Source organism: Mesocricetus auratus, unplaced genomic scaffold (assembly GCF_017639785.1).
Source record: "Mesocricetus auratus isolate SY011 unplaced genomic scaffold, BCM_Maur_2.0 Super-Scaffold_100676, whole genome shotgun sequence".
In the NCBI taxonomy this organism is placed as follows: Eukaryota; Metazoa; Chordata; class Mammalia; order Rodentia; family Cricetidae; genus Mesocricetus; species Mesocricetus auratus.
In genome coordinates this window covers 46,427,864-46,571,641 of record NW_024429266.1, presented here as the reverse complement: position 1 = coordinate 46,571,641, position 143,778 = coordinate 46,427,864, and the positions used below count along the sequence as shown (strand labels likewise).

The following is a 143,778-nucleotide window of genomic DNA, read 5'->3' as shown; positions in this document are numbered from 1 at the left end:
AAATAAATAGGATTTGATTACACACAGACAGACATGAGGGTGGATGTTATTTTGCACTTTAGAATGGTCAGAGATGTCTTCAATGACAGAACGATACCTGCAAGAATATGAGCATGGATGGAAGATGGGAGCCCAATAACAATAAGACAATTGAAGACAAAAAGAAAAGCGATCACAGAGCCTCTAAGATTAACTAAACCAACTGAAAGATCACTGACTGCTTTGATAAAAAAAAAAAAAGAATGATGGAGGATGAAGTCAGAGATTTAGGCAGAAACATGATCATTGAGTTTAAATGGTAAGAAGCATGAGCTTTATCCCACGTGTGATAGAACCCACAGATGGCCCTACGTAGACAAATGGCTCATTAAATTTACACAGTTTTTCAAAGACAAATCTTGTTAAATACAGAATAAACTATCAAATAAAGAGTAGGAGCATATGAGGAGATTTTAGAAAAAAGAAGTGGGATACGGCTGGAGTAGAGTGGGAAAACTGTCATGGTTTTCACACCTGAGAAAAGGACTTATGTCCAAAAAATACTTTCACTGGAGTTTATGTCCTAAGTCACTTCATGAAGTCACATAAGGAACCATCACTCCTCTCTAAGATGAGAACAGACTCACTGTTTTGTTTTGTGTGGGTGGAAATGGAAAGGAGAAAATTGGGCACTCTATTTTGGACATGCTAGATTTCAGAAGCCTGTTAAGCATTTAAAGAAAGATGACAACAGTAAATTTATAAATATGAAGCAGAGTCAGTTGGAGATACATGCAATTGACTTGAACATGGGGTTTGGAGCACTGATTCTCTCATCAAGATGAAGGCTCATGTATAAATTTGACTTCTCAAAAAACTGCTCAAAAAACTAATACATTGCTGTTTACCAGAAGCTACTTAACAATAAGATAGTCAGTAACCCATAATTTAGTTGTACACATGATACATTATGGAAGCATTATCTAAGAACTGAAAGAAATCGCTTCTTACAACATACAATATTCTCAATAGGTAATCTCATTACAAGATTATATTACATGACATTTTAAGCAGATACTTGTGCTTACCGAGCTCAATGAAACTGTCAGAGATGATTATTAAACTGTAACATACTACCCTTGACTTTATAGTTATAACTTAATACTGCATCTTATTTGTTTACATTTCTCTCAATAGTAAATAATATCAATATGGTATAGAAATATCATGTGACAAAGATATTCTGAAAAGTAAACAATGAAAAGAAAGAATACCCAAAGTCTAGGGTTGCAAACACCAAGTGAAGAACTTCAAAACCGCACTCTCAAACAGTAGCAAATGTTCCTAAGTGAAGACAGTAAAAAGAAACAAAGGATATGGCAACTCCAAATCTCTCTAACTGTAATGGGATAGTAAGGATGAAAGCTAAGCAGGAGGAACTTCCAGCAGGTAAAGAAGTAGCGATATTATGTCAAGTCTTTCTTTTTATAGTAATAAAAACAGTGATGACAGAAATATGCAATCAGCCAGGCAGTGCTTTAATCCTAGCACTCTGGAAGCAGACAGGCGGATCTCTGTGAGTTCAAGGCCAGCTTGGACTAAATAGTGAGCTCCAAGACAGCGACGGCTACATAGAAAGGCCCTGTCTCAAAAAAAAAAAAAAAAAAAAAAAAAGCAGAGAGAAATATGAAATCAAAAATAATTTGTAAAGAATACACATTTCTACATGCATTCTAAAAGGTGATCATTCAGAAGAAGGGGAAAACAGAAATAGTAATTACAGAGACATGTTTATGACTAGAATCCTTGTGCAAGGGTGGAGTGACAGCCTAAAACTAGACAACGCTGTGCATCTCCAGGGAGAAGCACACAGACACAGCTTCAGGTAAGTAGCAATATAGTCTTCTCACTACATCTTATTTCATAAGGAAGACTGAAAACAATGTTTAAAAGTGGGTGCAATTTTAAAACTACTCACATGCTTCCCCATTGAGATATCCAAGTAGATCTTTTCGGTCAGGTCTTCTAACCACAGGAATATTTTCGGTCTGAAGCCAAAATTACAAATTAGATATTGAGTGGAAGCAACTATGAAACTTGATAAATATCATGTAGCCTCTGAATTTATTGAACATACCTTAGTAACATCTATTTAAACTCACATTTGTTTTTTTAAAAACAGCTAAAAATTATCTAAAATTCTTGAAAATTGCCGGGTGGTGGTGGCGCACGCCTTTAATCCCTGCACTCGGGAGGCAGAGGCAGGCGGATCTCTGTGAGTTCGAGGCTGGGCTGGACCGACAGCCTCCAAAACAATACAGAGAAACCCTGTCTCGGAAAACCAAAAAAAAAAAAAAAAAAAAAAAAAAAAAAGCACTTTTTAAAAGATGATTAAAACAAATAAAATGTATACTTCAGGAATCAAGTCTTCTTTGGACCAATGAATTTTGCCTTTACAATTTTCCTTATCATTTTGCATTTTGAGTTCCAGGACAGGCTCCAAAGCAATACAGAGAAACCCTGTCTCTAAAAACAAAACAAAAACAAAAAACAAAAACAGGGGCTGGAGAGATGGCTCAGAGGTTGAGAGTACTGACTGTTCTTCCAGAGGTCCTGAGTTCAATTCCCGGCAACCACATGGTGGCTCACAACCATCTACAATTCAATCTGGTGCCCTCTGCGGGTATGTGGGCAGAGAACAGTATATGTAATAAATAAATAAATTTTTAAAAAAAATGAAGCAGTAATACTTAGTATCACTAGTCAATTACCTCACAATGACCACTATATATCACAACAACACCCAGTATTTGCACATAATTTTTTGTCCTAACTGAACAAATAAAGCACTTAATTTTTTTTCAAAGATCAGGCTAAATTTTAGTTTTTCCTTATGAGTATATATACAAGTTTCTGTCTTTGTCATTTTTTAATCAGCCTACATGGAACATTACACATATCTGATGAGGTATTTCTGAATCACTTAAAGTATAGCCCACATTGGAGCCATCTGAGAAGCTACAGGTCTGCTGACACTAAAAGGCACCAGGGGTCAGGAGCACCTACTCCAGGAAGAGTCAGTGCAACAGAGCTAATAACATGGCAATTAAAAAAGCAACCTTTAAGCCGGGCGTTGGTAGCGCACGCCTTTAATCCCAGCACTCAGGAGGCAGAGGCAGGCCGATCTCTGAGTTCGAGACCAGCCTGGACTACCAAGCGAGTTCCAGGACAGCCTCCAAAGCCACAGAGAAACCCTGTCTCGAAAAAACCAAAAAAAAAAAAGCAACCTTTAATCTGTACAACTATTATAGAACCTCAGATTTCTACTCCTTTTAAGTGGGAAAATTCTTAAGAAAATAAGTGTTACATCTTATATGACTTTAAAATCCTAGGGTCCACAGTAACAACTGTAACTATTAGTTATGAATTGTAACCACTATAAAGAATATAATCTTTAAATCTCTAAGTACTTAAATTATTTAACAATTAATTCTAATTATTGCTTGATTCAGTTTTGTTTTTTTTGGTTTTTTTTTTTTTTTTCCGTTTGTTGTTTTGAAACAGGGTTTCTCTCTAACAGTCCTGGTTGTCCTAGAACTCAAGAGATCCACCTGCCTTTGCCTCCCAAATATTGAGATTAAAGGCTTGCTCCACCACTGTCCAATGCCTGATTCATTTTTATTTAAAGCTCTAATAAAGAACAATGTAATGGTCAATTGCTAATATTTTCCCTGCTACTTACCAATTTTAAGTATTTAAAAATGTATTTAACATTGAATGTGTTTCTTTCTTTTTCTGAAAAGCAGTCCTACTGAATATGAATACTGAAGCCATTCAAAGTGAGTTCTTTCTCAGTTGGTCCAAATAACAAACTGCTATGCACAAACTGCAGCTATCACTGCTTTGAAGGAAATTTATAAACGTAAATTTCCTACAACATAATACAATCCAGCAGTAGTGTGAAATAGTCAAAGAGTAGCTCTTGTGATGGAAAGCACAATGATGGTGCTTATGAAGTCTGTTTTAAGAATTTAAATTTACTACTTTAAATTAAAACAATGCACTAACATGTACTCATAAGCTAAAACATTTAGAGTGAACATTTGATTATATCAATATCTCCAAAATAATTCTATGTGTTACTCCACCAAGATCTGATAAGGACCTCATTTTTAAAAGCTAAAGGGCTGTGGGTACCTCTAGGACTTACATAGTATTCATGAAGCCCTGGTTCGGTGTCCAACACCATATGAACAAGGCATGATTGCACACACATTTAATCCCAGAACTTGAGGTAGAGAATCAGAAGTTCAAGATCATCCTCAATCCCAGAACTTGAGGTAGAGAATCAGAAGTTCAAGATCATCCTCACCTACAAAGATTCTGGAGGCCAGCCTGGGCTCCACGAAACCTGTGTTCCTCCTCCAATACCCAATTGAGTAAATCACACAGCAACTTAATTTTGACTGTCCAAAACCATTTCAGGGAAAGTTTTCCACACCAAACAATGATTGTTTAATCAATGAAATGTTAAAATGAATTCTACTTACAGCTGCACGTCGGACATAAACAGGATGAGAAAGATGCACATTATTAAGTAGAAATAAGATAGAATCCAATGTGTAGTATTCTCTGGGTTGGCCTTCCTTTCCAGTCCTAAAATGATTAAAGCATGAGTTTTATTAAAGTGTTCAAATCAAATATTTGACCTTAGTTACATGTATTCATTCATCTATAGCTAACTGATTATCTAACAATGTATTTAACACAGCAAAAATATATGTGCAATATAAATGCTCACAAGTGAGTTGTTGTTGAGACAAAAAGACAAAATAAAAACGAAAGAAACAGAGCATATAAATTCCTATTCTAAAATACTATATGTACTTTTTTCTTTTCCATTTCTAAGCAAGGTCTCATGTATCCCAGCTGCCCTCGAACCCGCTACATAGCTGAGGGTGGCATGTTGTATGTGATGCCAGAGATCAAATGCAGGAACCCATCCGTGCTAGGCAAGTACTCAGCCTCACTTTACACAGAAATTGAGTTCTGGGCTCTGTCAACAGAGAAAGCCAGCCAACTGCACAATGGAAAGGGTCATTCAGAGAAAACAAACTGCTTAGGGGAAGGTATCACTAGGGCTTCACTTACAAAATGAACATCTTATGGTTCTTTCCAGACAAGATACTGCCATACAACACCCTCAACAATATACTGAAAAGTAAACAGGGTCAACTTCACAGGCGATCCTTAAAATGTCTCTCAAACTAAACACAAAACCAAAATACACTTCTATCTGTGATTAGACAATGTAGCAATGTAGTCTTGGGGGGGGTACAAGCTCTCTAATGCAAACACACACACAGTTTTCCAAGTCTCCCTTCTTCCTCCATTTATAGTTATTATGGTTAAACTATATGACTCCATCTGTCAATGTCCTAAACCTACCTTAATAACTTCTATTATCATTTTTCCTCTATGAAATCAGTCATTACTTGTTAATCACTACAAACTAATCAATACAAAGTAATTATAAAAACTAGCAGAAAGTACTGACTGCATGAAGGGTACTGATTAGTCTTTTACACATGTACATATTTATGTGCATACATGTAGAAAATAACTGCTGAAGATCTGATGTTGAAAGTTTCAATGTTTTTCTAAGCTTTACTTTTCACTTGTTTATAAGCGCTTGTCAAAACATGTCCTTTCAGGTTTCATATCTTAAATATACAGTCCCCTCATAATGGAAGACTATTCCCCCATTTCACTCAGAATTCTTACCCATTCGCTAAAGCTTATCCATCTGTTTATGCATTTATTCAAGGAAGGGGATTTGTAGAATGGAGGCATGTCAAGAATTTCCATGAACCGCCCCCTAGACATAAACAACTTTGGGTAGGGGTGTCGAGACAAGGTTTCTCTGTGTAGCTTTGACTGTAGCAGAACTCGAGCTTTGTATGAGGCTGGCCTGGAACTCAGAGATCTGCCTGCCATAGCCTCCAGAGTGCTGGGATTAAAGACGTGCACTGCTCAGTTTAGAAGTAAACTAAACAGCTGTTCTCATCCGATCAGCTAGAAACATTTCACATCAACTTAATCTGCTTCATCTTTTCTACCCAAAATAGGCTAACCTTGTGTAAGGCTGGAAGGAACCAGAGTTTTCAGCTTTTTCCTAGTTCTCAAATTAAACTTTATACCTTGAGTCGCTTTGTTTCCTTTTGTTTCCTTGGGGGGGGTGGGAGGGTTGGTTTCTCTGTTAAACAATCCTGGCTGTCCTGAAACTTGCTCTGTAGACCAGTCAGTCTGGCCTTGAACTCAGAGAGCCACCTGCCTCTGCCTCCCTAGTGCTGGGATTAAAGGCTTTCACCACCACACACAGCTATACCTTGAGTTTTTAATGAAAAATATTCATTAAAATCCAATTTCTGAGGCCGGGCGTTGGTGGCGAACACGCCTTTAATCCCAGCACTCGGGAGGCAGAGGCAGGCGGATCTCTGTGAGTTAGAGGCCGGGCTGGACCGACAGCCTCCAAAACAATACAGAGAAACCCTGTCTCGTAAAAACAAAAACAAAAAAACCAAGTTCTGCATAATTTATTTGAAAGAGTAAGACACGGTAAACTCGGAATGTCACTTAATCAGCATTTCAAAATGGGAATCAGTAAGTCAAAAGAAATCTTAAAGTTTTCTAGTTTTTCATTGACCATTCATAAAATCATTCAGTCAAACAAAAAATGGGTACCAAAATTCTGACTCCGTGATTCTATCAAAGCGACGCATCAATGACAATAACGTCATTAAAGAGGCCCCCAAAGGATTATTAAACTTGATCCTCGGTGATTTCCTGAATGGCTTAAATTAATCCATGGCATGCATGGATCAATATTCCCAAACATTTTTCGTTAGGGCGCTTTCCGAAAAGCACATAGGATCAATTTCTCAGACCCGTATGTAAAAAAAAGACCTCAACGGCATTTCACCAGTAACTTGCTGCCCAACCAAGTCCTGCTTTCATCTGGAACACTCATCTTGCAGACTTCCAAACTCTCCCAATCTCTCTTTCCTGAACTTCAAGTAGTAGTCTATCCCCTTCTCTTTTTTATCTTGAGGGATAGCATCACCCTCCCCAACGGAAGGGGGGGCGGGAAAGAAACAAAATTACCCTAGCGCTCCAAAACCCAAAGGAGACAGTTGCAACACATGGCAGCCCCTGGACGAAAAAAAAACACTAAGAACAAAAAGCGACTTGGTGGCCGCCAGCTGCTGCGCTCTGTGCTTCTGTACCTACTAGGTCCAGGTAGCCGTTCAGCAAGCAGCCGTGCCCGGCGCGGACACCCAACCTAGACATCTGGGTGACCACCAACTGGGCAAAGTCGGAAACTCCCAAGGTCCCTTCCCCTGCGGCTTGTCCAGCACAGAGAAGACCTGATGGCTCCAGAACCCGCTCCGCCTCTCCCCTGCTCACCCGAAAAGTGCAACTTCTGCTGCAGGGAATAACTTTTCCCCAAAGCACCCTTTTTTTCCTCCCATCCCCGAGGGACCGGGCAGGGGGGAAGAAGGAGGAGGGCTTAGGGACGAGGTCGCCCAGGGGCGCCAGGCGCTGCCCCGCCACCACCACTAGGCCACGGGCGACGACGCACTCACCCCCAAACCACATAGTTGGTCTTCACGTTCTTGGGCCAGGAGAACTCCCCGAAGATGACTTCGTCTCCCTTGACCACGATCTCCTTCTTCTGGATGTTGTACTGTCGCAGGACGCTGAGCACGTCCGCCATCTTCGCCCCCCTTCGCTGCCGCCGCCGCCGCCGCCGCGGGCCCCGGCCACCGCCGTCGCCGCCGCGCCTGCCTCCTCCTTCCCCCGGCGCCTCGCCCTCGCCGTCCGCCGCCGCCGCCGCCGCCGCCGCCGCCGCGAACCAACAGCCGCCGCCACCAACAGCCGTCCGCGTCTACGACAGCAGCACGGGCAGTAGCCACCCAGGCCGCCGAGGACCCCGCGCTATATAAGGCAAGGCCCCGCCGCGGGCTGCCCGCGGAGAACGCCTGACCGACCCACGCTCCGACAGCTCCGCGGGCCGCCGCCAGGGGGCGGTGCGACCGGACCAGCGGACCAGCCTCCCAGACTCCCGCGGGGCACGCCGCCGACTCCGGGGAGACCGGGAGAGCGGCCCCGCCGCTCCCAGGTGCCGAGCATTAGCGGGACGGGGCCCGGCTCCGGTTCCGGCTCCGGTTCCACGGCGCGCACCGGGCGAGCGCATAGCATGAGCTGGGCGAGCGAGCGAGCGAGCGACAGGTGCGCGCGCACCTGCCGGGCGCTCCTGCGCGGGGCATCCTAGAGCGCGCGCCGAGTTCATTAACTTTCCCCGCGCGTGGCTTACTTAGCTTTCCTCCCAGTGCAGTTTGCCGACCTTTTAGGTCCCTGTGGTCAGGATGAGCTACCACCGAAAACTGGGGGTGGTTCGGAATGTAGACGTTTTGTAGTTTGAGTTGTGATTAGGGGTGCATGTGCAAAGTGGAGAAGACGAGTTGGAAAACAGTTCGGGCATCATTTGTGAGGGGCTGGTCTCCCAATGCTTGGTTGATGGACAGAATGAAATGAATACGAGAGTTAAGCTGAAAGCATCCTAAGGCGCTGATGAAATACAATTAATTGTTGACTCTCCCCCCACACACACACACACACTTCCTTTTTTTTTGGAAATAACTTTTTCCATCCCCGCAACTTCTCCCGGGTAATCAATCACCAAAAGCCTCAAATGGTTTCAGGTTGGGAGCAGGGAAGCTATCGCTCAGAAATCTCAAACTATTAATTACTACGCTTTCAGACTTCCGAGTTGTTTGGTTTGGTTTGGTTTGGTTTGGTTTGGTTTGGTTAGGTTTGGTTTGGTTTTCGAGACAGGGTTTTTCCAGGCTGGCCTTGAACTCACAGAGATCCATCTGCCTGTGTCTCCTGAGTCCTGGATTAAAGGTGTGCTCCACCACTGCGGGGCCTCTATGGCTGTGGCTACATTTACAGTCTCATCTTCAGGCAAGCTTTATTAGATTATAAACCAACTATCACCACAGTAGTTAGCGCCCTCGGTAATAAATGTTTTCCCAATAGGATCAGCAGCTGGTGACTAAGCCTTTCACACAGTATTTCTTGAAAGGAGGGAACACTTCATAGCCAAATAATAACATATTTATACATGTATATGGACACACATCCATGTAAGTCCACATAATACATACATTGTTGCTATTATTATTTTCATCAAAGTGTGATATTATAATTAGTCATGATAACACAAAAAATAAAGTTATCATTATAATTTCATGTGTTCCTTTCTTGCTTTCTTTATGAAATTTTGAATTTCTTAACTGCATTATTTATTTCCCTGTAAGGGAAATTTATTTGTTATTTATTCCCTGTGAGGATAATCTATCTGTGTGCAACAAATTCTTTCCGTTTGTCTAAGAAGGTGTTTATACCTCCTTCAGTTTTACAGGATAATTTTAAAAAATGTGAAGCTGTAGTTTAGCAAAGTTTCAGGCTTTTATTTTGTTTGGGGGGGCGCGGATTGCTTGTTTGTTTGAAGAAGTGTGTCTTGCTATGTGGCTGAGATTGACATCAGACTCACCTAGTAGCCGGGGCTAGCTCAAACTGTCTATGCTCTTGCCTTTACCTCCTGAGTGTTAGGTATAGATGTCGGCACCATATGCAGCTTGTCTCAGCACTCTGAAGACCTCACTGTGCTCTCTTCTGTTTGCATGTTGTCTCCAAGGTAAATGAAACTCTTTGCCTTGTTCCTTTATTGCTCAGGTATTTTCCCACTTCTGGAATTATTCAGAATTTAGTGACTTTCTTTTTAACCTAATATGTGCATATACTTATATGTGACAATATGATAACTTGATACCTACATGTAATGATCCAACCAGAGTAACTGGCATTTCTGTCTTGTCAAACAATTGTAACTGTGGATTATGAACATTGAGTACCATCTCTTCTAATTCTTTTTTGCATGTAATAGATTGTGTGGACAATAGTTACTGTTCTGTAGAACCTAAGAATGAACATTTCCTAGCTTTTGTATTTTGTATAAATGATAGGATTCTCTCTTTATCTCATATTTTCTGTAGTTTGGAATTAACACTTTGCAAGTGAAGGGTTTGTTGTGCTGTTGTTGTTTATTTTATTAGGGGGAAGGAGGGTGTTATTCTCTGTGGTGTTCTCTGAACTTCCTTGATCTGTGGCTTGCTATCTGACAGAAACTTATTGTTCTCTTATTTGCTGTTCCTTCCTGTATCTTCTTCTAATAGTCCTTGGATATTTAGTTCTATATCTTCCAATCTGTGTTGTCTTTGCTTTTCAGTTTGAGGGATTTCATTTGAAATTATTTCCAACTCATAAATTCTTTCCTCACTCATGTCTATTCTTTAAATAATCCCTTTAAAATCATTCCTTGTTTCTGTCACAGTAGTTTTGTTTTACTGTCCTACTTCATTTTTACAAGCAGGTTTTGCTGTTTAGCACTGGGTGGCCTGAAACTTGAGATATTCTTGCCTCTGTCTTCTGAGTCCTGTGATTGCAGGACGGTCCTGCCACGCCAGGCCCTGTTACTGTGTTTTGATCACTAGTGTTTCTTTGATGAGCTTTCCTTTCCCCTGCTGGCACTGCCCATCCGTCCTTGCCTGATGCCTTCCTTGTCCAGTAGCGCTCCCAACACATACATTATTGTTTTCATTCCGCCTCTTCTGATAATTCCAACAGTCCTGCCGTGTCTTTTTGATACTTTGATACATTCAAATCGTGTCTTTATTCTGTTTGAAAAACCTTAGTTTTTTTTTTCTTGATAACTGGGCATAATGTAGCATTAAAGGGAATTGCTATAAGACCTTGAAATGTGGCATTAAGTTACAAGGAAGGGAGCACACTCTGTAGACAGACAGCTAGCATTCAGTCTTTAAAGAGGGGGCGTGGAACTGAGCTGAGGACTCACCAGTTCTTCCTCAGTCTCAGAGACGCTGAACCATGAGAGTTCTCTGGTCATGTACGCATCTCTCTTCACCCGCACGGAAGGGCACAGATGACTGCAATTTGATAGTCTATCTCCTAGGTCAGGTTAGAATCTCAGGAAATTCCAGCAGACTACACTCAAGTTAACTGGTTGATCTTTAGAAGAAACCTTGTTATGAACAGAGTTCTCTGTTGTATTTCAAATTTCTCTTTTCTCTGCTCCTTGCTGGATAAAACAGGTGACTTGATTCTCTCTGATATTTACTGATAGAACACAGGTCCAAATCCTCAAAATTATTATAATAGCGAAATTACCAAGTCTCCCTAGGACTAGGTACCACTCGAAACTGCTTGCTCTGAGCCTCTAGCTACTCATCAGTGTGGTTGTTTAGATGAGAATGGCCCCATAGGTTCATATATTTGATACTTGGTCCTCAGAGTATGGAACTGTTTGGGAAGGATTAGGAGGTGTGGCCTTGTTGGAGGAGGTGTGCCACTGGGGTCAGACTTTGATGTTTCAAAAGTCCATGCTATTCCCACCTACCTCTCTTTGCCTGTTGGTTGTTGTCTCAAGATGTGAGCACTCAGCTACTGCACCAGTGCCTCGACCACCTGACTGCTGCCAGGCTCCCAGACATGACTGTCATGGATTCTAACCTGCTGCAACTGTGAGCCCAAATTAAATGCTTGCATGCTCATTGGGTTTTGTTACAGAAATGGAAATCAACTAAGACCATCAGCTATGCTGACACTTTCCAGCCCCGGCTCAGGTCCTTGTGTCTGTTTGTACGCAGAGACCTGTCCTCGGGGGATCTGTGTCTGTCCAGGTTTGGGGACAGTGGTTAGCCCCAAATCCTCTTCTCTCTTACAGATCTGAGAAAAGCAATTAATTGTTTATATGTTTATCTTATTTTAATTAAAATCAATTGTCTTCTGAGTTCCCTGCATATATAACCAACATATCTGGGTTCTATCTAAATAATAGGCATCAATACTTGTTTACTGATTAACCACTTCACTAATGTCTTATAGTCAAGGATCTGAGATTTACAATTTTAATTATTTTTGGTGCATTAAAATTTAATAAAATTAAAACTTTTAAAATGATATCCATTAATACACTTTCATTTACTAATTAGTTTTATATTTTAATTATGTATATTAAAATATCATGGACATATATATTCATATCTGGGAATTTTGGTGGGGGTAGTTGTTTTTGTTGTTGTTTTTCAAGAAAGGGTTTCTCTTGTGTAGTCCTGGCTGTACTGGTATTCACTCTGTAGACTAGACTGGCATCGAACTTAAGAGATCCACCTGTATCTGCCTCCTGGATGATGGAATTAAAGGAATGTGCCACTATGCCCAGCCTGGAACTTAAAAATAATATAGAAATAAATAATAAAAAAATAATGAAATAAATTTAACCTTGATCCTGTTTAAACACAACTTTGTGTTGACATCATTTTTCATGATATAAACTTTAAAGACAGAGCTGGGAGGTCATAACTCATTTAATTCCATCATTCATGAGGCAGACACAGGTGAATCTCTGAGTCTGAGGCTAGCCTGGTCTACAGATCGAGTTCCAGAACAGCCAGGGCTTTTACACAGAGAAATCTTCTCTCAAAAAACCAAAATAAAAAAACTTGAAGACTGAATCATGCCAGAATTTTCTTTCTTACCTTTAAATTAAGCCCTTGTTTTCTTATTTTGTAACTGTGGTTTAAAAAAGGCTGTTCAATAAGTACACTTTTCAAGGTTTGAAAAATAAACACAAAAAACTTACCAACACTTATATCACTTAGATATTCTGTCTTATTCTAATTGAATATTCCTAACATGAGGACACAACAACTGGATGTTTCTTTGCTCATTAGTGAATCTTTATAACTTTACAAAACAGATAAAAACAGAGAAAGAAACAGAACAAAAGGAAAGTGCTTCAAGCAAATACAGAATGACTACTGTAAAAGGTTAATTATGTTTTCTCTGCAAAGGGAAAGTCTGATGGAAAAATACCCATTATAGACTACACACATAGCTCAAATCATCATCAGAGAGGCTTCTGCCCACAGCTGATAGGAAAAGATGCAGATACCCACCTCCAAACATAAGGCAGAGACAGATAGAGCCCAGACTGGAGATCTCCATCAGGTCATTTCTCTTGGGGCTTAGAGAACCACACAGAAGAGGGGGAGTAAGAATTGTAGGAGGCAGGGCGGTCAAGGACACCAGGAGAACACAGTCCACAGAATCAGTTAAGCAGGGCTCATGCTCATAGAGACTGAAGTGGAAATCACAGAGCCTTCATGAGGGGATATGCATAGAGTATCTGCACATATGGTTATTAGTGTTTTGTGTGATTCCAGACAGTGGGAGAGGGGTGTCTCTGACTCTTTTACCTGTACATGGAACCCTTTTCCTCCTATTGGGTTGTCTGGCTGAGCCCTGACATGAAGATTTGTATCTAGTCTTATTGTATCTTGTTCTTGGTTCTTGGGTTGATGTCCTTAGGGGCCTGTTCTTTTCTGAAAGGAAATGGAGACACGGATCTGGGGGAGAGCAAATGTGTGGGTGCTAGGAGGAGTGGAATAAAAAAGAATAGAAAAAAATAAAATGCACACACGAAAGTATGATTTTATTTGTTTCTGTTATTGTTCTTTCAGTTTTTTAGATGAGTTCTCACTGAGAAGCTCTGGCTGTTCTGGCACTTGCTGTAGTCCAAGCCGGCCTTGAAATTCTGCCTCTTGAGTATTTAGGCTACAAGTGTACTCTATCACCAGCTCAAGAGTTTTATTATAGCTAATTTAGAGAATAATTTGGGGTCTACCAATTTTGTCTAGCTATACCATGGAGGAAATACCATCATTGTATTAATCTTCAAAATAAGTATATATAGAGGGTATCTTTGCTGTTGTTGCTCTGAGACAGGGTTCTAATGTAACCCAGGCTGCCCATAACCTAGCTATGTGGCTGAGAATGGCCTCGCACAACCAACCTTTCTGCCTTGCTGAGTGCTGTGTGGGATTACAGGCATGTGACATTGTACCATGTTGGATTACTGTTGGGGGCTGAACCCAAAACTGCATGCATGCTAGGCCAGCACCTTGCCAGCTGAGCTACATCTCTAATTCTAATGGTCTCTATTTATTTCTTTTAAACTTGCAACAAGCACAATTTCCTTACAAAAGATATTTCCCTTGTTCTTCTAAAGCCTTTTTGGAAGGGAAAATCTTGTTGAAAGTAGAGAAATGGTTGCTGGGCAGTGGTGGCGCACACCTTTAATCCCAGCACTCGGGAGGCAGAGGCAGGCGGATCTCTGTGAGTTCGAGGCTGGGCTAGACCGATGGCCTCCAAAACAATACAGAGAAACCCTGTCTCATAAAACCGAAAAAAAGAAAAAAAAAGAAAGTAGAGAAACGGGTACTCGGATTTAGCCTTGGTAAGGTTGGTGGTCAGACAGATAAATTATTAACATTAAAACTTGAAAAAACTGGAGGAAAGTGAGTGTTTGACAAGCAATAGTTAGTTTTCAATTGAAATGAACTTGAGAACACATTTTCTAAAGATGGTCCTTGGGTAGCCCAGATCTCCAAAATAAGATAAAACATAGTCACCAAATATAAGTTGAATAAACCTAATTCCAAGGAGAGGAATTAAACACAACACAGGCAGAAGGCAAAACTAGTGAAGAAGTCCTTGTCTAGTTCTTAATAGTAACCCGAGGCATAGTTGATCCAAAGACATTGGTCTGAGAAGGCCGTCTGACCCTCTTAGTTCCAACTCAATGATAAACACCTGTGCCTGGCCTCTTCCTGCAAAGCTTTCCTCCAATAGCTAACCAGGCAAGCAAACAGACCACTGGAAAGACTTAGAAAGTTAAACAGTTTTGTCAAGGAACAGTGGAATTCTGATTAGCAAATGGCAAGTCCTAATAGAAACTTATTCCTACCTAGGGAGGAAAAAAAAATGAACCATGCTATGATAGCCCTGACGGAATACTGGAGTTTAATTTGCAGCTTAATTCACCGTAAACTTACCTCTCGGTGTGGGACCAGGTGGCCAGAGTCAGGAGACTGCACAAGATTTCAGATGGCTAAATTAGACAATTGACTGCTCATCAGCTGCAGCAAGGGTGTCTACTGAACCTCTTTAAAAACGTCATTCGTGTCAATGGCTTTAACAGACCACCAGGAGCATATAATAGGCCATGAACAGAGCCACTGCCACAAACAGGGCCTGGCTGTAATGCTACTCAACTCCTGATGTGAATAGTTGTTTTTAACCAGTCACAAGGTTTAAATCCTTGTGGCATCGAGGAAGCCTTGAGTGAGTGTGTGCTGTTGACATGGGCACAGCCATGTCAAGGACTCCAGTACCCCAGACTCATGGAAAAATAACACCTCACACACACAAACACAACACAACCACCACCATTCCCTGGTGAGGCTCAGAGGGATGGCAAAGCCTTCCTTTGGTCCAGGAGCAGATGTTAATAATGTATGCAAAAATTGTCCACTATTGCTCTCTTCCCACCCTTACCCCATGTTTATGGCCTTAAAGCGGCTCCTCGCTGGAGTCTGCCTCCTTGTTCAGCTGTATGTAATTACCCTGCCTCCTTGTTTATCTGTGTGTAATAACACCGCCTTCTTGTTAAGCTGTAAGCAATAACCAGGCTCTCTGTTCGACTGTATACAATAAACAGGCCGCGCTTCTTGGGTGCTTTCTTTCTCTGTCAGAGGGCCTATCCTAGCTGTTCTCTGTGTCTTCGTGTTTGTTTTTTCTTCATTACCTTGCCACCCCAGACAGATCTATCCCTGGAACCATGCTGGACGTGACAAACATACTTTGTCCCCTCTGAAACCATGCTGAAGGTTGGCCCATGGCATAACACTGGTAAGGAGTGGTAAGACAAGGAGGTTGGTTCATTAAAAGGAATTAGTGCTGACATTCTGGAAAGAGATTTCAGTAGTAAGGCACTTTATCTCTTATATGGGAATCCTGTTTTTGTTATCACCCAGGAAACTGCCCAACTAACTTGTCAGCTTGAAAACACCATAAAAATCTCAGACCTTTTATAGTTCTTAAATAAGAGGTGCCATTATTTTTCTGTAAAAGGCTAACTAATAAGTGTCAAAAGATTTATGATCTACAGATGGTTTCTTTTTCTCTTTCTGTCTTGACTTTCTGTATTTCTTTTTTCCCCCTTTTTTCCTCTTGAAAAAAAAGATCTTAAAAATGTGAAGAAGAAAAAAATCATTCTTAGCTTTCAGGCCACACAAAAACATGTCACAAATGGTATTTAGCCAGTATAGTTTTTGACTCCAGGCCACACAAAAACATGCCACAAATAGTATTGGCCAAAAATACAGTTATTTGACTCTTTTTGGATATACATTTATTAAACAAAGTAGGCTGGGTCCACTGACTGTGTGTTAAAGGACACCACACATTATATATAACTATGCACATTCCTGTAAAAGAATGTTAAGTTGCACTTGCTCAGTTCGGGTTTACAGGCTAAGCGTGTAACTCAGCTTACACTCTCCTGGTGTACACAGATGTCTGGGTGGCATCCTCAGCACAACAAAGGCAGGCCCTGGTAGCACACACTTGTAATTCCAGCACTCAGCAAACAGAGCTAGAAAGACACAGATACCAGCGAAAGAGGTGGTTCAGTGGTTCAATTCCCAGCACCCACAATTCCAGGTCCATAGGATCTGGCACCCTTGCACAGCCATACATGCTGGCAAAACACCCAAAGCATGTAAAAATAAGTAAATCTAGCCAGGCGGTGGTAGCACATACCTTTAATCCCAGCACTTGGGAGTCAGAGGCAGATAGATCTCTGTGAGTTCAAGGCCAGCCTGGCCTTCAGAGTGAGTTCCAGAACAGTCAGGGCTGTTTCACAGAGAAATCCTGTCTGAAAAAAATCAAAAAATAAATAAATCAAAATAAGTAAATAAATAAATCTAAAAAAAAAATCACAGGTGCAAAGACATCCCTGTGGCCAGCTTGGGACCCTGTCTTTATTGGTTCATCATCCACCTATCAGTCAGTCAATACAATTTGGGGTTTGTGTTATATGATTTGGGGGGACATTTTATTTCAAATATGGTCTGAGTGTGTTTGCTAAACATTCCCTTGTTAGTGGTATGGCTCTAGTGGAGTGATGTTAAGAGGTAGTGAGACATGTAATAAGATTTGGGGACTGCATAGTCTCATTCACATCTTCTTGTCTGATTTTTTTAAATTGTGTTTTGTTGTTGTTGCTTTGGTTTTTTGAGACCAGGTTTCTCTGTGTAGCCCTAGCTGTCCTAAAACTCACTCTGTAGACCAGGCTGGCCTGGAACTCACAGAGATCCACCTGCCTCTGCCTCCTGAGTGCTGACATTAAAGGCTGTGCCATCACAGCCTGGATTAAATTGTTTCAAAGTGTTAAAGACATTGTTTCCTAAATATTGTACAAAAAAAGATAAGCTGGCTGGTCTACTTAAGTGCTAGAGCATATACATAATAATGATTCAGTTACCAACACTAAAAAGAAAAAGAAAAAAGCAACAAAGCAAAAGAAAAATTATGGGTAGATTTAGTTCATGGGGTTATGATTTTCTATATCTAAAAGGTATGAATAAAGAAACAAATGAAGCTAAAGTTGTAATCAGAAAAGAAGTAGGAGTTACTCATACTGGCCATATTTAATTGTATTCAGATGTACTTATTGAACAGTCTTGTTTTATCTTGTTCCATAAAGTCAACTTGTGTTTTGATCCAACTGTTGATAGTATGAAATTATTTCACAGAAGAGTATCACAGTCCAGTTGTTTTTGCCAGTTCAGATGCTGATAGAAAGTGTCTTTCTCCTGCCTGTGAAGAGACAGAGGACCAAAGTGATCTACCTCCAATGCCTTATTCAATTTACCCTTTACATATAAAATGAGGATAAGAACATAGCTGCTTTGTAGGGATGCTAAGGAAATTGAGTGAAAAAAGTAGTTGAATGTGTTGGAAGTTAATTCCCAATATATACCCATATCCTCATCCCCCCATGCATCATTTCTTCTTCTTTTTTTCTTTTTGTTTGTTTTTTGAGACAGGGTTTCTCTGAGGTTTTGGAGGTTGTCCTGGAACTTTCTCTATAGACTAGGCTGGTCTCAAACTCACAGAGATCCACCTGCCTCTGCCTCTCGAGTGCTGGGATTAAAGGCATGTGCCACCACTGCCCAGCTATGAATAATCTCTTTAGGTCCCAGTGAGTGCCTTTCTCTTCAGAAAATGTTCTTCTTTCCATAGTTTATCCTATATTCTTCTATGAGGATTCCCAAGATAGGGTAAAAGACAAAATTTAAATAAGAGATTTTTAAGTTCTTATTTATTATTACATGTGCCTGATGTGTACGTGTGTAGGGGCATGTGTATGCATGCCATGGCACTCATGGAGGTCAGAGGCTAATGTTCAGGAGTTGATCCTCTCCTTCCATGACAGAGTCTAGGGACTGAACTCTGGTTTGTCGGGGTTACATAGCAAGTGCCTTTACCTGCTGAATCATCTCACTTGCCCAAGAAACGTTTTACTTTAAAAATTCCACTTAAGTCAGTGTCGAAACTCAGTGGGGGTAAGGGGTGAAAAGGGAGGAGAGAAGGAAAGAGGTGGCAAAGAGATTGTGCTCCAAAAAAAAGAAGGTCTAAACGTGTATTCTCTCACTGTATAATGTATGATATTTATGGGGTGTGTGTGTGTGCGTGTGTGCATGTGTGTGTGTGTGCGCGCGCGCGCGCCAGAGGTAAATGTTGGGTGTCTTCCTCTTTACCCTTCACCTTAGTTTTCTTACCGTTCACTTAGTTGTCTTTTTCTCAACTTGGATCTCACTGATTCAGCCATACCAGCAGGCAATATGATCCAGGTAGCTTCGTGTCTCTGCTTCCCTGGCGCTAGGATCCCACACCTAGCTTTTTACACCAGTGCTGGGAACCCTAATGCAGTTCTTACTGCATTGCAAGAACTTTACCAAATGAACTCTCCCTCCAACCCAGTGCATAGTCTTTTGTGAACCAACATCTCTGGGTTCCATTCACCAGTCTCATTTATTAGGATAACAGTATTTAGTCCCTTGCAGACTAGATTGTGACTCTGTTTGTTGACTTCCGTAATTACTGGTTGGTAATGTTAGGAAAAATTTGTAGTGAAAAGTAACTATGGACTTAGTATGAAAATACTAAGCAATGTGAAAAGTGCTGTAGCTTCTCAAAAAAGTGCTTCTGTTTCTCAAGGGCTTTGATCTTGAAGTATAGCAGAATAAACCCGTTCCACCTCTATGTTCCTTTTGGTCGGAATGTTTTGTCACTGCAGGAGAATCAAATTAGAACAATATAAAAGAACAACAGTGACTTACATATGTTCCTCAAGGGCTTTGGAGGGGATGTGAGGAGGCGGGCAACCTTTGGTCCAGAACCTTGTCCTTCCTCTTATCTGTCTTGCTTGGTTATTTCATGCCCAACTATAAGTCCTTATTTATCTTTCTCCCTGTTCCAGACTTTGCTTTGTTAACTCTTTTTTGTTTGAGACAGTGTTTCTCTAGTAACTCTTGCTGTCCTGGAACTCACTCTGTAGATTAACCAGGCTGGCCTTAAACTCAGACATCCCAAATGCTGAGATTAAAGGTGTGGGCCACCGCGCCCCACTTCTCTTAATCTCCTTTATAGCTCCATCTTCACTGCAACATGTGAGCGGATTTTCGGGTGACACCAAGGACCCATTCCCCTTACTGGTTACAAAGACACAGTTCTTCCATCAGTGGAAAATTATTTTCTGAGCACAGGCTCTTTCTCTTATGATTATAGTATGTTTTTAGAAACTTTGTATATTGCACTTTAAATACAAATGTATTTTATTTATTCTTTGACAAGCTCATACATGTGAACAATGTATCTTGATCATATCTTCCCTATAGTCCCTCCTCACATTCTCCCCAGGCATTCCCAACACATCCCTTACATCTATGCCCTCTCCTTATTTTCATAACCCCCTAGTCCAATTAGTACTGCCTGTTGGAATGCTGACTGATCCTGTTGGCTTGAGAGTGTGCAAAGTAACCACAGCTGCAGTACAGGTGACTGTGGCTGCAGTGTAGGTGACCACAGCTGCAGTGAGTTTATAAGTGCTGTGCTCATTCTATGTCTAGAAGACAGCACAGTACTCCTCCCCATCCTCTCTATTTTTTCATCCCCTCTTCTGAGCTACAGGGTGGGGTTGATAGAGATGCCCACTTAGGGCTGAACACTCACGCAAGAGTCTCAGCACTTTGACTATGAGTCTCTGCATTAACTGATTGGAGGGACGTTTTTCTGGCCAAGGCCGAAGGCATACTAATCTATGTCTATAAATATAGTTATCTAGAGGGCAGTTTGATGACATGTCCATTTAGCAAAGCAATAATATTAGCTTCTTCCCTAAGGCACATGACCTCCCAAGCCAAGGGATTTTCATCAGATTAACAGTACCAGGTATGAAATCCTCCCAGTCGGGCAAGTCTCAAATCCAATTCACAGGCAGTTGCTATTCCGTAACCATCATTGTACCAGTGGCACAGTTTGCTTGCCAGACGTGTTGCAGACTGTAGGGTTCACAGCTAGCTGATACTATTTGGCTTTGGTTTTATGTGAAGTAAGTTGGTGTACACTAAAATTGTTTTTGTCTCTTTATTAATTTTACAGAGATGGAAATTGGGCCCAGGCCTGGTGCATGCCAGACAAATGCTTTGCCATGAAGCTTTAACTCCAGGCAAAAGTATTATTTAGGACACTGTTTCCTTTGTAAAATATGAAAATATTTAGGAAACATGAAATATATGCATATAAATAAATGAGGGATTCCACTGGATGTTGGTGGTGCACACCTTTAATCTCAGCACTTGGGAAGCAGAAGCAGGCGGATCTCTGTGAGTTTGAGGCCAGCCTGGTCTACAGAGTGCCAGGATAGGCTCCAAAGCTGCACAGAGAAACCCTGCCTCAAAAAAAAAACAAAAACAAAAGCAAAAAACAAAAAAACAACAAAAACAAAAACAAACAAAAAATGAAGAATTCCTATGGAATGAATTCATGTTATATCAAAGTACATAAGTAAGAGCTAACATGTACATAATGATAAGAATTACAAAATGGCTGGGGCTGAAGGAGTTGGGTCAGTGCTTAAGAACACTTGTTGCTCTTGGAGAAGTTGCAGGTTTGATTCCCAGCACCCACATGGCAGTTCGCAACCATCTGTAACTCCAATCCCAGGGGGTCTGATCCCTCTTCTGACTTCCAAAGGCACCAGTCGCACACATGGTGCAGAAACATATGCAGGCAAAACACTCATACACATAAACTAATAAGTGGATAAATCCCAAAAGAATGTTTTAAAAATTATTATAAAATGGAAAAAGTTATTGAACATTTTGTCACTCTCACTAAAGGAAAAATACCTATTTTGAAGTTCTAGTCACAGTAGTAATGATTTAGTTTGGGAAATACAGATCTCTCTCTCTCTCTCTTCTCCCTCTCTCTTCCTCTCTCTCTCTCTCTCTCTTCTCCCTCTCCCTCTCCCTCTCTCTCTCTCTCTCTCTCTCTCTTCTCCCTCTCCCTCTCCCTCTCTCCCTCCCTCCTGCTCTCTCCTTCTCCCCCTTCCCTTTTTGTGTGATTGTGTGTGTAGGACACGTACTTGGATGAACCCTCCGGTGTGTACATGCACATACAGAGGCCAGAACTTAATGTTGAATGTCTTCCTCCATGGCTCCCAGCTTATTTTGGAGACAGAGACTCTTATTGTATATGGAGCTTACCCTTTTGGCCAGACCAGCTGACAGGTAAGCAGTGGAGACCTACCTGTCTGCCCATCCAGCGCTGGAATTACAGAGCATGGCACCATGCTCAGCTTTTATATGGGTGCTGGGAATCTGAATTCAAGTCACCACATTGTCATAGAAAGCACTTTCACTCACTGAGCCACCCTCCCAGCTGATTGCACAACTTTCTAATTTCATTACTCATTTCACATACACTGGACGTTATTCTACTTGGTTTTTCAGTTCATAAAAATCCACAACCTCTTATGTTCCATAAACACCACATATATAGCCCAACATTAAATGAAGATGATGAAGTGTTGTGCTATTACTGTCTTCCAATTGAAACATCTCCTCCTGTAGAAAGGAGGGAGAGTCAGAAGCCTCAGGAAGTAAATAAAATGTAAGGACCAGACTTGGTGGAACACACATTTAATCCCAGAAGCATTCAGAGAGACAGAGATAGGTGGATCTCCAAGAGTTCAAGGCTAGCTTAGTCTACATAGTTCTAGAACAGACATAGTGAAACCTTGTGTCAAAAACAAAACAAAAACAAACAAGAAACCCCAAACAAGTTGGGCATATGTGGTGCAAACCTTTAATCCCAACACTTGGGAGGCAGAAGCAGTCTGATCTCTGTGAGTTCGAAGCCAGCCTGGTCTACTCATCGAATTCCAGGACAGGCTCCAAAGCTACACAAAAAAACCCAGTCTTGAAAAACAATAACAAAAACAAAACAAAGCCGGGTGGTGGTGGTGCACGCCCTTAATCCCTGCACTCGGGAGGCAGAGGCAGGTGGATCTCTGTGAGTTCGAGGCTGGGCTGGACCGACAGCCTCCAAAACAATACAGAGAAACCCTGTCTCGTAAAAACAAAAAACAAACAAACAAAAAACCAAAACAACAACAGCATGCTCAGGAAGCCCCAGGAATGTACAAGAGTCTTAAGCCGTTGTAAGCCCTTCCTACTCCCTCCCCCAAGGTTAGAAAAGCAGTGAACCATTGCTACTGAGATGAAGCTACCCTGAAGGCCAAGACATCTGAATTGTGCCAGGAGCTGTAAGAAGGCAGCTTTCTGAGCTGTCCCCCATGACCTCTCATCACTCTTACTTCTGTGAATGACCCTTCATCTATGCTTTTGTAAGTAACTCCAATAAACTGGCAAGTTAAGACACACTTGGGTGAAATAATTTCTTTTGTCTGTCATCAGTACCCCATGTTGGGTAGAAGAGATTTGTATCTCCTCAAAAAGTGAAATGATAATTTGTATCTGATAGAGATTAGAACCAGTGGTGAGCTGGAGAGGACTGAATGCATGGCCTGTTTGGGTGATCAGACAAACAACTAAAATGATTGATGTGAAGGTAATATGTCTACAGAAGCAATCCCAATATAGCTACCTTTTCCTATGTGGTATGGGATTGGGTACCTCTCATGGCTGCTGCATGCTTCCTGAAATGGACGATAAGATATGGAGCCAAGTCTGACACATCTGAGAGTTGAGTGCTCTTAGTGGGAATCCCATGGTAGCCACCTTCCTCCATGTGGTGTGGGAAGCATGCCTTGTTGGCAAATGGGGCCTGCCCCTCAAGAAGTATAACAATACCTAAGTAAAGTGATGCATGGCCTAGAGAATATATTGCAGTTTCTAAGAGTAAAATGTTTGGGCCATAAGCAGATAATGAAAGTCAATGATTGATCTTTCCTGTGAATAATAAGGCACGTAATGGAAGCAGAGATGTCTGCACAGGAAGAATCTGCCATGTCAAGAGGGAGATGCAACCGAAAAAGATGTGTAGATCCTGTGCTTTGACCTTTGATTTAACTGTGAAAGTATAAAGAGAGGACGAAATAGAGATGATGTTGGATTATCCTTTTAGTATAGTATTACCCCCCCCCGTGTGTGTATGTGTGTGTGTGTGTGTGTGTGTGTGAGAGAGAGAGAGAGAGAGAGAGAGAGAGAGAGAGAGAGAGAGAGAGAGATTCATGGAGACCAGAAAGAAGGCATCTGTGGTGCTTTGAAAGTAAACTGCCCCCATAGGAGTAGCACTATTAGGAGGTGGCCTTGTTGGAGGAAGTGTGTTGCTGTGGGGGTGGCCTTTGAGGTCTTCTGTGCTCAAGCTGCTTCCAGTGTCACAGTTGCTTCCTCTTGCCTTAGGATCAAGATAGAACTCACAACTCCTTCTCTAGCACCATGTCAGCCTGCACTGTCATGCTTCCCACCATGATGATAGTGAACTGAACCTCTGAATACACAAGCCAGCCCCAATTAGATGTTTTCCTTTATAAGAGTTGCAGTGATCATGGTGTCTCTTCACAGCAATAGAAATCCTAAGAGAGTGTCATATTTCATGGAGCTAGAAATATGGGCAATTTGTGTGATACCCTACATCTGTGCTGGGAACTGAACCCTTATTACGTGAATTCTGACCATCAAAGAATCAAGCAGGCAATTAAACAGGGAGGAGGGTGGGGCAGCGGTGGTGGCGAGGCAGGCATGGACCAAAGCTTATGCTTGTCCAGTAGCCCCTCATAATCTTTCCCACAGGTGTTGTAGGTTAGGTAACAGTGCTACCACCCCACTAGAGGATACTCTCTGAGTCCCCCATGAAGAGAATTTCCATCACAGTTAGACATGTTTACAGGAACAGACACTACAGGAAAAATTTTCTAGGTAGTAAAAAAAAAAACCATTCCTTTCTTAGCAAAAAGTATCTGTAGTGTGACCTTCAACCAGATGTGGTAATCATTTTTCAAGGAAGCTTCTTGCAAGTGCAAGATAAGAATCGGGGGCTTTCAACAAGCACTCAGCACACTAGAGTGAAATTTTAACAGTCTACTTTGTATTTAATCCTGCAGTTTCTAGGCAAGGATTGCTGTTAGGCTTTCACAATCAGAGAGTTAATTTGATTTTGTTAGGTACATCTGTACTGCGGTGTGTGTGTGTGTGTGTGTGTGTGTGTGTGTGTGTTCTTCATTGCGAAGCAAGGGAAAACACTACATGTTAGATTAAGGTGAGACCTTCTTGAGATCCAAAAGCTTCACCAAGGGAGGAATCAGACAGTGAAGAGGAAAAAAGTGAGACAAATGTGACTGAAGATAGCCTCAGATCTGACCTTTAATGTAGAGGACAGGAAAGTACATGACTCAACATGAAGACGGGAACCTTAATAGCTAGTGCTGGAAGCTACAATAAGCAGGAAGTACTGCTTGAACTGGGGGAAAGGTTTTTGATTTTTTGTTTATTAATAGTTATTATTACACCTATTTATTTCAGTGTGTGTAGCAGACATGAGGAGATCAGAGGACAACTTGTGAGAGTCAGCTCCTTCCCCTGTTTGGATCTTGGGGATGGAACTCAGGTCATCAGGCTTGGCCCTAATACCTTTACCCATTGAGTCATCTTGCTGGTCCTGGGGGTGTGTAACTTTGTAACAATAACTAAAAGAGTCTCCCAGGAGGCTGTGGGAGGTCAAATGTGTCAGTTTGAGTGCTGTAAAACAGAAACAAAGTTGTCCCCTTTGGAGACAAAGGCTCAGGTCAGAATTCCCATGATAAGGGTTTTATTGGGTATCTTCCTGTTGCACTCCTCTCTTCCCTCTCATACTTGTATAGCAGAAATCTCTAAAACGTAAGGAACCTATTAAACCTAGTATAATCTGAAGATCACCATATTTCTTTTCTCCCTAAAAGCCATTAGCTATTAATTTTTTGTTTGTTTTTTGGAGTCAGGGTTTCTCTGTGGCTTTGGAGGTTGTCCTGGAACTAGCTCTTGTAGACCAGGCTAGCCTCGAACTCACAGAGATCCGCCTGCCTCTGCCTCCCAAGTGCTGGGATCAAAGGTATGCGCCACCAATGCCCAGCTAGCCATTAATTTTTATATTCTTTTAATTTGAGAGCAAATCATGTTATTATAGCTGCTAATTTTCAAGTGTACAGATTTCTGCTTGCATATACTTCATCTGCAATTACTTTTAAGTTTATATTTAAATTTCAGACTGTATTGTAAAAGGTATTTAAAGTAGCATTTAAAAACTAAACCTTGAGGCATACCTCTGTGAGTTCAAGGCCAGCCTGGTCTACAGAGTAAGTTCCAGTACAACTAGGGCTAAACAGAGAAACCCTGTCTCAACAAAACAAAACAACAACAAAAACCAGGATCTATATTTTCCAATTTGGCCATAATCCACATTGGCCTCAAATTTATGGCCATATCAGTATATTCTTGATTTTGACTATGCATCTCATGTTACATACACACTATTTATGTAGTCAAAGAACCAAGCACATCTACCTGTCTGTCTGTCTATCTATGTATCTATCTATCTATCTATATCTGTGTACTTCTTTTCAGTTTTATTAAGGTAAACATGACAAAAAATTTTTTTCAGACAGGGTTTCTCTGTGTAGCCCTGGCTGTCTTAGAACTTGCTCTGTAGACCAGGATGTTCTGCAATTTACAGAGATCCTCCTTTCTCTGTCTCCTGAGTGCAGGTATTAAAGGCATGCAGCTCCACCCCGAGGCTGACAAAAACTTCTTTATCTAATACATACAACTTGATGGTCTTTAAAACATTTCTTTCTTTCTTTACTTGTTTATTTATTTTGTGTGTGTATGTATACTGAATATACAAAAGGAAAGAAAAGGAACCATAACTGCTCCTTGGTATGGTGAGGGTTATTGCAGATAAAAAGGAGAGCCAGTCAGGGACGGGGATATCTGGGAAATTCCAGAGTGGACTTGTCCAGACTGAGCTGGGTCACATGGGAACAGGGAGTAAGGAAGGGAGTGGGGAAGGAGGGGAACCAGATGCAGCAGACAAGAGGCACAGAGGTAGAAAGAGACAAAGAGAGCCAGTAACCAAAATGGTTGGATTATATAGGGAAGAGCAGCCCAGCTCCCTTGGCTGGAGAGTTCAGGGCTGGGGGTGGGGTGTGTATGCCAGCCAGGAGGGCCCTGTAAGAATTGTAGGGAGAACCTGGTAACCAGGTCTGTTTTGCTATGTTAATAGTCATCTCAGCCATTTGTTCCAGGATTGAAACCCAACCTATCCAGGTGTGCAGGTTAGAGTACATGTTGAAAGGGTTGATGGCTGAGCCTTCTCTCTGGTCCACAAATTGATGTTTTGTTTTGTTTTTTTGAGACAGGGTTTCTCTATGTAATCTTGACTGTCTTGGAACTCTCTCTGTATATCCAGCTAGCCTCCAACTCATAGAGATCTGACTGCCTCTGCCTCTAGAGTTCTGGGTTTAAAGGCGTGAGCCACCATGGCTTGATGTTTTAATGTATACAGTAACATAGCAACCAAGCTAATTAACATATCCATCATCCTCAAGAGCTATGTTTGTTTCTGTTGGTGAGAAAACTTGCGAGTGATATCTTTAGCAAATTTCAAGACTACACTACAGTATTGTTAACTATATTACAGTGCTGTATGTTAGATATCTAGAATTTATTTGTATTGTATAAGTAACATTCTACCTTTTCAGTAAAATCTCCATATTCCCCTTCCTCCAGCTGGTAGTAACTACCAATCTCTTTTCTGTCAAAATCCTCCTTCTCCTTTTCTGTTTGTTTTTTTGAGACAAGGTATCTCTCTGTAGCCCTGGTACACCCTCCGTAGACAGACTGACCTCAAACCCACCAGACATCTGCCTGTCTCCAAAGTGCCAGGATTGAAGGCATATGCCACTATTGCCTGGCTCCAACATCCTTCTTATGCTGCTGAAGTCAGCACTGTTGGTCCAAATTGACCAGCCAAAATGGCAGTGCTGGTGACAGGGTCCTAACAGAAGGACTCTGACCAGATCGGTAAGCAAAAGCCTGAATTCAGCTTTTGTTTACCAGAAAGCTTCTTTAATCTGCCTCCGAGGGTCAACTAACTTTAGGCAAGGTAATCTGGTTCCCTGTCAATCAGAACAGCCTGTGTCAGATCAAAGGCCCCCACCTGGCTGACTGCCATAAAATTTGCCTGCCTTAGCTGTCTGATTCCCTATAAACTTTTCTTTCTAGTTATGGAGTGGTTCAGTTGGTGGTCTCACTATGCCCATCCTTACAATCACAAGTGTGGACAAAAGTATCATTTTTATAGCTATTTCCTGAAACCCAAGAACTTGAAAAGTATCAGTCTAGCTCAACGTATTATGCTTAAATTGGGCATAATGCTGTTTATAACATGTAGTCTTCCTACCAGTCGCTTGGGTCCTGCTGCTGTCTCAGCCCCCAAATAATGCACGAGACACTATATTAATTATGAATTAATTATGGCTGTTTGCTTGGTTTCTTATCAGCTAGCTCTGACTTAAATATTAACCCACAAATGCTAATCTGAGTATATCCATGTGGTCTTCTCTTACCAGAGAAAGGGTCCAGACCTCTTACTCCTCTGATGGCGCCCGGACCTGGGACACAAATTTTCACTTAACAAAAGCTTTAAAAGGGGTTTTTAAAAACAGAAGAACAGAGAGAAGCATGGCTTCTTGGTAGCAGCATTTTTCTCTGGTGGGCTCTGTTTTTCTAGAGACAAGCAGAGATTTGCATGGCCAGCTCTGGTGGTAAACTTACATCCACCACCACCTTGGAAAGACAGCAGTTAAAACAGCTGCAGTTTTTAGCAGATAAAAGACACGTAACCAGAAAAACATAGACTTACAAGTAAAGTCACAATCAACTGAAGTAAAAATTCTAAAAGGTTTACAGTGTGTTTAAAAATACATGTAGGCTTGGGAGAGAAAAAAATAAACAAAATAAAGTGATTTAAAAAAACAGAGTGGCTAGGCAGTGGTGGAACACACGCCTTTAATCCCGGCTCTCCAGAGGCAGAGGCAGGAACATTTCCACAGAGAAACCCTGTCTCAGAGAAAAAAATAAATAAATAAAAGTAAAAGATATACAGTAATATAAGCCATGTAAAGATGGAAAATACACAGTCTGGCTACTGTATGCTAGTGTGTTGTCTTTGAATAGTTTGACTGCTAAGGAAATAGCAACAACTGCTAAAACAAATGCTACTAAATTAATCCAATTTATATATTTTGAAAATGATTTGACTTCTAAATTTAAATATTAGGGACAGGTTACTTGGGGAAAAAAGTTTTTGTTTGCGTTACCACAGAAAATGAAAGACTGTGGATTCCTTCCAGCCTTCTATGGTTTGATGAACCAAGACCCCCGGAAAAAGTGGCCCAGATGCACAGGTGATCCAACATCTAAAACAGCTGAGATGATGCAGCCTTATGGACTACAAAAAACAAGAACTTGGCTAGGTTTCTGTGTTTTGTCATGATCCCCATGGTACGGACAGCGCCCCTAACCAGCAGGAAGCAGTTTGGAATGAACAATACCCAAATTCCCAAATATTGTTCATGAATTTTTGTTTTCATTTAAATGGGGTTGGTTATAAATGGGTAATAATCACAACTAATCTCTTTTTAAAGGTAAAAGGGGATTATGGTATAAAAATAAATACTTTGTATTGGTATGCATTTTCATTTATTGATACAAATTTAAGGTCAATTTTGTGATATGCATATTTCTCCTTTTGTTTAAGTATTGTGTTTATACTGATCTTTTAAAATGTAATTCATAATTAAATACAGATTATAGATAGATACCTATATTAGCCAAAACTTATAGTTAGGTAAGTTAGGTTTTCTAGATATACAAGGATATATTTGAGATAGATAGTCTTCAAACCTTTCAAAGACCTTCAGAAACAATGAGAAATGTCTGCTCCTGGCACACCAATTAAGTCTGAGAGGAAGATGGGCATCGAAGAAACTTGCTATGGAGTTTGCTTTTGACATGGCAAAATTAGCCATTTGGGCAAGAAACTGCTCTTGCCTGGACTGTTTTACTGTTGCTGTATAATCTGGATATGCAGGACCCACAGGAAAGTGACTGCTGAACTTCAAAACAAGATAGACAGTCTTACAGGGTTCCTGTTTCATGGAAGAATCTGCTGGACTTTCTGCAGGATACAGAAAAATGACTGACAAACTGCCAGTGCAGATGACAGTTTAAGATTTCCTGATTTTCTGAGAACTCTGCCAGACACACTGTGGCTATGGGCTGAAGATGGATGTCCCAACGTTACAGAGAAACCTTTAGGTGGCTGTCCAGGTAGCAAGGTGTCTCTGTCAATTCTAGTGTTTATATATTATCCTTCTGTGGTCTTTGATGGAGTTGAAGACAGATAGTTATAGCTTTCCTTATTTATGATAAAAGATAAGTTACATATAAGACTTTATACTCACACAGGATAGATGATAAAATACTTTCTTTAAATCTTACTAAATGTTAATCTTATATTGTAACTATAGTTCTTACTTGATAATGTTCTGTTATATATAATTTGGCTATGATAAAGTTAAAACCTTTCTTTTTTAGATAGAAAAGAGGAGATGATGGGGGAAGTCCTTCTGTGTATAAGTTGATGATTAAAGCACTGTTGGCCAATAGGGAAGCAAGATAGGTGGGACTAGGAGTTTAGGAGGATTCTGGGAAATGTAGTGAAGAGAGTTATCGATGCTGTCCTCAGAAATATAAGTTCTTATAGAAATATATATTGGTAATTATGGGTTAATAATTAAGTCAGTGCTAGCCGATAAGAAACCATAGCAAATGGCCAACAGCTTCATAATTAATATAGTGTCTTGTGTATTATTTGAGGGCAAAAGTTTCAATGGGACCCAGGCAGCTGGCAGAAAGGCTACACGTTAAAACTGTTGGTACTCGAAATCTGAAATGTGGTTTTGGAGGTGGTTCTCTGTGAAGCCCTGTCTGTCCTGAAACACTGTAGACCAGGCTGCCTTGGCTCACAGAGATCTGCCTGCCTCTGCCTTCTGCGTGCTGGGATTAAAAGTGTGAGCCATCACCCTGGCTCATTGTGAGTTTTTTTTTTAAAGATCCCATCTACAGTATGTTAAACTGTGCAAGAGGCATGGTGGTGCATGTTATCCCAGAATTTTAGAGATGGAGACAGCAGGAGGATGACAAATTTGAGGGCAGCCTGGGGATAAACAGTGTATCTGTGGAGAGAAAGGGAGCAGGTAATATTGTAATACATTGTTTCGATTAACTGAGATAAGAGGTAAAATTGTACTTCAAAAGTTCTACTTTAAAACAAAAAAACACAGCAACTTTCCTAAGTAGCTATTTCTTGGTAAAATAAAAACTAAAATTATAGATAGCAAACTTTAATTTTAAAGGTAAATTTGGACTTAAGGAAAAAAAAACATGCTATGCCCTTGGGAGGTTTGTTTTTGCAACTAACTTTCATTCTTTTATGATTAATGAACTACAGACCAAGAGAAGTAAAAAAGGAATCAAACAGAAGTTCTGATTTTGTACCTTGGCAACATGAATCTTAACTTTGGGTTCAGCATGAAGGCTCAATAAACGCATGGAGAGTTTCAACAATTGTTACAATTTGAGACCTACCATTTGACCTTTGGCTTTAAGCGCTTCGGTGTCCTTAGTAAATAAACTAAAGGCTGACACCCCCTGAATTTGTGAAGAGACGCACAAAGGGCTATTATTACCATCACTGAGTGGCTTGGGCAGTTTTGACATCAGGAGCTGTGGTCATCAAGGCTGTCAAAGCCACGATGAAGCATCTCTGGGCTAGTCCGTTTCCTAATTTCAGTTTACCTTAAGGTCACCATTTTGTTTTCTTCGGAAAGAAAGTTCAGCATTGGCTTGCCTTTGACTTTTACTTTCCGAGTATAAAATCCCATCTCCCTATGGACTCCTTATCAACAACTTAATTTTAAGATGCCATTCCGGCCCTTCTTTCACATCACAAACCTGTCCGACAGGAGGCGGTGACCGAGCTACTACCCTCAGGTAAACACCGGGACGCCACCCAGCCCGGAGTAATTTTTCTTCTGGTTCTCCACGGAGCTTTACTTAACCCTGAATGCCTGAGTGCGGGGCTCGGGAGAACTCGGCAGAGATCGGAAGAACTCGGCGGGCAGGTGAGCGCCTTGCTCTTCGGCGGAGGATGTGAGCCCGCTGGCTCCGGGGGCGCGCGGGCTCGGGGGCGCGCGGGGAGCCGGGGAGCCGGGACGCACGGCGGCGGTGCCCTGGAGCCCGGCGTTGGCGCGGGCAGCCCGGCGGGGCGGGGCGAGGCCGGCGGAGGGGCGGGCTCTCGACATCGTGGTCGCGCTCGCCCGCTGCTCTCCCGCGGCTGCCGGGACGCTTGGCCATGTCCTGGCGCTGCGCGCTTTCGGCGGGGAGGCGGCTGGTGGCTTGCGGGAGCAGCGCTGCCTGGCGACGCAGCGCGGCTGGAGCTGCGGGCTCGGGGTACGCGGCGGGGGCGGGCCTGCGTGGCCTGTGGGACCCTGCGGTAGTGTTAGTGTGGACCTTTCCAGGGAGTCCTAGCCGGGTTTGGGGAACAGACATCAGTGGTTTGTAGCGCAGTGTAGACCTGGGTGACGCTGAAAACACGTATTCCCTGCTGTGGGAACTTATTTAGCCAGTCGCTCCTATATTAATGCTGAGCCTTGGCTGTCCTGTCGCAGGAAGTCAACAGGATTGTTGCTTCTAAATGGCCGTGGCTTTGCAGCTAGTAACTGGCATCCTGTAGATGTATGTGGTTTCTGACTTGATGGGCGTGTTGGGCGTTGACTTCCCCGCCTTGGCGTACCCTGGGGCTGACACACCAGCTGTGGCTGACCAGCTTTGGCCTAGGCGGCGGTCAGGACATCTACTAGTGCATCTATTCCTCCACTGTCTTCCAGAGACTTCCCTTCGGAAAGCGCCAATCACGTGACGTTAACTCGTTGACGGGTCCTTAGAACTGTTTCCCATTGGATATGGCGGGGTATTTCCTGCTTTGCCTATTTACTGCCTCTTAGCAGGTGATCCATAAATGGTGTTTGAGTTGTTAGTGGCACTTTACCAATGTTGATGTTCATTTACTCCATGCCTGCCTCTACTAGAAAAGCTCTCGGGGAAGAGCCTAGGCACTGGCCCAAATGAAAGACAGACTTTGAAGATCCCCCATGAAAGGCCTCACCCTCTCTGGGGAGCAGAAGGGACATGGGATAGGAGGTTGGTGAGGGGCATGGGAGAATGGGAAGGAAAGGGAGCTGGGATTGATATGTAAAATAAGATTGTTTCTAATTTAAATTAAAAAAAGAAAAAAACAGAAAAAAATAGGAAAGCTCCACTAGAAATTGGTGGGGCTGCCTCAAGAAAGATAGGGGTGTCTTTTTTGGAACTTTTTCTTTGGTGTGGAAAGAGAGTCATTGTTTCAGAATGTGCCTTCTTGGCCCTCTCATTTTCTTAGAAAAGTTCATCCGCTGTAAATGCTGCATAGGTTTGAGGAGGAGGTAAATGCCAGATTAGAAAGGAACACAACAAAACAAAACTTGTTTTCAGAGTTGAAAGCCCGCTGGGCGGTGGTGGCACACGCCTTTAATCCCTGCACTCGGGAGGCAGAGGCAGGCGGATCTCTGTGAGTTCGAGGCCAGGCTGGACCGACAGCCTCCAAAAGAATACAGAGAAACCCTGTCTCGTAAAACCAAAAAAAAAAAAAAAAAAAAAAAAACCAAAAAAAAAAAAAACCCAAAAAACAGAGTTGAAAGCCCTTATAGACTGGATTGATGCCATCCAGCGCCCCTCCAGGCCAAGGTCATCTATTTTCCCTACAACTTTGGACTTCACAAACTCAGCCAGCTTGTTTTGTTCTGTGTTGTTTCTCAAAGCTGCCTCCTCCGAAGTAGGGCACAGTCTACCCAGCCTCCCCCTTGCTCCTACCTTCTCTCTGTCTGATACATGCACACAAGTGCCTTTGTTTCCGTGGTTTCCTTGTTAATCTGTTGGGGGACACTTAGTTGCAGTGATTCCTGTCAGTAAGTCATCTTTGTTGCAATGGGACTTGATGCTTGTTGCAGCTTATCTGAAGTTTTCCAGAATGACCATGAAGAGCAGAAATTCATCGGGGCAATACACACTGGAAATAGCCATTTAACAGGAATTCACTCAAAAACAGGACTGGAACTTCATATTATGATTTAAGACATGCTTTGACTGTGGCCTTCAAATTTTAAACTTAAAATAGTTTCCTTTTATTCTTAAACACAATTAAAGTTTCTATAAATATACCCATAAGGAATGAATTACTTTTGTGGAAGGAGATTTTTTCTTTAATCATAAGTATATTTTTAAACTGGGCATGGTGGCAGAGACAGGCGAATGTCTGAGTTCCAAGTCAGCCTGGTCTATATAGAGACACCCTATCTCAAAAAAAAAACCAAACAAAAATCCCACAAAAAAATAGATTTTTAAAAATATTCATAGCCATTGTGGTGGCACACACCTTTAATCACAGCACTTGGGAGGCAGAGGTTGGTGGATCTTTGGGTTCAAGGCCAGCCTGGTCTACAGAGCAAGTTCCAAGACAGCCAGGGCTACACAGAGAAACCCTACCTTAAAAACAAACAAAAATGATATTAAAAAATCATTTGAACTTTAAATTCTTCACCCTAACCTTAATCTTTACATATTTGAGCAGTTCTCCTTTGTAGCACCTGCCTTCCTAATATTTTTGAGATATTAGTAGTTCACATCATGTCTAATTTGCTTCAACAATCTTGTCAGGCCTTGCTAGCTGACCAAGAAAAATGAGTGAAATGAAGGAAAAAGATTCTAGAATGAATGGAAAGACTTGATGATGATTACCTACCTACATTCTCTCTCTCTCTCTCTCTCTCTCTCTCTCTCTCTCTCTCTCTCTCTCTCTCTCTCTCATCTATCTATCTATCTATCTATCTATCTATCTATCTATCTATCTATCTATCTATTTGAGACAGGGTCTCATTCATAGTCCTGGCTGTTCTGGAACTTACTGTGTAAGCCAAGCAGGCCTCAACTCAGAGCTCCAGCAAGTGCTGGAATCAAAGGTGTACACCACCACATCTCACTCAAACACTTCTTTTTCTAAGCTCTAGGTTGTGGATAACAAATGCTGAGGGTCCCCATAATCAGTTAATAATCATATCAAGTATTGACATTTACTGTGTGTAAGATACAGTCTTGCTTTCTGTATGCCAGCTCATTTAATCTTCACAATTCCCTTTAAGTGGGTGTGTTTTTATCCTACTTGGTGAATTGAGAAATTGGAAACTATAGGATTAATGTGGTTGAAAACCTTTATTCCCCAAGTCTTTGTAGGTTCTTTGCTTCACAGTGTCCATGAAGTTTCTGTATATTTAAAAAAAGTTATTACTTAGCCGGGTGGTGGTGGCACACGCCTTTAATCCCTGCACTCGGGAGGCAGAGGCAGGCGGATCTCTGTGAGTTCGAGGCTGGGCTGGACCGATAGCCTCCAAAACAATACAGAGAAACCCTGTCTCGAAAAACAAACAAACAAAAAAGTTATTACTTTATATGTATGTGTGTTTGTGTGAGAATATGCCACATGTGTGCATGCATTAAGAAACCAGAAGAGGGCATTCGATCTAAAGCTAGATTTACAGGTAGTTAGTTATGAGCTGGGTTCATGTGGGTTCTGGGAAAGGAACCTGGGTCTTCTGCAAGAGCAAGTGCTCTTAACTGCTGACTCGTCTCTCCAGGTCTTTGCATACCCCTCCATATTGTATGCTTTCAGAAGAAATACAAAATGCATTTTATTTATTGCCAGTGGTCAGGCCTTCATTAGGGCAGAGTATCTGGTGTTTGGTGATTATGAGTTTACTTATAGTTGAGATTGTAAGGAACTTTAGACATTGGCTAAAATTTATTGAAAGTCTCCTTAGATAAGCACATGGGTCCTGTTGGAGTTAGCAGAAAAGCACTTTATGTCCTGACAAAGCTTTTTGTATTTGGACATATTTGTTTTTAAGGTTGTCTTCCATGGGGAACCCATGTGATACAGGGTTACCTCATTAACTCTTTTCCTCTGTTTTAGGATGGGAAACAGCACATCCTCATCTGTGGGGAAGTCAACAGCTACTGCTGTGAACCAGATCCAAGTGAGTGATGGAGGCCGATGGGGTGATGGAGGAGGAACTGTCTTACACATTTAATGTGTTTGCTCTAGTCCAGAGTTGACATAGTTTGGAAAATAAATTACTAAGTTAATATTTATTTTAAAATTGCTATCAAAATTACCCTTGAGACAAGTCCTATGTCATTTTTGTTGTTGTTAAAATTTCTGGTTTATTATTTATTATTTCTTTTTTGTGTGAGAACGTGGTTTATGTGTGTGTGCTAACACATGCCTGTATACATGTGGAGGCCAGAGGAATGATGTCTCATGTCCTGTCCTGTTGTTACTTACCTTGTCCCTTTGAGACAGTCTCTCTCACTGAACTACGAGTCAGGCTGGTGACCACTGAGCCCCAGGACTTCTGTCTCTGCCTCTCCCCCCTACCTCAGCCTCACCTCCCGGGGCTGGGGTTACAGGTGTGTGTGTGGCCACAGATGGCTTTTTTTTTTTTTTTTTTTTGGGACAGGGTTTCTCTGTAGCTTTGGAGGCTGTCCTGGAACTCACTTTGTAGACCAGGCTGGCCTCAAACTCACAGAGATCCGCCTGCCTCTGCCTCCCGAGTGCTGGGATTCACAGATGGCTTTTTACCTGGGATCTGAGCTCAGGTCCTCATGATTGTGCAGGAAGCACTGTTGCTTACAGAGCCATCTCTCTAGACCTTTCCCCTGACTTTATTTTAACAGTTCTGGAGATTGTATCTAGGTTGTCCTGAATGGCTAGACAAATGTCTACCACCCACGCTGCCTCTCTGCTAATCTTTTCACTTTTTCTTTGGAGGGAGGGTCTTCCTGAGTTGCCTAGGTCAACTGTAAACTGCTCCAACTCAGGCTACTCTTGAACTTGCAGGGTTACCTCAATGTCTGTATAGCTAGCTGGGGTGACAGGTCTGTTCTATCAGGCCTCAAAGCTTACTCTTTTTTTTTTAAGTTTTTATTTTATTTTACACAAAATATATTTAACAACTTTCTACATAAAACCAAACATGAACTTTTATCAATGAATCGAACTCATTTCTAACAGGGCATGCTTGTATTTAGGAAAACTAAGCTAAAAATCTCTACATATTCACAACCCATAGAAGCACAGCTGAAGAGCTATGAAACTCACAGAATTCTAGATTCACAGCTGGAAGTTCCATCAATGTATCCTAATCAAGCATTCAGAGCTAATGATGAACAACTTTTAAGCAGAAAGAAAAAAATGTTTCAAAACCTTTATGACAAATACTTCAGGCAATATAAAATTTACTTAAGTGACTAAGATTTCTCACTGGACCCCCGATGGTCATTTTTGGCAACTTAGCCCAGCCTGGTGGAAGGCTGTGCCTGTGGTCAGGAAGCCTGTGTTGTGTCTCATCAGAGCCTTGCTAACTGGAACTGCTACTGCCTCAAAGTAAGGAAACAGTAGCAGCAACAGTTGCACACGCCTGCCCCACACAGGCCCAGCAAGGCCTTCTGTTTAAATGCACTCCTGAAAGGCGCTGTCATCCTGCTTCAAAGGTGTTCCTTACGTTAGGGAGGAGGGGGAGTAGATGACGACATACACCATATTCAAGTTCATCACAGTAAAGTTTCCAAGTCCTATTTTGTGCTCTGAACTACACCCATCCCATGGTAAGGGTCAAACCATCTTATTCCAGAAGAGACTTCATACCACAGTAAGCAGCTTTTCAAAACTGTGTTCCTGCCTTCTTCCGTTTTCTGAAACTGATTTATTTATTCTTTATTCTTTGAGGTCGGTTTTTATTTTTAAAATTTTCATTATGCCTACTCTAATTCTACTTTTGATATCTAGGAGTCAGTGGTTCACAGCCAGGGTTTATTACGTGGATGTGGCATGGGCAGCTGTTTAACAGCTTTCTACCCTAACACAGAACCTACTGTGTAATAATTACTCCATCAATTATTCTCTTAGGGACACTAAACATGGTTGTATTCTCTTGTTCCCTTCTTTCTTTCACTGCCGATCTTAATTAATTCTGCCTCAGAAAATTTGTGTTAAGCTAGCTGTGGCGTCATTTGCCTGCTATCCTAGCACTTGGGAGAGAAAATTCAAGGCTTCTTTAGACAATATATCTGAGATCCCTCTTTCTAAACAAAAATGAAAACAAAAACAACCCCCCCATATTTCCCTTATATACATTTTTTTTCTCTTCCAGCCCATGAGGCATATCTTTGTCCTCCTATCTTCTGTATATATTTTGTTACTGCTTTGGATTGAGGGTGTAGCTCAGTGGTAGAGCATGAGCCTAGCATATGTGATGTCCTGGGCATTGCTTCCTAACAACACATAGGGAATCTGAGTTTGTTTCAGCTAACCTCACTATCTTTTGAATATAGAAGCAATGTGAGAAACTTCTTGTGGGACTTTCTCTATTTTAAAACACAAAGACAGCACCATGGAACATTTGGTAAGGATGCGCTTGAGAGAAAGTGAAGAGTGTTTGCGAACCCCCTGGCACTATTGTCTTGAAGTTCAGTCACTATGGAATCTCTTCATTAGTGCTTTGGTGCCATAGGAGAACTCACTGTGCTCACCCCTTAAACTAAACAAGACGCTCAGCACGCCTCTAACCTAAATAGCATGGTGGAAGATTACTAGCTTTGGGCGTGATGTGGAATTTGAGGAAAGTATGATGAAACTCTTCAGCCTTAATTTTGTTATCTGTAAAACTGATTCACTAATGTAGCATATTATCTTGTATGGTTGGTCTCCCTGTGACAGAATTTTAAATATTTAGTAAGCAGGAGAAAGGACATAAAATAGATCAGTGTGCCCACATCCAGGGCGACTCAGGACCCTTTGACCCTTTAGGGTGAGTATAGGTTCTGAAGCACTTTTTCTGGGTGTTGCCCTTTGTGTCTGTCTTCATTTTGAAGTCATTGATTATGCTGTGCCTTGGAAGAACCACCCATGCATCTGATCAGGTGCCAGACTTGTCCACTGAAAACCTTTGTGCATGCCAGTGTTGTCTGCTCAACTCATTTAAAGGACTTGGACATCTAAGTATTTAGAAACAGAGAACATAAGAAAACTTCCCAGGCTGTGCAGACATATACCAAGGCCCGGGCATTGTGGTAAAGGCCTAGGGAACACTGCAAGCCAGACTGCTATCACTGAGTCATTTCAAACTTGCTTATGACTTCAGCTTCAAATCACTGAACAAGCTTTTTTGGAAGTAGCTTTTTCAGGATCAGCTGGAAAGTATAGTTTACCTTGATAACTCTTACTGTATGGAAACTGGGGAGTTAGCTATTGTCCATACCCCATGAAAGCTGTGCATTTTAAGGAGAAATGACACATTATTTCCTTGCAACTCAAGGTCATTAGAATTATGGAGTAAATGCCTTCTGAATACCTCTTAAAACATTTGAGAGGTACAATAGAGATAAACTACCTGGACTATAGGGCTGGATTTACCTGGCCTCATATCTACTTGTTAGTCACTGACAGCAGGTAAGTTACTTATCTTCCCTGTGCCTCAGTTTCATCTGTGCAGTTTAAATAATATTGGGTGGACCTATGTTAAGATTACAGTGAAGGCCGGGCGTTGGTGGCGCACGCATTTAATCCCAGCACTTGGGAAGCAGAGGCAGGTGGATCTCTGTGAGTTCGAGGCCAGCCTGGTCTACAAAGTGAGTTCCAGGACAGCCTCCAAAGCCACAGAGAAACCCTGTCTCAAAAAACCAAAAAAAAAAAAGATTACGGTGAAGTTGAAATGACTTCATGATGTCAAGAATATACAGGAGTGTTTGCAGTATAAGAGTTGGCTGTCACAAGTGTTATTTGTTCTTGATACTGTTCTCAGGCATTGCTTTGATACATCTTTGTTTCCAATGGCCAGCTTTTGAAATGAACAATAGATAGAAGGTAGGAACTTGGAGAGAACAGTTGTAGTTGTGCTCTACACTCCAAAATCACAGTCCTTCCCCTAATTTGGATTTCATTCCAAAAGGTGATACTAAGATGGGAATGTTTTATTTATTTTTAATTTCAGGAAACAATTTCTAACAATTGTGTGGTGATTTTCTCAAAAACATCCTGTTCTTACTGTTCAATGGCCAAAAAGATCTTCCGTGACATGAATGTCAACTATAAAGTTGTGGAATTGGATATGCTGGAATATGGTAGCCAGTTTCAAGATGCTCTTCACAAGATGACTGGAGAAAGAACTGTGAGTGTACCTTTAGCCCTGATGCCCCTGGCGATGAGCTGGTGACATGCCAGGCCCTGGATACTAGCTTTTCCTGGTAGAAAAAGGAAACCTGACATTGACAGAGAAATGGTAGATCTAGGGCTGGAGAGATGGCTCAGAGGTTAAAAACACTAACTGGTCTTCCAGAGGTCCTGAGTTCAATTCCCAGCAACCACACGGTGGCTCACAACCATTTGTAATGAGATCTGGTGCCCCCTTCTGGCCTGCAGGGACACATGCAGACAGAACACTGTATACATAATAAATAAATAAATCTTAAGAAAAAAAGAAATGGTAGATCTATAAAGAAACCAGCTCATAGAATAGGGAAACGGCATAGTTCATTTTACTTTTTATGTTTACTTTGTGTGAGTGTGTGTGTGTGACAGAGAGAGAGAAAGAGAGAGAGAGAAAGAGAGAGAGGAGAGGAGAGGAGAGGAGAAAGAGAGGGATGAAATAGCTAATGGTGTCATGAGTGCTTGTCTGTGGAATTTTAAGGTCCTTTCGGAGGTCTTTGCAAGGTAAACTTACCCTTCCCCTCCTGGACAGTACAGACCAGGATCAGTTCGCAGGCCCCTGTGTTATCTGAGTTTAGTGCTCATTGTTCTAGCCTCTGGAAGTTTGTGTGTTTTTTCATGATATGAATCCTCAGAAAAATATTCATTGTTGTCACTTTCCTTCTTGTTTAAAGGTTTGTAGAAGACACTGGTAAACAAGTAGAAACTACATAAACATTAGTAATACCTAGCTTTGTTTCTCCCTCCTTCCCTCCCTCCCTCTCTCCCTTCCCTTCCTCCCTCCCTCTCCCCTTCAGTTCTAGGACAGTTTTATTAGAGTTTAAAAGAAGAACTCCTGGATCAGGCATGCTGCACACCTTAGTAGTTGCCTGAAGGCGAATGCAGGAGGAAAAGACACAAAGCCATGCTGTTTACCTCAGCTCAGAGGTTAGACACTTGAGACAAGCAGCCCCAAGGTGGGGAAAGGAGGCTGGAGAGAGAGTAGGGAAGCCCAAGGTATCAGAGAAACGTGTGCTTACGATCTGGCCTAAGGAGAGATGCAGATAAAGGGAAAGATTAAGCCTTTCTGACGCCAGCCTCTGCAGGGCAGGCAGACCCTGCTGAACCTCATAGGCCTTGTTTTGTCTTCTAAGATGAGTGCAGTATGTAGGACGAAGGGTTTTAGAATCAGATTGTCCTGGATTTGAACTCTACCTCTTTTACCATTGCAATGTTGGCCACGTTACTCTTCCACATTTCTCTTCAAAGCTGGACTAGTTCTGACCCTTTCGATTAGGCCTCATTTAACTTTTGCTCATTCAACAGGTTCCAAGAATATTTGTCAATGGAGCGTTCATCGGAGGTGCAACTGACACTCACAGGCTTCACAAAGAAGGGAAATTGCTGCCACTGGTTCATCAGTGTAATTTAAACAAAAGCAGGAGGAAAGAAGTTGAATGATGTGGATAGACACTGTGACTAGTCAAATGTTAGCTAACGCAACCCCACGTTTAAGTCGTTTGAGGATGTTTCATGCATGTGTATTGCCTTCATAAAGACGACTCAATGAACAATAAATTGTTGTGGGTCCATCTTCCTCCTTGCCACTTTCTGAGCGTGAGATGGTCTGTGAAACTGAAGGGGTGGAGTTACATCAAAAATAAAGAATGTTTATCAGGGATTTATTCATGGGTTTTACAGTAAAGAGGAAGCAAGCACTTGAAATTCGTACTTTGGTATTGGGGAATTAACTTACACTCACTAGCTTTCTGGACTGAGGACTAATGGTGATTTCTCTGAGGTTTAATATGTTGTAAATATGCAGTAGGTTGGGATATCATGTCATGATCACCCTTCTATGTTATGTTCTAGATCATCAGAGACATATTAAATATGTAGGATGGAATAAAGTTTATAGTTGGGAAACCAAACTGCTAATGACTTCCTAATTACAGGGATAAGAAAACAGGTTTATCAGCAGAAGGCAAAAGGTTTCAATATCGTGAGGATGAACTTCTCAAGCAGTTAAAAAATGTATTCAGTCATGCTGTCAGCTGGAATGCTCCTCCTTTCAGAATGTGCAACAGCTAGTAGAACTTTAAAAAAAAATTGGAGACAGGGTTGGTCTGTAGCCCAGGCTGGCCTTGAACTCATATCAAGTCTCCTCCCTGTTTCCCAAGCTTGGATTAAATGCTGAGCCACCATGCTCAGCCTAAAATGTTTAAGGGAACCAGGTGTTCTAATGATTGCGTTTAGACTTACAGGGCTGTGCTATGGGTGGAATGTCCCTCATCACAGACTTCATGTGTTGGAGAGACAAGCTATGGCATGCTATGGTAAGAGGAGGCCTTTAGAAAGTGGTTAATCATGAGGGTGGATGCATTAGTGCTACATTGAAGATCTAGGCAGCTGTCATAGAAGGTTCTTAGTAAGTTTGGCCCCTTCCCTCTCACGTGTCTGTGCTTTTGAGCTTCCTCCCTCTGCAGTGTAGGATGTAGCAAGAAGCTCCTCACTAGATGCTGGTGCCTTAGCCTCAAGCTTCCCAGCCTATGAACTGTAACTAGTACATTTCTTCTTCATAGATTACTTAGTCTCTGGTATTCTGTTTCAGCAGTGCAGATGTAGGAAAGAGCCCCTAAAATCACTTTGTTGTTATCTTAACTATTTTCTGATGAGGAATATGCTGTTCAAACTGAATTCATGTAAGAGAAACTTAGCAAACAAGAATTACCTTTTAAGAAGTATTATTTTAAGAGTTGAAGATATTTTCAGTACTTTACTAACCTGGTCATATTTCCAGCCTTTGTTAAAGAATATTTTTTAAAGATTTATTTATTTATTATTGAAAGACCCCCCACTGGGAATCTTCCTGGCAGGAGACCCTCGCCCAAAAATCGAGACAGAGCCACTGGATGCAACAGCAAGAGGGTTCTTTATTGCTCACACAGGCGCCTGCGGATGCTGCAGCACTTCAGGAGGCTAAGCATACCAGGCTGGATTTAGTACAGCTTATATAGAAGCGGGCTTTATTTGCATATGAAGTCCTGTGGACCTTGCAAGAGCAGCTCTCAATCAGGTCCGGCAGGCTTGATATGCAAAATGAGGTAGAAGATGAGAGCACCGCTGATAGGGTACTCATCTCGGTGATGTCACAGCTTTCGAATTTCGCGTTAGAAAGGGCACGGTTTACATTCAAATTTCGCGCTCTTAGAAAGGGCTCGGTTTACATGAGTGTGGCGGGGGTCTTTCATTCCCCCATTTCTTTTTATCCTTAAGTAAAATCCTTTACTTAACTGTTGTGAGGGTTCTCTGTCTCCTGTTGCTTTAGAACCTGATATTGATGAGTTAGGACTAAGGTCTGGATGACTGACAGCCTTTTCTTGATAAACTGAACCAGCCGGTTAAGGATACAGGGGCCAAATGTCAGAATAATCACCAGTATAACTAAAGGTCCCATAAGAGTTGAAAGTAAGGTAACATACCAGGGTGATCTGTTATACCATCCTTCAAATCAGCCTTGTTGTGAACTAAATTTTCTTTCTCACAGGGCCAGCCTCTCTCTTAGCTTAGCCATTGTCTCTCTCACTATCCCTGTCTGGTCTGCATAAAAGCAACATTCTTCTTTAGGGGCCGCACATAATCCACCCTCCTTTAAAAAGAGTAAGTCTAATCCCGTCTATTTTGTAAAATAACTTCAGATAAAGAGGTCAGGGATTTTTTGAGGGCAGTGATTGACTTTTCAACCGCTTTTAGGTCTGAATGCATGGCGTCATGCAAGGCTTGGAATCTCCCTGTCTGTATCATGGCATGAGTTCCAGTGCCTAACCCTGCCGCAATCCCCCGGACTCCCAGAAGGATCTCGAGGGTCATAGTTACTGGCTCCCTCCTCTGCCTTCTAGGGGTGTCTTCGAAGAACTCATGAACAGTCTCTGAACTATGATAGGTGATCCTGGGCCGCAGCTGGATCAACACACAGAACTCTGAGGTTTGGCTCCACACTTGGGCCGATATACAGGGGGTGAGACCTGTGTTACAGGCCCAGTACGTACCATTTGGGGCGGCCAAATAATAGTTCCCTGCTGACAGAGTTTGGACAGTCCGATTGCAGAGTGGCTGGTGCAACCTAGGAACCTGACCCAAACATGTCCCTTGCCCAGAAACGTCGGGTAAAGTTAGCTTGTGGTGAGGCAGTACCAAACACGATTCCGGGGCTCTGGTATAATTAGAGAAATTTCCTGAAACAGCAATTCCCTCATAGTAGGGGGGGCCTACGCTGAGGCATAGCCAACAGTCTCTAGCTCGATCGGGGTCTGAGGAGTTAAGGGCCTGGTGGGTTCCTTTTACTAAGTTAATAAGTCTATTCCCTGTTCCCAGGAAGTCTTCCTGGGACTGGGCATCCTGGGACTGGTTAGGGGGCGAGGTTGGTGTGGTTATTTCAATTCTAACTGAGTTACCCACTGCAGGGGGGTTGGTATGAAACCGGAGGAGGATGCCGGCCTCTGCTCCGCCAGGACTTGGTTGGGACCGATTGGTTGGGAGGCCTGTTGTACTCTAAGTTGTATTTTAAAGTTAACCCCCGATCTTCTCCTATGTACCAGCGGAGCCCCCAAGTATATCCCCTGATCCATTCTGGAGCCTTTTTACCACTCGGTGTAAAGGTGATGTTAAGGGGAAGGCAGAGTCCTCCAGAACAGCTGGAACAATGTCCCTTTCCCCAGCCCTTTAATATGGTGACCTTGTCCCAGGAAGATGAGGGGTTCCAGTATGCACCGCCGGTGGTCTCACAGCCCAGGCGGCGCAAAAGTAAGAGTCATAGCTTCCACATTTATGAGACGTGTGGAAGTCCCTCCCATCTTTTGGGCACACATAAAAGTCTTGGTGACCCAGTTTACACCGTTTCTCGATGGTGGCACACCCTATTGGGGTCCGGACTCCCCGGACACCATAGCCATGCACGCTTCTATTGCCAGGGTTTGATCTTAGTTTTTCTGGCAATGTGTCTGCCTCATAGTCGGGTATATCCCAATAGTCTGACCCTGCCACCAGTTGGCAGAAGTCCGGGGTGAGCGAGGGCCACCAGGTTCCCATGGCATGGTTCCCTGACTGAGACCACAAGACATTTCCTGCTGGGGAGACTATCTGCCAGGTTAATTGTTTTAGGGTATGGGGGCTGGTCGACAGGGTGGGGGTAGTCAAAAGGGCAAACAAGACAACTAATTGTGAATAAGTCTTATCTTTAGGGGGTTTTGAGAGCGTTGGAGTCTCCATGCCTGGGCAGGAGACGTGGAAGCATCCGGGTGGGCAGCCTTCACGTGAGATGCGTGGATTCAGGCGGCGATACCGTCAACTTTCAGTACTGTAGGCGTTGTCAGGAGTACCGTATATGGTCCCTTCCAGTGAGGCTCGAGGTTTTTGGTTTGGTGTCTCCGGACCCAGACTGAATCTCCGATTTGGAACTGGTGAGGCACTGTTTGCGTATCAGTGGCGTCCCGGTAGGCGGCTGCTAAGGGCTTCCAAACTTCCTTCTGCACGATCTGCAGGGCCTGCAGGTGTGCTTGGAGAGAGGGGGAATTAGCATAGCCCGAAATATCAGAATCAAAGAAAGTGATGGCGGGGGGGGGGATGCCCCATTTAGAATTTCTAAAGGGGTAAGGCCGTGAGGGCCTGGGGTGTTCATGGCTTGATACAGAGCCAGGGGTAGGAGTTGCACCCAATCCTTTGAGCCAGTTGCTAGCGTTAATTTAGATAAGGTCTCCTTAATTGTTCTATTCATATGTTCTACCTGACCTGAGCTTTGGGGTCTATATGCATAGTGTAATTTCCAACCAATCCCCCGTATCTTGGCCACCTGCTGACTCACCTGGGAGACAAAGGCCGGCCTATCGTCTGATCCTATTACCTGAGGCATCCTATATCAGGGAAAGATTTCTTCTAATAGTTTCTTGGTGACCACCTTTGCAGTTTCATGTTTGGTGGGGTAGGCCTCTACCCATCCAGAGAAGGTGTCTATAAAAACTAAGAGATATTTGTAGCCATACATGCCAGGTTTAATTTCAGTAAAGTCTATTTCCCACTGGACTCCAGATCGGTGTCCCCGGAGACTGACCTTGGCTCGTCCTGCGTTGACTTGAGCGCAAGCCGTACAAGTCTCTGTGACATTTTGTAGGGCCTTATCTCTATTGAGGAAAAGTTTTCCCAGCTCCGCTCGGTCCACCAGGACTTGCATTTTTCGGGCACTTAAATGAGTTTGTGGAGATTATTAATTAAGTCCATTGTAGGTTTAGTTGGCACAATGGTTTTTCCTTGGTGCACCCATCTGTCCCGCTCTGGATCATAGTCTGCTCCTAGTTTCTGTATCAAATCTAAGCCCTCAGTACTATATTCCCAGTTCATTAGCTGGGTCCATCCTGGTTCAGTTAAGATCGTGATGGTGAGGAGCTGGGGACCCAGAGCGGCCTGTTTAGCAGTCTCATCTGCAAGACGATTGCCTTTTGCCTCTGCACTGTCTCCTCTTTGGTGCGCTGGGCAGTGCATGATGCTCAATTTCTTGGGGAGGAATAGGGCCTTGAGCAGGGCCAAGATCTCAGTCTTATTTTTAATCTCCTTGCCCTCTGAGGTTAGGAGTCCCCTCCTCCGGTAGATTTCCCCATGTATGTGGGCGGTGGCGAAGGCATACTGGCTATCGGTATATACATTGAGTCTCTTACATTCTGCCAGCTGGAGTACCTGTGTTAGGGCGATGAGCTCCGCCCGCTGTGCTGAGGTGCCTCCCGGAAGGGCGCTGGCCCAGACTACCTGGTTTTCGGTGGTCACTGCTGCTCCTGCTCATCGTTCTCCATTCAGCAAGTAGCTACTGCCATCCGTGTACCATGTGTGTTCCGCGTCTTTTAATGGCTGATCGGACAGGTCAACCCTGGTCCTATGTGCTTCCGAGAGGATATGCAGGCAGTCGTGGGACATAGGGCCCTCTGGCAGCGGCAGCAGAGTTGCAGGACTAAGGGCGACTACTGGGCTGAAGCAAATCCGATCAGCGTCCAGGAGTAGGGACTGGTAATGGGTCATGCAGGCGTTGGATAGCCAAGGATCAGGAGGCTGGCAGACGATAGACTCAACCGCATGTGGTGCCAGTACAGTTAATGGCTGTCCCAGAGTCAGCTTTGTTGCGTCCTTGACGAGGATCGCAATGGCCGCCACCATTCTCAAGCAAGGGGGCCATCCGGAGGCTAATTTCTTGGACAAGTAGGCAATGGGTCGCTTCCATGGCCTGAACCTCTGGGTCAAGACCCCCTTTGCAAAGCCTTGCTTCTCGTCCACGAATAGGTTGAAAGGTTTGGTTATGTCGGGCAAACCCACAGCCGGAGAAGAGAGTAGGGCCCGTTTGATGTTACTAAAGGCCTGTTGTTGTGCCTCTGTCCATTCTAAGGGAGCCCCTTGGTTGGTTAGGGGATACAGAGGAGCCGCCATTTCGGCGAATCTGGGGATCCACAACCTGCAGAACCCGGCGGTGCCCAAGAATTCTCTCAGCTGCTGGTGACCCCGGGAAACTGGGATCTGGGATATAGTTTCCTTGCGCGCGGCCATTAGCCAAAGCTGTCCTTCTTTTAATTTGTACCCCAGATAAGTCACTTCCGTCTGGCAAATTTGGGCCTTCTTGGTGGAGGCTCTGTACCCAAGATGCCCGAGGGTTTGTAGTAGGGCCCCGGTACCTTTAAGACAGTCCTGTTCGGTTGGAGCTGCCAGTAGGAGATCATCCATGTACTGGAGTAGAATCAGGGATGGGTGCTGAACCCGGAAGTTCGCAAGGTCCCAATGTAAGGCTTCATCGAAGAGAGTGGGGCTGTTCTTGAATCCCTGGGGGAGTCGTGTCCAGGTAAATTGTCCTGAAATTCCTAGTTCTGGGTCCCTCCATTCAAAAGCAAACATTGGCTGGCTCTTAGGGCTTAGCCGGAGACAAAAGAAGGCGTCTTTTAGGTCTAGCACCGTATACCATGGATGGGTGGGTGGTAGGGTACTCAAAAGGTTATATGGGTTGGGCACCGTGGGGTGTATATCCTCCACCCTCTTATTAACTTCCCTAAGGTCCTGTACCGGTCGGTAGTCGCCTGTGCCAGGCTTTTTGACGGGTAGAAGTGGAGTGTTCCATGGCGACCGACAGGGAGTTAAGATCCCCTGGTCCAAGAGTCTTTTGATGTGAGGCTTAATTCCTTGATAGGCCTCATTAGGCATGGGATACTGTTTAATCGAGATGGATGTAGCTGTTGCCTTTAACTCAATGACAATGGGAGGTTGTTGCTTAGCTAAACCCATGTCCCCCGTTTTGGCCCAGGCCAAGGGAAAAATCTTCCAGCCAAGCTTCTATCTCGGGTTTCACTGTAGGTTCCCCCTCAAACAATCTGTATTCATCTTCCATTTTGAGAGTTAATACTTGGAGAGGGGCTCCATTTGGGCCTGACACTGTGGCCTCATTCCCCTCGAAATGGATCTGTGCTCTGAGTTTGGTCAGTAGGTCTCGTCCCAGTAGTGGGTATGGACAGTCGGGGACGTGGAGGAAAGCATGAGAAACCTTACCGGTAGCCAGATGCACCTTCCTTTCAGTAGTCCAACGGTAGCGCCTTCCACCGGTGGCCCCTTGCATCCAGGCTGTCCGTCCGCTGAGTTGGCCCGGGGAGGTGGTGAGGACCGAGTGCTGAGCTCCGGTGTCGACTAGGAAGGTGACTGGTTGCCCCCCGACTCTGAGAGTTAGCCTAGGCGCGGGTGGGGCCTCCCGGCCTTGGCTCCCCTAGTCTTCATCTAAAGCCAGAAGGGAGGTTTCCGGCCGAGGACCCTTCGGTTTTCAGGGTCGCTTTGGGCATTCTCTCACACAGTGGCCTCGCTCCTTGCAATAGGCACACTGGTCCTGCTCCACCCTGGGCCTCCTCTGGTCTCCCTGCCTATCTGACCTATTGCTGTTCTGCACTATAGTGGCCAAGAGACGGCTTAGCTCCTTACTTCGTTTACGGTCCCTAGCTGTCTCCCTCTCTTCAGTTTCTCTGCGTATACCGTCCTCTCTCTCTTCTACAGTCTCCCTCTTACTATAGATACGTTCTGCTTACTTTAGTAGATCCTGGATGGTGTAGCCCTGTAGTCAGTCCAGCCTCTGTAACTTATTCCTAATGTCAGGCGCCGACTGCCATATAAATGCCATGGCCACGCCGGTTGCCTGTCCCGGTTCGTCCGGGTCATAGGGAGTGTACATGCGATAGGCTTCCTTGAGTCTCTCTAGAAAGGCGGCAAGAGGCTCCTCGGAACCCTGACTTACTTGCTTTACCTGTGCCAAATTGACGGGGCGTTTACCGGCCCCTCGGAGGCCCGCTATGAGCAACTGGCGATAAAGGCGTAGGCATCCCCTACCTGCATCTGTGGTAAAATCCCAGTTGGGTCTGGCCAAGGGGAAGGTGGCATCAATCTCATTCGGTAGCTGAGTTGGCTGTCCATTCTCCCCTGGCACATTCTTCCTTGCTTCTAGAAAAACCCTCTGTTTCTCCTCTGAGGTCAGGAGAGTTTGCAAGAGCTGCTGGAAGTCATCCCAAGTAGGTTGATGGGTAATTAATATAGATTCTATTAGATTAGTCAAGGCAACAGGATCCTTGGAGAAAGGAGGGTTGTGCTGTTTCCAGTTGTATAGGTCAGAGGCAGAGAACGGCCAGTATTGCAGTTGGCCGTTCCCTCCTTGTCGTAAGGGGACCGCCTGGGAGGTAATCTCTGAGGGCGGTTGGTCTCTCCGCCCCTGGAGACGGCCTGCAAATGGGGAGTTAGGAGGTGAGTAAGTGATGCCCCTCTGGTCTCCCACCGGGGGGCGTCTGTTGAGCTCCTATCGGGGCTGGCTGCAACGGAGGCGGGTGATAGGGAGGGGGGTCATCAGAGAGCAAATCCATTAGGGGGGAGTTAGGATCCGGGGGAAGGAGGGGTTTGGGAGATTGTTCCCGGGTGAGGGTAGGGTACAGGGATGAGAAATAAGAGGGAGCTGGGGGAGCAGAAGGAGGAGGTGCCATAGGAGCGGGGAGAGAAGGAGAGGGTGCTGGAGGAGCGGGGGAGGAGGAGCAGGTTTCGGAAGGGCGGGGGAAGGAGTGTGTTTCGAAGGGGGGGGAGGGAGGAGGAGCGGGTTCCAGTGGGGCGGGGGGGGGCGGGGGGGAGAAGGAGCGGATTTCGGAGAGACAAAGGGAGCAACCCATGGAGGTGGGTCGTAAGCCAAGTTTTCCCAGGTTATGATGCAGGCGACCTGGTCTGGGTGCCCATGGGATCCTTTGTCAAAAATCTTCTCTTTGACCTGCAGAATAGTATCAAGGTTAAAGGTGCCATCCCTCGGCCAACCCACATTAAAAGTGGGCCATTCCGAGGAGCAAAAGGTCTGCCACTTCTTTTTCTTTATGTCGACCGCCTGATTGCCGGCACGTTCTCGAACCTCAGACCAGTGTCCTAGAGTTAGGCTTAAGGGGGTGGTTAGGGACTGTCCCATGATGAAGAGACAAACAGACAGACACAATACAACAAGACAGCCGGCGACCAGACGCTCTGCACGGTACCGAAAACAAAAATTCAGATGGAGACTCAAGAACCAGAGGCCCTTGATTCTCTGATAGAGGGGCATATATGCCACGGGCTCCGAAAAGGCAAGCCCCTACCTCTACATCCCCTGGAACATTTTCCAGGGTGGCGGGGGGAGAAGTCCCGAGCTCCTCAGCCACTTCTCAAGCCGCCCAGATACCGAGTGACCTGGATCCGAGTCGTACGGACAACAAAACAGACACAGTTACCAACAGGGAACACTGATGCTGGCCAGCTTACCTCCCGGTGGGCTTCTGGTCGAGTTGGGCAGGGGTCTTCTATCTCGGTGGAACCTCCAATGAAAGACCCCCCCACTGGGAATCTTCCTGGCAGGAGACCCTCGCCCAAAAATCGAGACAGAGCCACTGGATGCAACAGCAAGAGGGTACTTTATTGCTCACACAGGCGCCTGTGGATGCTGCAGCACTTCAGGAGGCTGAGCATACCGGGCTGGATTTAGTACAGCTTATATAGAAGCAGCTTTATTTGCATATGAAGTCCTGTGGACCTTGCAAGAGCAGCTCTCAATCAGGTCCGGCAGGCTTGATATGCAAAATGAGGTAGAAGGCGAGAGCACCGCTGATAGGGTACTTATCTCGGTGATGTCACAGTTTTTGAATTTCACGCTCTTAGAAAGGGCACAGTTTACATTCAAATTTCGCGCTCTTAGAAAGGGCTCGGTTTACATGAGTGTGGCAGGGGGTCTTTCATTATGAATACAGCATCTTGCCTCCATATATGTCTTCACGTCAGAAGAGGGCACCAGATCTCATTATGAATGGTTGTGAGCCACCATGTGGTTGCTGGGAATTGAACTCAGGACCTCTGGAAGACCAGTCAGTGCTCTTAACCTCTGAGCCATCTCTCCAGCCCTGGTGAAGAATATTTTAAGTGCCTATGAAATCATGCATTTTCTAGTAGATTCCCACAGTCAAGTTGGACAGATTATCAAATGCTGAGCCTTTCTCAGAGGTAGGATGACATGGACTTCCAGAGTGAGTGCTGCAGCTTTCTGGTCAAGATGGACTAAGGAATCAAGGAGTTTTGAGGAAGACAGTGGCTTGCTGTCAGTGATGTTTCCTACATGGACCTCATGCATTTTGTATACCTTGACAAGTGAGAAGTTAAAATTTTCTCCCCTGATAGTTCATTTAAGTTTTAATGTTGATAAGAAAAGAAAATGGCATATTTTTATTCCTTTTTGTTTTGCATTATATCATGAGAAATTTTATATTTTTGCTGTTATAAAACTCATGGTAGGGGGCTATAGAGATAGCTCAGAGGTTAAGAGCACTGACTGCTCTTCCAGAGGTCCTGAGTTCAGTTCCCAGCAACCACATGGTGGCTCACAACCATCTGTAATGAGATCTGGTGCCCTCTTCTGGCCTGGAGGGACACACGCAGGCAGAACACTGTATAGATAATAAATAAATCTTTAAAACAAAGCAAAACAACAACAACAAAAAAAACCGAAAACTCATGCATGGTAGAGAGTAGAGGAAGTCTGTTATGCATGAGAAAGGTAACAATTGTCATTGTTGCTTCTGTTAATTTTATGTAGGGCCAGAGGCCATGTACTTAAATGCATAGGTATACTGACCAGGTGATAATATGGTACTTGGCTTTGAAGAACTTTTTTGTGGTAATCTGACTCTGACCCAGGGTCTGAACACGAGGCAGGTGCCTTGCCACTGAACTATACAACCCATCCTTCAGAAGAAGGCTCAATTAGTTCTTCCTAGGCTTGTGGAAAACAGCATGAGTGGAATTTAACTCTTGGTCAGATGTTAAATTAACTGTTCTTAGACAAGCCATATAAGGCTCAAAAACACTGAAGGTAATAGGGTGTCTTGACTGATGGGGCAGTCCTGTGTATATGTCAATAAAGCACTGTTGGCCAATAGGGAAGCAAGATAGGTGGGACTAGGAGTCGAGGAGTACTCTGGGAAGGAGAAACACAGAGAGTCACGATGTAGCCCGCCAGGGAAGTAAGATGTCCCGAACTTTTCTCCAGTAAGAGAAATACTTAGATTAACAATTATGAATTACTTAAGTCAGAGCTAGCCAGGAAGAAACAAGCAAGGCCAGCAGCTTCATAATTAATACAGCATCTTGTGTGTTATTTGGGGACTGCAACGCGGGAGAGCCCAGGCGAATGGTGGGGAAAAACCAAAGCGGCTGGCAAGGAAAAGGCTTCTCTCTACACTTCACTATCATTTATAATTTTATTTTAAAAAGAAATACACTCTTCCAGTGCTTACCTAATAAGTGTAATGAATTTTACTCTCAATGACTTAAAACAAAATTGTATCTTGGGGTCTAGCACTGCACCAACAGGAATGGATCTGCAAGCCAGGACTCTGCTCATCAACAGATGCTAAGAGGTGAAAGAAGCGCTCCGACCTCACTAAGGCCTCATAGACTGTAACAAGAGTCTCTGCCTCTCTGCAAATGAAGAATGTGAGTGGGCTCTGGGTAAAGCGCTTGGCCAAGCAAGCCTGATGAACTGAGTTCAGTGTCTGACGCACAGCGAAGGACAGACATGGCTCCCAAAGTTGTTCTTCACCTTGACTTGCACTTGTGTGGGCTTGCTCTCCCCTAGGCCATGTGCAGGCACACACAGGAGTGCCCAAATAATAATGTAACGAAATGCCAGATCCAACTTAGAAACACACACACACACACACACACACACACACATACACACACACACGCGCGCGCGCGCGCGCGATACAACTTGTAGACACCACAATCTCGGTGTGTGGGTTTCTTCTGGACCCCTCAAGGTTTTCCAAGCCTCTCACTTGCCTAGCCAAGACACAACGCGTGTGGTATACATGCATGTGGGGTCAAAACAACTGTGGAGTTCGTTCTCTCCTTCCACCTTAATGGACTCCAGGGTAGAACCCGTTAATAGGGTTGTGCAACAAGTGCTCTTTACCCACTGAGCTATTGCTCAACATAAAGGATACAATATTCAAATTCTTTTTTTTTTTTTTTTTTTTTGGTTTTTCGAGACAGGGTTTCTCTGTATTGCTTTGGGGGTTGTCCTGGAACTCACTCTGTAGACCATGCTGGCCTCAAAATCTGCCTTCCAATTGCTGGGTTTAAAGGCATGCACCACCAATGCTCAGCTAATTTTTCTTCCTTTTGAGGGTCATTGTGCTTAGTGGAAAAAAGCACCCAGCATGTGCAACGTCCCTGATTCGATCTTCAGTAATAACACATGTAGAGATTCATTTTGATGCATGGCTAAGCTGGTTTTTAAAGTTGTGGCGACTGAAGGGGAATATATAAAAATTCTGAAGCAGGGTAGGTATCAGAGACGTAAGCAAGTACTGACGTCAGCAGCTCCTCTAAAGATGACAAAGCAGGCCAACACAGAACTTTAATGTGAACTCGATGCTGCCAGCTTGGAGGAAGGAGACCAGCACAGGACATTTACACGGGTAAAAGGTTAATTTCCTGTGACTTGGCAGGTAGGTGAAACCCGACTGGAACACTGGGTCTTCAGAATGTACTGATAAATGGAGACTGTAAATCACCTGGAATAGAGCTCTGTATTGAGGAGAGAATATGCAAAGGCTACTACTCTTAGTCAGGGCATGTAGGTTTCTTCTGGGACACTCAGGGTTTTCCAAGTTTTCACTTTCCTAGCCAAGACATTAGGGGAATAAGAGTCGATACAAACATTGCTTTTTATTTTGAGGGTCTTGCTCTGTTGTCCAGTCTGACCATAAACTTGTGAAATTAAAGGTGTGTACCACCATGCAGTTTTGATGTCTATAACATTGACTCTCACACTCTCTCTCCCATACCATATGGTCATAAAAAGAGTAATATGAAAAAAAAAAGAGTAATATGAACTTAAAGCAGAAGGTAAAGGCATCTGTGCTAAGCCTCGAGACCCGTGTCCGATGCCTGGAAGCCACATAAAAGGATGGGACTAACATCATGCACTGTGACATGGCTCCTTCATCCTTTACACACACTCAAACATTTGCTGAGGATTAAAAACGTTTGCACTTTGGCACCGGCTGGTGGTGGCACATGCCTTTAATCCCATCTCTCAGTAGGCAGAGACAGGAGGATCTCTGTGAGTTCGAGACCAGCCTGGTCTACAAGAACTAGTTCCAGGACAGTCTTCAAAGCCACAGAGAAACTGTCTCAAAAACCCAAAACAACAACAACAAAAACTAACCCCCCCCCAAAAAAACCCAAAGAACATTTGCATTTTGGTTAAAATAGATTTTCTTGATCCTGTGATGCAACTTGGCTGGAAAAGAATCTGCAACTACATATACCTTATGCACATGCAACTAGAGACAAAAGGACAATATTACCGAAAGCTAATTCTCTTGAGTTGTAACAGCTTGCTTCAGGGTTTTACATAGAAGGTATATTATAACCTTAAAATTCATCTTTCTTAAGAGAATAAAAAAGACAGTTATTTGATATGAATAAAATTTATTTGGTACACCTATCAAATTCTACAATAAACCAGTGACAAACAGTTCATGTAGTACCCACTCACTCCACACCTGAAATGACTTTTTTAAACATCCTTAATCTGAAAATCCAAAGTTTTAAAAAGCTTCAGAATTGGAAACTTGAGAGTACTAACATAATGCCACATGGAAAGTTCCATATCAGACCAATTGATAAGTCACAGTTAAATGCAATTGCATTAAGACAAATTTGCTTTCATATGACATATACGAGGTTCACACTGAATGTCCCAGGTATTGCATTCTACATATGCAAATATTCCAATGTACGAAAAAGAATCTTGAAATACTGTGGCCCCCAAGCATCTCAGGTAAGAGATAATCAACTTGTATGCAATAGGTTGTTTTGCTCAGTTTGAAGAAAAGTCAAGATATCTCAGTATTGGTGAAAACTTTTATCATGAAATAAATGTAATAAAACAAAGCATTTGCCCATTCATCATTAGAAAATAGCAATGCTACATTGTTACACATTATTTACACTACAAACTTGGAAGACTTGACAGCATCAGTTAATCACAAGTCCTAAGAAAGGCTTGTTTGCCCTCTCCAGGCTGCTTTCCTTGGAAATAAGCTAGTTATAAATCAAGCTTAATATATCTTTAAGCACCAGCATGACAATTTAAAGCACTCTTTCAGTTTCATTAAGATATTCCTGCTTTTAAAGGCAAAGTGAACACAAAATGTGAACTCAATGAAACAAGTCACTGACCTGATATTTTTATTGCAAGAGTCTCAGTGTATTAATACTATATTCATTCCTCTAAATGAGTTTGCTCATAGGCTTGAACCAAAATATTTGTCTTTTGCCTCAAAAATTTCCCTTAAAAAGCAGTTCGTTTTAGAACTATAAAACAGTACTTTTCATTCAGTGTTAAATATGCAACATGGTCCTTGGAGGTCATGTTATGGTCAGGAAGTCCAGCTTCTAGATAATTGGTTATACAAAACAACAACAACAACAACAAAAAACCCTAAGTAACCATAAATATACTGATGTTGCAGTCATGTATTTATCACACACCAGCATAGCTGGATTATTCCTCTCATGTTTAAATTATTAATGTACAAACAGGTTTAATACCTAACAGTTAAATTTCCATTCATTATGTAATATTAAAAGCACTAGAAGACCCTGTAAGCTCTACTCTAGAAGCATTAGGAAACTATTAAGGCATTACTTAATTAACAGACCCTAAAGAATCTAGCATGTCTGGAAAGGAGAGCTAGTCACATTTTAAGGCAGTCAAAAGAGTCATTTTGTCCACTTTAAGGCTCTATTGTAACTATAATTTATTTCATGCACACATTATTCTGGATACCTGAAAGATCCATCAATTGGCCAATTATGGAAATGATATAATTTTAATAAAACAAATGGACAGTTTAGAAACAGATTGTAACACTCCTACTGCAGTTCTTTTGAATATAACTGCATACATCTTATTCCTTTGGAGAATTCTTCATTATTAAGTTTCTAATATGAAATTATAACTGAAATAAATTACAAAAGCTATTTGGCCAACAGTACCAAATATATAGTCTCTATTCAGAACAGTGCAACAAGAACTGTTTTCTTCATTAGCATTCATTCATTACCTAGTTTAAAATCTAATTCAGCCATAATGGGGCTCAAGTTTACACTTCAAATAAAGCCTAAGCAGTCATTCAGACACAAGTTTCAACCCAATGTTTTTACCAATATATTTTACCTTAATTATAAGTAGTAAGGAGACTAACCCACTCATTTCTGTTAACCCTTTACTTTTAATAATCCACACATACAGTAAAGTGAAACCAGCAGAAATGAAGATAATTTAGTTTCTTTCTTTCTTTTTTTTTTTTTTTTTTTGAGACAGGGTTTGGTTTCTCTGTGGCTTTGAAGGCTGTCCTGGAACTCACTTTGTAGACCAGGCTGACCTCATAGAGATTCACCTGCCTCTGCCTCCCAAGTGGTGGGATTAAAGGCGTGCGCCACCAACGCCCGGCCTTTAGTTTCTTTTTTTTTAAATCCAGATTCTGCTAACTTATAAAAGGTACAGAAGTTCAAACATTTTAAAATTAAAACTCACTTGTGTTCACAAGGGCAGAGCTAAATAAAACAGAAAGGCAAAAATATGTCTAGGATCAGAAATAGCTTTCAATATCTTCATTATATTTACAAAACCTCACTGGAAATAATCACAATTCAGGAATAGGATCTTGCAAATCTTCCTTTCTATTTTTATAATATATCTTATTTTTAGGATTTAGTAAAAGTGTGTCATTTGTTATAATTTTATTCAGACAGAACACTTAGCTATATTACTAGTTCTTATATGAAAAATATTTTAGAATTAACTTTAAAGTTCACAGTGATTTTTTTCAAAAAATGCAAATAATTACCAATTAGAAAGATATTGAACGCCAATATAAGTCACTGTAAGGCTTTTCATAGTATAAGTTCAGTGTATGTATATGTGTGCATGGACACTCAGTCGAGACTTCATAAACTTGGAGTCTATAACAATGGGACTAAGAGGACGTAGGTGTCACTTTCTGAAATTGTTAATTATTAGATTGTTTATACAGTATAACACTTCCCCTTTCAATGCTTATAGATAACTATAAACAGATTCTAAGTAACTTACCTTACTGAATGGCCATAATATTTCTGGAATACCTCTAAAGGTATTATCTCCCTTGATCTGGGGAAGGAATGTATCAATACAGGCATTACGTTAGTAATTTGGAAAGATACTGTATTATTATTTATTTTTATTTTTCATGTGCATTGGTATTTTGCCGGTATGTATGTCTGTGTGATGGTATAAGATTCCCTAAAGCTGGAGTTATAGACAGTTTTGAACAGCCATGTGGGTGCTGAAAATTGAACCTGGGTCCTCTGTAAGAACAACTAGTGCTCTTAAGTGCTGAGTCATTTCTCTCTAAACCTGAAAAAGTTTTTGTTTTTTTTTTTAAGATTTATTTATTTGACAAAATTCAACAGCCCTTCATGATAAAGGTCTTAGAGAGATCAGGAATAACAGGAACATACCTAAACATAATAAAAGCAATATACAGCAAACCAACAGCCAACATCAAACTAAATGGAGAGAAACTCAACGAGATTCCTCTAAAATCAGGAACAATACAAGGCTGGACACTCTCTCCATCTCTTCAATATTGTACTTGAACTTCTAGCTAGAGCAATAAGACAATAAAAGGAGATCAAGGGGATACAAATTGGAAAGGGACAGGTCAAACTTTTACTATTTGCAGATGATATGATATACATAAATGACCTGAAAAACTCTACCAGGGAACTCCTACAGCTGATAAACACCTTCCACAAAGTGTCAGGATACAAAATTAACTCAAAAAAATCAGTAGCCCTACTATATACAGATGATAAATGGGCTGAGAAAGAAATTAGAGAAACATCACCTTTTACAATAGCTACAAACAACATAAAATATCTTGGGATAATTGCTAACCAAACAAATGAAAGACCTGTATAGTAAGAACTTTGAATCTTTAAAGAAAGGAATTAAAGACGATACCAGAAAATGGAAAGATCTCCCATGCTCCTGGATAGGTAGGATCAATGTAGTAAAAATGGCAATCTTGTGAAAAGCAATCTACAGACTCAGTGCAATCCCTATCAAAATCCCAGCACACTTCTTCACAGATCTGGAAAGAACACTTTTCAACTTTATATGGAAAAACAAAAGACCCAGGATAGCCAAAACTACCCTGTACAATAAAGCAACTTCTGGAGGCATCACCATCCCTGACTTCAAGCTCTATTATAGAGCCATAGTCCTGAAAACAGCTTGGTATTGGCACAAAAGTAGACAGGTAGACTAATAGAATTGAATTAAAAACCCTGATATTAACCCACACACCTACAATCACCTGATTTTTTACAAAGAAGCTAAAGTTATACAATGGGAAAAAAAGAAAGCATCTTCAACAAATGGTGCTGGCATAACTGGATGCGGACACGTAGAAGATTGCAGACAGATCCATATCTATCGCCATGCATTTGGACTTAAGTCCAAATGGATCAAAGGCCCCAACATAAATCCAGCCACACTGAACCTCTTAGGAGAGAAAGTGGGAGGTACCCTTGAATGAATTGGTACAGGAGACTGCTTCCTGAACATAACAACAGTAGCACAGACATTGATATCGACAACTAATAAAAATGGGACCTCCTGAAATTGAGAAGCTTCTGTAAGGTAAAGGACAAAGTTAACAAGACAAAATGGCAGCCCACAGAATGGGAAAAGATATTCACCAACCCCACATCTGACAGAGGGCTGATCTCCAAAATATATAATGAACTCAAGAAGCTAGCCACCAAAACACCAAACAATCCAATTAAAAAGTTGGGTGCAGAACTAAATAGAGAATTCTCAATAGAGGAATCTAAAATGGCTGAAAGACACTTAAGAAAGTGCTCAACATCCTTAGTCATCAGGGAAATGCAACTCAAAACACCTCTGCGATACCATCTTACACTGGCCAGCATGGCTGAAAAACACCAATGGCAGTCAATGCTGGAGAGGATGTAGAGAAAGAGGAACGCTCCTCCATTAAAGGTGGGAGTGCAAACTTATGCGACCACTTTGGAAATCAGTATGGAGGTTTCTCAGGAAAATGGGATCAGTCTAACTCAATATCCAGCAATTCCTCTCTTGGGCATATACCCAAAGAATGCAAATTCATACAAGGACATATGTTCAACTATGTTCATAGCAGCATTGTTTGTAATAGCCAGAACCTGGAAGCAACCTAGATGCCCCTCATCTGAAGAATGGATGGAGAAACTGTGGTATATTTACACAATGGAGTACTACTCAGAGGGAGAAAAAAACAAAGAAACAAACAATGAATCTTGAAATTCACAGGCAAACGGATGGAACTGGAAGGAAACATCCCGAGTGAGGTAACCCAATCACAGAAAGACAAGCAGGGTATGTACTCACTCATATATGGATATATAGAGCAAAGGATTACCACACCACCAGAGAAACTAGGAAACAAGGAGTACCCTAAGAGAAGAATGCATGGTTACTGAAGAAGGGGGGGGGGGGGGGGGAGAAGAACCCCTGAGCAAATTGGGAGCACAGGGGTTGGGAGAAGCGGGAGAGGAGAACATAAGAGAACAGGAGGACTGAGACAGGGGAGGAATAGAGGAGGGCAAGAAAGGAGATTCCTTGATAGAGGGAGCTAGTATAAGCTTGGAGAGGGGTCTGACACATGGGAATAGTTAGGGGCCCCACAAGGATGACCCCAACTATGAATCTAGGCAGTGGTGGAGAGGCTGCCTTTGATGCCCTTCCCCTAAAATGAGATTGATGACTACCTTGGTTGCCATTCCTACAGCCTTTATCCAATAGCTGACAGAAGCAGAAACAGGTACCCACAGCTAAATACTGAACCATACTCCTGGAATACAGTTGTGGAGAGGGAGGAGGGATGAGCAAAGGACTCAAGACTGGAGAAATTAGCAGAAACAGTTGACTTGACCTAGTGAGAGCACAGGGACCCCCAGGTGTAAAGCTGGGGAACCAGCATTGGACCGAACCAGGCCCTCTGAATGTGGGTGCCAGCTAGGAGGCCAAGGCAGTCTATGGGACCTCTAACAGTGGAGCCAGTGTTTATCCCTAGAGCACAAATGGACTTCGGTAGCCTATTTCCTATGGAGGGATACTATTGCAGCACAGATACAAAAAAGAGGGGCTAGGCCCTCTCTTTAAATGATGTGATAGTTTGATGATCCCCCATGGAAGGCCTCACTATCCTTGGGGAGTGGGTTGGGGGGTTGGTGGGGAGCATGGTAGGATGGGAAGTGTAGGGGATGGGGGGATTGATATGTAAATAAGAGTGCTTCTAAAAATAAAAAATAGAAAAAATATTTATTTTTTTGTGTATGAGTACTCTATCTGCATGTATGCCTTTATGCCAGAAGACAGCACCAGATCCCACCATAGATGGTTGTAAGCCGCCATCTGGGTCCTGGGAATTGAACTCAGAACCTCTGGAAGAGCAGCCAGAGCTTTCAATGGCTTAGCCATCTCTCCAACCTTGAAAAAAATATGCTCTTAAATTTATATAAAATGAAAAACAATCTGCCAGAGATTCACCCCAAGCTTGAATGAGGATGACTTTCTGGTCATACAGTTTATTACCCAATTGAATCAAACCAGAAAAAAGGAAAAAATGTGAGACGACTTATAAAGGAGAAAACTGGTCTTGAAATAATCTTCCAAGAAACAAGAGATCAGTGGACGAATATCAGGAAAATACAGTAAAGTCAGAGTTAATAGTGGCTTATTTCACTAAAGAACCTATCACCTTTCCTGACCCTTCCTTATGGCTGTATGACATTTCTCCAAGATGACAATTTGTATCTTAACAAAGCTAACCTAATTCAAGACCAGATTTTTCAGCACACCACACAGCCACCAAATCTGTTGCAGTATCTCTTGGTTTTTCTCCACTTTTACACACACATACGCATATACACATGCCATGGCGTACATGTGATCAGAGGACAACTTGCAGGAATTGTCCTTCTCCTCCTACCATGTGGGGTCCAGGAACTCAGGAACTGAGTGCAATTCTTCAGGCTTGGTGGCAAGTGTCTTTACCCACAAAGACTTCTTGATGGCCCTGGGACAATATCTTTAGGTCACAAGAAAATAACTCCAAGAACTTAAAATGATTCAGCCTTCATTTCCTGCTTAGATGTACCTTTACTGTGCTTCTGAAGATGGTTCTTAATTGTTATACTCTCAAATTTACACGCTATGATTTTTGTTTTGTTTTTGCAAAATCTAGAAAAGTAAGAAACAACCTGAAAATGGTGTTTTTTTCAGTTGCAGACTTGTTATTCAAACAGGTTAATATAAGAGAGTGCTTGTTACTAACAGAGAACAGTGGTGGCATCTTGGTGTTTATAATTAAAAATGAAGTTGACCTTGTATTGAAACGTCTCCTTTCTGTTTCAATTTTAGGTAAATATTAAGCTACTGGTTCTCCTATGATCTAAGACTAAGATGCTAATTTGTAGGCGAGCAAACTGGCTGTCTGAGAGACAGAGAGACTGAAAGAAGGGAGGAGCCTCCAGAGGTGGAAGTACATTCTACCCACTAGCTCCCTAGCACTCTTAAGACAGTTACTAAGTAACAGTGTCAATAATGGTGAGATGAAAACATTAGTGTTTTGTTTACTAATAACTAAATCCTGGAAATATTTACATACTATCTAGGAAATAAAGTTTACTTTCTTAAGATTGTTTTTTTTACTTTCTTTTCTTTCCTTTTTTTTTTTTTTTTTTTGGTTTTTCGGCACAGAGTTTCTCTGTATTGCTTTGGAGGCTGTCCTGTAACTAGCTCTTATAGGCCAGGCTGGCCTCAAACTCACAGAGATCAGCCTGCCTCTGCCTCCCGAGTGCTGGGACTAAAGCATGTGCCACCAACACCCGGCTAAGATTGTTTTTTAAAGTAGTATTTTCCATACTATTTACTTAAGAGTAACCCTAGTGGTAATTTGGAAAATAAAACTTGTTTACCACTTGAGTGTATCCTATGCTTAATGAGGTAAAGCCTTTCTATGGGGCTATATAATATAGCAACATAGGCTGTTAAGACATAATTGTGTTTGAGAGTTGCTTACTATTTCCTAAAGCAATCATGCATATCATCAATTCCTAATGTCTAAATAGGGTAAAAATTCTGCATAATTCTACCATACCTCTTACTAAATCAACATGTTCCTATGTATGAGAAAGGAAATGCGAGAGTGGTGACCAGAGACAAAGCCTTCTAGGCCACCTCTCTCCAAAATCATCCAGCCTTATGCTAGGCATAGTGGTGCATGCCTTTTAACCCCAGCACTTGGGAGGCAGAGACAGGAGAATCTCTCAGTCTGAGGCTACCCTGGTCTGAAGAGTGAGCTCCAGGTTGGCAAGGGCTCTTATACAGAGAGACCCTGACTCAATAAAATAAAATAAAATAAAATAAATAAAAAGAAAACAAAAAAGAAAAAAATCAAAAGGAAAGAAAAAGAAAAAAATCATCTAAGGTTTCTTTTTACTCTGAAGTTTTATGATTTGAGAATAAAATTGCTTTCAGCAGGGTCTGTTGTTTTACTTTTTTCTTTCTTAGAACTTCTTTTTTTTTTTTTTTTTAAGAGACAGGGTTTCACTACTTAGCCCTGACTGGTCTGGAACTTGCCATGTAGAGCAGGCTGACTACTAACTTAGAGATTCCCCTGCCTTCCCAGTGCTAGGAATAAGGCTTGTGCCCCCACACCTGGCTTCTCTCTTCAATCTTAACCTATTTAATTAGGTAGAAGGGTCACTTCTAATCTGATTTCCCTGATGGATTAAATATTCTTTCTTAAGACATACTCTGCTTGCCTAAAAGCACTATCTAAATAGCACAGAAGTAAAAGAAATAAACAGTTGTATAACACCCCATGTAACATTTCATAAATTAGATCAGATTAAAACTTGAATCCTGGGTTTAAAGAAGTCAATAGCTCTCATGTAATTTTTAGGGTTTTTAAACCTTAAATTCAAATTGAATATGAAATTTTAGTGTATCAGAAGTAAAGATGTGAAATCCACATGATGAAATTCAGAATAGCATCAGAAGCAATGGTGTTTAGAATGGGAGGTATTACTATCTTTGCTATTAACACCAAACTGTCACTGTCCTGGAAGAATAGCTACATATCAAACCTCACTAATATGTGAACTCTGTCTGAAGAGAACATTTTCTTATTCTCACATCCTAATTTTCTTAGGAAAGAGAAGAAATTATGTATATAAATCCTCATAATAGCAAAGACCCTTTCCTCCCCAGGTAAAAACTTCACCCCCAAAACACATATAAGGTTATTTAACCTATACATACCAGCTTTTGACTTTTCATATAAAGTGAGAAGGCTTTATAAGCCCTCAGTAAACCTTGAATATTTATAGAATACATAAAAATTAAAGTTTTAGTATAAACTACCTTAGATACCATTATAAAATCAAGAGAAAAGCTACTAGCCTTTCTTTAGGCCATCTTCATGCTAAACCTCCCAATGAAAACATGTGACCTCTCTCAAGAAGAGAATGTATGTTAGTATGGAAAAGAAGTTTAATTTGTACAAAACATGTTTTTAAGTTTCCTCTATCCACTCACTGGTTGACAGTGGGCTACTCTAAAATTGCTTTTGAACTTGAAGGATCTAGCTTGCTTTATTACTTCTATACTTTCTATATTTCTATCAAAGAAGAAATTAGACACAAGATGAATAGGGCGCAAAAATATAAAGGACCACAGATAAACAGTATTAGAAAACTATAAAAAATAACTAAAGGTATTTTAGGGGTTTGGGAAAAGCTATGTCTTTACAGTTGGGATTTCAATTGTTATACTAGCAGGATTATGAATGGGGGGGCTTAAGTATGTGAAACACTTTGTTTTCAATATGAATATGAAAACAGGACAGTGTTAAGTACATGAGACACTGTTGTTGCTTCACTTGGGGAAGTAAATACAAGGATACAAAGCAAATTCCTCAGCCTACTCAAACTCAACAGGTTCCTTAGGGATTTCCATGTTTTTTTTTTTTTCCAAAATGGTAGCAGATTCTAGTTCAGTACAAATAAAACACCTTTTTCATTGAATAAGAAAGCTGCTGTTCATATGATCTTAGAAAACTGAATTTGTAAAACTCATTCATAATTTAGTTTTAGTATTTTTTTTTTTAAATCCTTGGTATAAAAATTTACCTCAAGAGGTTCATTTCCATCACAGTCACATGGTCTAGTGCACTTCAGAGCATTTGGACATTATGAAAACTGTCCTTTTCCGATGAAAATCCTTAAGAAAACAAGCACTTCTTAAACAAGTGACATGTGAGGCAACTTATACATTTAGATCTCACCTGCTTTAAGTGGAAATGTGTGATTCACCGGAGTAAAGCACAACTATTTTACAGTCTATTAAAAGAAGTTCTCTATGAGAAAGCTAAAGTATCCTGAAGACTTCTCAAGAGTTGGTTGAGACCTGCACCTTTGGGCTCAACATGTTTTTCCTTCCTCTCCTCTTTTCCTGCTCTTGGCAAAGTCCCCTTCCATCATGCACACACTGATGACACTTCTCACTACTGCATTTAGCCGGGAAGTAGCTGTGAATTCTTGTGAAGTCCACTGCAACAGTGGACCCCTCAGGCCATTCTGGTACTTATGGTTAAATTACATCCAATGTGAAATTTCGAATCACATCCAGAGCCGAAGTATCAAAGCCGCACATATCCAACATGCCTCTATCATCTGGGTCTGCGATGGTAAAACCATTGGATGTCATTCCACAGACAATCAATTTAGCAGGAATATCCATTTTCTGTACAGAAAATATAGGGAAAAGCAAATACATACATAATTATATGCAAGAAAAACAAACAAAAACCCTTTAAAATCAAGACCATTTTTGGCATGCTGGCTTAGAACTCATAACCATGGTTCACCCTACCCAATGCTGGGATTACAGGTGTGCACCAGCAAGTCCAGTTTACAATTTTGATATATACAGTAGATCTTGCCTTCCAAAACTATAATTCTGTCCCCATTATTTCCCTGACTCTTTGCTCTTTCCTTCCTGTCTATCCTTTGTGCTATGGACCAAACCAGGAGCTTATATTAGTAAGCTTTCCACCATTGAACTACTTACTGAGCTATAATCCCAGTCTCTCTATATGTAATTAGGATCACAATAATATTAAGAAAGAAACAATCAATGAATGTTCATTTTGCCAGGTACTATAATAAACCTATGAAAAAATACATTTAATGGTTTTGTTTTGATAAGCTTTCCTTGAAACAGATTTCACATAGCCTAGGCTGGCCCCAAACTTGGTATACAGCTGAGTATGACCCTAGTGCCTCTGCCTTCCAAATGCTTAGATTGTAGGTATGTACCACTGTGCCTAGTATGATGTGGTGCTGGGGACTGAGCCTAGGGCTTCAATACGGTAGACAACTACTTTACCAATGGAAATGCATCCCCAGTCCTTGTTTGTTTGTTTGTTTGTTTGTTATTGAGACAAGATCTCACTATAATTGTAACTCAGGCTAATCTTAAACTCCTTATGTAGCTTTGATTGGCCTCAAATCAACGATCCTCCTGCCTCAGACTCTTTTGTTTAAATACTTTATTTTAATATGTATGTGTGCGATGCAGGTGATTACAGAGGCTAGATGCATCACATCTCCTGGACCTGGAGTTATTGACACTTGTGAATCACCCAATGTAGGTGCTGGGACATGAACTCAGGTCCTCTGCAGGTGTAGGGTGTGCTCTTAGCTACTAAGCCATCTCTCTAGGCCCCCTGCCTCCATCTCTTCAGTACTAGGATTACATGCTAAGCTACCATGCCCAGTTCTAATGACCAATTTGTTTTTGAGACAGGGTATAACTGCTGTACCAACCCTAAAAAGTATGCACCATTACCTACTATGACACGCCAGTTATCTAATTTGTTCAGATCCACAGTTAACAAAAGAGACTTAGAACTAATATCCATGTGGTGGACTATTAGGGGAAGATGTCTTAATTTGTTTATGCTGTGGAATATTTGTTTAATGATGCAAAGATGTGTTGTCTTCTCTTATGCTGTATTTGTTTAACTCCATGCAGCTGTGTTACTTTGTCTGCATAAAACACATGATTGGTCTAATAAAGAGCTTAATAGCCAATACCTAGGCAGAAGAGAGAAATAGGCAGGCCTGGAAGGTAGACAGAATAAATATGATAAATCTAGGAAAAAAGGATTGGGGAGTGAAAGGAGAAGGAGAGGAGGACTCTCGGGGTCAGTCACCCAGCTATACAACAAGCCATGGAGTAAGAAGTAAAGGAAGATATAGTACATAGAAAGATAAAAGTCCAGGAGCAAAAGGTAGATGGGTTAACGTAAATTAAGAAAAGCTGGTTACAAATAAGCCAAGGTAAGGCCACGTATTCATAAGAAAGAATAAACCTCTATGTAATTATTGGGGAGTTGGATGGCAGGCCCCCCAGAGTAAAACAACCAAAATATATCGAGACTGCTTCTAGTCCAAATACTATTTCCTCCTTTACGACACTCAAAAAAGTAAAGCATTTATGAGAAACCTGAACCCTGCCCACAGTGTTTGACTCAGCAGGTGTCTGACTGGGTCTGTGTTGATTTACATATCTAATGTGAACACCGAATGATGCTGTAGCTGGTGGGAAAATTATGTTTTGAGGACCACTGTTCTTCACAGCAAGTTCTGCTTATCCTTCTTCTAGTCATGTGAGCCACATGTTCACACTCAACAACCTAATAATCAGTGTCTACCACAATGGACAGAATAGTAACAGAACACTTCTGTCAAGGAGAATGATATAAAACAGATATACCTATAAAGTTTAGAATACAGACGGAAAAATGTGCTGTAACTTTATGTAGTTCTTTAAACTCACAAATTATAAGTTTACAAAGAATGCAATGTATCATTAAAAATATCTGAGGTCAAATACTTATTTGGTCATTATCAAAAGCTGCTGGCAAAGGGCATTCTTATTAATATTTAGCACAGGAACCGGGAGATATATGTGTAGGCCCTACCTTTTTTCCAAGTACTGTTGAGTTCACCTGACACTGGGTTTCCTACACAAATGAAGAGAGCACACTCAAAGGGAATGGAGTATTGTTTGGTGTGAAACAGGTTTGTGTTTTACCTTTCGGTACTCCCTCAGGGCAACAGCAGGATGCACCTGTCCAGCATAGGTCTCATTATCAGTGAATACAATGAAGACATCGGCAGCTGTGTTTGTCTTCTGGGCCCAGATCATTGGAAGAGAGCAATCAGTGCTACCTGCTGGGACCTAGCTCAGAAAAAAAAAAAGAAAGGAAGAAATAGCAGTAAAATAAAATCACCTTAGTGTCCATCAGATGTCTAAAATGAATACATAAAAGCTCTAATTTTTAGAGTACCACTTTATGTAAAACCAGTATTAAGGCTTCGTCATGCTTGTACATATATATATTTTTGACTGTGCTTGCTATGAGAAGAACAGTTTCTTCCTATAGATGTTATGCATATGCATGCCCCAAGTAAAAAGTTATAGGACATGTAACAAAACAGTCTTACTTTATTCATAGCCGTTAAAACCTGCTGTAAGGTCATGTCAGTAGTCACAGGAAATGGAACCATATCACATGCAAAAGCAACTACTGAAGACTCTTTTTCTGTTCGTGTGACCACCTGTAAAACACAGTGGGAAGAGTTTTCAGCACACTGAATAATTACAGTCTCTTAAAGGCTTATAGAACTTCATCTCTGAAAGAAACACTGTGGTGCTTATTGTTCCTAAACTTGCATTTTTGTCTTTCAGAGTACAGAGTCACAGCACTGTTCATGCCCGGTGAGATGGACAAAGGTGCTTGCCACCCGACAATCTGAATCGGATCCTTGGAATGCACATGGTGGAAAGACAGGATGACTCCTTAAGTTATCCTCTGGGGGCGCCCAATGCAATCCATAAATGAAAACAAATGAAAAGGATGACTCAAAAAATCTCTGAGAAACTGGTATTCACAGCACCCTCTGAAATGAATACACATGTGTACACACACACACACACACACACACACACACACACACACACACACACACACATTTTACTGAACTAGGAATAAAAGCACAGAAGTGAAGGCTTCCTTGCTATGTGGTAATAGAACCATGGTTGAGACCTGAACCTCTCTAATGCCCATCACTAGTTTCTTGAGCTTTTAAACATGGCCCCGACCCTGCTAAGCATATTATTTCTAAAAATCATCTACTTTTACAAATACTAGTAACATTTAATCTTGCTATAAAATTTGGCAACACAATTCTAATTGTTCTTTACACATGCATTTTCTGTATAATTCATTATAAACTTGTCTTCAGATATAAAATGGTAAATGTTAATTAAGTGAAATGAAAATATAAGTGATGCTGGGTGGTGGTGGCACACACCTTTAATCTGAGCACTCAGAAGGCAAAAGCAGGCAGATCTCTGAGTTCGAGGCTAGCCTGATCTACAAACCGAGTTCCAGGACAGGCTCCAAAGCTATACAGAGAAACCCTGCCTTGAAAAACAAACAAACAAAAAAAGTAAAAAATTAATTTTTTATTTTGTTTTTGTTTTATGTGCACTGGTATTGTGTCTGAATGTATGTCTGTTGCGAGGGTGTTGGATCCCTTGGGACTGTACTTATAGAAAGCTGTGAGCTGCTATGTGCTTGCTGGGAAGTGAACCTGGATCCTCTGGAAGAATAGCCAGTGCTCTTAACTGCTGAGCCATCCCTCTTGCCTTGAAAAAGTAATTCTTGATGCTGTTTGCCTTTACAGTCTTACTTTGACCACATTTTAGGGGATGGGAATGCTAAATTGTAGGGGATCTCACCATGCACATTGCTGCAGCAACAGTACTAGCATTGAGTACACTACCCAACACTCTCTGGTTCATAGAAGCACTGACATCAACAGCTAGCAAGAAACGTTTCCCAGTCGGCTCAACCGTCTGAAAAGAAAACAAAATAGTCATGAAAAAGTCAGGAATTGTACAAAGATTAAGCAACCCCCCCAAAAAAACAACAAAAAATTCCTTTATTTATTTATAACTTTTATTTAAATTAGAAACTTTCTTATTTTACATATCAATACCTGTTCCCTTCCTTTCCCATACCCCCCACAGATCCCCCCATCCCATCCCCCATTCACTCCCCAGGGAGGGTTGAGGCCTTCCATGGGGGATCATCATTAAAATCTGTCAAGTCATTTGGAGCAGGGTCTAGCACCTCCCCCCAAATCTAGGCTGAGAGTATCCCTCCATGGGGAATGGGTTCCCAAAGCCCATTTGTGCACTAGGGATAAATCCTGGTTCCCCTGCCAGAGGTCCCTTAGACTGCCCAGGCCTCCTAACTGACACCCATATTTATCTTTCATTCAAAAGGCTCCCAGAGGAAAGGCATGGTGTTTTGATATGTAAGTTAAGCGACTATTATTTTATTTTATTTATTTATTTTTGGTTTTTCGAGACAGGGTTTCTCTGTATTGCTTTGGAGGCTGTCCTGGAACTTGCTCTGTAGACCAGGCTGGCCTTGAGCTCAACAGAGATCCGCCTGCCTCTGCCTCCCGAGTGCTGGGATTAAAGGCGTGTGCCACCAATGCCTGGCTATTATTTTTAAAAATCTACCTCCCATTAGCTGGTAAAACAAAGAAAACAATATAACCCATTTAATTTTACTTAAAAGAAGCTAATTCATACTTTTCTTAATGAAGTAAAAATGGCAACTTGTAGGATTATTTATTCAACGTGGTAAAAGACAGATAACATTTACTGTTTAGCCATCTTTAAAAATGTAATTCAGAGGCATTAAGTGTATATTTATAGCTGATGAGCACTGCCTCTATTTCTAGATGTTCTCATTATCACAATAGAAACTTTATTCAATTAAGCAGCAACCTCAAGCTTACACATTCACCTTGAGTAGTCTTGCCCCTTCTAGGCTGTTTTCTGGCTCTACAGTGTGTACTTCACAAAATGTAGTCATAGAAGACATCTGGGTACCTTTTGGCTACTTGAGTAATGCTGGAACGGACACTAAGTGTACAAATACAAGGTCAAGTCCTTTTGGTCTTCTAGGGCATATACAGAGGCTGAATTCTTGATGATATCATAGATTTTCTTCTTTTCTTTTTCGAAACAAGGCCTCTCTATGTAGCTTTGGTTGTCTTGGAACTTTCTATATAGATCAGACTACTCTTAACTCAGAGGTCTGCCTGCCTTTGCCTCTACAACACTGGAAAAGACATATGCTACTCCGTTCCCCTGTAGTTTGGTAGTTTTACTTTACTTTTTTTGCTTAGTTTTTTGGTGTTTCTTTTTCAGACAGACAGGTTGTTGTTATGGTGCCTGACTGGCTTCACACTTAACTATGTAGCCCAAGCTGGACTCTGAACTCACAGCGATTCCCCTACCTTAGTCTTTTCCATCATGCCCAGCGGGGGATTTATAGACATGTGCTGTATGTTGAGCTCTCCATGTTTAACATTTGATCTTAATTTTTACTGGCTGCAACATTTTACATTGTCACTGATAGATAACACAAGAGTTCCAGTTTTCCACATCCCAACACCTGTTATTTTCGGCTAACAGCTACAAAGAGGCTTCTCATTGTGCTTTTGTCCTGGCTAACCATTCTGAGTATATTTCACATAGTTATTGGCCCATTACATAATTCTGAAAAACTATTCAATCACTTTGCCATTAATCACTATGGCGTGTAATTGTACTACTGAACTTCAGAGCTTATGGATATTAAACCCTTTTCAGATATATGATCTGCAAGTATTTTTTCCCATCATGCAATTCTTTTCCTACTTTTTTCATAACACTCTATGATGCACACAAGTTTCTTTTCTTTTCCTTTTTTTTTTTTTTTTGATACAGGGTTTTTCTGTGTAACTCTGGCTATACTGGAAATCACTTTGTAGCCAGGCTGGCCTCAAACTCAGATTTGCCTGCCTCTGCTCTTAAGTGTTAGGAATTAAAGGAGTGTGCTACCACTGCCTAGTTACAAGTTTCAAATTTTGAAGTTCAATTTATTTAGTTATCACCTGTATTTCATTATTCTTTTTGTTTTTTTTATTTTTAGCTCCTAAAGTTATGCCATTAATCTCTTGTGAAATATTTTTTGTATATGCTGTAAGAAAGTGATCCATTTTGCTCCTTCTGGATGTAAATGTTCAGTTTTTAACAGGACAATTTTTGAAAACTGTCCTTTTTGAATTAACTAATCCTGGAGTTCTTAAACATCAACCATCTAAATGGGACAGTTTGTTTCCAGACTCTTGTTTTATTCCTTTGGACATTCTGTCTGTCCTTGTAAGAGTAGCATAGTGCTCTGCTTACTGTTGCATTGGAGTTTTGAAATCCAGATGTGTGAGTTCTGCAAATTTGCTTTTCAAGATTGTTTTGGTTGTTTGGAATCACTTGGGATTTTATATGGGTTTTAAATTTTCTAAAACACATGCCATTTGGGACTCTGAAGTCTGTATATTGCTGTGGATTATCCTATTCTCTTCACACTGTCTTCTAATGTGACAGCATGATGTCTTTCTCTTTGCCCATATTCCTGTCTTTCTTATACTGCTATTTTAAATACTAGTATTTTCTTAATTTCCCTTTCAAATTGTTTATCACTACTGTACAGAATTGATTTATTATTTACTTACATTTTTTTTCTCCCTTGTTTTTTGAGACAGGGTCTCATGTAGCCCAGGATGGTCTTGAACTTACGGTGTTGAGGAAGGTGGCTCTGATCTTCTGACTGCTACTTCTACTACTCAAGAGTTAGGATTACAGATCTGTACCACCAAGCCTGGCTCAACTTGTGTGTGTGTGTGTCTGTGTTTAATGCATTGCTTTATAACCTGCAAGTCTGCTGAATTCATCTAACTCTAACTTCTACATAGAATAATGAGCATGCTAAGTTAGGCTTTTTTCTTATAAAATTACCACAATTCTCCGTACTATATGGCATTGAAGTAGGGAAAATAGCCATCCTTATTCTTGATTTTTAAGGAAAAAGTTTTATCTGAGTATGATGATACCTATGACTTTTTTTTTAAAATATAAGCTTAATTATGGTGAGGAAATCAACTTTTACTTATTAAGTGATTTCTTGATTTTTATTTTGATTTTTACTGTTAGGTTTTTGTCAGATGTTATTTACAAATCAACTGATACTATCATGTGGGCCAGAGATACATGTCACCTGTGATTATGCATAATGCTTTTAATTTGCTACTCAATTTGGATGTTAGATTTTGTGGTGTATCCAGACATTTTTGAAATAAAAGATTTTTAACTTATAGCTCTGATTTCCATTTTGAAAACCTGACTATTGAGACAGATAGACTCAGCTCTCAATTAGGAATGGAATTTAAAAAAGAGTACTAAGTTGAAGGAACCCACAGGGACGTAAATTCTCAAATTCAGTACTTTATCAATATGACCTTAAAAAGTACTAAAATGATCTTGGGATAGGTAGCTGCTACTCAGAGTGATAAGAATTACTCATAAACCTACAATATCATTTTTGCAGCTATCTTCATACCAGTTAAGAAAAACCCATGCATATATACTTTAAGCTAGATAAATTATTGTTATTACCATTAAAATGTGTTTTTATAAAATATATTAATCCCTAAGTCTTTTTTAAATAAACAAAATAAAGCTATTACCTTAAATGTTTTATAAAAAGCAGCATCCAATGCTTGCAAAATGTCTTTATCAGGAGTCCATTTCAGTTTACCTCGGAGTCCATGACCTGTTCTGTAGGTTTCTAATGCAATTAGAACCTGAAATGGATGTATACGAGCCTAGAAACAAGACAGACAGAAGGTAGTTGCCAGCTTCAAGTAAAAATAACAATGAGTCTGAGTTTCATATTACTATAAGTAATAAAGATACTTACTGAAGAAAGAACAAATATTAAACTTAGATTTAAGAATTAAATGCAACTTGTCATGAGGGAGGTCTTAGATCACTTGAGAGGCAACTTCTTTAGCTAACCAAATCATGGGCCACACACACCTTTTTGAGCAGCTTTTCATTGCATAGTCTTTCACATACTAAAGATACTTCAGAATTGCCTGGTTCAAGCACTGAATTAGCAGTCATCTTTCCCAGATTCCTCAGTAGTGCAGTAAGGGGCATTTCTTGTAATAAAGCCTTCCATACCTACAAGGAGAGAAAGGAACAACAAAAGGTGAATAGCACAGCTAGAAATGTAAAGAAATAAGGGGAAGTGAGTCAATATAGCATAGCTAAATCAACCACATTAATGGTGTATTTTGTAAAGCATTTACTCAGGGTTTAAAGTACTTCCAGAACACATATCAATTGATCATAGGCCGATCAATTGGAAACTGAAGGGTTTGTGGAGAAAATACAGGTGTCATTAATAGTAACATTGAATCTTTATTTTATTTTATTTATTTATTTTTGAGACAGAGTTTCTTTGTGTAACAGCTCTGGCTATCCTGGAATTTGCTTGTAGACCAGGCTGGCCTCAAACTCACAGAGATCTGCCTCTGGAGTGCTGGGATTAAAGACTGCCTGGCTATGTTGAATATTTTTAATAAGTATCACTTTAAAGATATGTTTGGATTCTCTCTCTGTCTGTCTCTCTGGTGTGTGTGTGTGTGTGTGTGTGTGTACGTGCGTGTGAAAAGGCCTGATGTTGTTGCTGGGAGTCTTCCTTAGTAGCTTCTCACTGTTCTTTTTGAGGCAGGGTCTCTCAGTCAAACTCAGCGCTCCTGGAAGTGAGATCTGGCTAGTCTTGCTAGTTACCTTGCTCTGGGATTCCATCTCTGTTTCCCCCTGCCACATGAACACTAGCTGGTCCTCTTACCTATTCATCAAGTGCTGTAAACACTGAGTCATCTCCCTAGCTCCTTCTCTTGTTTTGGAGGGGTTGGGGACTGAACCCAGGGTCTGGAACCTGAGGCTTCTCTTTTCAAAAGAACTTACTCACCTCTTTAGACTTCAAGTGACTTGTGAGCAGGTGCTCCCTAACTAGCTGGTGCTCTTCAATCAGGTGCGTGACTTCCAGCTCATCTTTTGTACGCTTCACTTTCTCCACGGCCTCCAGATACTTTAATAGCTTTTCAGTCTCCACAGAAAGTGCCTTTTCTTTATACAGTTCATGGACTTCCTTCCAGCCCTTTGTTATATATTTGGTAACAACAGCAAGTCCTTTAACAAGATAAAGAATTGAAAAGGCAAGTAGGATTAGTGAAAATAGAATGAACATGATCAGCTTAACTAAAAAGACAGAAGCTGACTCCCTTAAGTGGGATTAATATTCTGCCACATAAACAAATAGTTTTTTTTTTAAACACCATTACTGTTTAAATATGTAGTGGTGGGGAAATGTGTCTAGAGTTTAAGCCAATTGTAGTACAGAGGCACTTCTGAGATACTGAAATTACAAACTTTACAGATAGTGTCGATTTCACGTCCATAACCTCAATCAGAGAACAGATCTGTTCCAATGGTTATCATACTGATTTTCCTTTGCTTCTGAATAAATATGGATTCATGAGCAGTAGTGATTAAGTGGAAACAGGCATTAACTGTTTAACAACAGAAAGAGACAGTGCTCCTCTGTGAAACAGTCCTGGCTGTCCTGGAACTCGCAGTGTAGACCAGGCTGGCCTCAAACTCACAGAGATTTGCCTGCCCTCTGCCTCCCAGGTGCTGGGATTAAAGGCAAGCACCATTACCGCTGAGTCCAATCCAATATTTTAAAAAGGAAAATAACTTGTGCATTCCTTTTACAATTTTTAATAGTAAAAAGAGGTTTGAAGTGAGAAAATCTTAGTTGCAGCCTACAGCTTCTGCTATCTTTTGCTGAAAACACCTTTCGCTTTTGATGACACTGAACTTTTGTCAGATCTTGAAACTGATTTAATACACCTTGAGATCATTTAAAACTATGTACTCAATCTGCTATCCTACCGTGTACTTAGCTGTTTTAAGTTCAACCTGCCTTAGGAAAACAATGCAACTAACCTTACTATGCCTTGGATTTTCTATGTGATCAGCGGTTACAACCTAAGCAAATCTTTTTTGTTGTTGTTTTTATGAGACAGGGTTTCTCTGTATTGTTTTGGAGGCTGTCGGTCCAGCCCGGCCTCAAACTCACAGAGATCCGCCTGTGAGTGCTGGGATTAAAGGCGTGCGCCACCACCGCCCGGCTTCATATGCCTTTTTACTATACTGACAAAACTTAGGTTTTTCTTAAAATATTTTATAGGCTAACTGAAACACATCTCTAAGCAAAGCTGAGCCAGGCTGTGTGCTATTTTTGAGCCCTAATTTATGTAATTCAATCAAAAGTTAATACTTATTTCTACAGTATTGTAACTTTTTATCTTTCTCGGCCTAACAAACAGTCCTGATTGTCCTAGAACTCACTTTATAAACCAGGTGGACTCAAATTTACTGAGATCCAACTGCCTCTCTGGAGTGCTGGGATTAAAGGCGTGTGCCACCACCGCCCACCAGACTGGCCACAAACTTACAGAGATCTGCCTGCCTCTGCCTCCCAAGTGCTGGAACTAAGGGTGTGTACCACCAATGCCCGGCCTAGTATCTCTTGGTTAGAGGCTAATGAGTTCATTATCACTAGTAATCAGGGGGCTTTCTATACTTGAGCGCTTGCTCTGTTATGACTTCAGTGTCAAAACATAGAGTAAAATGATATCTACTGCATATTAGATCAGATTTAAAAGTAAAACATGGCGCACTTATGAAAAAAAAGCATGTGTTTTTTTTGTGTGATTTCAGGATGGAAACACTTTTTTTAAACTTAGAAAAAATTGAGGGAGTGGATGGAGAGATGGCTCAGTGGTTAAGAGCACTTGCTGCTCTTACAGAGGACCTGAGTTTTGGTCCCAATACCTACGCCAGCTGCTTTTATTCATAAAGCATAATGTTGCTTAATTAATTCAGACAGATTCAAGCCAGCTGGAAACTAAATACTTACTACTGATAATCCAGCCATTAATAAGAATCATGACTGATTGACAGGTTAATACTTTATATCCTAAAATGTGACCAAATTCTCCAGAATGCTCACCAAGTGACTATGGCCTATGAGTACAGTACAGACAAGGTTCAGGCTTGGGAAGCAGGCATCTTCTTGACAGTGGGTGGAAAAACTGCACTACTCTACACAATACAGGTCTTTAGTGTCAAGCTGGTTCCAAATGTCTGGATTAATTAAACAGCATTATGTTTTGTGAGTGAAAGCTGACATTAGAAAATGAAATGAAATTTTGCTATTTATCAACCCCCCCCTCCGTCTTACTGCCCATTAGGAAAATTGTGTGCTTACCTTCGCTGGAAGGTTTAAGATGTGACAGTCTTAGGAGATCTTTGTGAGACCAGCCATTTCTTTGTTTATACTTTGTAACTGCCAGAGCAATGGCCATGCCACCTTTTTCATTATACCAGTCTGCCACGGCCTTCCGGAGAGCACGACCCCACATGCCACACTTCATGCTTTCCTTCAGGTCTTTCTTAAACTGGATAAAAGTGAAGAGATGGGTCGGGATGCGACAAACTTCAGGGACAGCTTTAAAGGCTGCTTGCTTTGTCTTGATGTCCGAACACTGAGAACAGATGGCAAGTGCAAACAGCAACGGCTCTTGTTTTGCAGTCCTGCCTTCCTGACTAAATGACTTGATTTCCTGTATCACTTCACATCCTCTACCGTCTTCAATCAATCTAACTAAGGCGTCAGCATTCTCGAGACCCAGCTTCTGTTCTTTGATGTAGTAGGTGCCACCTTCAGAACCAAAACACAAGAAGCGGTGCAGCCGATTCATGTCTGTGACCTGCCATACGGATCCGCCCTCAGAGTTGGCTACTTGACTCTCACTCAGTGGCTGCAACTGGTTCGCAGCCTCTTCCATCTTCTTTGTCCTTTGGGAAACCTAGCAAAAAGGCCAAGTGTCGTTGCAATGAGATGGAGTTAGTACGTTTTATAAAGGCAAACAATAGTAAACCTCTGCTTATTGAAATGCAGAATCTTTTTAATTTAAAAACGTCTTTTGAGCTCAGTTTTTCTCAGTAAAACATCACTATTAATATCAAGAAAAATTAGCCGGCCATTGGTGGTGCACGCCTTTAATCCCAGCACTCGGGAGGCAGAGACAGGCGGATCTTTGTGAGTTCGAGACCAGCCTGGTCTATAAGAGCTAGTTCCAGGACAGCCTCCAAAGCCACAGAGAAACCCTGTCTCGAAAAACCAAAAAAAAAAAAAAAAAAAAAAAAACCTTTTATTATTTACTCAGATATTTTTATAAACTATAGAAATCCCAATTTTTCAAAAAAAAGTAGCAAGTAGCATAGTGATCACAAACAACAATTAATTTTAAGGTACAATATATTATGTCCACTTATTAATTATACAATATATGAACTATACACTATATATTATTACAAATTAATTATACAATATACTAATCAAGTAGATCAGTGTGAGATCTAACGTCCAGATAAGGACAAAAAGGGAGCAACTATAGCCAACATTAAGAAAAGTCAGCTCCCTAAAGAACTGTGCATTTCTGGTCTCCATTCCAACATTTGCCCTCACAAGGGACCACAGGGAAGAGGATTTCAGGGAAATAATGGTTGACAGTGTCAACTACAATAAGATAATGATGGGAATGACTACTGCAGGTGCTTGGAAAATACAAGTAACTAGCAAATGCAAGCCCAGTAGAGTCCAGTGAGGACAGGAGCCAATGCAGTAGGAAGTGACGTCACAGATCTGTCCTCTTTACAGACACAGCTGTAAGCTAGAAAGGAAGGTAAGACAAAAGCCACAGCCTAGAAGAAAACTTTCTTGTTGTCTTCGGGGGGTGTGATACTGAGGTTGGTGTTGGAAGAGTCAGCTTGGAGAATGGGTGACAACAGAGACGGGACAACAGCAAGGGCAAATCCTAAAGAAACAGGACGGAAAGGGTTACAACATTGGGTTTGAAATTGGCCCATGGATGACAAAAGCAAGACATTTCCTTCTTTCTGAGGCTGAAAGATGTGCTAAGAAACAGAGCTCTGAGAGACAAGAAATTCCCCTCTGGCAGACAATGCAGAGTTCCACGCGGTAGGTGGGGAAGCCAGGTAGCTAGGGGTGTCACACAGCAGACAATGGTGGAGGAATATGCACACAGGGAACTGGACAGTCTTACATTCTGGTGTGATAAAGGGGTCAGTGAGTATAATTTGCGTTGGAAACATGAGAGTCAATATTTCAAGTACAACGTACAGAGCTGCTTATGTTAGGGCAAGCGTAGGGCAGGGCTCATGCTGTTGCAGAGAATGTGACCACATTAGGGAATAGGGAAGGTTTTATAGTTCTAGAGGACAGGTTGTAATTCCCGGTGCTTATTTTATTCCCCACTTAGTTTGCCAAAATTTTTTAAAAGTCGGGAGAACATTTCCAGGACTAGCAACTGCAAATAGAAATCCTTATCCTTTGATCTTTACAATGCATTTACCATTACTAACATCTTCTTAGCTTTCACAAAAATACTGTGATTGTGTACTCCAACCTGTCTACTCCAGTGTATTCACATGTGTTAGGGAGTAACACGGACATGATATTTAGTATTACATTATGTCTCCCCCAAAGTTCAAATGCTGGGATTTAAAGATACGAGCCCAAACTTCAAGACAGATCCTTCTCATCCTTTTCCTTCTGTTATTCACCCTAAGCATAACTATGCATACATCACTGGCTCCTAGGAGAACAAGGCCTGAGTTTTATGTTACAAACCTTACTTCTACATCTAGAACATCACGGCTAAGTAATGAATAATACACATTAAAGGAAAACTAAATAGTATCAACATTGATTTTGTAAATTACTTGCTCAATGGAAATTCTGCACAATGGATTTTCTTTTCTGTAATTTATTTCTTTTGAAAAAGCCTCAACATTTATGATAAAAAATTTACTACATTTTTTAATGATAAATTCTGCTAATGAACTAAAGTTTTTTTTTTCTTATTTTGTTTGTTTGTGGAGACAGAGTTTCTCTATGTAGACAAGGCTGGCCTCAAACTCACAGAGATCCACCTGTTTCTGCCTCCTGATTGCTGGGACTAAAGGCATGCACCACTTTCTCCTGCCTTTTGGTTTTTGAGACAGACTCTCTCTATGTTTGTTACCCTGGCTGTCTTAGAACTTTCTCTGTAGTCCAGGCTGGTCTGGAACTCAGAGATCCATCTGCCTGCTCCTGCCTTCTGAGTGCTGGGATTAAAAGAGTGTGCCACCACAGCCTCACTCTGAATATATTACATGTAGGAAAGACAATCAAGAAGAAAAGGTAAAGTAATAAGAACTGGGCAAAAATGTCAACAGAGACAGTATTTCTCTATTAAGTTTTCCTGTGGTCTTGCTGATCAGGATGGCCTGGTGCATGCAATCCTTTTGCTCTGGCCTCTTACATATTGAGATTACAGGTGTCTGTCACCAAAGTACTTCTAGTACTTTAAATGTAAATACAACTTACGAGAGGGCATTATCTCATTCTGAAGTCTGCACTACTCTTCAGCAGACTAGACCAAACGAAAACACAGTGATTACATTTTGATTATGTGCTAGATGCTATAGAATCAAATGGGTTTTAAGTGACTAGACATCCTCCAAAAGACCTCCCCAAAAACAGGAACTGCTAATCTATCTGAGTCAACAAGGAAGTCCCTCCTAATTTAATTCTAAAAAAAAAAAGTTAACTGATGGTAACCAGGGAGTTCTCTACTATTATTAAGAATTCTCCCTACCTTCAAAGATCCCTGCTTTGCCAATGTGCAGTGGAATTATTGTACTTTATAGACTAAGGTATTGCCCAATTCTAGAATTGTAAATAAAAGGAATATTTTGAAATTTGTTGTAGTTTTATCTTTTTGACAAAACTAATTTATCAATGGACTCTTCCCTTTGCTAATTATATCAAAGACAGCCAAAAAGATGTACTCCTCCAGTATTTCTTCAGCATAAATTGCTTAGGTTTTCTTTCCTTTTTTTTAAAGATTTATTTATTTATTATGCATACAGCTTCTGACTCCAAGTATCCCTGCAGGTCAAAAGAGGGCACCAGATCTCATTACGGATGGTTGTGAGCCATCATGTGGTTGCTGGGAATTGAACTCAGGACCTCTAGAAGAGCAGCCAGTGGTCTTAACCTCTGAGCCATCTCTCCAGCCCCATGCTTAGGTTTTCATATGCTTCTCTGACTATACTTTCCGGAGTACAACATAAAACAGTGGAACAGGCCAGACTGTGATGGTGCATGTCTTTAATCTCAGTACTTGGGAGGTAGAGGCAGGTGGATCTCAGTGAGTTCAAGGCCAGTCTGGTCTACACAGAGAATGCCATCAGGCTCCAAAGCTACAGAGAAACCCTGTCTTGAAAAATCAAAATAAACAGTGGACCAGAGAGAGGAAAGACAGAAGGCACTGAAAGGGAAACTATAGACACACGATAAATCAAGAGTCCCCTGCTCCTATGATCTGGCTTACATCTCTTATTGATCGAGAGTCAGGAGCTTTTACAACAAGACTCCCTTCAAAGAACCATACTTTGCTTGCTGAACCCTACCTTAATAAATGAGAGCATTAAAACAGCTAAGGGCCAATCCTTAAGGTCAAGATATATACTCTCTCTCTCTCTCTCTCTCTCTCTCTCTCTCTCTCTCTCTCTCACACACAAACACACCCTTTTATTTTAAATTTGTCAGCAACTCTATTCTCATAAATAAAAGTGAAATCTGTACTTCATCAACCATTCCACAATTTTATTTACAATTCCTTTTAAAAAGGAATTTCTTTAAAAGCAATAAGCAAACTAGCTTATTTTTAATTTTAAGCTTCACTTACTTATCTTTAAATCTATGTATAAATTATGTCTTCTGAGTAATACAATTTTAAAAGCTACATCAATCACCCATACAGTTACTACTACAAAACTCCAAAGAGTCTTTTTAATTGCTGTGGAATAATCCTTAGCAACTAGCTTTTATAGTTAATGCCCAGTCTAACCTATCTTTCTGAGTATCTTTTTTCTTTGTGTGTGTGTGTTTGTTTGTGTGTATGTGTGTGTGCTTGGTGATACTGAATGTTGTGAAAAGGAAGAAACCTCCTAGAAAGAAGCGTGCAAGCCCCCCCCCGTGTGTGTGTGCACAGCCTGATGGACTGATTAAGACCCTGGCCCAACAATTCTGAGCAAAAAGAACAAGGTTGAAGGGATTACCATTCAAGATTTCAAGATATATTACAGAGCCATAGTAATAAAATAAAAATAGTAACTTTAAAAAAAGGTACCAGGATGAAAACAGACCTAAGTAGGGACTCGTAACAACAGACTTCTAATATTTGACAAAGATGTCAAAAATATACTCTGGAGAAAAGACAGTCTTCAACAAAGGATGTTGTGAAAACTAGATGTTCACTCGACGAAGAATGAAATTAGACCTGTATCAACTTGCACAACTAAATCCAAATAGATCAAAGACCTAAATGTGAAAAGGGGTGTGGTGGGAACTCTAATTAGATGTGGGTAGGGAGGTCAATAGGAGGAAGGAAGGAGGGTAAAATAACATGGATATCTGAAAAAAGTCATAAGGAATCATATTACCTATTTACTTAAAATTACACACAATGCATAGAAGTCTGTGTGTACATATGTAGTTTTAAATGAAATTTATCTACCTGGGCCCACAATGCTTCCCCCAAGACCCAGATCATCTAACAAAAACCCCAACACTAGGTACATGAAGTCCCCTTTTGAGTTGTTGGTCAGTGTTGTCTAAGAGATTCCCCCAAAATTACAGGCTATTGCTGCTGCCTGTAGTTGCCTTCCGGAGCTGGAAGGTAAGTCTTTATGCTGAAGACACCCATATTTCAGACCTATGAGCAAGAGGGCCCAAACTGGATCTGACCTGGAAGCCTCCTCCCTGAGGATTAGCTTTCATGACACCAGAAGATACCATGCAAGCTTCCAAGAGAGGGGAGCAACTAATGATCCTACCTAGCTATGATGCCTAAGGACTACAAGGACCAGCATCTGGAAACTGTCCTCTGCAATATAAGTCAGGGGGTCCTAGCTCCATCTGGGCAGAGGTCTCGGAAGAGAACTCCTTCAGGCTGCAGAGTAGGCATCTTGGAACTGCATCTTGCAGTGCCAGTGACCAGGCCACCTACATCACTTCTTTACTATATATATAGTAAAAATTTAAATATAGAGAACTGAATGGCTGTATATTTCAAGCTATATTTTCTTCTTGTCACAAAGTGCTGAAATAGAGATGACTTTAAAATTGGTAGTGTTGTATGACATGGTGATACAGATCCCTTGGAATGTACCAACTGCTAGGAGTATCTTAGTAATACTAAAGAAGGGACCCATCCTGAGCCCCAAGACAGTTTCAGATAGCCATCAACTAACAGCAGCTTAATTTCTTCTTTCTTCAAAAAGACCAGTGTCCCCTGTCTCAAAACTGAAGCTCCCACCCAGCGGTTTAGAAGGCAGCTGGGCAATGAGTCAAATCAGTCTGGTTATCTGGTAACCTACTCCTATGCAATCAAGTGTTGTAAATCTAAGTCAACAACAAGAATAAAGCTAATTCTTCTTAGAGTTGTCCTGAGTTTTTAAAACACAACTGTCTCCAGAATTTATACCAGCTGAAGTTTTATCAAATCTCTATCAAGTAGAGCTTTGGGAGACATTAACTGTTAAAAAAACATGTCATGATTTTGAGTGTCTTACTCGATCTTAGCTATAAGGTTAACCAGTGATGTGTTGTTCTATATGTTGTCCACTCTTTTAACTCAGAATGTTAAATAGGTAGACAATAGAAAATTCTGGTGTAAATAGCACTTCTGCTTCAAATATGGATCATCCAAACTACAACATAAAATTTTTACCATTACTAATATAAAGATTCCTATATTTTCCTTCAATCTATACATCTATTAAATCAAAACCCCTTTACCATTTGTTATTTGAAAATGCTAACTTTTTTTTTTTTACCCTGAGAAGTCAAGCAAATATGCAGTTTCTTTTAAATGGAAGCTAGGGGGTAATTTTCAGTTATGAAGTTATACCACATTAAAAAAAAAACTAGGGCCCAAAGTTCAAATACGTATAACATACATAAAGGTAATGAAAACAAGTGTCTCAAGCGCGATGCAATAAAAAGTGCTGAGGACTGTGGCAAAATGTCACCATGGTAGTACGCTCTGAGCAGTATTTTTTCCTCTGTAAGCCTTCCTTGGAACATGCTTTAAAGAAATGTTGAGTAAATAATACTCTTTAAAACCATCTTAACACTACGGCACTCTGTAGGAGTGCGATGAATGAAAAGAATTAATTGAAAGTAGCCATTTTTGCTTAATTCATCATAACCATTTCAAGGGTTTTTAAAGCAATGCACAATATTAAGGGGGGGGGCTCATTTCTCCGTAAGGCACTGCATCCCGATACGTAAGTCTCTCGTTCCTTTGGACTTATAGGACAAACCTTTTAGGACGAATAATAAATTTCTCTTAGAGAAATTCGCTTTCCGTTTCCCCACAAAGCTCTTTAACAGACCCGTCTCCGAGACGACGCCTCTGTACCAAAGCCGCAGGAGGAGGGGGAGAAAGTGAAAAGGGGCCTTGGCACGTCCGCCCTCCCGGAGCTTTGCAAGCATCAGAGTCGTCCTGGGTCCCCCAAGACCCCACCCCCCAGAGCAACCGGGCCAGGCCCGACGCGAAATCGGTCCAGCTGCCCTGCAGGCGCTTTGCCTGGCCTCTGATCCAGGGATGCTGGTGGACGAGAGTGCGCACCGGCCAGACCTCGAGTGCCCGGGATCGCTCGGACCGCACAAAACCTGCGTCCCCGCCCCACAGTCGGCCTCCGGCGACCCACCTGTGCCTGGAAGCCGACGCTCAGGACCCGCGGCGCCTAAAGCAGGAGCACTGCGCAGCGCGGGGCAGAGGCGGCGGCCAGAGAAGGCGAGGACAGCTCCAGGTCCAGCGGGCCCCGCCCCTTCCCCGGCCCCGCCCCTCTCATCGCTCCGCCCCAGCGCCGGAGTGCCAAGGGTCCCGGATGTGCCTCCCTCCGGCGCTCCGAGGCCCCGCCCCTCCTCAGGCCGGGCGGGGGACGCTCTACGGGTCCTGAGAGGCAGAGGGGGAGGAGTTTCGCCGTCTCCCGGGTGCCTAGGACGTCTTCCTGCGCTCCGTCGCGCTGCAGGTGACGGCGCCCGGAGGCTGTCGGGAAGTAGGCGGGGTGACGTGAGGTTGACGCTCGGCGGCGGGTTTTGCTGAGCTCCGCGGCCGGTGGCGCCTGGTGCCTTGGGGGCTTCGGAGAGCGCGAGGTGGCGTGGGGCGGCGTGTGTGGCCGGGGCCATGACGAGCAATGCCGGGGAGTGGTGTCTCATGGAAAGCGACCCCGGGGTCTTCACCGAGCTCATTAAAGGATTCGGTGAGCACCAAGGGGACCGTCCTGGGTCGGGGGTTCCGGGAGGAGGTCCACGTTGGGCCAGGTGGTCACCTGGCGCCCCCGACACCCGGAGTCGGAGAAGTGACTTCAGGGACCGGAGTCGGCGCGCGTGGAAAGTAGGGCTGCGGCCGCGTCCTCGGCCCGGGGCAGCCGCGCCTCCGCCGGGATCTCGGGAGCCACACTCCACGAGGGCAGCGATCCCCTCTGCCTTGTGCACCGCTGTGCTCTCCGGACTCGACGGGAATCGACTCCGAGCGTCCTCCTTCCCTGTCTCCCTCCCTCGTCATCTCCGTGCTTCTCTTGCCCTTTCCAGTGTCCCTTCCCCGCGGAGCCTCCCTGTCCGCGGTGTGATCAGGTGCAGCGCTCGGGCCGTCGGTCGTGCGGAGCAGCCGGTCCAGGGCGTGTGTTTTCCAGGGTGGTGTCTTGAGGCCCCAGCCGCCCGGGAACTCGAGATGCTAGTTTCTCAAAGCAGGAAGGACTCTCACCTTTCATGTGTGGGCACCTCTTCCGGACCGCCGCAGATGCCGACTTAACGCGGGTCTGCACGCAGATTCCCCGGTTCTTTTCCTCCCTCCTTTTTGGCTTCCGGTGAAGTGAGTTTTCTTGAGGTAGTGCTCTCTCCTGAGAGGCCACATGCTTACCTCTGAATTCCCTTCCGACTGGTATTTCCTTCCGTGTACTAGTCAATCGATAGGACATTTTAGCCTTACTTTCCTCATGGTCCCAGCCTCTTTGTTTTTTTTTTTTTGTTTTCATTTTAATTTTTCCTCAAGTATTTTTTTAGCTGTTTTGTTAAAATTTGTACCCGAGATAGAGCAAACACGAATGTAGATCTTGTCTCTTGTACATGACCAAATATTTGGAACACTACCTAGCATATGTTCACCTGTACCTCGGGAAGTTTTAATGTGAACAACTGGATTGCTGCCCGGAAGAACTGAGGGTTAAAACTGTAATAATAGGCGTTCTTACATGAAAAGTATACAGAAAGTGTTTTAAGCATATAGATCGTGAAAGAGCTGAGCAAAAGGAAGCATAATCTGAATTCAGATAACTTTGTTATCTGAAATGCAGTTATCTGAATGTAGTTTATGGGCGAAGCCAGCAAAGTCACTAAAACATGGTGTAATGAATGGGCGGGAAGAGTATAGATCTTGGGTAGAAAGGTAAAGCCATGCCAGATTATATACCATATTGTATAGATTGAATTGCCCTGTAGTCACTGCGGTCTTATTCCCAGAAAGATTTGAATGAAGGTCAAAAATATTAAAATAAAATTAGTTTGTAATTAAGATTGATTATGCCTACAGTGTTAGAGTTGTGATGAATGAGATGAGAATCTTCTTGAAGCTGGTAAATTTGTGGGTGATTGGCTTGATATGAAGTCCTGGGCTACAGAGGAAGTAGAGTTAGTATTTGCATAGTATTTCAATTCCAAGTTGCATGTGGACATACCTCTCCTCATTCTCTTTGGAGCAGGAGTACATCCAGAACATGCTATATTAACAGGAGTTCTCAGGGCTGCCAACCTTACAGTAGAGGTTGAGTGGTAGTATATTTCTCCTACACAAAAAGAAAAATAATTAACAGGACTGCTGGTTTACTGAATGCAGGAAAGAAGACAGAAATGACCGTAGTGGCTAATAAAGTACAACTGAAAGAATAGGCTCAATAGGAAAGAAAACTAAATGAGTTTTAATTATTACTGAACTTGAAGTGTTCAAAGGTTTATCGATAAATTTTATCTTCAGAATCTTAACTGTCATTTAAAAAGTTAACTTTCAGAGATAGTGGCCCACGTAAGTTTATTTTTAAATTAACACGTGCAGTCTAGGGCTGGTGATAAAGATAAAACAAGTGGGGGAAAAGTGCTTGCTGCCCAAGCTGATGACCTGAGCTCCATCCCCAGAAAGGGAGGAGTAGGAGCTTACCACTCTGAAAGCTGTCCTCTGGATTCCCACACTCAGAATTCCACACTCTCATGTGGCACATGCGCGTTAGTACTTGCTCACACCATGAAAAGAAGTTAACGTAGTCCATAATGCACTGCTCTTGTCAGTTCACGTCTTCAGAAAACTTGTCATTTGAAAATAGTTTCGATAGAGTTAGACATTAGAGTAGTAATGGAATGTGTTTGCACGTATTAAAAATAAAGCAATAGATTGGGTGTTGGTGGTGCATGCCTTTAATCCCGGCAGAGGCAGGTGGATCTCTGTGAATTTGAGACCAGCCTGGTCTGCAAGAGCTAATTCGAGGACAGCCTCAACAGCCACAGAGAAACCCTATCTTGAAAAACTAAAAAAAAAAAAAAAAAAAAAAAAAAAAAAAGAGTAATAGTTATTAATGGATTGTCTTCTAAAAAGAAGAACTTTGTAAAAAGTTAAATGAAAGTAGTTTGTATCATCAGCTGCTTCAAAGGAAAAATACCCCAACTTTATTCCAGTTATTTCCACCTTTTCCACACTTTTTCCTGCCTGGTTCTTGTATTTACAGTAGGGGTTGGAAGCTAATTCTTTTGAAAGGGAAATGTTTGTGTTATGAATATTACTGCAGATTTCTTTGAAATGAACTCACTAACATTGACTAGATTGGTACCTACTATATATATATATTTAGTTCACTGTGTTGATCCAGGTGTAGCAAAGTACAGAGGTCTTTGCCATGAGAGAGGAAGTCTGGAGTAGTTTCCTCATAACTACTGACCCATGCCTTAATACAGATGTGAATTACTTGGGTCCAACATGGTGTTTCTTTGAGATTAGATCTATGATCACATCTAAGGTGAATTTTACTTTATTCTGAGGAAACAGACAAGTTAATATTTGGCTTACACACAAGAAAAGTAGTTTGGGGGAGGTTCATAAGTACTGCTTATAATTATTGGGATCCCCCAAACAGCAGTGTCATTTATAGGGTATCAGCCTCTAAGGCTCTCAGTTAAGTTCAAATTGTGTAGCCCTTTCTTTTAAAGAGAGGTTCTTATTCATACCACCAACCACATGCCACTTATGATCGTGTGTACCATGGGTTAACTGAGAATGGGATTAAGGGAAACTTATGGGAGTGTTTTGTGTGTGGGGGGGGATGTGGAAACTGGAGTCATCTCTATTGCTTTTGGTATACTTAGTGATGATGTTAAGGGAATGAAGAACTGTTGTGAAGCAACAATTTGGGAGATAGCATAGCAATTGTTTAAGACACTAGCAGCATTTTGGGAGAATATCACCAAAGTAATATCACCAAAGTATTTTTTATAGGGAATGGTGCTCTGTGTATTTTAAGGAAATTATTGTTCTCTGTGGTTTAGAAAGTCATACTCTTGGCTTGGAATATGTGAGTTTATTAAGTATATAGCAAGCTATAGTAAGAAAATACTTAACAAAAGATTGGGAGTGATGGCTCAGTAGTTAAGAACAGGTATGCTTATAATTGCTTGTAACTCCAACTCCAGGGGATCCTTCAGGGTCCCAAGGACCCCTGAACTCATGCATATGCACACATATTAAAAAATTAAGCAAAATAAACATTTAAGAAAAGGCATCATTATAGGCTGGAGAGTTAAGTTGAACAGTTAAGAGCATCAGTTGCTCTTCCAGAGGACCTGGATTCAATTACTAGCACCCACATGGCATCTCACAACTGCCTGTAACTCCAGTCCCAGAGGCCCAGTGCTTTATTCTGACCTCTGTAAACACTAGGTGAGCACAAGGAGTACATACATACATGCAGGCAAAACATAAAATAATAAAATAAATCTTAGAAACCCGAAAATCAAAACGTCATCAAATCAGGTACTCAAAACATGTAGCAGAAACCAATTGAGAAGTCCCTTTGAGGTAGCTGGAATTCCCCAGAGAATTCTGGGCAGAGTAGAATGTCTCCTCTAGTGAGACTTCCAGGTAAAAGAACAAATGCCAATATTCATAGCATCCCGCAGAAACTAACTGTGACAGTTGAGGCCAATTTAATGACGCTTGCTATCTACCTGTAATTTACTAATTGTTCATTTACTTTGACTTACTATATATTTAATAAAATCATTCAAAACCAAAAGTGTGACTACTGTAAATCATTCTTCAGACCATGCAAACAATTTTTTTTCTTGGCCAGGCATGGGAGGCTGATGCAGGCGAATTACAAGTTCAAGGTCAACTTCAGTTGATTAGTGAAACTCTAAGGGGGGGAAAGAAAAAGAGTATTTTTGAAATCAGATTTGGAATTTTTTATAGTTCTATAAAACCACCTATATCAATATAATATGTTAGTGTATAAGTATTTTAAAACTTATGTCATTTTAATTTTAGAACCTCTTTAGAAGAGTGTTCTGGTTTGGATGACAGATTATATGATCATCCGATATAGGATTTAGCTCAGTTATTCATGAAAATGTCATAAACATCAGTAGTAATGAATGATTTGTCCAGCCCTGAACTTGTAGAATATGTCCTATGTATCCTTCATATATAATATATGCACCCTGCACTGTCTTTGATTTGTATGTACTTATCTATTGGATCATAGAACTTATGAGTGTTATAATGGTTTATTCATGTCTGTCCTTGCCAGAGCCTACTACTTGTCCATGTCACACAGAATGTATTTGATAAATAATAGTTGTTCACTAACTTTGAAAATTCTTCCCTCACCTGTGTGTGTGTGTGTGTGTGTGTGTGTGTGTGTGTGTGTGTGTGTGTGTGTGTGTATGTAGTATGCATGTGTTCATGTTTCTGGAGGCTAGCTAGCCATTTCTTCAGTTACTCTCCACTTTAGTTTTTGAGATAGGGTCTCTCACTGAACCTGACTCTTTATTCATGTATTTTGTGTTTATGAGTGCTTTGTGTTTATGCACACCGGGAGAAGGAACCAGATCCCATTACAGGTGGTTATGAGCCACCATGTGGTTGCTGAGAATTGAACTCAGGACCTCTGCAAGAGCAGACAAGTGCTCTTAACCACTGAGCCATCTCTCCAGCTGAACCTGGATCTTACCTGTTAGCTAGACCAGATGGCCAATAAGCTCCAGAAATCTGCATTGCCACTTCCCTGCTTCCCAAGGGTTAGGGTTCTGGAAGCCTGCCCTCTTGACTTTTTTGTGGGAACTGGCAATCCAAATTCAGGCCCTGCTGGTTGTGTGCAGGGGACTTTACTGCCTGATTCTTCTCCTCAGCTTTTTATTTAATATATATTAGGAGAATTAAGTTCTTTGTGTTTGGTATTTTTCCCTCCCTGTGTGTAACAGGAAAGCTTTTCTTTGGCTTTAGACAAAAAAGACACTGACTTTGCTTTGTATGTGCATGAGGAAAGTCTTTTCTCCAGTTTGAGCTTCAAGTCTGCCAGGTGTGGTAGCTGAGACCCATAACTCCAGCAGTTGAGAATGAAGCAGTAGGCATGGGGTGATAGGAATCTGAGCGTACACTTCGGTTCTGTGCTAGGGACTGAGTGTATGTACTCTACCATTGAACTAGAGAACTGTTAAAGGAAGTTTATAGGAGGTCTGAAGGCTTCCCCAATAAATACTCTCTTGAAAATAATTAGGATTATTAGATTTCCAGACAACTGTAGGCAAATGTGGGTTTTCATTAGTAGTAGCTGTGGTGAATTCAGGCAGAGCATTTAATATCCTGACTACTCTTCTGTTAGTCATATCCTTGTAGGTGTTAGGGAAACTATTCAAAACAGTTTTCACACAAGAGACACTGGTAGGCAGTCATTTTTATGTATTGTAATACTATCTAACATCTAGTGGCCTTCAGTGTTAGGTACTATATTAATATGTCTTATTTATTCTCTCATTTGTGCCTCAGCAGTTTTATAAGAATGAGAATATAGAGGTAAAATGGTCATACACAATAAATGGTTGAGCCATGTTTCAAATTTAGCAGTTAGGAGGCTGAGTGCTTACTAGATGACTACTGTGGTTCTTCTAGAATGAGGTCTCTTAATTGTAACTAACACTATTGGTCAGATAATCCTGGAGGCCTGGTTGTGTTGCCCAGGCTGGCCTTGAACTCATGTATTCAAATTATCCTCCTGTCTTAGCTTTTCTAGTACCTGGAACTATAGATATATATAGGTATATCTTACCCTGTGTAGGATGTTTATCATCTTTTTCTATTAGATGTCAGTACTCTCCAGACTAGTGACAATAAAAAAGGTCTATAGACATTGCTGTATTTTCCCACGGGAACAAAATAACCAGGGTTGGAAGAGTGTGCTTGGGTTAGGGAATGAGGCTAGTAGAAAATATATACTTGGAATGTGTCAAAACTAAAGATTGAAAGTCATAGTTGAATGCTGTTCTTTCACAGAAGAAAAAAGTATAGAATGAAATGTAAAGAGCTAAGTAAGTATTTAGATATATAGAAGGCCAAGATCACAGGGTGCTGATTTAATGCAAATAAACTTGAAAAACTTTAATACTGTGCTCTCAATAAGTCACTGGGAAACAATAAAAGGAGTAGTGGGATTTGGCTGGGGGTGTTAGCTTTATCTTTGTAATTTGTCAATGTCTTGTTGCCCTGGAATGCATCTTTCTTTTAGTTAGTATTTTAATCATTGGTAAAGGAGAAAATAATTTATTTGTTTTTTAAAGGAAATAATTTCTTGTTTTAGGTTGCCGAGGAGCGCAAGTAGAAGAAATATGGAGCTTAGAGCCTGAGAATTTTGAAAAGTTAAAGTAAGTGAAGTTTTAGTTATATTTACCTACATTTTAGCACAGTCTTAAAGATTCAGATTTGTCTGTTCATTTTACTTGAATTATCCTAGGCTGAGTACCTTTAGGTTTTGTTTTGTTCTAGCAAATGATGGATATATGGATATGTAGATAACTCTAGACCAGCTCAACCTGGACTGTGTAGTAAGATTCTGTCTCTACAAACAAGCAAACAAGAAAAACATTAACCATAGCTATAAATGGAGGATCAGATGAGTTTTCATTTTGGAGTGTTCTTAGAGTCTTACAATGGGGACAAGAAATAGTCTTTAGAAGGGGAAAAATGGCAGTTGAGCCTGCTGCCACTTTTTTTGTAATCTCAGTTTAGGAGCCTGAGGGCTGTCGGGAGTTTCACACTCTGGGCTACAGAGTGAGACTTTGTCACAAAAAGCCTGTAAAGTAAGATGAAGGGGGAAATAGGTACTTACAATTACTATACTGTCTTTAGTAGTAAGAAAAAGATGAGTTTGTTTTTCCATGCTTCATCTTCTCCATAGAAAAAGCAGTGATTTGAGACAAAATGAGAGGCCCATTCTGCTTGAAATCAGGCAAGGTGAAGACGAATCGTTTGAACTGTACTTTAAAATACAGTAAAGATTTTTTTATAAGGAAGTTGTCAAATATAGGAAGAAATCTTAAATAATGACCTCATGTTTCTTATAATTCCATTAAGAATGAGTAACTTGATTATGTCTGAGGTGGCAATTGCCATTCAGACTATGGTTTGAAGATTATGCATAAATTCAGTAATCATGCAGAAGCATGTACTGTCAGCTGTTTTTGTATGAACACTCTACAGGCTCTTTATTTGTACAAATTGGAGTTTGATGTAGGTGAATAGCTTCCAGTTTTTCTCTGTTGTTTATTTTCGGTTTCCCTTATTTGTTGTAAGACAGAACCACATGTTGCTCTGACTGGCCTTGAACTCCTGGTCTTTTTTGCCTCTACCTCCCAAGTGCTGGGTTTGTAGGCATGTGCAACCACATTCATTCAGTTATTTTTCTATTTATTTATTTATTGGTTTTTCAAGACAGCTTGAAGCCTGTCCTAGAACTTGCTCTGTAGACCAGGCTGGCCTCGAACTCAGATCCACCTGCCTCTGCCTCCAGAGTGCTGAGATTAAAGGCGTGTGCTACCAATGCCCGGCTTTTTTCTATTTTTTAAAGTGAGTTGATACAAGATACAAATGAATTGTCTCCAGATTTGAGGAAAAACTTTATAGAATTCTGTTCTAAATGTTCTAGGTTTTAATTTCATTAACTTTTAAGCCAACATTCTAATGACTGTGAATGGCTGTCTTGGTTAAACATTTTTCATATTAACTTGGTTAATTTATATTCTCTTTGTTAAATAGCTGACTATGACTTAATATATTGGTGATGTGGTTTTGGTGTTGCTAATTTAGTTTTTTTATTTTGTAGGCCAGTTCATGGGTTAATTTTTCTTTTCAAGTGGCAACCAGGAGAAGAACCTGCAGGCTCTGTGGTTCAGGACTCCAGACTTGAAACAATATTTTTTGCCAAGCAGGTATGGTCTGTAGATTCTCTGAAAAATTACAAGAGCCAAGGAACGTATTTGCATCAATTTTAATTCTTTCTTTGGTTGTGGGGGTCACTTTACAAATTTAAAATTTATTGCCAGAAATAACTTTTCTTTATATGATTATCTATTAGTATTTAATGTATTATACAGTAAAACTGAGACCTTTAAAAAGTGATCAGTTGATTAAAATGTAACAAAATCGCTACATGTTAATATACATGTTAATATAAGTAGCTTCTGAACAAACACAGGGCCTCTACCATAACAAGCAGCTATTCTATAACATATTTTAAATAGAAATTTAACTATGCTTACCAAACCAAAATTTAAAAGTGGTAGGAAAAAAAAATCTATTGTTGTATGATATTTTACTCTTTTGGCTTTTTGAAGGGTTCTCTACCCAGGACCCAAGTAAATCACACATGGAGACTTATTCTTAGTTAGGAATGCCTTGTCTTATCTTGGCTTGTTCTTTGCCAGCTTTTCTTAAATTATCTCAACTACCTTTTGCCTCTGAGCTTTTTTCTTATCTTACTTCTGTGTATCTTACACTCATTCTTACTCCAAGGCTGGCTGGGTGGCTGGGTGGCTGGCCCCTGATGTCCTCCTCTCCTTTCTCTCCTTGCTCCTCCTCTTCCTCCTTTCTCCTATTTATACTCTCAGCTTGCCAGCCCTGCCTATCCTTGCTCCTCCTGCCTTGCTATTGGTCCGTTCAGCTGTACCCCTTCCTCACACCACTATGTCAAAACCCAGCTCCTGAAAAGTGGACATAAATGTCAAAAATAAATATTAAACTGTATAGGTAAATATCCTTTATAACTTCAGATAGAGAATAATTTTCTGAAAAACAACCTCACCAACAATAAAACCTACTACCACCATAGCAAAAACATAATTAGACTTGATTAAACCACATATCTTAATCATGTCTTGGTGTTAGTAGGCCATAGTTCTTTATTCATGATATCTCTAGTACAAGCAATTTAGTCTCCATTGTTTTCATGTAGATTACCATTCTTTTTCCTTACTTAATTTGTCAGCCATTTCTTTTTTCCCTGTTTTTTATGTTCTACCTATGTTGTACCCCAGAGTTCCATTTCTGTATTGATTCATGTATTGCTTGGATTTTGATCCATTGACTGATATGTTTGTCTGTGTCTTAATACCTTTGCTTCTTCATGTATGCCAGTATCTAATAGGTCTCTTTTCTTGCTCTTTTCTAAGAATATGCTTGCTATAATAGTTTCTATGTCCATCTAAATGATTGTGTTACCCACAAGTAATGGGGGTTATATTATTGCTAAATCTTTGGTCTTCATTTACCTCCAGTAAAATCATCTGGGACTTTGAAAGGATTACTTTTACTCTAGTATATGGTCTCTGTCTTTTATGTTAGGGTGATTGTTTTTCAGTGCCAGGCATAGTGGCGCACCCCTTTTAACCTAGCACTTAGGAGGCAGAGGCAGGCAGATCTCTGAGAATTTGAGGCCAGCCGGGTGAGATCCTGTCTTGAAAAAGAAAGCAAACAACAAAAAAGATGATTTTGTAAATTACTCTGTAAGTTTAATAAAAACCTTAGACTATTTATTTTTCCTTGAGTTCCACCTAGAATTTCTCAATTTGACACAAAATTTTAATGTTATTTCATGTGGTTATTAATTAGCATTTTATATTTTAATTTTAGGCACATTCTTGAGTTCTAGATTCCTTATTTACATATTTAAATACATAAAAATTTTGTTATTAATATTCTGTCTTTAGTATTTCACCCTTATGTTAGGCTTAGGATAACAACCTAGTTGATCTTGTTTGTACTTTTCAATCCTCTCCTAAATTTCAACCGGATGTTCCATAAACACTTGTTAGTATGTAGTTTCCCTGTGAAAAATCTTTTAGGAAATCATTAAGGTCATTGATTTGTAAGTTAGTAAATGAGCCCTATGACAATAACCATACTAATACAACAAAAACTGCTCTTTAGTCCTTAAATATATCATCTTAATTTGTTCCTTCCTCTTTATATCTTAGAACATGTTGTTTGCTTTATTTAGTCTGTTCAAATTTTCAGATTTATATAAAAATAAAAAAATTTCATTCAGAAAGGACCTCTGACATGTCAGTTAAAATTATTCTGTATTAGTTTGTTTTTCTGTTGTTCATATCTCTTTGTGGCTCTTCATTCCCCATGACGACAAATTCTTTTGTTCTAGTTGGCTGTTTTAGGTTAGAGTGGTTGGTCTTATTCTTTTACCTGGACTTGTTTTCAGTCTAAGTGTCTTTGACTGTCTCAAATCTTCTACTCAAGAATTTTTTCAAGTTCCTAAAGTAGACCAGATGGGAAACTAAGTGTTTATGCTACTGCTATGTGAAATAGAATTTGAATACTACTACTGTTTGGGGGGTGTTTTGCCAATTAAAAATAACTAAAATCAAACTCAGAATTTTTTCTTTTTCTATTTGTATAGGTAATTAATAATGCTTGTGCCACTCAGGCTATTGTAAGTGTGTTACTGAATTGTACCCATCAAGATGTCCACTTAGGAGAGACATTATCAGAATTTAAAGAATTTTCCCAAAGTTTTGATGCAGCTGTGAGTAGTCTTCTTAATCTTAAAATGACGTATTTGTGGTTGTTCTTGTTAATATAGGCTACTTTTCAATATTATTTTAGATGAAAGGGTTGGCATTGAGCAACTCAGATGTGATTCGACAAGTGCACAACAGTTTTGCCAGGTAAAAGATCTGCATGTGTCTGTCTACTGTCTATCATCTCTATCTTTTGGTGGTTTTTTTTTTTTTTTTGGTAGTATTGGCTCTCACTCCTTTTTCTTCCCTGAAGACAGCAGATGTTTGAATTTGATACAAAGACATCAGCCAAAGAAGAAGATGCTTTTCACTTTGTCAGTTATGTTCCAGTTAATGGAAGGCTGTATGAATTAGACGGATTAAGAGAAGGACCTATTGATTTAGGTAATTTGCTTTCTGTTCTGGTATTTCACATCGGAGAAGGCAAAAAGACTTTAAATTCTCCTTTATGTTAGCTACAGTTCTGCTTAAATTTTCAGGATGAAAGCTACTTTGAGGTAGTATAATATGATGGTATTGAGCACTTGAGATTAAATGATATGATCGTATAACAAGTACTTATATTACTCATTTGGGAGCCTATGAGTTTTTTCTAAGGGAATGTGCTTTTTCAACACATAGCTAACATAATTTATTTTTAAGTAAAATAAGTAAGTTTATTTATTTTGAGACATGGCTTTCTGTCTATGTAAGCCAGCCTTGAATTTGTGATCCTGTCTCTGTGTCTCTCCTACTGGGATTTCAGCAGGAGATTACATCATGCTCCGCTTTGCAGATGAGAGGGGATTAAAAGATTTTAAGGGAGTTGGCCATGGAGTACATGTGACAAGAAAGCAGAAATGGGGGAAAGAGAAGAATCAACCAGAAGTGGGTAGGAGGTGTCAGGTAGGGCGGTGTGGGAAAGCAACAAATGGAAGCTTAGTGAGGTGTAGGTGTGAAAATGCTGTAATGGAAAAGCCATGCTTGTTATGATAACCTAAAAAAATCACGTAAAGAATTTGTCTCTGTGTGTGTGTGTGTGTGTGTGTGTGTGTGAGTCTGTGTGTGTGTGTGTGTGTGAGAGAGAGAGAGAGAGAGAGAGAGAGAGACAGACAGACAGAGAGACAGAGACAGCCCATGTGTCCTACAGTATGTGCTAGGCAAGGACACTGAATTTTGTGACTTTTTTAACTTTCTTCTTTTGTTGTATAAGATTGCAGTCCAGCAAAATGTTTGCTTAATTTGAATCTGAGGCATGCTATTGATTAAACTTTATACTTTTATACATAAAAATCAGGCCTGGAAATGCATCTAAGTGGTGGAATTCTCACCTACCATCTGTGATGTTCTAGATCATTCCCTATCCCTGAAACAGATAATTAAATAAGTTTGTCTGGTCTATAATTTAGTAAGTTTTGATCATTTTCCATGTTTACAACTAATAATTCATCTAGTGAATTTTTTTGTATTTAAGAATATTTATTATTCTGTCACATTACAATAATTTCATAGAAGTCAGTTTTCCTGTTGACTTCTCAGGTCAGCAACTGTTTATTTATTATAATTATCAAATATTATATAGCTGGTGGCTGTGATGTAACTTCTGGGAAAAAAGTATTAAAACATTTTGGCTAAATGGTCTTGCATCATAGGTGATTTTCAATTATTTTAATTTTTCCTAGAATATAGTAATTATAAAAAGTCTAGCCATTATGATATTTCTATACATACATATGATATATATTTCTCTTTTCAACTTCTATTACTCCTTATCACTTTTTATTTTATATTTTTGGAGATTCAGACAATAAAAATTGAGTCCTTATTTTGCTACTAGCATGTGAATTTTTTTTCTAACCTTCAGTATTGTCATGTATAAAACGTGGTAACTTAAAAAACAAGGTTAAAGAATTTATGTTTAGGGGGAGGAACGCTGGGAGGGAGAGACGGAGAAAAAGAGAAAATATGAATAAACATATCCAGGGCTGCATGTGTGTTAGGCGAGCACTCTTTCTATTATCAGAAAGTAAGAATTGAAGCTTAACGTAATTCTACTTAAGAAATTGACAAAGATGTATGGTGGCTCACACCTGTAGTTCAAGCTCGGACAGAGTACTACATACAGAGACCTTTAAGACCACACACACACCCATTGTATAAGTCCTGAAATTACTTAAGTATTGTTGATTAAAACTTTGAGAGAATGTTAATGTTGTTATTCCTGTTTTTGTTTTAACTGTTTGACATTTCCTTCTAGGTGCATGCAATCAAGATGACTGGATTAGTGCAGTGAGACCAGTTATAGAGAAAAGGATACAAAAGTAATACTTCACTAATGGCACTGATGTATAAATCTGGTTTCTAAGGTTCTTTTTTAAATAAAAGTTTTAATTCTTTAATGTTATATGTCAAACATCTAACCCACTCTTGATTAAATCAATGCATTCAGAAAATGTATTTTAGAAATTTTATGTAGTGATATGGCAAGTAAACACTCCATTAAGTGAGGAATTTTTTTTTTTGACAGTGTAGGGCGTCAAGCCTAGGGCCTCAGGTATGCTAGGCAGGCTGTCTACCACTGAACTACAGCACCAGCCTTAAATGAACTGCTTTCTACACTAATATTTATTCAGATAGTTTTGGAGTGTTGTTTTGGTTTTAAGGACTTTCAAAATGAAGTTATTTTGAAATAATTTATTCATGTTCAGTTTTAAGAAGTAATGGATTATGTATACTGTTTACCTTGTAATCTAACAAACCTACACTGTAATATCAAAGCTGAGATCATGATACTGGTATAGACAAGGCACAACAGAATTCAGTCTCACTTTGGGATCCTTCATGTTGGCCTTTTATACCCACAGCCAACTCCCTGGACCCTGACATCCACTCTCCCTCTGTTTACACATTAATTCTTAGTTTTATATTTTCACATTGTATAAATGGAATCACACATTTTGTCATCTTTTAACATTACATCTCTTTATTCAACATAATACTTTAGAGATTTTGTTGTTGTGTGGTGCTAGGGATCCAACTCAGGACCTTATGCACACTAGGGCAGCGCCCAACCACTGAAGTACATTTCCGGCAACAGTTCCGTTTCTGTTGGTGGGTAGTACTCTGTAGTATAGAAGGCACTTTTTTTTTTCTTTTAGCCTGTTCACTCTTTGAAAAAAGTCTTTAGTTCTGATCAAGTTCAGTTTATCAGTATTTCCCACTATGAATTGTGTTTTTGTTGTAAAGTTTAAGAGTTCTTTGCAAGTCCATAGGTTCCATGTATTTGTTTTCCCTAAGAGGTTTATAGTTTATTATTTTTAATTTTACTCTGAACTTTTTTGAGATAATTTTCTGTATGGTGACATGGTTAGTTAGGTTTAGGTCTGTTTTTTTTAGCTTGAGCATATTTAATTTTTCTGTCACCAGTTGTTGAAAAGGTTACCTGTTCTTCACTGAATTCCTTTCATAACTGTTAAAAATTTGTGTGTGATTCTATTTCTGCATTCAGTTTTTGTTGTTGTTTTTTTTTTCTGTTTTTTAAAGTCCAGGCTATTCAGACCTACCTGATCACCATAGCTGTGAGCCTTGATACTTTGGTGATTAGTGCCTTATACTTCCATTTCTTTCTTCAAAGCTTACTTTAGCTGTGATAGTTGCTTTGTTTCTCAAACATTTTAGCATATTTCCTGTCACAGTTATGAAAGTTCTTGGGAGATAGGAATTAAATTTTTTTTTAACAATTTGAGAATTGTTGTTTCTACTGTGCTAAGTTTTTCAATCCCTGATCATGGTATATTTGTTTATTTAGATCTTGATTTCTCTCACCAGCATTTTGTAGATTTAGCATAACTCTCCTGTATTTGTTGCTTTTAATTACTTAAGCACTTCATATTTTTGAGTGGTATTATAAATGGTATTATTACTTTTAATTTTTGGTTTCTATGTAGTCTTGCTAACAGAAGGAGAATTGACTTTTTTTCTTCTTCATTTTGTATTTTTTTTTTTTTTTTTTTTTTTTTTTTTGGTTTTTCGAGACAGGGTTTCTCTGTGGCATTGGAGGCTGTTCTGGAACTCACTCTGTAGACCAGGCTGGCCTCGAACTCACAGAGATCCGCCTGCCTCTGCCTCCCGAGTGCTGGGATTAAAGGCGTGCGCCACCAACGCCCGGCCCCATTTTGTATTCTTTAACAAGTGAATACACATATTCAATGACATTTTTTACATCAACAAACATATAATCTGCAAAAGGGAACAGCTTTGAATTTCTCGCTTCATTTTTACCACTTTTGCTTTTTATGTTTTCTAGTTTAGTTGTTTAGTGCCTGTATATTTTGATTAGTGTTTTATCTGTAGGAATTGATATTTTTTGTCAATATGCAATGTCTTTTTTTGTAATTTTTTTCGTCACTAATGAAGTTTGTCTAATAGCATAGCCATTTGGCTTTGCTTTGATTAAAAAAAGAATGCACATCTTTCTCAGTCCTTTAAGTTTCAGATTGTCTAATGACGTATTTGAAATGAATTTTTCAAGTGATGTTTTCCAGTACATCCTATCTGTCTTTTAATGTATTGAGATTATTATTATTATTATTATTATTTTTGGTTTTGAGACAGGGTTTCTCTGTATTGTTTTGGAGGCTGTCCTGGAACTGGCTCTGTAGACCAGGCTGGCCTCGAACTCGCAGAGATCCACCTGCCCCTGCTTCCCGAGTGGTTTCTTGGATTAAAGGCGTGCGCCATCAGCGCCTGGCATATTGAGATCATTTTTATCAAATACAATTGTCATAAAGTTACATACAAAATACATTATACATTTAATATAATTCATGTGGTTTAATTCTGTTAATTCTTTTTGCTTTTCTACTTTGTTTCCTGCCAGTTACTCAGACATTTTTTAGAATTCTGTACTTAGTGTGTATGTGTGTTTCTATGTATTTTTCATGGTTTCTCACCAATCTATTTGTGTCAGCATTTTGCCAGTTAAGACTGAATGTGAAAATCTTTCCTTCCTTCACATACTTTGGCTGTGCAAAGTATGTGAACACCATTGCTATGCAGAACTCCTCTATGCATACTTTGAGAACATCAGTTGTAGAGTTTTTTTTTGCTTTCATCATGAAATAGTTTAGAAAACTTAAAGAGAAGGTGTGTGTACCATGAGGAGCTGTGTTTGTACTTTCCCTGTCTGTCTTGCTGATTGTCCAGGATTCCTTCTATTACCATCTTTGTTCTGTTTAGAAAGCGTCCTTGGACTTTTCATTTTGAGTGGATTACCTGTTAGCATGTTCCATTTTCTTCATCCTTAGTTTCCTTAGAGATATCTTAGTTTTTCTCTTTCATTTTGGGGTAAGTCTTTTTTTTTTTTAATTTATTTATTTTTCAGTTTAAATTTAGATAACAGACAAGGTTGCTTCACAAGTCAGTTCCAGGTCCCTCTCCCTTTCCCTCCCCTCCTCCCATGCCCTCTCCTGGAGTAAGTCTTATTAAGATACAGAATGCTTAATTGAGCTGGGTGGTATTGGCGCACGCCTTTAATTCCAGCACTCAGGAGGCAGAGGCAGGTGGATCTCTCTGAGTTCGAGGACATCCTGGTCTACAGAGTGAGATCCAGGACAGCCAGGGGCATACAAAGAAACTCTGTTTGGAAAAACCAAAACAACAACAAAAAATAAAACAATGTATAATTGATGGTCTTTTCAGTGTTTGGAGAATGTTAGACTCCTTCTGGACTCTGCCCACTGTGGTTCCTGATTTTTTTTTTCCTCATACTGCTCTCAGGATTTTTCTCTTCATCTTTTCTGACTATCCTGTATCATTGTGTTGATTTCTTTAAGTTTTTCCTCTGCAATCTGTGTATTTGTATTTTGCCAAACTTGGGGAACCTTCAGCCATCATCTCTTGGAAAGGTTAAAATTCACTGTTCCCTTTTTCCTGGCCTTCAAGCACTCAAATAATCGGGTTACTTGTTTAGTCCCATTGGTTCCTGAAGCTTTTGTTGGTCTCCCCCTGTTGCTTGCTTGCTTGCAAACCCTGTTCCACCCTTTCCTTTCTTTAGATAAAGGTCTTTATGTAGCCCTGGCTGTCCTGGAACTCACTATGTAGATCAGGCTGACCTCAGTCTCACAGATTTGTCTGCATCTGCTGGCATTACAAGCATGCATCACCACATCCAGTCCAAGGCTGTTTGCTTACTTCTTGTGTTTATTTTGAATGTTTTTCTGTCTCCATTTATTGATTCTTTTGGCCTTACCCTCCATTCTGCTATTGAGCCCATCCATTTAGGATTGAGGTTTTTGCCTTGGTTATACATCAGTTGTAAAATTTCTATTTTATTCTCTGAAAGTGTTTTGGTTTTGTTCTGTGACAGCTAATTGAATGCTTTCATAATGACTCCAAAGTCTCTGTCAGAGGAGCTTATGTCTGACACCTCACTATGAAGTGGCTTTTTACTGAGGTTGACACTTTATTTCATGATCTTCAGATATAGTGAATAATTACCTATGAGAACCTGAACATTTGATTATTATAATGAGATTCTGGATCTTACTTCAATTTTTTTTTCTTTAACTCAACACTGCTCTGGCAGGGTAAATTGGGATTGCTACCTCATTAATGTCAGATAGGAGCAGAAATTCACATTTTCCACCTGGCCTCTGTTGACACCTGAGGAAGAAAGAGGTTCCCTCTGGGCAGTGGTGGGAGTTGTGACTACCAACAAGACTTCTGGTGATCCTCTGTGGCTGGGGGAGGTATGGCTTCCTTGTTAGTGTTCTCTGCATGCCTAATACTCATGTGGGAGGGACTTCTTTCCTATTCCACTATGGTGACAGTTCTGGTTTCCACTCAGGCGTCCAATACTGAAAATGGGTATTTTTATTACCACTTGGCAAACATGAAAGTCGTAGCTTTCCCCTCCCGTTTCTCCTCACTAACCCAGGCATCTCATTACAACTTAGTGAGGTTGGAAGTCTTGGCTTCCTACTGTGCTTTTTGGATATAGTGTGGAAACTGTAGTCTCAAAGCATCGTGTCTTCCCATCCTTCAGCTTTTCTTGTTTGATTTGAGAGCAGACTTTTACTAGATCTTTTTTGTCTCTGCTTGTTGTCATGTGTAGGTGGGGGAGGGGTTTGCTAGCTTGATTTTGTTTTTGCTTCAAGTCTGGGATATGTAAGGCAAAAAGAAAACTCAGAGATTTCCCTGTCTTGTCATTCTGGAGCTTGTGTTTCTTAGCTTGTCTGCCTTCTCTCTGCCTCTAATTTTCCATTTTCTTTCTCATTTTAATATATAATTTCCATAAATTTCAGTTGTACTTGATAGGAGATTAGGAATATAGAACTCCTTAAATTTTAACAAAATCTAGAAATTTTTAATCATTTTCATGTAATTCAAAGCATTAATTATTTTGGTCCATGTTTTTTCTGATGAACAGAATTATGACACCCTCAAAGGTAAACTAATGCAATTACAGGCTTATATTTTTAAAGTATGTTGTCATCTTGATTAAGTGTCCTTTATATGTTACAAATAATTTCTAATATAATATTCTTATGGCAGTTCTTACTGTGTCATGACTTTTTATTGGTATCAGTGTAATATTTTATTAACTAACAATAGAAACTACATCATGACTTGGAAGAAACTGTGTAGTATCACCAGTAGAATTTAAAAACTGTAAAGTCTTAGTGTAATTCTTTTCTCTGAGATCTTAAATAATAATTGTCCTACTCTTACAACATAAGGAGGATTGATGAAAACATGTTATTTCAGATGCTTTAAGTGAAATTCATAGTAGTATAAAACATTTAATAATATTTGTGGTTGATTGAATTTAGATAGTCTTTTGCTGCATTGTACTCTTTCATATACAAAGCCTTATTAAAATGCAAATTTTTATTGGTAGCCTAGTGATGGTTTCATTTACCTCATTATATAGCAAATCGCAATGTAGTATCTTAACGCTAATGATTTTATTACATTATGATTTTTTTGTAGGTATAGTGAAGGTGAAATCAGATTTAATTTAATGGCCATTGTATCTGACAGAAAAATGATATATGAACAGAAGATAGCTGAGTTACAAAGACAACTTGCTGAGGTTTGTGGTTATATATATGCATACATATATATATATAATTACAATGAAGTATTTTAATACTAATGATTTTATAATATTTATTACATTATAAATTTTTTGTACATATTGTGAAGGTTAAATTCAGTTTAATATATTTTCTTGGTTGTGTGTATTTGGGAGGATTGCTGGGGGAGATAAGTGTGGAAGCCAGAGGAGGATGTCAAGTATCTTGTTCTATCACACTGCATTATGTTTTGTTGTTGTTGTTGTTTTTTTGCATTATATATATTTTTTTGAGACAAGGTCTCTTACTAAACTTGGAGCTTGACTAGTGGCCAGTGAGTCCCAAAGAATTTCCTGCACTGGTGTTATAGGCATGTGTGTGGCCATCCATGACTTTTTCTGGGGTGCTGTTATATGAGCTCAGGTGATCATGCGTGAACAGGAAGGGGGCACTGTTGCCCACTGAGCCTTCTTTGCATTCCCTGTGGTCTTTAAGTATAAAATTTAAGCAACAGGTATTATATTCTCTCAGGGGAAAAATTACTTTGATTTTCTTTTTCACAATAGATTTAATCAAGTGTTTAGATTAGAGATTAGGGGGAAATAGTCTGAATTTATGCTACTTTTAATTGTTGTCTTTTCCAGTTGGTATTTTTCTTATTTTCTGAATGTAGTGAAGATTATAGTTTTTTAAAATATCACTAGATATTTTAAATAACACTGAAAACAAAAACAAACAGGAGCTAAATGTTAGTATTGAATTATTTTAGCTATGTGTCTTTATTAATTTTAATGCTTATCTTTTTACTGATTGGAAAAGACAGCTGATGGTAGTTTTTTAAAAGACGTTTGATCACATAAGACAGTTTAAGCAGATTTATTTTGTATGTTAATCGATTGTAACAATATAGTATGATACAATATTGGTAACAGGTGAAAAGTCATCTATTATTATAGAGCATTGAAATATGGAAGGTGTTTTTAGGACTCTTATCCCTTTTTTTCTTATTGAACTGATATGATATTCTTTCCAACATTAAGTTGAAATTTGAAAATAATTATAGCATCTTAATCATTTAAGCCACATTCTTTAGGGTACTGTTTCTTTTTCTTTTCACTAAGGAGGAACCCATGGATACAGATCAGGGTAGTACTGTGCTAAGTGCTATTCAATCAGAAGTTGCCAGAAACCAGATGCTCATTGAAGAAGAAGTACAAAAGTTAAAGAGATATAAGGTATGTTTTTAAGAATGAGCTACTTTAAAAGTTTAGAAAATTTTGAGATGAAGTTATATTCAGTGCTTGCTTTCCTTCCCTCATTGGTGAATTTTCAGAATAATGTATTGAATATCTGGCATTTGACAAAGTTTCAGGGTTTTTTTTCATTATTATTATTTTTTTAATTTTAAATAGCTTGCTTCACATGTCAATCCCAGTTCCCTCTCCCTCCCCTCCTCCCACACCCCCCCCCAACCTCCCACCCTATCGCCACTTCCTTCCACATAGGGGATATCTAGAGTCTGTCATTTCACTCAGGGCAGGGTCCAGGCACTTCCCTAAGAGTCCAGGCTGAGAGAGCATCCCTCTTTGTGTTATGGACACACGAAGTCCATTTGTATGCCAGGGATAGATACTGATCTACTGCCCAGGGCCCCATAGGTTGCCCAGGCCTCCTCACTGACTCTCATATTCAGGGGTTCTGAATGAGTCCCATGCTGGTCTCCCAGCTGTCGGTCTGGGGTCCAGGAACTCCCCTTTGTTAAGATCAGCTGTCTCTGCTGGTTTCACCAGCTCATTCTTTGCCAATTTGCTCACCACTCCTCTCTCTGTCGCTGGGTTCCTTGGGTTCAGTTCAGTGTTTAACTGTGGGTGTTTGCCTCTGCTTCCATCAGTCACTGGATGAAGGTTCTAGGATGGCATATAAGATAGTCGTCAAGTTCATTATCAGGAATGGGCATTTAAGGTGGTCTCTCCACTATTGCTTAGCTTATCAGTTGGTGTCATCATTGTAGATTGCTAGAGTCTCACTGGTGCCAGATCTCTCTTCAAACCTATGACTCCCTCTATTATGGTATTTCTCATCCTGTTCTCCCCCTATTCTACTTCCCACTCAACCTTCCTGTTCCCCCATGACCTACTCTCTCCTCTTTTCCCCCTCTCTTCTTCCCAGCTCCCACTCTCCCTCACCCTCTGCCGTGTTCCCAATCTGTTCAGGAGATCTTGCCTCATTCCTCTTCTCTGGGGTACCAGGCATATCTCTCTTAGGTTCTTTCCTGTTTCCTAGACTCTCTGTCAGTGGAATTGTAGGCTGGCACTCCCCTGATCCATGTCTAAAATCCATATATGAGTGAGTACATACCATGTTAGTCTTTTTGTGACTGGGTTACCTCATTCAGGATGGTTTCTTCTCATGCTATCCATTTGCCTGCAAATTTCAAGATTCCATTGTTTTTTTCTGTTGAGTAGAATTTCAGTTTTTAAATGCTATTATGAACAGATTTTTATCCTGTAAGATGTATCAGTTCACTGTACCTGCTGTTATTCCTGATGTCTAGGACATCTTACCTGTGATCACGGGGACAACCAGGACCTCCTATCTATAGGCTTTGAGAACTGCTTTGTAGTGTACTTGTGTTGTGTAGTGTGACATGGTTCAGGCTCTTGTTGTACAGTGCCTGATCAATACTTGCAGTCATTTTTGCAAAAGTTAGTTAACTTATATATATATATTTTGAGACAGCTTCAAATGTAGCCCTGGCTGTGTGATGGAGGATGCCCTTCTGTATGTGTTTCTCTTATTGGTTGATGAATAACACTGTTTGACCAATAGAGACAGGAAGATAGGCTGGGCTAGGAGACAAGGAGAAATCTTGGAAAGATAGGCAGAGAGAGACCTTGAGGAGATGTCATGTAGTGGAGGAAGGAGTTTACATGCCCAGATCCTCCTCTGGTAAGATAAGACCATGTGGAAATATTTAGATTAATAGAAATGGGTTAATAATTAAGACAGAACTAGCCAATAAGAAGCTCTAGCCATTGGCCAACAGTTTAATAATTAATACAGTTTCTCTTTGTGCTTATTTGAGGCTGAAAAGGGTATAGAGTATGCTAGCCTTGAAGTAGTGGTGATCCTCCTGCCTCTGTCTTCATCATAAGTGTTGGAATTATAGATACTTGCCACTACAGACTAGCTGAAAATCGTGTTTAAAAAGTACTAGTTGCTTGTCTGACTATTCATTGTAGATGTTTTTCAGGTTAAGAAGTACATTTTTTGTTTCTAATGAAAAGTCAATTCATATTAATATTTGTAAAAAGACTTTCTACTTAATACATAAATTACATTTTTAGTATGAAAATTTTGATACCTCTGAACTGTACTCATTTGTTTCATGATGAGTAATAATAATACTTAAAGATTTTTAAATTAATTTGTTAGTGTACAAAATAATGTATCTCATTATACAATTTTATACATATGTGCCAGTACTGTTAACAACAATTGAAGGTTTTTTCTTAAAGTCTCTTATTCCTTATTATATCCCTTTTTAAATGTACAAGCAAATCACTGTGCCTTGAAATTTTCATCTCTTGATTTTTGCTTTAAAATTCTTAGGTTTTTAAGAATCCTCATTTAATTTTGTTTAGTTATCACAAACATTTATGCAATCATCCTCCTTCACTTAGTCTGTTTAGTAAGCTGAGAGTGGAAATAGGAGGACTTAGAGAATTCATGCCTACGGTTATGTACGTTTTTTTCACATGAAGCCTGAAGGCAAGGACTGTATTTTTGTTGTTTTTTCTCACTTGTGTTAGCAGAGTATCACATTGTACTAACAGTCAACAAATAACTTTTAAAGATTAAAGAAAATAAATAGACCATAACTGAATCTAAGTAGAATTTTTAAAGGTCTGAAGTGGACAGGCTCCCAGAGTACTTTGGGCAAGAAAAAAAAAAGGGCCAAGTTTTATAGGGTCAGGAAAGTAAGAGATGGTAGTTTCAGCCATTATTTTCCATGTCACATAATACTAAAAAGGTGCACAAACTGCCTATGACTTACTGTAAGAACCTGTAACAAGTCACACCTAGTTTAAAAGAAATTCTAACTTCAAATTTATGTGAGGGAATGTTGCAATGATTTAGAAATGGTAGAAGCTGTAACTATGGGAAAGGAGCAGTCAATTGACCATCTAGATGGGATGTAGAATAACTCTGATCATGAAAGGCCAGAACTACATAGTTTTGGAGACTGTTTATTTGCTTTTCAGTGAAGCATGGACTCTTCCCCCACCCCTCTACCCCAGTGATAAAAAACTGTCCCAAAGAAAATTTGTTGATCTTCCAAAACTAAAGCTGAAAAGCTGATCTCATTAGGCTGGGCTTTAGTAGTTGTGTAGTTACAGTAGGGGTGTGGATTTATCTTGTAGACCTTCTTAAGTTTGTTTTCACAGCTTTTGATTTTATAAATATCCTTGAAATGGACTTTTCTTTTTTTTCTTACAGTAGCATGTTGTCTAGAATGGACTTTAAAAACCTGTTTGCTAAGCTGAACAAAAGCAGCTGTGCCTAGGAAATGTTGCTGCATGTTTTGTTTTACAGTCTTTATTATCAGTAGGAATCAAATCTCATTTCTCATACTGTTTATGAGAATAGAGGATTATAAGTGGGATGCAAAAATAATCAGAAAATGTGTTTTGTCTTCAGATTGAAAATATCAGAAGGAAGCATAACTACCTGCCTTTCATTATGGAATTGCTAAAGACCTTAGCAGAGCACCAGCAGTTAATTCCACTTGTAGAAAAGGTAAGCATTTCATTAGGTTCTCCCCTATACATTGTTTTGGGTGTGAATGGAGATAAAGTTTCTTGAAGCTTTGTAGTTTTATTCTTTTGCCTAGTGTTTTGCATTCTAAGAGAAGTACACAAAAACAAAGTGTTTCCCCAATACTTTAGCAGTCAGTATGTAATTCTTAATGTCTGGAGCTCAGGTTGTTCGGTACTAAAACATTACTCCTTTCTTAAAAACAAAAACAAATTGCCAGTGTTAATAACTGAAGTAATGAATTTTTTTTCTTAGCTAATTTTGTAAAATTTTGCATTGATACCATAGAATTTAGGCCTAGAATGAACATTGATGGGGGATAAAAGAATAATTTGCCTAGCAAATACAATCTAGACTCTGTCCCACTGAGGGATAACTAACATAAATAAGTGGAAACTTCTGATTTATTCTTCAGTGTTAGGCATTTAATTAAGTATTTGTGGAATAAATGAAGTACAGTTAAATTGTTTATAAGTTTATATTGTAAATCAGCTTTTCTGAAAATGACCATCTTGGGATGCTCTTTAAATTACATGTTACCTGGCCCCCTCCCCAGATATTCTCATGTAGGGGAAGGAATCTTTAATAAGTTCCCCAAGTGATTCTAATGCAACTGATCTGTGTACCACATTTTGAGAAACACTTTGAGAAGACACTACTAGGCAAATAAAAATTTGGACCATTAATTTAAAGACAAGAATACATGGTAGGTATATTTTTCTTATTGATTTTAAAGTGTACAAAGATACATTTTATCCCAGATTATTTCATATTATACATTTCAAATAATACTGAGATTTGAATTCATAACATATTTGTGTTTACCTTATTACCTGAAACATACAACCCGCTTGTTAGCATTAATGCAAACTTGTAGAAGATCGATAACTCTTCTCTTTTCCACATAGGCTTTTCTGTTTATGGTCTCACTAAGATGGGAAACTGATTTTCAAGTTAGTAATAATTTCAAGTTGTTAATAATTTTCAATAATAATAATTTCAAGTTGTTAATTAAAGACCCTATGGTCCTCAAAATTGTTAACAGGCTATCTAGATACAGTGTTCTTTGAAACTGTTTCTGTTTTGAAAATACTAAGTAGAATTAGGTGTGGCAGTACATGCCTGAATTCTAGTACTTGGAGGTGGAGGCAAGTGAATTTAGTGTTCAAGACCATTCTGAAATCAATTTCTCACTGGGAACCTATGGGCATATTATCACTTTATGCAGTGTAAATTTTGCTTTAAAGTTTGTTTTCAAATATAGACTTTTTATATAGATTAGGAAAAATTTTGCATGGTTTTTAAAATGTTTTTTCCACGATAGCATATTTCCCACAGTATTATTTACTTTATTTTTTTGAGAGCTTAGAGAACATCTTTGCATTAGAACCTTAGTTACTTAGTTCACATTGTTTTGGACACAAGGTGGCAGTATGTGAATATATAATACTAGTTTAACACCAGCTCTGTTGCTCTTTCTGTTTGCACAGTTTTTAAGGAATGCAGTTATCAAATGTCTATTTAACCTGTTTCTCAGAAATTTTAATTAGCAATGTATATATACAGTGCTAATTGCTAGGTTTTCAGGGTATTTGGATTCAACATTTGGTTGAATTGTTTTAAATTGTTCATCTCATTTGGATTTGTAATGAATGGAATTTAGTTTGTTGGTCATCCCCCTGCCTCCCCTGCCGCCACCCTTTAAGGAAAAATGGCTATTGGAATGTGACAGGGAGTAGGAAGGAAATGACAGAAGAGATGTGCCAATGCCAAGCAGAGATGCTGTGCTACAGCCTGTGCTCAAAGTAGTTGGCAAAAATCTTTTCCTTTTATTGAATAAGCAAAGTGGAAGACTTTGATTTTTCTCTTGGTCATATGACTATAATGACATAAACTAAAATTTTATGGTTTTGTTATGAGAGTTGCATACATTGCATAAAAACTGCTTAAGAGGTAACATAAAGTAGTTGTAAAATTGATTGTACCATATACCAATTTGGTTTCTTGAAATATGAAATTAGCTAGATTAAGATTCATTTGTGAATCTTCTGTTTATTCAGGAATACTTACAATACTTTAAAATTTTTTACTTCAGCATATCTATATGTGTGTGTGCATATGTATGTATGCATTTTAGCACATATATACACAATTCTAAATCATTGTCATTTCTGACCTTTAAACTTCTATTACTTTTTTTTTTTTTTTTTTTTTTTTGGTTTTTCGAGACAGGGTTTCTCTGTGGCTTTGGAGGCTGTCCTCTTGTAGACCAGGCTGGCCTCGAACTCACAGAGATCCGCCTGCTTCTGCCTCCCGAGTGCTGGGATTAAAGGCGTGCGCCACCAACGCCCGGCTAAACTTCTATTACTTATTATAAAATCATGAATGTAGTTGATAGAGAGATCCAAATGATTTCACAGTATTGAATTTTGAACCAATTGATAGTAATTAACTGACCTTTAAAACTTTCTTCTGTCTCTTAAATAAAGAAGTAAAGTAGAACGGTGATCACAATATTTTTGCTAATTTTGTTAAACATTCTGTGAACTGTATTCAGAGACCAAAAGCGAAATAGCAAATGCCTTACTTTTTTTACATTATGCCTAAAATTGACTTGTATTTTCAGTATTTGAAACTAGGAGGGAGTAGTACTGCATGTCTGTAATCTCAGCTCTTATGAAGCCTAGGCAGGAGAGCCGTCTTAGACTACAAGGTGAAACTGTCTCAAACATAAATAAGCCAAAATTTAAAAAATGAAATTTTGTATATGATAGGGTAGATATATTAAATTCCAAATTATGTCTACTAATTAAAAATGTTCACATAGCAACTAAATTTTTTTTATGCAGTAGACTTTAGATAATGCCTATATTTATGCATACATTTTTTAAAATAATAATTTGTCCTTGGTTTCCTGTGGTTTGTCCTGCTCCCCGCACTTTTGGTGTGAGGGTTAAACCTGAGGGCTTCTCATAGGCTAGGTAAGCATTTTGTCACTGAGTTGCACCCAGCTGTTTTATCCAACTGGTGTTGAGCCAGCCATTCTACCACAGCCTCCCAAGTAGCTGAGATTATGGGTCTGTGCCACCACGTCCATGCATAGCCCTGAATTTTTCATGCTGCTGCATAATGTTACCAGGTATATAATAAAAAGTTACAGCTGTTCTAATGATCCTATTTTTTAATTGTATGATACACAATTCTAATTTACTAGATCTTTTTCAAAGACCAGCAGGAATTGATGACACCTGAGACTTTGTTAGAGTTGTAGAACCTCAGGCATTTGGACTCCTGAATCATCATTCTACATTTAAATAGGGACCCTAGTTGTTTGGTTGGTTGGATTGGTTGGTTGATATATTTTTATATTTGAATGAACTGCTGGAATATTTGAATGAACTGCTGGAATATTTGAATGAACTGCTGGAGAACAAGTGTCTTTCACCTCTGTTGAAACTTCACTGTTTGTTAATTGTGTGGCTTTGGTCAACTTTGGTAATGTCTATGAGCTTTGGTCTCTTTACCTACTAAAGAACAAATAGAATTTCTGTGTCTAAGCTGTATAATTATGAGGTCAAATGACATGCAGAAAAACATTTAGGTCACATAAACTTATTGATACCACTAAATATATTCTTTTGATGATACTTTATTAAGCTCACTAAAACTGTGTTAAATTAATTTATTTCAATGTAACAAAAATATAGAGAAGTTTTAGACTTAGTTTGAGTAAGAAATGGACACCTTTGGAATTCTTATGGTTGAGTTTGACTTTCTAGAATGAGTATATTTTAATTATTACAATTAGTACATTTCATTTTCTGTAAACCAAAGATGATCATCTCTTCTGAGGGTAAATAACTTTAGAATTCAACGAAAGTTGTGGCAAGTTTCAAATTATAAGCTGCCATATTCTCAGTACCTCAGAACACTCAGAAATCTCAGTGTTTATGCATTTATACATATCCTTTCCATATTGGCAGGCTGGTGTCTTGTATCACCCTCCCCAGTTGCATACTGTACATGAATCTTATTCCTTGAATACCATTGGATACATTTTATTTTAATGTGATCTAAAACAATCTTTAAGGAGTTTGTAATATGCTGTCTTTAATTTTTAGGCAAAAGAAAAACAGAATGCAAAGAAAGCTCAGGAAACTAAGTGAAGAGGATATTTGGAGCTGTGTACACTATGCTGAACTTAATTTCACGGAAACCATTAAATACTAAGGAAATTTGAACAACATCCTAATTGACTCAGTGCATGTTTGGCATAGTACCAGTCTGCCTTGTCCTTTATGCATGGATTCAAAACTTTCCCTACCTGCATCATGTGCATGTAGTGCGTATTAAATAAAAGTGGCATAAAAGTGCTGGCCAAATTCCGTTATTGGTATTGGACCTGAGAGCTCTGGTACTCTGGAAATATAGCTATAGTAACCAATCAGAAAATACACAAGCGCTATTTTAATCTGTAGTTCTGATTAATACTTCTTTTTGTCAGCTTAAATATACACAATTTTTGAATGTCAGATCTTACTTTAACTGGGTCGTCTGTTTCTAATTGTTCATGGCAAAAAAAAATTAGTATTTTGTTTTTGATATGTCTTTTGCAGATCTTAAAATTGAATTTTATTTCACGCCAATTTGATTTTTTAAGGCCAGTCATTTTGGAAAGAATACAATTCAATTTTTAATGGTTTACATTGCTATCTGTAAAGAAGACAATAAACATCCCAATTTTATTTTAGCAAACTTTCTTCAGTTGTTTGAGGTTATTTGTTTATATATTATAGGATTATTCTAGGAAGGTCTGAATATTTTGCTTCAAAACAGAAGTGGAGATTAGAACATGTTGTAAATCTTAGAATTCAAAGTTACTCTCAATTTTCAAGATTTTGCCTTGTGAATTCATTGAAAATGAAGGGTTTGATAGTTGAAGTTAGCTGATTCTTTTAAGACTGCAGTGGTAGTAGAGGATTCTTCCATGCCCATTTGAAGTGTACATGCTGCAGGAGCCACGTATGTGGTCCCGCATTGGATATGAAGACCCCACACTGGATCTTTGTTCTCAAAAGTTGTTTATTTTTTTCCAAATTAAATCTTTTTTAAAAAAGATTTATTTATTTATTATGTATAAAGTGTTATGCTTGCATGCCAGAAGAGGGCACCAGATCTCACTATAGATGATTGTGAGCCACCATGTTGGTTGTGAATTCAGGACCTCTGAACCATCTCTCTAGCCCCCAGCGCCCCCCACCCCCAACTTCTTGTCTTTTGTTTCTTTTCCTTATTTTAATAATCTGCTGAGGCCATAGGAACATCTATTGGGGGCATGTGAACACACCAGAGGCCACACTCCTGGAGAAAACTGACTTTCCCTTTTCCCAGCAGCCAGACTGCCTCAGCTGGGGGGGGGGGGTCTCCTGCACCCCTCTGCTGTCTAGGCTGGAATGTTGACTGGCTTGATCAGGTGACCAGAGCTGCTCTGTCCGGAAGATGCTGTTCACAGCAGTCTCACCTGACCTCTAGCTCTTATTGTTTCTATACCATTATCCTTTGTGTTCTCTGAGCATTGGGGAAGCCGTGTAATGCAATGTCTCATTTATGACTGAGCATTGAGCTTTGTTTCCAAACTTTTATTGAGACTTAAGTTTTACAAAGTCATGCAAGATTTACTATAGAAAGTAGTAGCCACTAACCAAATAAATGAGTAGGATACATGAGAGAACCTAAAATAGGTTCATATTTATCTGATCCCTTGATTTTTGACAACGGTTGGCAGAGCAATCAAGAAAGGACTTTTCAGCATAGACAGAAGAGCTGAATTTTCATATGAAAAAAATGAGCTGTGACCCTAACACTTCTCCCAGAAATGAATTTGAGCTTAATCATACACCTACAAATAACAGCTAAAAAGCTCAGTGTTTTGTTTTTGTTTTTGCAAAATCATACAAGAATATTTTTGTGACTTGAGGATAGTCACGGGTTTCTTAAGTCATAGAGAGCAGTAACCATAAAAGACCCCAAAGTAGTATACTAAAACAAAAACTTGCCACTGAGTGATGTAATTAGGAGGAAGTGGTATCATTTTAAATGTAGTTTTATAAAACTAATAATAGGCACACAATCTTATTGATCTAATTCTGCTAAAATGTGGTAAGAATAGTCATAGTTTAAGAATAGGATATCTGCCTCACAATTGTGAATGCAGGGTTCTTCATGGCCATTTCTGCTTGTAGATAAAGAAGTCATTGTTTTGGTCCTATATGTTTTTTATTTGAAACTAAGTAATGGAGCTCATGGGTAGAAAAAATGGAGAGCTGAACAGCAAACCAGAATTAGCCATTGTGTTAGTTAAGTTTTGGAAGGAATCTTTTACAGACATTCAATGAACGTTGCCTTTTCTAAAATCTCATTTAACCACTGGGTGGAGAAAGGCATTTCACTGCCGGGATGCTCTGCTGTTGTAAACACAGAAAACTTACCAACAGCTGCAGCACTGCCTCATCTCACCTCATGTTTGGTTCCCAAGATAGCTGCCATTTGTCTAAGCAGAAAGCAGCAGCTTGACCGTGCCACTGGGTTAGAAGGATGTTTGTTTCTGGAATGATGGGGCATGTTGCTCTTTTTTTTTTTATTTTTTTGGTTTTACGAGACAGGGTTTCTCTGTTTTGGAGGCTGTCGGTCCAGCCTGGCCTCGAACTCACAGAGATCCGCCTGCCTCTGCCTCCCGAGTGCTGGGATTAAAGGCGTGCGCCACCAACGCCCGGCACATGTTGCTCTTTTAGGTGTGTAACACATAATGAATTATGGTGCTGCATTCAGATTAATACCTTCAGTTAGTCTTAATTGCCTACAGTATTTCAAAATACATTTACATTTTTTTCCTTTTAAAAGTTTCTTTGAAATGGTAAGGAGGAATAAAAGGTTCTTTTTCTTTTTTTCAGCCCTTAAAATAAATAGTAGAGAAAACAGCTGAGCAAAAATAAAATTTGTGCCGGGCGTAGGTGGCGCACACCTTTAATCCCAGCACTTGGGAGGCAGAGGCAGGGGGGATCTCTGTGAGTTCGAGGCCAGCCTGGTCTACAAAGTGAGTTCCAGTACAGCCTCCAAAGCCACAGAGAAACCCTGTCTCGAAAAACAAAAAAAACAAAAAACAAAAAACAAACAAACAAAAATTTGTTACACAAGGCTTGCCAACAGAGGTGATCACAAGAACGTTTTAGTGTATTTGGCAATTCGTTTTTCCTATGTAAATGCCCCCGTTTATATGTTAGTATTTATTGCATGCCCTTTCTGTACTGTATCACAGAATCATTTGTAATTTCTCATTTTTATATCTTTAATAGCATGAGCATTCAAGCTGTGTTAACTATTAGAGAGGGAAGGAAGAATAACATTGAGTTTTGGAGCTACAATCCTTTTTGTGTAAAGCTATTGGAAGGTTTGGAGGATGGGCTCAAGTGGAAGTCTCCAGAATTGACTCCCAGCAAATTATACTGGATATTTTCCTTCAACGCAATGAGAGTATCTGTCTGTCACTGGAGATAATGAAGTCAGGATGTGCTCTCCTGCATTCCAGGAACAAGGAATCTGCTGCAAACACCTGATACACAACTGGAACAACAAAAAACCCCAACCTTTGTATCTAAACATGCACCTGAAAATAGTTGAGTAACAGGAGACAGTTTGTGCTTTACTTTGGCAGTGTAAATCATTCATGGATTTTCCTTTAAGGGATTCTGAGATTTTTTGGGGGGGAGGGGGAGGGCTTTACCATCTGCAGTACAGGAAGGTAGACTGGTAGGGATGCCAGCTCACTCAGTCACATGATATTACCCTTTTCTGCATCAAGACCTTTAAAAACTTTTGCCAAACATGGTTAGAGAAATTAATAAGAAATTAATGTCTAATTACATTGTCCCATCCAGAGACAGTCACCATCAGTTTCTTTGTTTTTTTGTTTTTTTTTTTAGATTTGTTTATTATGTATACACTGTCCTGCCTGCATGTGTGCCTGCAGGTCAGAAGAGGTCACCAGATCTCATTACAGATGGTTGTGAGCTAACTGGTTGCTGGGAATTGAATTCAGTACCTCTGGAAGAGCAGCCAGTGCTCTTAACCACTGAGCCATCCCTCCCCCACTGTTAGTGTTTTAAAGAATGTCACTCCCAAGAACTTACATTTATAGGTGTGTGTTCTTTTTATGAGAATGTGGTCCTATTAAATATTGCATGCTCTTTTCAGACTTCATGTCAATAAATATGCTTGCATCACCATGTTTTAGTGCTAACCTAGTATTATACTGGATAGGTGTGCTCAAATGTAACCACAGCATAAGCATAGGAATAAAAATAAATAATAAACATATAAATAAAATAGGCAAACTGGATAGTTTGCTTTTTTTTAGGATTTTTTTTGAGTAATCTGATTTCCTAAATCTGTTAAACATGCATGCTACTTAATTTGTTCTTTCCCTTAATATGTGCTTAATAAACCTAAATCCCACTAGTGACAAAGCCAATGAATCATAACTTCTAGCATACTTAGTGCTTTTGCCTTTTTTCTTGATTATATTCTCAACCATTTGGTAGTTTATTCAGCCTTTATAGGTCATCTTTATACTCATACATGCTGGAGATACCATGGTAAACAAGATGAAAATTCTTGCCATTCTGCTAAGATACATGATAAATGTGAGATGGCATACATGTTGCATATACTTGAAAGAAGTGTATTTGGAAAGCCAGCAGCGCAGACGAATGCTGTGGGCTGAAGCTTTTATGGATGGTCATGCAGAAGCCCTTGAGGAAGATGTTCTATTAAGCAGAGCCGTCAATGAAGAGCGTGTCTTTTCGCTAGTATTTCAGCAGCATTGTGGGTATGAATTGCATATAGTTGGTTATAATTGAGAATACTAATAGTGTTTGATAGTTAAAAGGTACTGGGATATCAGTGTCAAAATCGGATAAATAAGCAGAAAAGGATGGACTTTCTAGTCAACGTGTCTTTTATAGTTCCCTGGGCTGCCCCTTCCCATTTGTGAGATAGTCCTATCTATCCCAGGCTGGCCTTGAAGTGACTTTGTAGCCAAAGCTGGCGTTGAACTCTTCATCTTGTTGTTTCTACCTTCCAAGTGCTGGGATTACAAACATACATCACCACGCCAGTCTCTAGCCCTTCGTTATAACGATGGCATTAAAGTAGTGGGGGCTACAGAAGTAGTAGAGGAAAATCTGATGCAGGTGTGGTTTTTGAAAATAATTGAACTCCCCTCATCATTGGAAAGAATGAAGTTACTAGAAAAACTATGACAGAATTACTTGAGAGTAGAGAGGAAAGCTTCCCAAGAAATAAAACAGAAATAGTCCAAAATATAAAACTATGTACAGCAACAGATGGATATAACCGTCAAAGTCAAGTTAATAGAATTGCCACGCATACAACATATAGCCTGGAAAATATTGATGTGAAAGACAGAAAAGATGCATCCGATAAAGAGGGGAAAGGAAACTCGAAAAAAAAAATGGCAAGTGGCATGAGCCAGCAGTTTGCAGGGCAATTCAAAGGTATCATGCATAATAAATCCCACTAGTAATAGGGAAAATAGAAACATTTAAAGGAATGCATTTCCTGCTTTTCCTTTCTCTCACCCCCATGAGCTGTCACCTCCCACTTTCTTTACTCTCCCTCCTTCCCCCTTTATGTGCTTGATCCCTTGTGACACTGTTGTGTGTTCCTCTTGGACATACTCCAACCTACCTTCCCTTTTGTGTAAGGATTCAGGCATTATATTATGCTGCCCTGCCCCTGTCACCCGGCAGAATGCACTCAGGCAGTACACCGGTCAGCCCAGGGTTCATTGACTACTAGTATGCACGCAGGTGCAAAGGACCCCTCTGAAAGAAAGACTCCGCCCACTTAGGCTCGCATTCCTGCTCTCTTTCCTGCTGTTTCCCTGGGCAGATAGGACTTTTCTTCTCTCCCCCTTCTCTTCTGCCCTCTCCCTGTCTCTGTGTCTCTTTACCTCTTTTCTCTTAACTTCCTCCCTTTCCCTTTGTAATAAAAACTTCTCACTTAAGCTCTGTCTGCCTGGGATGTTTGTCCCTCCGCCTCTGTCACCCTTGCCTGTCATGGAATCTCCAAGGTCCCCCCCAAGCGCTTTATCATAACAACTAGAATGTTTGCTCTGTAGCCCAAGCTGACCCTATGCAAAAATTGCACTTGAGAGAGAATTGTACAGTGGAAGAACTCACAGGAGAAAACTCTGGGTTCATTAGGTGCTTTCAAGGGGCCACTGATGACCTTTCCAGGTTACTAAGGAACATGTGGCGTAAGTGGTAACCATGCAAGCTCTGGGCTCCAGTGGCTCCCTGAAGGCTGGTAATTATGATAATAATTAGAAGCCAATAAGCTATGTAGAATGGGCTTCCTAGGTAGTGTCTCCTAGTGAGGTTACCAAGGGCTGGGATGTGACCTTTCAGCTTTTAATTTGAAAATGCTGAGGACTTTGGCTAGTTAATCAAACTCAATAAAACTCACAAGATACTAATAGATACCTGAAAAATGCAGTCTATTAGTTTACTTTTAGGTTGTAATGCCAGCAGACCAAATATTTCGAGGTAAACTTACCAATGAAATCAAATTGCATGTTTTATTGTCTATAGCAAAGATCATGCAACAGCCACCACAACTTTCTTACAATCATGTCACATGCATGCTACTTGTAGGGATTGCAGCTGTCTTGAAGGGAGGTGTCTCTGTACTCAGGGAGCAAATTCAGTTCATCAGCAAGGCAACCACCCATAGCTGATGAGGAAGATAGCCATCCTGGGATGCCCCCAAGGTCACTCCATTCTCAGATGCCTCAGTCTTGGTTGCATGTCTTCTCATCCATTGCAAAGGAGCATGGAACTGTTAGTAAGGCAAGGAAACCACATCCCATGCCATAGAGGAAAAGGTAACCATGTCTAGTTTGTACCTACCAACATTTCAACCTCAGTTGCATCGGTGTAGGCTGCATGTGATATCACCCCTTTCAGGGACTCTACAATCATTCCTCCCTCATTCATGTTGGTTCCATTGATTCCTCTTCAGGTGTAAATTGAGGCATCGCTTTTCCTGGAAAGATGTGAATAAATGTCGGTTTACTTCAGATAAAGTCTCAGTAACAATGAAGTGACTATATCCAAACCCTGCTCAGCAAACCAGTAAGATTTACATTTGGGTTGGGGGGGGGGGATGGGGAGTTTCTTACAGGAGAATCAGTGATTCAAAGATAGTCATATCACTGAAAAGATCACCCCTGTGTGAGTGAGTACTCAGAAGAACTCTGTTCCTGGAGCTCCCGGGACAACTTGCAGACAGTACTGCCAGTCAATATATTCGCCTTGTAACAATTTGTACTGATTATATAACCTTTAAGTGGGACCTTAGGCATCTTGTTTACATTTATTTTAATGCTTTTGATATTTCATCCATGAGTACTGTATTTACAACATTTCTATCTCACTCTCTCCCCTTTCCAGTTCCTCCCCATGTGAGCTGTCCACCACCAATTAGCAATCAGACTTGCTAACAGGCCAGGCAATGTATTTAAACTTGTGTCAGACTATACTTCTGTGCCGAGTTTCCTCATTGTTGAGTCTAAATGTAAGAATAGAGGCTTATAAAACTTGGGGAAATATTAGTTACTAGGCTGGTTAGTTTTTTTAAAAATTTAAATTAGAAACAAGCTTGCTTCACATGTCAATCCCAGCTCCCTCTCCCTCCCCTCCTCCCTGGACTCCCCCACTAGGCCCCCCAGGTCCCCACCCAATCCCCACTCTGATCCCCAGGGAGGGTGAGGCCCTCCATGGAGGATCTTCAGAGTCTGTCATTTCATTCAGGGCAGGGCCTAGGCTTTTGCCCAAGAGTCCAGGCTGAGAGAGCATCCCTCATTGTGGGATGGGCACCCAAAGTCCATTTGTATGCCAGGGATAAATTCTACCCAAGGCCCCATAGATTGCCTAGGCCTCCTCACTGACTCCCACATTCAGGGGATCTAGGTCAGTTCCATGCTGGCCTCCCAGCCATCGGTCTGGGGTCCAAAACTCCATCTGTAATTCTCTTTCTTAGCTGTGTCTTTGTGTGGTTTGGGTATCATGGTAACTGTAGCCTCATAAAAAGAGTTTGGCAATGTTCCTTCTGTTTCTATTGTATGGAATAATTTGAGGAGTATTGATATTAGATTTTCTTTGAACATCTGGTAGAACTCTGTGCTGAATCCATCTGGGCCTGGGCTTTTTTGGTTGGGAAACTTTTGATGACTGCTTCTATTTCATCAAGTGTTATAGGTCTATTTAAATTGCTTATTTGTTCTTGATTTAATTTTGGTATGTGGTACTTATCTAGAAAATTGTCCATCTCCTTAAAGTTTTCCAATTTTGTGGAGTATGTTTTTGAAGTATGACCTGAAGATTCTCTGGATTTCCTCAGTGTCTGTTATTATATCCCCCATTTTGTTTCTGATTTTGTTAATTTGGATATTCTTTCTGTGGCTTTTGGTTAGTTTGGATAAAGGTTTGTCTATTTTGTTGAATTTCTCAAAGAACCTACTCTTTATCTCATTGATTCTTTGCATTGTCTTCTGTGTTTCTATCTTATTGATTTCAGCTCTCAATTTGACTATTTCTTGCCATCCATTCCTTCTGGGTGAGTTTGCTTATTTTTGTTCTAGTGCTTTCAGTTCTTCTGTTAACTCACTAGTGTGGGATTTTTCCAGCTTCTTTATGTAGGCATTTAGTGCTATGAACTTTTCTCTCAGCACTGCTTTCATTGTGTCCCATAAGTTTGGGTATGTTGTGAGGTCATTTTCATTAAATTTTAGAAAGTCTTTTCTTTCTTTCTTTATTTCTTCCTTGACCCAGTGGTCAGTTAATCATTGTTTAATTTCCATATGTTTGTGGGCTTTCTAAAATTAATGTTGCTGTTGAATTCTGTCTTTAAGCTGTGGTGATCTGATAGGGTACAGGGGTTTATTCCAATTTTTTTAATCTGTTGAGGTTTCCTTTTTTACTGAGTATGTGGTCGATTTTTGAGAAGGTTTCATGAGGTACTGAAAAGAAAGTCTATTCTTTTGTGTTTGGGTGGACTGTTCTATAGATGTCTGTTAAGTCCATGTGAGTCATAACCTCTATTAGTTCCCTTCTTTCTCTGTTAAGTTTCTGTATGGCAGATCTGCCAAGTGATGAGAGTGGGGTATTGAAGTCTATCACTATTAGTGTGTGGGCTTGATCTGTGATTTAAGCTTTAATAATGTTTCTTTTACAAATGCAGGGACCTTTGTGTTTGGGGCATAGATGTTCAGAATTGAGATTTCCTCTTGCTGGATTTTTCCTGTGATGAATAAGAAATGAACTTCTTTATCTTTTTTTTGATTGATTTTAGTTTGAAGTCTATTTTGTTAGATATTAGGATAACTACACCAGCTTTTTACTTAGGTCTGTTTGATTGGAAAATTTTTTCACATCCCTTTACTCTGAGGTAATGTCTGTCTGTGCATTTGAGGTGTGTTTCTTGTATGTAGCAGAAGGATGAATTCTGTTTTCATATCCGTTCTGTTAGTCTGTGTCTTTTCATAGGTGAATTGAGACCATTTACATTAATGAATATTAATGACCAGTGATTGCTAGTTCCTGTTATTTTTGTTTTTGTTGTTGGTGATGGCATTGTGTGTTCAATTCCCTTCTTTGGGTTTTGTTGCTATAAGCTCATCTATTTCCTGTGTTCTTATGGACATAGGTGATCTCCTTTGGTTGGCATTTTACTTCTAGTAATTTCTGTAGGGCTGGATTTGTGGACAGGTATTGTCTAAATTTGTTTTTTTACCATGGATATCTTGTTTTCTCCATTTATGGTTATTGAAAGCTTTGCTGATAAAGTAGTCTGGGCTGGCATCTGTGGTCCCTTAGTGTCTGTATAACATCTGACCAGGACCTTCTGGCTTTCATTGTTTCTGTTGAGAAGTCAGGTGTAATTCTGATAGGTCTGCCTTTATTTGTTACCTGGCCTTTCTCCTTTGCAGCTCTTAATATTTCTTTATTCTGTATGTTTATTGTTTTGATTATTATGTGGCGAGGGAACTTTTTTTGGTTTACTCTTTTTGGTGTTCTGTAAGCCTCTTGCATTTTCAAAGGCATGTACTTCTTTAGGTTGGGGAAGTTTTCTTCTACGATTTTGTTGAATATATTTTCTGTGCCTTTGAATTGGACTTCTCATTCTTCTATCCCTATTATTCTTTCGGTCTTTTCATGGTGTCCCAGGTTTCTTGCATGTTTTGTGTTAAGGATTTGTTGGATTTAAAATTTTCTTTGACTGATGAATGTATTTCCTCCAAATTATCTTTAATGCTTGATATTGTCTCTTCCATCTCTTTTATTCTGTTGCTTATGCTTGCATTTGTGGTTCCTGATCATTTACCCTGATTTTCCATTTACAGAATTCCCCTGGTTTTTGTTTTCTTTATTGCCTCTACTTAAGATTTCTTGTCTTGAATCGTTTCCTTCACTTGTTTGATTGCTTTTTCTTTGTTTTCTTTAAGGGATTTGTTGATATTTTCCAATTTTTTTGTTTGTCTTTTCCTCCATTTTTTTAAGGGATTTTTTCAGAGCGCCCGGCTAGCTCAGTCGGTGGAGCATGAGACTCTTTAAGGGATTTTTTCATTTCCTCTTTAAGGGCCTCAGTCATCCTCATAAGGTTGTATTTTAGGTCGTTTTCTTCTACTTCAACTGTGTTGGGATGTTTAGGTCTTGCTGTTGTAGCAGCACTATTTTCTAGTGGTGCCGTATAGCACCCCTGGTTTCTAGTGGTGCCGCATTGCTCTTTATATTGTTGAGTGTGTTCTTACCTTGTTGTCTATCCATCTCTTCCTCTAATTGGTATAGGTGGAGCTTGTGTTTCAGGGGTTCTCGCTTTCTGTAGTTGGTACAGTTGGGGGCTGGGCTCCATTGACCGCTCCTTCAGGCACAAATAGAGCAGAGCTTCTTGTGAGCGCTCCTCCTGGTGGAAGTGGGCCCCATGCTCAGGTGGTCGCTCCTTGAGGTGCAAGTGGGGCTACAGCTCTGGTGGACACTCCTTCCGTTGGAAGTATAGATGCGACTGAGGGTCCAGTGGTCGATGTAGTAAAAAATGACAGTGGAGGCTGGCCCGGACACTGGCTTTCTTTCCCAGAGGAACTTGTTGTGGTAGCTTCTGGAAGCTTCTGCTGGAAACTGCTGCTGTCGTTTCACCCAGTGATCACTCCTCGCTCCTGAGCCTCAGACTGGGGTCTCCCTCTGACCCTGGTCCTGGATCTGGAGCTTGTGGCTCCCTTGACAATGCTGGGGGCCTGAAGCTTGAACCTCCCTCTGACACTGATGCTCCAGGCCTTAGGCTCATGGCTCCCTGGAAGCTGCTCTGGGCCTGAGCTCCTGGCTCACTTGATGCTGCTTCCAGCCTCCTCAGTTGCTTTTTTTTTTCAGTGTGTTTTATTAGAGCAACAGAAATGAAACTAGGACAATTGCCTTTTGTAGGTTATTACGCTATATTTTAAAATCTACTTTCCAGCTACAATAGCATAAGCTTATAAATGTAACTATTTCCTTGAAGAAATTGTTTTCGTTGATTTTTTTAACTTTCAAAATGATATAAAGAGATTGGGGATTGTAACAGTGTTAGAGAGCTTGTCCGGCATGCATGTGTCCCTAGCACCACACATGCACACACCAAAGATCATTGGTGTAAGCATTGCATTCCAAATGGCATCTAGTAGTTTCTATATACAACCTTACAACCTTTCATCTCTCTTTTTTTCTTTCCTTTCCTAATTGTTTTCTTCTTTTGAGACAGGGTCTTACTGTCTATAGCTCATAAGGCCCGGAGCTCACTATGTAGCCCTGGTTGGACTTGAACTCTCAGCAATCCTCCTGCCTCAGGTTCCCAGTTGCTTAGATTATGGTCATGAGTCACCATGCCAGATATTTACACATAACTTTAACAGCTTGTTTCAAAATGTTCTCTCTCCCTCCCTCTCTCTCTCTCTCTCTCTCTCTGTCTCTGTCTCTCTGTCTCTGTCTCTGTCTCTGTCTCTGTCTCTGTCTCTCTCTCTCTCTCTCACACACACACACACACACAAACCCAAATCTTTTCTGGATGTTTTAAAATAAATGTAGATAATTCTGAGGCCTATTGCTAGAATTAACATTAATTCTTTGAACTAATATTTTAGCATCAATTGGTGTTAGAAGATAAACATCACAAGAACATAATCCTTATGGGAGCAAAGACATGAGGCTATGCTTGAACAACTTCAACTCATTAATTCATTTCACTTGGAAGGTCTTAGTATCTACTCTGGGTCAAGACGGTGTTTCCTGAGCTGCCTGAGCCTGTGTGTGAAACCTGTGGGGTTGTAATACTCAGTAGTGTGTATCTTCTCCAGAGGGGCAGCACTGGAATAAGTAGCTTACCTGTGCTTTTGACAGACCAGTGTACAAGCATACCCTCACAAGCACAAATAATGTTTATAAGATTCAGTTCTACTTAAAGCACCATTTATAGATACATTTTGTGGCCATACTGTAAACATTACTATTAAGGGTTTTTTTTTTGAGTGTGTGTTAACAGCTTGTCTGATAGAGAAGGGGAGAAAAGTGACAGGGACATTCCCTGCATTTCAATTTGGACATGAGATAGACATTAAGTGGCATAAAGATTGGCACGAATAAAACCAAGGTAGACATAAAGTAAAATTGTGCTTTTTAAGTTTTATCAGCATTTGGGGCTAATGATGGTCTTCTCATCAACTGAAAATTAAAGAAATAAGACTGCATGGTGTAGGAGGAAGTCTGTATGCTGCCATTAAACATGTAACTTATTAGAGGCGCATACAGATGAGGTAATAAAAGGGCAGTTTACCACACTGCTAACCATACCCACTTTAGGCAGGACTAAAGATGTATACGGCTGGACGTAAAGACGTATACGTACGTAGGCGGAACTACGTCACTAGCCAGGCCCACTTTTGGGCATGGCTAGGGGGCGTTACGGGGGAAGGTATAAAAGACAGCACACAGGAAGTCTTAGTCTCTTTTCCCGGAGTTCGGCTTCCGGTTTGGCAGCTGAAAACTGCTTGGCTCATCTGGGTTACTTGTTTGGTATCTTGTGAGTAATTTCTACAATAAATACTTAGTTTTACTTTCAGTAATTGTGTGTCGCTTATTGTTACAGCGTCTGTTGGAGCCTACAGCATGGTGAAGGGTAAATTGAAGAGTCAACATATAAAGATAGAATGTAAACACAGAAAGTAGTGTAGACAATCAGCTGGCTCCCAAGCAGCTTGGACAGGGCTGTAACCCAGAATGTATCACCTATGTGTGTGAAGGAGTGAGGCTGTGTGGCCTCTTCTCTTCAACAAGTAAAGGTACCCCCACCCCCGTTTTCTTTGCAGGTGGGGGGAGCTCTGTGTAGGTCACTCTCCCACCATCTAGTAAGGGACACTTGCCCAGACTGACAACAGGAGAATAATCACCTATTTAAGGAGGCCAGCCATATCTTAGCTATAGCTGATGACTGCCAGAGGCTAAAACCCAAGCTCTATTCTGGTTTTCCAGTTCATAAATGTTGACTTAAATTTTTTTAAGCACTGAAGTCCAAAGTAAACCACTTATAGAATGAACTGACCTACAGTCTCCACTGAGTAACCCTGGCTTAACTTAGTCAAACATTTTCATATCCCACTAGCATATTTTAAGCATTTAGAAGTTATTTTGAGAAGGAGGCTTTCTGTGAGACCCTGATTGCCTCAAACTGTGCCTTCATGACTAAGCCTCACACATGCTGGGATTACAGGCTAGTGTCACCACACCTGGCTTCTTGCGAATTTAAAGGTCAGTTGTGTTCTTCGCTAGCAAAGTTCCTATCATGTATTTATTTATTTTTCTTGCTCCATTACCCTGTTTGTCACTCATTTGTAGTATCTCTTTAGATTTTAAGAAGTATTGTTTTCTAAAGAAAGCTAAAGTCCTATTTCTGATGTTGCCATGTAAGATCTCTTCTATGGTCAGTATAAGCCTAATGACTTGAGTTGGAGCTCTGGGTTAATGTTTCCTGGATCACTTCATAGTGAATGCATTACCAGGGACTTAGTTTCTGACTGTGTAATGGTGCAGACAATAGATGCACTCTTTATGTTCATGCAGTTTGCCATCTAATAAACGAGGTGAGACACGAAATAGCCATAAATGCATAATTAACAAGCCAGGCCTGGGGACATGGCTCAGTGAGTTATGTGCTTGCTGTGTAAGCTCTAGGGCCTCCGTTTGGATCTTCAGCACACACATAAAAACTGGGTGTGTGTCAGAGACAAGCGAACCCCCAGAGTTCCCCAGCCAGTCTAACCAGTTAATGGGTTCCAAGTTCAATGAAAGTCCCTGCTTCAAAGACTGGAGTATGCTAGATGATGCTACCTGATGTTTGCCACCACATATGTGCACGTGAACACACAAAAAAGATGAACTTAAGAGATCATTAAGTTTATTAAAGTGAAAAGTTCAATGAAACCATAAAAAGGGGGACATGACTCACTTAAGGGACAATCTGAGCTGAAATCTGAAAGATAAGTAGGTGGTAAGCAGACAAAAATCACAGGTTTATGGGGAGAGAAGTATTCTAGACAAAACTGAGTGAACAAATATTTTAGAAACACCCACAAAGCCAATATGACAGGTGTACAGAGAAAATGCATATACTGAGATAGAGACATAACTGTCCAGGTTATTCAGGGTGTGTGTGTGTGTGTGTGTGTGTGTGTGTGTGTGTGTACATTTGAGTATGAGTGCATATGTGTATGAGAGCTATACCAAAGTTTTTAAAAAATTTTATTTGTTTCATATGCCACATGTATGCAGGTTCTAGTGGAGGCCAGAAGAGGGTGCTAGTTCCCCTGGAGTTGAAGCTGAAGGTGGTTTGCCCTTCATCTGACATGGGTGCAGGAAGCCAACTCCAGTCCTCTGGAAGACCAGTGAGCTCCTAACTGCTGAACCAGCTGTCTCTCAGAGTTTCAGTTTTTTTGTACCAAGATCCATAAAACCTTTTAAAAGGTTTAAGAACTTTTTTTTTATAAGATCATGTTTACTATAATAGAGAAGTAGCAGGAAGGGATCTGTTGATTGCTTCATATTCAACATATGATTGCTGGTTTTCCATTTTTGGGGAAAGTTAATTTCCTACATATACAATATCTCTGAATATGTAAGCCAGCCTCATAAATGACAGTTTCTTTGTAAAATTACCTTAGAAATTATGTTTTATGACTCAAAACAGTTTAAATAAAACAGTAACTAGTTTTCTTTGATCACACGATGGCACAATAAGGCTTACATATAGGAATATAATATTTTTTAAAAGAATAATTCATTTCTTTCACATGTGGATCTGTTTTCTATTTTAAGTCATATTTGATAAGCATAATTTAAAAGAAATTCTTCCATTTTTAATAATATCACACATGTCTAGGTAGAGACATACATATAATGCTACAATTATTTTCTCTTCTTTATAAAATTTTACTTGCCTCTTAGTTATTTAACTATTTGTTCAATCCTCCTTAATAACATGATTTTAATCAGTTTTATTTTTTATATTTTCTAATTTGTTGATCTTATCATTTGAAACCTTAACTATTTTAGTGTTATTAAATTTAATATTTAGTATCAATATAATTACTCATGTATGTTTCTAAGATTTAGGATTTTGTATTAAGAATGGCTTGGCCCCATCTTATACATTTTTGCATGTAGTATGCTCATTGCTTTTAACTTTAAAGGGTTTTGATTATTTTTCTAACCAAAAGTTGTTTAATATTTGCCTTTTAAATTCTGATTGCCTTAGCAATAGGCAACCATATTTTATATCAGTTTGTTTTATTTAGGTCATTATAATAAAACCCTTGAACTTGATCCTTTTCCAATTTGGGTTTGGGATTTGCCAGAATTCCTTTGTTATCCACCTGGACTGTTAATGTACTGTTGTGGGTTGCCTGTTGATAAGAATGCTAAGAATGCCAGGCCAGGAAGTTGGGAGGAACTGGTTGCTATATCAAGCCTGGAATGGTCTACCTCAGACAGTCTTATTGCAGGAAAAAATAGAATCGCTAATCTTTGTTGTTGTTTTTAGTGACAGCTGAATGTATTCTGTAGCAGTGTTATTCCATAACCTATTCCAACATGCTGTCAATTAATAGACTCCATGACAGTCAGAGGTCTGACACTATAACAAATTCTTTTTTTTTTTTTTTTTTTTTTTTAGACAAGATTTCATTATGTAGCTCTGGCTAGCCTGGAACTCATTATGTAGGCCAGGCTGGTCTTGAACTTACAGAGATCTGCCTACCTCTATCTCCCAAGTGCTAGAGTTACAGTTGGTTGTGAATTACCATGTGCATGCTGGAAGGCAAATGGAGATTCCTCTATGAGAGCAGTATTTGCTCTTAACTGTGAGATATCTCTCCAGTCCTATGATTAAAATAATTCCATTAAACTTAAGAAACAACCAAAAAAACTTTGGCTAAAATAACCACTCTGTGCTCATTTCTTTCTCTTATTCACCAAAAAGGAATGAATGTCTCACATTCCTAGGTTTGGCCCACAGGTGTGGTTGAGTCAGCTTCAATTCAGAGAGATGGAGAACCTCAGCAGTCCAGGGGCCAGGTTCTTATGCAGATTCTACCCCTATGTTCATTTTCCATCCAACCTTGTTTCAGTATTCTGTCTGCTTCATTGATTTTCTGAAGTGGAAAGCCTATCATTTTCAAGGTGTGTTACACTAGGATATTGTGTTCACATCCACAATGGCATCAGTTTGTGGGGCTTTACCTTTCCAAAAGTATTCTGCCTGTAAATAGTTATTTCCCACCACTCTGCCAAATGGATTTATGGATTGCTTGGTTACAAAAAGATGGAGTAATGGAGAAATAGTGGGTTAGTGACCTGGGAAGGAAGCAGAGGGAAGCAAATACAGAAATTAGTGGTTGACCTCATGGGACCCATCCCAGTGTGGCCCATTAGGACTTTGACTGTTTCTGTGGATGCTCAACCCAGGCATCCGAATCACACAGTTGGAGAAAATGGATATTTCTCCTTTTCTTGTAGGTTATCACTGTTTCAGGAGGTGATCAGAGTTATCAAGAGTTGAGGCTGGTTTTTGCTCAGAACCAAGTCCTCCAAATTTCTGATATCTTTACAGAGAAACTGAAAATGCCTGCACTTGGCCAAGAGGCTAACAGCCTTTACTGTGGCTCTTCAAAGATTCTTCAAACAGTGTTTTTGCCTAAAATCATATAACAAAATGGCAAAATGGGTGTCATAACTACTTACACACTCCCATTTCTTTACCCATTTTCTCCTCCCTCCTGGTCCCTCTCGACCTAGGTGACTTCCGTTGATATCTTGGGGATGTTCTAACATAGCTGAAAGATGACTGAATTGATTCCTGACTCATGAATCTCAACTGACCTGTTCTTCTCACAGTGTCCTTAGGACCACTCTGTTATCCTGTCACATTCTGCCCACACACAGGGTGAGACATTTTGAGAATCATAATAACCTATTTCCCATTGAGCCTGGAAGCACACTTACTATCAGTAATGGTTGCTCCCAGTGGGCAAATGATGAATGAAATGCTTTGTTTAACTAGTCCTCTACTGTCCCAAGCACTGTTCACACATCCATACTATAATGATCACCTGCATTCAGCTCTCTCCCACACTCAGAAAAAGCACAACAAGATGTTGACTTCTATTAGGGTAAGCTAGAAGGAAATTCTGCATCTTTAAAGGAAAATAGTATTGTTTCTTCTCAAGTGATGTTCTGCTGTCTTTATTAGATTCCCCTGTTCTCCGAGGTTCAATTCACACACCCATTTAGATGATTCCCAAGGCCCAGTTTCTCTCCTAAGTTCCTGTCTAACAACTTACTGAACTTCTCCATCTAGGTATTCTTCTGGAATCTCAAGTGTGTCATGGCCCTAAATATGCTTATATCTTTCCTCCTGACGTAGTACCTGCTCCCTTACTGGTGACTAGTCACCTTAAATTAAATGTAGTCATGTTTGAGTAGTCCTTTACCTTCTCCTCCTACACCACACGGCTGTTTTTGTGGAGTGAGTTCACCGTGGTCATGACTCATCATCTCACCTTTGTATCTCCATGGCCGCCACCCTGGACTGGTAGAGCCGTATCAGCACTGTAAGGCTCCCATCTCCCCTGTACATTAATCAAATCAGGTCTGTACTATGCATTCACTGAAAGTGATTTAAAAAAATGTTCTTTGTGCTTTTTTTTTTACTGTTTCTTAGGTTCATCATTAGTGGAAATAGTTTACCCTTACTCAAACTAATGAAAGTTTTGATTTCTAATTCTGTTTTTATGCTTGCTCCCTGTGGCTTGTTTTAGCCTGCTCTTTCTTCTTAAACATTTGACATTTGAAATACCCTCTCTAACACAGCAAATAAGCCACATGCTATGCACACAGCAGCAGCATCTCTACCGTTTGGATACAGCTCACCCTTTGAGCCCTTCCTCCTCCTCTTCTTGTGCCTCGAATTCCATTTGGGTTGGGCTTGCTCCCAGAGGAACTCTTCATTATTTTTCCTCCAAGCTTGTCTGATGCTGAAGTTCTCTGATCACAATCCGTTCCTCCAATTCTGCTTTCCACATTCCCTTGAATCTTCTGCAAACTCTGGCTGTGCCCCAGCAGCCATTTTGAATATTTTCTTCTTTATTTGTTTCCTGATGCCCCAGAAACAAGCTAACAAAGAAAACTGGAGCAGCTACCCTTTTCCTCGGTTCTCATACAGTTCTTTAGCTCCCTTGTGACTGTTGGTATATTTTGTATTCTATCAGGATATACCTAGGACCTTTTTCAAAGGCACAAGCCATATTCCCAATTCATTTTGCTCTGAGGCATCAGGAATCTACACAATGCACTGTCAGCTGCAGTGCTATTTATACGAAGTCAGTCCCCAGCCCTTTTCTACATTTCTGTATTTCTCCTTGAATTCTATTTCCATCTCTGCTGGAGAGAAAAGGAATGGACTGTTTTGGAGTGGTGGTATTTCAGCAGCAAACTAGTCACTGTGAAACCAAGTCCCCTGGTAATTATCAACATTGTCATAGGCTCTCTCATAGTAGTCTTGTGAAGAACTTGGTACTTTTCAAAATTACACGGCTTTTACCATTTTAAATGTTAAGTCTCTGCCTTTGAGAAAGAATAATTCATTTACTGGCTATGCTTTCTGAGTGAAGAAGTCAAAGAAAGACAAATTTAGATTAGTTTCCCAAAATTATGCAAATGAATGTTCAACAGACACTATTTTTTTGTCTTAAAAAAGCTTCTTGGGGTTTTGTTTGTTTCTCAAAAGAGGGAATAACTTTCAATTGTTACCTCAGGAAATAAAATACTGAACGTTTCACTTTGAGTCACCAGAATAGGCTACCTTATACCCTGGGGATACCACAAAAAACAAACAAATGAAAAAGCTGAGTGATTTTGGGTGCTTGCTAGTTTTCTCCTGTGTTTGGCTTCATTATAAGCATGGCCTGAGCTAGCTCTTTTTGTTTTATGAAGGGGAATTAAAATATTTCATTAGAAGAATCATACAGAAAAAATATATTTCAAATGCATACTATAGATTATTTTTTACTTATAAAAGTGTATGAGGCTAGAGTTACAATTCTTACTTTACAAAGAAAGAATTAAAATTAAACTTGATTAAGTGAATTTGCTAAGCCACACAGTTACAAGGCGACAAAATCAGAATTTTACCCAGATCAGTCTAGCTCAACACTTTCACTATTTTTAATACTTGTGTAAATATGTTTTAAATATTTACTAGTAAAGTAATTCATAATGTTGAGATTGTTCTGGGGTGTTCACCATAGGAGACTGCTCAGAAATGGGTTTAAGTTAACAGAAAGTCTCTACTAGCTGGTTGGCAACTACAATGGGTGTGTGGAATCCCAGTGTAGCCTCAAGCCTTTCTCAGGGTGAGCTTTTAAGCACAAAAATCATATCCTGGTTTGACATACTTCAATTAACAAGAGTAGTTAGCCAGAAGCAGAACTACAGAAGCCAAAAAGTAAGGTTAGTATATTTAGAGACTTTCCCTAACTGTGGACTTCCATGGATTAGACCTTTGTTTTAGTTTTGGCAGGTGGTACTGTCTACATGCTGAGTTTTACAGCCTAAGTGATACTTCCACCATGGGGTCAGCTGTGATGAAGTCTTGGGGCCTACTATGGTCTGGGGCCTTGTTACAGAGATGTTGTTATAGAATGGGGTAAATAGTTGAAATCATAGAAATACTACCATCAGTCTACTTACTTAAAGGTAGACTTTCCCCTTGTTAAAAAAACAGTATTTGTCCATTCAAAACAGTTTAAAATTAGGGAACTATGAAAAGCATTTTCCCAGCTTCTAAAGACCAGTGCTGATTTTGAGCAGAGAAAACTGAGTGCCTTAATAAGGTCCATGCATGATAAAAACAGGATGTATTTTGCTCCAGAAGAGGCACTTTGATTCAGTTACTCCCATTTATGAAGCTCAAGTCATTTGTTGCAATTGTGCTCTTCACATGCAAATTAATTACACTTGCAATATCTTGTTTTACATTTCTTCAATTAATATCTAAATTTTTCTTAAGGAAGCCTTACTTGGTGCTACAATATATATATATATATATATTGAGAAAATCTAACCTGTTTCTTTTCTCTTATGTAATGAAAGGCTTCCTTTTCTTGAGTGGCCAGAATAAGTGACTTTGACCAAACAAGATGATGATTGTTATTTGCTGAATGTAGCATATCAGGAAATAGAAAATGGATGTTTTGGTGCCAAAGAAAACACTGTTTCCTTGCTCTTGGTGCTGTAGGTCTTCCTGGCAACATCCAAGAATTTTCTGACCAAGAGGCTGGAATAGAATTTGAGCAGATAGTGCCTGAGACCTTCCACATTTCTTGTTTTCCTTTCCCTATCAACGTCTTTCAACTTATTTAGAAATGCTGTCCCCTAAGACATAAGGTTCTGGTAATGCCCAAGAAAGGATAGAAATAGCTGGGTCAGCTCTGGGAAGGCAGAGCATGTGGAGCACGGTCCCTGTTCATGAGTGGCCTTTCTCACCCGCGCATAGTGGGTAACTTCTTTTAGCCAGTGGACTATGTGCTTTTGAGTTAATTTGGGTGTCAGAGATTGGCCAACAAGACTGAAATTTGTTTTTTTTTCTTTTATCATTTTTTATTTTAATTTTAAATAGCTTGTTTTACATGTCAATCCCAGTTCCCTCTCCCTCCCCTCCTCCCGCAATCCCCTTCCCCCCCAGCCTCCCACCCTATTGCCAAATCCTTCCACATAGGGGATATCTAGAGTCTGTCATTTCACTCTGGGTAGGGTCCAGGCACTCCCCTAAGAGTCCAGGCTGAGAGAGCATCCCTCTTTGTGCTATGGGCACACAATGACTGTTTGTATTCCAGGGATAGACACTGATCCACAGCTCAGGGCCCCATAGGTTGCCCAGGCCTTCTCGCTGACACTCACATTTGGGGGGTCCAGATCAGTCCCATGCTGGCCTCCCCGCTGTCGGTCTGGGGTCCAAGAGCTCTCCCCTGTTCAGATCAGCTGTCTCTGCTGGTTTTGCCAGCCCATTCTTTGCCAATTTGCTCATCGCTCCTCTCTCTCTGTCACTGGGTTCCTTGGGTTCAGTTCAGTGATTAATTGTGTGTTTGCCTCTGCTTCCATCAGTCACAGGATGAAGGCTCCCGGATGGTTATAGACATCAGGTTCATTATCAGGAATGGGCATTCGAGGTGGTCTCTCCACTATTGCTTAGCTTGCCAATTGGTGTCATCCCTTTAGATCACTCGAGGTCACTCTGGTGCCTGATCTGTCTTCTAACCTATGATTCACAGCTGATTCTTTTTCACTCACAATTGTTGGGTTTCTTTTCTCAAGGATTGGGAAGCAGTTTCCGGCTCTTCCTATGATCTTTTAATGTTGGAAATATTTTACTACTAATAATTTGAAGAAAGTGGAGGTAAATGAATAAAAATGAGGATTTATTGCTTAATGCATATGTAACCTAGGAATGTCTTAACTCTGAGTCAAGAGTCAATGCCCTTATCTAAGCATTGTAATAAGAGCAGCTGACTCACTGGGTTGCTGTTATAGGGATGAAATGAAGTGTGTCATGTAAAGCAATTAGCACAGTGCTGGAAATAGTGAGTACTTGATGGAAGGTAGCTATCATTATGATTGCTTTATATTGCATTCTGATTCAGTAGGTCAGGCATGGAGGCTGAGAACCTGTGTCTTGCAAAGTAGTCCATTTCTGCCCTAGGCACTATCCACTAGCTTTCAATAGTAGGAGAGTGTAAAATTCATAGACATAATTATGATAGTGGATATGTTCATATCCAGTGTTTAAGCAGTGTATAATATCAAAGCTTTCCTGCCTTTCTTAACACTTGAAGTCAGTTTGTGTTTTCTAGTTCAGTACAACATACACAGTTGAAAGTGGGTCTGTGTAACAGGTTCATATTTAGTCTAAAGATGATGTTTGATATCCCAAGCTGATGTAAATAAATTACTTATGGATGCGATCTTGCTGGAGTTTCTGATGTCAGATCAGAAGCTGGGGCATTACTTCATAACCAAAGAGTTTTGTGGAATATGACAGACTCTGGAAAAAAGGGGGGCACTCAGGAAATAGGGAAACATAGGAAACACTGGACATGTACCTTACTCTAAGCCTGCATAAAGCATAACTAATTGTTAAAGCCCCAAGACATCTCAAACACAGCCTTTTTAATTTTAATTTTAATAAATCTAGATGCTAGCTTCTGAGGTTTCCCATAAACCTATTATTACCATCTGATAGCATTCCTGAACTTAATGTTCTCATGAACATACCAAGAAATACTGCCAAGCTGTAGGGGAACCACAACTGTTTCTGTTTGTCTGTGTGTTCTAAACTGAATACAAGACCGGGTACTGGAGATTTAAAAGAGAAACAACTATTTATTTAAAAATTTCAAATATATAGAAAAGAAGACAGAATACCAATTAATGTCAATGAGCCTATTGTCTGTAATTTTCTTTTTCTAACCAAGATATAAGTTACATGGAGATAAAATGTGTCTGTATAAGCCATTGCTGTATCCCATACTTCCCAGAGGATTTCTGGAGTTTTATATCTACCAATGGATGTAGGTATGAAGTTTTATAAAGATATTCTATATATTGAATGTGTATCTATTTAACTCTCATATCAGCTCATGAGTGTTAATAATAACCTTTGATATTGTCTTGTTTTACAAATAAGAAAATACAGGATTATAAAAGCTAAGTGACTTAACCAAGTTCAAATAAGGAACTGAAAGAGAAGCCTTGGTTTGAAAATAGTCTGTGCTTAAACTAAATAGAGAATTCTCAATAGTGGAACTAAAATGGCTGAAAGACACTTAAGAAAGTGCTCAACATGCTTAGCCATCAGGGAAATGCAAATCAAAACAACTATGAGATACCATCTCATTCCTGTCAGAAGGGCTAAAATAAAAAACACTAAGGACAGTTTATGCTGGAGAAAATGTGGAGAAAGGGGAACATTCCTCCACTGTTAGTGGGAGTGCAAACCTGTACAACCACTTTGGAAATCAGTATGGTGGTTCCTCAGAAAAATGGGAATCAGTCTACCACAAGATCCAGCAATTCTCTCTTAGACATATACCCGAAGGATACACATTTATACAACAAGGACAACTTGTTCACAGCAGCATTAATTGTAATAGTCGGAACCTGGAAGCAACCTAGATGCCCCTCAAGATAAAGAAAATGTGGTACACTACTCAGCAGAAAAAAACAATGGATTCTTGAAATTTGCAGGCAAATGAATGGCACTAGAAGAAACCATCCTGAGTGAGGTAACCCAGTCTCAAAAAGACAAACATGGTATGTACTCACTCATATATGGATATTAGATATAGAGCAAAGGATTATCGGCCTACAACCTACACCTTCAGAGAAGCAAGGAAGCAAGGAGGACCCTAAGAGAGACATACATGGTCCCCTGGAGTAGGGGGAAGGGACAAGATCTCCTGAGCTAATTTGGAGCATGGGGGGAGGGGAGAGGGAGTTAGGAGAAAGAGAAGGGGAGAGAGGAGGGGGGAGGAAGACACGAGGGAGCAGGAAGATTGAGTCAGGGGAAGAATAGAGGAGAGCAAGAAAAGAGATACCATAATAGAGGGAGCCATTATAGGTTTAAAGAGAAAACTGGCATTAAATGTCCAGATATATACAAGGATGACCCCAAAGAAGATTCTAAGCAATAGTGAAGAGGCTATCCCAAATGCCCTTCCCCTATAATGAGATTGGTGACTACCTTATATGCCACCCTAGAGTCTTCAACCAGTAGCTGATGGAAGCAGAAGCAGAGACCCACAGCTAAGCACTGAGCCGAACTCCTGGAATCCAGTTGCAAAGAGGAAGGAGTGATGAGCAAAGGGGTCAAGACCAGTCTGGGGAAACCCACAGAAACAGCTGATCAGAACAAGTGGGAGCTCATGGATCCTAGACTGACAGCTCAGAAACCAGGACAGAAACAGGCCCTCTGAATGTGGGTGTCAGTTAGGAGACCTGGGCAGTCTATGGGGCTTCTGGCAGTGGAACATTATTTATTCCTAGTGTACAAATGGACTTTGGGAGCCTTTTCCCTATGGAGGGATACTCTCTCAGCCTAGACACACAGGGGAGGGCCTAGGCCCTGCCACAAATGATGTGACAGACTTTGATAATCCCCCATGGAAGGCCTCATCCTTTCTATGGAGCAGAAGAGGGATGGGATGGGGGTCAGTGAGGGGCATGGGAGGATGGGAGGGAGAAGGAACTGGGATTGATGTATAGAGTAGAGTGTTTCTAATTTAAGTAAAAAATCAAAAAAGTTCCCCCCAAGCTAATCCCCATACCACACCCACCCACCCACACACACACACACACACACACACACACACACACACACACACACACACACACACACAAGAAAATAGTCTGTGCTCTTGACCAAAGATCATTCTGCTGCTTATTGCAGATATTTAATAAAATTTATTAAATTAATGAAAGATGAAAAGATGAAGGGCTTTAATGACATCGGGAAAAGACAGTTTATTAGATGTCTTTAATGTCCAAGTCTTTATGGCCATGGCTTATTACAAAAGAAGATCATGCATTAATTTGTGACATCACTGCAAAGATTATGATGTACTTTATATTCATTAATAGTTTTTGTTCTCTTTTAATATTTAATTTAAGATGTGGAACTTACAGAGGACACTTCCTAGTTTGCTTCTAGTTATTTCCTAGACTCAAATAACATTTGGGGAACTACAGGATACTGAAAAAATTCAAAATTCCAGGTGGGATCTGAGGAAGCAGAAGCAATGACAGTGGCCAGGTAGTTGCTTCAGACTTCCACTGTCAACATTTGGAAAAGCACTGTCATGACACAATGAAACCAAAGAAGTCTCTCTCTCTCTCTCTCTCTCTCTCTCTCTCTCTCTCTCTCTCTCTCTCTCTCTCTCTCTCTCTCTCTCTTCTCTCTCTCTCTCTCTCTCTCTCTCTCTCTCTCTCTCTCTCTCTCTCTTCCTCTCACCCATGTATACGTGTGGTATGTGTGTGTGTGTGTGTGTGTGTGTGTGTGTGTGTGTGTGATTCAGGGGAGAGAAACTACACTAAGAAATTCTTTGAAGACTATATAACTCTGTTCTAATTAATTTACAAAATAGTCTTTTTCTCAAAAATATAGGTTAAAACTATAAACAAAACTGGTTCTATGAATCTAGAATACCTTTTTTTCTGCTGCCAGAGATTGCATCTAGGACCTCATATGTGACAGGTAAATGCTCTGCCACTTAAGCTACACACCCACCACAAGAAAAATCTGTATTTTAATTACACAAGTTATTTGTATTTGTTCAAAAGCAATTTGTTCTGTGTTTTGTTTCTCCTTTCCTTGACAGAAGTAGAATAAGGTAGAGGTTTCTATTAGTCATCTTTCCATCACTATAATAAAACACCCACATAAACAACTTAGGAAGTATCAGGAGGTTGATTCAGCTCATACTTTTGAAGGTTCAAAGTCTAAGAGCAGGTAGGAGTCATTGATTTGGCCTTTGGTGAGGGTGGTAGATGATGTTCTGCCATGGGAGGATAGCATTTCTATGTGAAAGTTCATATCACAAGTGGGGTGGGGGTTGAGGGGGATAGAGGGGTGGGGGTGGGACGGGACAGGATGACAGAGTTGAGAGACAGGAAAATAGAAATAGATCTCTGTTTCTTGCTGTAGGAGTGAACCCCACAAAGCTATCGAACCATTGAGGGCGGGGACATGTAAACTGACACAGGTAGATATAAAAGGAAGTGAAAGAAAAAGGAACCTCCTTTTTCTCCTGGAAGCCAGCCATGCTTCTAACTCCTGGTTTGTGCGACTCTCTCTCTCTCTGGTAAATAAATACATTGTTTTCCTATAGCATTGACTATAGTTAATAACTCAGTCTGACATCTAGCAAAAGCTGCCGGCTCAGAGATGTGGTCACTGCCACTTCCAGCTGTACGTATAACTTTTCAATTGTTAGCAGAGTCTCTTAAAAGAACCTTGCTGTTTTTTTTTTCTTTTACTTTTTATGCCCAGTCAGGAAGACTTCCTTAAGCAAGCCTCGTGAATGTCGGCTTGTCACTAGCAAAACAGAGCCCACCTGAGAAAAATGTTGCTACCAAAAATCTGTGCTTCTCTCTGTTCTTCTGTTTCTAAAATTCCTTGAAAGCTTTTGTTATTTTGCGTGGAAATTCAATCCCACTCCTGATACCATTTGTAAAGAGACATAGAGGGTGATAATTAAGTTATATCTTGCAGTGCCATCCCCTAAACTGTGACGCTCCCTTTGGGTCCTGCCTTCTAAAGGTAATACTATCACCACCACTCTTGGGCCCATGCATTTAACACATGTGTCTTAGGGAACATTTAGCATTGAAGCTATAGAGAGAGGGCAGCACTCATAAGAACTGTGCTCAAATTCATGCTTGAAACTCTGCCATTTATATACTGGGTGTTATGCTGCCAAGCCACCTGCTCTTTCACTCTGATCGTTAACTTCTTTAGTATAGTGATGATGTCAACTATCTTGCATGGTTACTGTGAAGCTAGTAGTCTCTGTTTAAGTGATACATACATGCTCAAAACAAACACTTATTCCATGTCTCATTTCTCTACCAGGTGGATCCAATAGCATTGGTTTTGTTTTAAATTTTAATCATGGGAAGCAATGTTAAGTCGTTTTGTTCGTCTTCCCATTCATTTCTAGACAGAGGACTAAGCTACCACTATGGATGTGGATAATGATTAGGCTAGGTCAAAGGTAGCAAAATGTGGGGAACAGTTGCTTAGGAAGGAAAAACAAAAGATCCAGCCTGATGGTTCACCGAGTAAAGATGCTTCTGACAAAACCTGAGCCATCTGAGGTTAATCCCTGAAACCTACATTAAGGTGGAATAAGAAAACCAGCTCCGCTGAGGTCTCTGTCAGATCCCTCTCTTTGGATCTTGTAGAGAAGGTGGCAGAAAGACTGTAGGAATCAGAAGGGATAGAGAACACAAGGAAATATAGTCCACATGAGCTCATGGAGACTGAAGAGGCAAGTAGGGAGCCTGCAGGATCTACACCAGTCTCCTGCCTATGGGTTACATCTGTTAGCTTGTTGTTTTTGTGGGACTCTGAACAGTGGCAGTGGGTGTACCTGTGACTCTTTTGCCTGCTCCTGCAACCATTTTCCTCCTATTGGGTTACCTTTTCCAGTCTCAATCTGAGAACTTCTGCCTTGTCTCATTGTATTTTGTTTTATCATGTTTGGTTGTTGTCCCTTGAAGGTTTGCTCTTTTCTGACAGGAGATGAAGGTGGAGTGAATCCAAGGGAGAGGGTAGTTAGGGGGAAGCTGGGAGGAGTGGAGGGAAGGGAAACTGTGGTCAGAATGTAATGGATGAGGGAAGAATCTATTTTCTTTTTTCTTTAAGAATCTATTTTCAATACTACTACTACTAAAAAAACAAATTTAAAAAGAGAGAGAGCACCGACTCTACAATATTGTCTTCTGATTGCCACACACATGCTTGGCATGTGTTCTACCCATCAATATTGATAAATAAAAATTTTAAGAAGGAGAATAAAAGTACACACACACACACACACACACACACATTTTTTAGCCACACCCAAGAAGAGATGATATTCTGCCATTTTCAGCGACAAGAAGGGGACTAGAGAACATTGTGTTAAGTCAGGTACAGACAGACAAATGCCCTATATTCTTACTTACATGTGGAAGCTAAGGAGGTGATCTTATAGAAATGGTAAATAAAATAATAATTACCAAATCCTGAAACACTCCAGAAAGAAGGGAAGGGAAGAGTGTGGTTAATAAGGACAGGATGAAGTTGGCTAGGAAGAATAGCTTATGGATATTCCAGAGCACAGTAGGAAACTGTATTTTACAAAGACTAATTGACGATTTCCAAATAACTAGTAGATGGGATTTTGAATGTTCCTAACACATAGAAATGTAAATTGCCAATTTCCCTGACTGGATCATAACATATTTATGCCTATATTAACATGTCATGCCACACCACACCATACCACACACACACACACACACACACACACACACACACACACACACACACACACACACACACAAACTGTCTCAGTTACTTTTCTGTTGCCATGACAAAACACTAAAACCAAAACAACTTTAAAAAAATCATGCGTTTAACTGGGAGGCTCATAGTTCCAGAAGGTTAGATAGAGTCCATGACCATCATGGCAGGGTGTATCATAACAGGCAGGCAGGCATGGTGGGGCAGTAGCTGAGAGCTTATGATAATCCATAAAAACTAAGCAGAAGAGAGAGAACAAACTGGGAATGGCATGTGCTTTTTGAAGGTCCATTCCCAGTGACACAACTCCTCCAATAAGGCCATACCTCTTTTTTTTAATTTTTAAATTTAAATTAGAAACAAGGTTGCTTCAAATGCCAATCCCAGCTCCCTCTCCTTCCCCTCCTCCCACAACCTCCCACCAATCCCTTCTCCCCCCTCTTCCATCCTCCTTTCCTCAGGGAGGATGAGGCCCTCTCTGGGGAGTATCCATAGTCTGTCATTTCATCCAGGGCAGGGCCTAGGCCTTTCCCCAAGAGACCAGGCTGAGAGAGCATCTCTCGTTGTAGCATGGGTACCCAAAGTCCATTTATATGGCAAGGATCTACTGATCTACTTACTACCCAAGGCCCTATAGATTGCCTAGGCCTCCTCACTGACATCCACATTCAGGGGGTCTGAATCAGTCCCATGCTGGATTCCCAGCCATCAGTCTGGGGTTCAAGAGCTCCCCTTGTTTAGGACAGCTGTTTCTGTGGGTTAAACAAGCCCAGTCTTGACCCCTATGCTCATTAGTCCTCCCTCTCTGTCACTGGGTTCCTTGAGATAAGCTCAGTGTTTAGCTGTAGGTGTCTGCCTCTGCTTCCATCACTCATTGGTTGAAGGTTCTATATACCAGACTCTCTGGCAGTGGGATTATAGGCTGGCACTCCCCTGACCCACGTCTAAAATCCATATATGAGTAAGCATATACCATGTTTCTCTTTTTGTGACTGGGTTACCTTCACTCAGGATGGTTTCTTCTAGTGACATCCATTTGCCTGAAAATTTCAAGATTCCATTGTCTTTTTTCCTTGAATGTACCACATTTTCTCTATCTACTCTTCAGTTGAGGGGCATCTAGGTTGCTTTCAGGTTCTGGCTATTACAAATAATTCTGCTAAGAATACAGTGGAACAGACATCCTTGTTGTATGAATATGCATCTTTTAGGTATATGCCTAAGAGTAGAATTGCTGGATCTTGTGGTAGACTGATTCCCATTTCCTGAGGAATCTCCATATTCATTTCTAAAGTGGCTGTACGAGTTGGCACTCCTACCAACAGTGTAGGAGTGTTCCCCTTTCTCCATATCCTGGCAAGCATAAACTACCATTGGTGTTTTTGATTTTAGCCATTCTTATAGGAGTAAGATGGTATCTCAGAGTTGTTTTGATTTGCATTTCCCTGATGGCTAGGGATATTGAGCACTTTCTTAAGTGCCTCTCAGCCATTTTAGACTCCTCTATTGAGAATTCTCTATTTAGTTCTGTAGCCCACTTTTTAATTGGATCCATTCAAGGGTACCTCCCACTTTCTCTTCTAAGAGGTTCAGTGTGGCTGGATTTATGTTGAGGTCTTTGATCCATTTGGACTTAACTTTTGTGCATGGTGATAGACATGGATCTGTCTGTATTCTTCTACATTCCAGCATCCAGTTATGCAGCACCATTTGTTGAAGATGCTCTCTTTTTTCCATTGTATATTTTTAGCTTCTTTGTCAAAGATCAGATGTTCATACATGTATGGGTTAATATCAGAGTGTTCAATTAGATTCCATTGGTCTACCTGTCAATTTTTCTGCCAATATCAAGCTGTTTTCAGGACTATAGCTCTATAATAGAGCTTGAAGTCAGGGATGGTGATGGCTCTGGACATTGCTTTGTTGAATAGCGTTATTTTGGCTACCCTGGGTCTTTTGCTTTTCCATATAAAGTTGATTATTGTTCTTTCAAGGTCTGGGATTTTAATGGGGATTGCATTGAATCTGTAGATTGCTTTTGGCAAGATTGCCATTTTTACTGCGTTGATCCTACCTATCCA

General features: G+C 40.3%; 4 protein-coding genes, 2 long non-coding RNA genes, 1 other non-coding gene and 1 pseudogene across 14 annotated transcripts in view; 3 read left to right on the top strand and 5 right to left on the bottom strand.

The window, feature by feature from the left end:
• Nucleotides 1–7,814, bottom strand: part of Cdc73 (cell division cycle 73) — a 109,059-nt gene extending 101,245 nt beyond the window's left edge. Inside the window, exons 1-3 of the mRNA XM_005073452.4 lie at nt 7,626–7,814; nt 4,530–4,635; nt 1,958–2,027 (exon numbers count right to left, since the gene is read on the bottom strand). Of these exons, the coding sequence (XP_005073509.1) occupies nt 1,958–2,027; nt 4,530–4,635; nt 7,626–7,756 (307 nt within the window). The 5' untranslated portion in view covers nt 7,757–7,814. The remainder of the gene's footprint in view (nt 1–1,957; nt 2,028–4,529; nt 4,636–7,625) is intronic.
• Nucleotides 7,815–17,659: 9,845 nt separating this feature from the next.
• On the bottom strand, nt 17,660–28,221 carry LOC121136894. Its single transcript, XR_005874083.1, has 2 exons — nt 28,160–28,221; nt 17,660–17,847 (listed from the first exon to the last, which is right to left on the bottom strand). It is a non-coding gene; the product is annotated as an uncharacterized LOC121136894 (long non-coding RNA).
• A 3,167-nt stretch (nt 28,222–31,388) lies between these two features.
• Glrx2 (glutaredoxin 2) lies at nt 31,389–41,584 on the top strand. 4 transcript variants are annotated; one of them, XM_040738413.1, is made up of 5 exons: nt 31,979–32,108; nt 32,546–32,665; nt 35,719–35,782; nt 39,797–39,973; nt 41,317–41,584. In XM_040738413.1, the coding sequence occupies exons 3-5, from the start codon at nt 35,720–35,722 to the stop codon at nt 41,449–41,451; spliced, it is 375 nt and encodes a 124-aa protein (XP_040594347.1). In that variant the 5' UTR covers nt 31,979–32,108; nt 32,546–32,665; nt 35,719; the 3' UTR covers nt 41,452–41,584. The 4 variants fall into 4 exon arrangements, with proteins under 4 accessions (XP_040594346.1, XP_040594345.1, XP_005073510.1 ...); XM_040738412.1 differs by lacking the exons at nt 31,979–32,108; nt 32,546–32,665 and adding an exon at nt 31,389–31,649; XM_040738411.1 differs by lacking the exons at nt 31,979–32,108; nt 32,546–32,665 and adding an exon at nt 31,647–31,780.
• A 4,643-nt stretch (nt 41,585–46,227) lies between these two features.
• Nucleotides 46,228–50,485, bottom strand: LOC121136493 (annotated as a pseudogene).
• Nucleotides 50,486–61,185: 10,700 nt separating this feature from the next.
• On the bottom strand, nt 61,186–84,769 carry Ro60 (Ro60, Y RNA binding protein). Its single transcript, XM_005073456.4, has 9 exons — nt 84,638–84,769; nt 77,055–77,655; nt 74,688–74,908; nt 73,745–73,891; nt 73,393–73,530; nt 69,548–69,664; nt 68,248–68,361; nt 67,835–67,981; nt 61,186–65,476 (listed from the first exon to the last, which is right to left on the bottom strand). The coding sequence occupies exons 2-9, from the start codon at nt 77,632–77,634 to the stop codon at nt 65,324–65,326; spliced, it is 1,617 nt and encodes a 538-aa protein (XP_005073513.1). The 5' UTR covers nt 77,635–77,655; nt 84,638–84,769; the 3' UTR covers nt 61,186–65,323.
• Nucleotides 84,770–84,943: 174 nt separating this feature from the next.
• Uchl5 (ubiquitin C-terminal hydrolase L5) lies at nt 84,944–113,298 on the top strand. 5 transcript variants are annotated; one of them, XR_001196692.3, is made up of 12 exons: nt 84,944–85,192; nt 91,823–91,886; nt 93,344–93,449; nt 95,930–96,055; nt 96,136–96,197; nt 96,304–96,434; nt 98,287–98,350; nt 104,022–104,124; nt 105,229–105,342; nt 108,809–108,907; nt 109,482–109,631; nt 113,047–113,298. XR_001196692.3 is itself a non-coding variant. In XM_005073459.4 (11 exons), exons 1-11 carry the CDS (start codon nt 85,117–85,119, stop codon nt 109,509–109,511), a joined length of 975 nt encoding a protein of 324 aa, XP_005073516.1. In that variant the 5' UTR covers nt 84,944–85,116; the 3' UTR covers nt 109,512–109,632. The 5 variants fall into 5 exon arrangements, 4 of the variants coding, with proteins under 4 accessions (XP_005073516.1, XP_040593706.1, XP_005073514.1 ...); XM_005073459.4 differs by lacking the exon at nt 113,047–113,298 and having other exon boundaries at nt 109,482–109,632; XM_005073457.4 differs by lacking the exon at nt 109,482–109,631 and having other exon boundaries at nt 84,956–85,192.
• On the top strand, nt 86,650–86,781 carry LOC121137370. Its single transcript, XR_005874622.1, has one exon. It is a non-coding gene; the product is annotated as a small nucleolar RNA U109 (small nucleolar RNA).
• A 6,265-nt stretch (nt 113,299–119,563) lies between the features above and the next one.
• On the bottom strand, nt 119,564–131,923 carry LOC121136826. The gene is made up of 2 exons (XR_005873979.1): nt 131,509–131,923; nt 119,564–120,049 (listed from the first exon to the last, which is right to left on the bottom strand). It is a non-coding gene; the product is annotated as an uncharacterized LOC121136826 (long non-coding RNA).
• Nucleotides 131,924–143,778: the final 11,855 nt, after the last annotated feature.

Coding starts and splice junctions, on each gene's coding strand:
- Uchl5 (XM_005073457.4), top strand. CDS start 85,117: ATGACGAGCAATGCCGGGGAGTGGTGTCTCATGGAAAGCGACCCCGGG. Junction 91,887..93,343: donor GAGAATTTTGAAAAGTTAAA/GTAAGTGAAGTT, acceptor TTTATTTTGTAG/GCCAGTTCATGGGTTAATTT. Junction 93,450..95,929: donor CAATATTTTTTGCCAAGCAG/GTATGGTCTGTA, acceptor CTATTTGTATAG/GTAATTAATAATGCTTGTGC.
- Ro60 (XM_005073456.4), bottom strand. CDS start 77,634: ATGGAAGAGGCTGCGAACCAGTTGCAGCCACTGAGTGAGAGTCAAGTA. Junction 73,892..74,687: donor GTCACTTGAAGTCTAAAGAG/GTGAGTAAGTTC, acceptor CTCTCCTTGTAG/GTATGGAAGGCTTTATTACA. Junction 68,362..69,547: donor TTGCTGCAGCAATGTGCATG/GTGAGATCCCCT, acceptor TGTGTTTTACAG/GTGGTCACACGAACAGAAAA.
- Glrx2 (XM_005073453.4), top strand. CDS start 32,011: ATGTCCTGGCGCTGCGCGCTTTCGGCGGGGAGGCGGCTGGTGGCTTGC. Junction 32,109..35,718: donor GCTGGAGCTGCGGGCTCGGG/GTACGCGGCGGG, acceptor CCTCTGTTTTAG/GATGGGAAACAGCACATCCT. Junction 39,974..41,316: donor AGATGACTGGAGAAAGAACT/GTGAGTGTACCT, acceptor CTCATTCAACAG/GTTCCAAGAATATTTGTCAA.